This window comes from Pollachius pollachius (assembly GCF_949987615.1).
Source record: "Pollachius pollachius genome assembly, chromosome: 6".
NCBI classification, from domain to species: Eukaryota; Metazoa; Chordata; class Actinopteri; order Gadiformes; family Gadidae; genus Pollachius; species Pollachius pollachius.
The window spans coordinates 26,959,828-27,087,327 of record NC_136939.1 but is presented as its reverse complement, the minus strand read 5'-3'; the positions used below and the strand labels follow the sequence as shown (position 1 = coordinate 27,087,327).

At 45.9% G+C, this 127,500-nt stretch overlaps 5 protein-coding genes and 1 long non-coding RNA gene across 9 annotated transcripts; 3 read left to right on the top strand and 3 right to left on the bottom strand.

Moving 5' to 3' along the window:
• Positions 1 to 22,777: 22,777 nt before the first annotated feature.
• On the bottom strand, positions 22,778 to 25,981 carry LOC307076969 (uncharacterized protein; the record flags this gene model as incomplete). The annotated part of the gene is made up of 9 exons (XM_079738201.1): positions 25,051 to 25,981; positions 24,892 to 24,966; positions 24,679 to 24,723; positions 24,548 to 24,589; positions 24,138 to 24,182; positions 23,919 to 24,002; positions 23,761 to 23,814; positions 23,237 to 23,309; positions 22,778 to 22,922 (listed from the first exon to the last, which is right to left on the bottom strand). Exons 1-9 carry the CDS (start codon positions 25,616 to 25,618, stop codon positions 22,778 to 22,780), a joined length of 1,131 nt encoding a protein of 376 aa, XP_079594327.1. The 5' UTR covers positions 25,619 to 25,981.
• A 758-nt stretch (positions 25,982 to 26,739) lies between these two features.
• Positions 26,740 to 30,282, bottom strand: LOC307077332. The gene is made up of 4 exons (XR_013811932.1): positions 30,178 to 30,282; positions 27,583 to 28,004; positions 27,023 to 27,160; positions 26,740 to 26,836 (listed from the first exon to the last, which is right to left on the bottom strand). It is a non-coding gene; the product is annotated as an uncharacterized lncRNA (long non-coding RNA).
• A 6,997-nt stretch (positions 30,283 to 37,279) lies between these two features.
• On the top strand, positions 37,280 to 41,132 carry fzd7b (frizzled class receptor 7b). Its single transcript, XM_079738237.1, has one exon. The coding sequence runs from the start codon at positions 38,245 to 38,247 to the stop codon at positions 39,928 to 39,930; it is 1,686 nt and encodes a 561-aa protein (XP_079594363.1). The 5' UTR covers positions 37,280 to 38,244; the 3' UTR covers positions 39,931 to 41,132.
• A 14,765-nt stretch (positions 41,133 to 55,897) lies between these two features.
• On the bottom strand, positions 55,898 to 78,273 carry sumo1 (small ubiquitin like modifier 1). Its single transcript, XM_079738491.1, has 5 exons — positions 78,133 to 78,273; positions 76,935 to 77,015; positions 64,076 to 64,153; positions 63,923 to 63,994; positions 55,898 to 59,932 (listed from the first exon to the last, which is right to left on the bottom strand). The coding sequence occupies exons 1-5, from the start codon at positions 78,142 to 78,144 to the stop codon at positions 59,864 to 59,866; spliced, it is 312 nt and encodes a 103-aa protein (XP_079594617.1). The 5' UTR covers positions 78,145 to 78,273; the 3' UTR covers positions 55,898 to 59,863.
• On the top strand, positions 72,506 to 113,162 carry map3k2 (mitogen-activated protein kinase kinase kinase 2). Of its 3 annotated transcripts, XM_079738490.1 has the most exons (17): positions 79,127 to 79,466; positions 91,874 to 91,947; positions 93,730 to 93,836; positions 96,301 to 96,422; positions 96,696 to 96,736; positions 96,865 to 96,964; positions 97,423 to 97,527; positions 100,198 to 100,282; positions 100,667 to 100,797; positions 101,107 to 101,251; positions 103,115 to 103,207; positions 103,504 to 103,767; positions 104,701 to 104,849; positions 105,257 to 105,388; positions 105,755 to 105,884; positions 107,337 to 107,514; positions 108,441 to 113,162. In XM_079738490.1, the coding sequence occupies exons 4-17, from the start codon at positions 96,327 to 96,329 to the stop codon at positions 108,658 to 108,660; spliced, it is 1,869 nt and encodes a 622-aa protein (XP_079594616.1). In that variant the 5' UTR covers positions 79,127 to 79,466; positions 91,874 to 91,947; positions 93,730 to 93,836; positions 96,301 to 96,326; the 3' UTR covers positions 108,661 to 113,162. The 3 variants fall into 3 exon arrangements, with proteins under 3 accessions (XP_079594615.1, XP_079594616.1, XP_079594614.1); XM_079738489.1 differs by lacking the exons at positions 79,127 to 79,466; positions 93,730 to 93,836 and adding an exon at positions 72,506 to 73,352; XM_079738488.1 differs by lacking the exon at positions 93,730 to 93,836.
• A 335-nt stretch (positions 113,163 to 113,497) lies between these two features.
• On the top strand, positions 113,498 to 126,533 carry cyp27a2 (cytochrome P450 family 27 subfamily A member 2). Of its 2 annotated transcripts, XM_079737981.1 has the most exons (9): positions 113,498 to 114,032; positions 114,490 to 114,680; positions 114,823 to 115,019; positions 119,466 to 119,663; positions 120,008 to 120,165; positions 121,360 to 121,526; positions 125,069 to 125,150; positions 125,394 to 125,606; positions 126,329 to 126,533. In XM_079737981.1, exons 1-9 carry the CDS (start codon positions 113,799 to 113,801, stop codon positions 126,443 to 126,445), a joined length of 1,557 nt encoding a protein of 518 aa, XP_079594107.1. In that variant the 5' UTR covers positions 113,498 to 113,798; the 3' UTR covers positions 126,446 to 126,533. The 2 variants fall into 2 exon arrangements, 1 of the variants encoding a protein (XP_079594107.1); XR_013811913.1 differs by lacking the exon at positions 126,329 to 126,533 and having other exon boundaries at positions 120,873 to 121,526; positions 125,394 to 125,530.
• The last annotated feature ends 967 nt before the right edge of the window (positions 126,534 to 127,500 follow it).

Genomic DNA, 127,500 nt, shown 5'->3' with positions numbered 1-127,500 from the left:
CACAGTATGGAGCGGGCGCTCCAACACTGACGCCCCGTGCACACTACATGCGTCCGTCGGCGGATGACCGAGGGCGTGTCTGACGTATTGCCTAACAGTAATAACAGTATTAATACTCTACAGAGACTAGTCCCCTATACGGTATAGGGGACTAGTCTTTGTAGACGCAGCCTGCAGCCAATCAAATCACTTCCCGCTACAAAGCCAATGTGTGGATATAAATACAAAAAATGACACAAACAACAGGTGACTAAAAACAATCCTATCATTCCTAATTTCTTTAAAAAAATATAACGGCCGGATTCATCCTGCTTCTTCCTGCTTGTTATTTGCAAAATGCATCCATTAGACACGTGGAGTGTATTTGCATAACCGCGATCTGATTGGCCGACGGATCCGGCGCTGCCTGAAAAGTTGAACATTTCTCAACTTTTTGACGCAGGTCACGGAGCCAAATGGACGGAAGGACCCACAATGCATTTCGCGGACGCCCCATGCAAAGTCAATGAGATCCGTTGACGGACAGAGATCTCAGACCCACAGTGTGGAGCGGGCGCGCTCCAACACTAACTCAGACCCACAGTGTGGAGCGGGCGCGCTCCAACACTAACTCAGACCCACAGTGTGGAGCGGGCGCGCTCCAACACTAACTCAGACCCACAGTGTGGAGCGGGCGCGCTCCAACACTAACTCAGACCCACAGTGTGGAGCGGGCGCGCTCCAACACTAACTCAGACCCACAGTGTGGGGCGGGCGCGCTCCAACACTAACGCAGCTTGCCCACTGCATCCATCCGTGAACGGACGACGGAAGGCGTGTCTGACGAATGGGGGAGTGGTATCTGCCGACCGAGCCAGCGCAGCCACGATCTGATTGGCTGACGGATCCGTCGCAGCCTGAAAAGTTAAAATTTTCTCAACTTCGGAACGTAAGAAACGGAGCCGACGGAACGGACAGACCCACATTTCGGGATTGCCCCATGCAAAGTCAATGAGATCCGTCAATGGACGGATGCAGTGGGCAAGGGGTGTAACTCAGACCCACGGTGTGGAGCGGCCGCGCTCCAACACTAACTCAGACCCACAGTATTGAGCGGGCGCGCTCCAATACTTAACACAGCGGGCCGGACTTTCTACACTCTTTCGCCGTTGAAACATGTTTACTGTTACATAAATACACACACATACACACACACACATACATACACACACACACACACACACAAGCACACACACACGCGCACACACACACACACACACACACACACACACACACACCTGTGCTGCCTGTCCGCCTTGCTCAAAATCCCTCCCCCCTCCTCCCTTCTTCTTCTCCCCCCCTACCTCCCTCCCTCTCCCTCCCCACCCTCCCCCACCTCTATTCTCCCCCCTCCCTTCTCCTCCTCCCTTCACTCCTCCCTCCCCTCCCTCCCCCACCTCTATTCTCCTCCTCCCTTCACTCCTCCCTCCCCTCCCTCCCCCCCCTCTATTCTCTCCCCCTCCCTCCCTCCCTCCCCCTCCTCTCACTCCCCCTTCTCTATTCTTTCCCCCTTCCCCTCCTCCATCCCCCTCCCTTCTCCTCCTCCCTCCCACCCTCCCTCCCCCTCCTCTATTCTCTCCCCCTCCCTCCCTCTCTCCCCCTCCTCTCCCTCCTCTATTATCTCCCCCTCCCTCCCTTCCCCTCCCTTCTCCTCCTCCCTCCATCGCTCCCCCTCCTCTCCCTCCCCCTCCTCTATTCTCTCCCCCTCCTGTCCCTCCCCCTCCTCTATTCTCTCCCCCTTGCTGACTGACTGGTGGGCGGGGCTGCTTTGTCCCAGAATGCACTGGGGCGGTCCTCAGAGGTGTTGTCATGGTAATGAGTCTGAATGGGAGGTAATGGGATGTTAATACCGGGGGGGGGGTGGAGAGACCCCCCCCTGACCTGCACCCAACAACCCCCCTAGATCGCCCCACCGAGAGTCAGTGTATAGAGAGAGAGAGAGAGAGAGAGAGAGAGAGAGAGAGAGCGAGCGAGCGAGCTAGAGAGAGAGAGAGAGAGAGAGTGAGAGAGAGAGCGAGAGAAAGAGAGAGAACCAGTTATACAAGATGGAGACATTTGGATCAATCACTTCAAACACCTATACAGACATTTGGATCAATCACTTCAAACACCTATACAGCAACATCCCTATCAAATCAGATTCAGAGCAAACTCAAATTACAGAAAACATAGAATTGGCCATCAGAGACTCCCAGGACCCTTTAGATCTATTTATCAATGAAAGAAAAGTGGAAGAAAAATTAAACAACTTAAAAAAAATCAAACGGAATTGACGGCATCCTAAACAAGATTTTGAAACACAGCAGTAAAAAAATCATATTGGCTATTCCAAAATGATTCAACTTGATCATGAATGTAGGTTACTTCCCAGACATCTGGAATCGTGGTTTCATAACACCTATTTTTAAAAATGGAAATAAATCTGACCCTGATAATTACAGATGCATTTGTGTGAACAGTAACCTGAGGAAGTTTTTCTGTAGCATTATTAATTCGAGACTCTTAGACTTCCTTATGAAACACAATGTCCTGAGCAAAAGTCAAATTGGATTCATACCAAAACACCGCACATCAGATCACATTTACACCCTACACACCCTGGTAGACAAATATGGCAACCAAAACAAATATTTGCTTGTTTCCTTGATTTCAAAAAGCATTCGACTCAATTTGGCACATTGGATTACTTAACTTCTTCAAAGCGGTGTAGGGGGTAAAGCATATGACATAATAAAATCAATGCACACAAACAACATGCGCGGCATCAAGATTGGACGCAAGGGAACAGATTCTATTTCTCAGGAGCGGGGAGTGAGACAAGGCTGCTGTCTATCACCTGCACTGTTCAACATTTACATAAATGAGCTGGCCTCCATTCTGGGACAGTCCAAAGTGCCTGGTCTCACTCTCCACAACACCAAGATCAAATTCCTGCTTTACGCTGATGATTTAATCCTGTTAAGTCCCACAAAAGAAGGACTTCATCAGAGTCTAGACCTACTAGACCGTTACTGTCAGACCTGGGCCCTGGCTGTTAACATTAAGAAAACAAAATCCATGATATTCCAGAAAAGACCCAGATGTCTGGGAAACACATTGCACTTCACAATAGGAACACATGAAATAGAAAACTGTTTAGAATATAATTATTTAGGCCTGAAAATAAGTCAATGAACTGAGAGAGAAAGCACGCAGGGCTTTTCATGCAATCAAAAGACAAATTTACATTCAGATTCCAATTCTAATTTGGCTCAAACTACTTTCAAGCAATTATTGAACCCATCCTGCTCTATGGAAGTGAAGTGTTTGGCCCACAAACAAAGCAACTTTTTGACCAATTGGAAAAACCTCCAATTGAAATTGCAAACACTGAATTTTGTAAAAGCAATCTGCAGGTACACAGGACAACCACTAACAACGCCTGCAGAGCTGAATTAGGCCAGTATCCACTTCTATTAAAAATCCAAAAACGATCAATTATATATTGGCTACATCTGAAACAAAGTGACCCCCACTCCTTCCAGCACAAAGCCCTGCAAAGCCAAGAGATGAACAGGAGTCCCCTCACTCAGCTGGTCCTGAGGCTCTGTCCACAGACAGGTTCCCCCTCTGCTCTGCCCCAGGACCAGTCGGAGAACATATCAATTAGACTCTACCAAATTATAAAACATCAGAAACAAACCTACCTCACCCATTGGAACACTAAAACACACACACAGAGCAAAATGCAGTGTTATCTGGCCCTAAACAGACAGTACACTGTGGCCCCCTACCTGAGCAAAGTGACTGATGTTAGACACAGAGTGATGTTAACAAAGTACAGACTGAGCGCTCACAGCCTGGCCATAGAAACAGCCTGCCACAAGAAATCATGGCTGCCCAAAGAGGAGCGGCTGTGCCAGCAGTGTGAAGAAGCTGCTGTAGAGACCGAGCAGCACTTCCTCCTACACTGCCCCTAATTGAAAAATGTCCGCAAAGTATATTTTAGCAAATTTGGCCAAAAACACCCACATTTTATAAACTCCCATGTAGACCAACTACAAATATTAATGGGAGAGAGAAAAGAGAGCTCCGTCCTCGCAGGACAGTTTATTTCAGCTTGCCACAACATGAGAGAATGACATTCTCACTGTTTTTTTAATGATTTTTGTAACCTGTGTTTTATGAAGCCTCTCTTTACATTCATTTAATTTATGATAATATTACTATTATTTCTATATGTACATATGTACATCTGCATGTTATGTTATATTGTTATAGGTTGTTATATGTACATATTGTTCTGACGTTCTCTTTTGTCATAATATTTGTAACACTGTAATGCTTTGGCAACACTGTTTGGTTTACCACAAGTTATGCCAATAAAGCTTTTTGAATTGAATTGAATTGAGAGAGAGACAGAGACAGAGAGAGAGAGAGAGAGAGAGAGAGAGAGAGAGAGAGAGAGAGAGAGAGAGTCAGAGAGAGTCAGAGAGAGAGAGAGAGAGAGAGAGAGAGAGAGAGACAGAGACAGAGACAGAGACAGAGAGACAGAGTGTAGCTGGTCTGAGCTGATTGCTGATTGGTTACCGCTGCGGTCATGAGCCGTAACAGCGAGAAAGAACGGATTCTAACTAACGATCACCCGGTTGACCTGTCTGCCTCTCTGTCTCTGTCTCTCTGTCTTTTTCGATTTGATTAGATTTATTTCTGGATCAAGACAAAAAAACAGAAATCCAAAGGATGACATGCAAAATTAAAGTACTTATTTCCAGCATGGTCCTGTCTGTCTTTCTCTCTCTCTCTCTGTCTCTGTCCCTCTCTCTCTCTCTTTCTCTCTCTCTCTCTTTCTCTGTGCAGCAACATTTTTTATGCAATCATTACAATCGCGTTCTCTGTTCATAACGTGATCAGGCATGACATTTTCGTGATTGGGTTATAGACTTGTTTATATGTACGTCTTTTAAGAGACATCTAGTGCGTAGGCAGCTGACCGGCCTGCGTCGCAGTTCCAGGTGCACTTTCATTAATCAGTGCCTCCAGAAAAACGTATAAACCAAACCAACGCATAATCAGCCAAGTCTGCATATTCATGCGGGGGCCGCATTTTTTCAAATATGCCGCACTTTCACTGCATAAATTGCAGATTTCCGCGCAAAATATGCGGGGCTTGCATGATTTCATAATCTCCGCATTTTCATTGCAAAAAAGTCACATATATCAAGTTGAAAAATGTTGCGTTTACTTTACACAAGAGCAGCCATTTCCCCGTTGCCATGGGAACGTTATGAAGTGACGTAATAACGCGACGTGAACGTCATTGAGAAGCTGCATTTTTCGCAAGTTCCCGCAATTTCATTGCGTAAAATTGCATTAATATGCCGCATATTTCATCGCATTTTTTAAGAAAACGTGCCGCATAATCAAGGATTTTTGGCCGCAACAATCTCAAAAAAACGCCGCATTTTTCTGGAGGGACTGATTAATCTATTTCTTGAACTAGCCTTTGATAATGTTCTGGCCCGCTACCTACTGGCTGGAAAAAAAATGGCCCGAGGCCAAACTTAGTTGCCGACCCCTGGTCTATGGATTTCTCAATTTGGTTTAACTGGTTCCTAGCATGTTGGTCCCTTTTTCTCCTTATTGTGTTTCTGTATTGTTTTAAGGTCTCATAATAATGGAGACGGATATTGTTGTTGTCTGGGTCCCGATGTTTCTGATTTGATAGGTTTCTCAATGTTTTCCTAGTGTTTTGGCATTCGTCGTCAAACCACTTATCGTTAATGTTGTTTTTGTTCTTAGTTTGACTGTTTGAGACCTTCATGTTTGATTGTAAGTTTGAGATGTCAAATATGTTGTTAAGGCTTTCTACTGTACTGCCTCGTTGATCTCTTCATTGTTGCAGTGTAAGTTTTTGTCTAGGAAGTTATCTAGAAGTGTCTGAATGTGTTTTTGCTTTATGGTGTTCTGATATGTTTCGACACTGCTCTCCTTCCATCTATACATTTGTTTATACTGTGTAGTTTGTCTGTGGTCTGATAGTGGTGTTAAGGGGCTGACTGTGAAAGCTCTGAGAGACCCAGAGCTAAGGTCTGTGTTAAAATAATCGACAGTACTACTGCCGAGATATGGGCTGTAGGTGTATCTTCCATAGGGGTCTCCGCGGGATCTACCGTTGACGATGTACAGTCCGTGGGTGAGGCACAGCTGTAACAGTTGTAGTCCATGTTCGTTTGTAGTTTTGTCGTACTTATATCTGGCAGGACACTTTGGGGAGGCGATGGTCCCGTCTCCTGGTAGGTGTTTATCTCCCTGTGTGCTGATGGTGTCAGGCCCCTGTCCCGTCCTGGCGTTGAGGTCCTGGCACCTGGCACCACAGATTAGAATATGACCATGGGCCTGGAAGTGGTTGATCTCCTCCTCTAGTATAGAGAAGCTTTCCTCTTTGTAGTATGGGGATATTAGTGGTGGGATATATGTTGCACATAGGAGGATGTTTTCTTTTGACGCGGTAAGTCCCTTGTCTATCTCTAACCAGATGTAGAATTGTTTTGATTAATTTAACAGAGTTGGTGAGTTCGGATTTGTACCAAATAAAAATACCTTCCTTGTTTCAGTACCATCATTCCCTGGTAGTTTGGTGGATGGTACCACCAGCTCTCTGTAGTTTAGAGGGCAGCCAGTGGGACCATCTCCTCTACACCAGGTCTCTTGGAGGATGACAATGTCTGTGTTTTGGATTTCCTTGATGAAATCTAGGTTTCTGCTTTTCAGAGCAAAGGCAGTCGACCTCAGGCCTTGTATATTCCAGGATGAAATAGTAAAAGCTTTGTGTTCCATGGTGTCTTGCGTTTGATGGTCCAGTAGTTTAGTTCTGGATCAGGAACGTGTAGTGCTCACTGAGCATCCCGTGTATGCTACGGTCTCGGGATGGGCTGTTTCCCCTGCTCACAGCCTTGGAGTAGGTGTGAAGTGGGGTAGGCAGAAGGGGCGTGGGCCTGGGTTGGTGGCTCCAGGGTTTGGGTGCGTGTGTGTGGGGGGACGGCTGGTGGTGTTGTGGTCTTGGGGGAGGGGGTCTTTTTGGAGTGTTTCCCCTGCTCATAGCCTGGGAGTAGGTGAGAAGTAGGGTAGGCAGAAGGGGTGTCGGCCTGGGCTGGTGACTCCAGGGTGTGTGAGTGTGGGTGGACGGCCCGTGGTTATGGGGTCTGGGGGGAAGGGGTCTTTTTGGAGTGAAGGGTCCTTTGGGGCGAGGGGGCGGTCTAGATGCAGGGGGGCCACTGGACGTGGGTCTGGGTGGGATGCCCATGAATCTGCTAGTCCTGTGCGATGTGTTGGGCTGGCGGTTGAGAGCAACGTCCTTTAGCGTCTTTGCAAAGGTCGGGACCTCTGACCTGTAGATGTGTACCTGGTCGTAGAGGCTGTGCTGCTCCAGGGTGGGGTGGTGTGCAAGGAAAACGTTGGGTTTCAAGGCACAGTCTCTGGGTCTTGTCTGGGCAGCAGGGTGGAGATGACCGCTTTTGCGTCAGGGAATGTGGAGGCAGCTTTCTCCATCACCCTCTTAAGGGCTGGGGACACACCTTCTTGCTTGCTTCGAAGGTCGTTCGTGCCTGTGTGGATTATGATGTGGCTGGGCGACCCAAGCTTGTCCTCGGTCAGCAACTCCGGTGCATGTTGGGTGTTCCTGCATCTGAGTTTAGCCACACTGTGTTTTGGGAAGAGTTTCTTCTCCTCTATGTACCTCCCATTTGAGTCTATGAGGAGCACAATCTGTGGGTTTTGTGTCTCCTCATTGGATGTGGGCGTATCTTCGGGGCATCTGGCAGTAGTGTTGTTTGGGGTAGGTGGGGAGGAAGGCAGCTGGTGTGTTTCTGCTGATGTGTTGGGGCTGTCATCAACCTGTTGCTGGGGCAGGGTCTCCTCAGGGGAGGTGGAGGGCACTCTTGCAGGTTGCTCGTTGCAGCTCAGCTTCCTGACTTCCTCCATAAGCTTCTGAACCACCTCATTCAGCTGGCTCGTCTCTGCTCTCCTTGTCTCCTCTTTGTCTTGGAGTTCTCTAAGTAGGGTCCAGAGAGCAGACATGTCTCTTTCTCTCTTTTCTATGAGTGAGTGGTCCATCAAGTGCTCGTCTGTGGCATCGTTCTGAGGGGGCCGGGGCAGGTGGCTTGTGGTGGGGGTGCCGTCACCAGGTTGGACTTTCTCCTCCTGTGCACTTTCTTTGGTCTTGGAAAAGTCCTGTTCTAGAAGACTGAGGTTTCCCCGAATCAAAACTGTGCCTTTCTTGTACAGTTGAACAGTGGATGGCTCATCATCTGGGTTTATTTTCAGGGTCCATCCTCTGCTAAAGCCCTCTTTCTTAGCGGTGGGATAGTGTGCCCTTATGGAAGTGTGCCATGCCTTGGGATTGTCCGTTTAGAAAATGAAATTGTTTGTATTTACATTTTTAGGAGATTCTGAATACAGTGTCTCTGGGTTGCTTTTTCATGAGCTCTTCTTTACATTTTTTGCGCGCCGGCTCATTCGTTGCCCTGGTTGGGTACTGTATTTTGATGGCGTCTGTACGGGGGTGTTGGGCAATAGTATGGGGGTTGGCACCTTCTGTACTTGTGTGGGGGTTGTTCTTAAAAACCGTCTCCATTGTTTCAGTGGAAAGGAATTTCACACCTTTCACAGCTCAATGTAGCTTTTCAGCCAAGTTGGTGCCAGGTCTATTGTCTTTGTAGCTTCATGGCGCATTTCCACCGGAGGGTGCGGTTCGGTTCGGTTCGCCTCAGTCCGGTAGGGAGGGGCCGGTATAGCCCAGCTCAGTTCAGTTCCGAGGTCGCGTTTCCACTGCCGACAGTACCCTTATGGTAGGCCGGATGTCGATTGCCGCAGCAGCTACGTAAACATTGTGACATCGTAGCAGCATGACACAGTGTAGCTTGCTCAATAAAAACAATAGGCCGAAATAAAATAAAAACAATAAAAACTGCCCCATCAAGCTCCCTCTGCATGTCTTCCTACCAAAGAATGCAGAGGAACATCTCCACCTCCTCCAACATGTTCATGTTCCAGAATAATATCTCGTGGGTACTGTTTGTTTGTTTTTATCCCCATGTCGCCCAGAAGTGACGATTCTGTAGACCAATCAACAGAGGGCACGTGTAGCTCGGCTCAGTACGGCTCAGTCCGGGTCACGCCCACTTTTGGCAGTGGAAACGCGAACCATGCCGCACCGTTGCGAACCAAACCGAATCGCACCCTCTGGTGGAAATGCGCCATTAGCTGTAGCTTGGTATGCAGTACTAAATTAACCTATTTTTTATATATTATTTTAATATATTTAACTTTCTGTTTGGTGAAGTTTCATCAGACTGTCTAGTATTTCCCTGTGTTTTTTTAGCTTCCAAAGTGGGAAATAATCCTTGAGAGTGTCCCTGAATTAATCCTTGTTGAAGGAGGTTCCTCGGGGTGATTTGTCCAAAGTTAAGTATGAAATCCTTGTGTTTGGATACTTAATGCTAATGTTATGTTGAAGGTACGTCCTTTTTGTCTTTGTGAAGGAAAATCCTAATTATTCCAACTTTAAAAAGGTGTTTCTTCAGTTTTTCTGAAAAAGTTCAGGAGCTCATGGGAAACATGACCTTCTCTCACCACCGCTCTCTCTCTCTCTCTCTCTCTCTCTCTCTCTCTCTCTGTCTCTCAATTCAAATTCAAATTCAAAAAAGATTTATTGGCATGACTATTGTGGTAAACCAAACAGTGTTGCCAAAGCATTACAGTTTTACAAATATTATGTATAATAACAAAACAGAACGTCAGAACAATATGTACATATAACATCCTATAACAATATAACATAGCATACAGATGTACATATGTTCAAAATAATAATATTTCTAAAATTAAAATGATTGTAAAGAGAAGCTACAAAATACACATAATAAGCTACGAATAATCATTAAAATAAAACAAAATAAAACACTGAGGCCTGGTGTAGAATGCAATCTCTCATGTTGTGGCAAGTTGAAATGAACTATACTGCGAGGACGGAGCTCTCTTTTCTCTCTCCCATTAATATTTTTAGTTGGTCTACATGGGAGTTTATAAAAATGTGGGTGTTTTTGGCCGAAATTGCTCAAATATATTTCGCTGACAGTTTTGAATTAGGGGCAGTGTAGGAGGAAGTGCTGCTCGGTCTCTACAGCAGCTTCTTCACACTGCTGGCACAGCCGCTCCTCTTTGGGCAGCCATGATTTCTTATGGCGGCCTGTTTCTATGGCCAGGCTGTAAGCGCTCTGTACTTTGTTAACACCACTCTGTGTCTAACATCAGTCACTGTGTCATGGTCCGCTCCTGATTTTCCCGTTCACCTGCCTGCCACGCTGATCTCACCTCTTTAGCTCAACCACCTTCACCTGTGCTCCCTCTATATCAATGCTCTCTCTCTACTCAGTCTCTGCCAGATCGTCTCTCGTTACTCACAGAGCTTTCCCGCCACTCCAGAACTTTTTCTCCAACGCTGATCCTGCCTGTTACCGAACCCTTGCCTGTCTGACCACCCAGGGGCAGGGACTGGTTGTCGAGTCCCTGCCGGCCTGTCTGCTCCACTGTTTCCGGCTCCTCGCCTGCCTGTCTGCCCTCCTGATATCGACCTCTCGCCTGCCCGACTACCCGTCCGCCGACGAGCCCTTAACTGCCTGATTGCCCACCAGTGATCGAGTCCCCACCTGTCCGACTACCCGCCGGTTACGGTACCCCCAGTCTACCTGATTGCCTGCCGGTCCCCGAACTCTTGCCTGTCCCCGTTTACTCTGCCTGCTCGATCCTGATCATCGGTGCAATCAATAAACCTTTGAGCTGCCCTGTCACCATTGTCAGTCTGTGTACTTGGGTTCTGCCTAACCCCCCCGTTACAGCACGATCTGGCCAAGAATGGACCCAGCCCAGGCTGATGACCGAGTGGAGAATGCCCTGCTCCAGGCGATGGCCGCTATCACGGCTGCCACGGCACAGAATCAGCAGGACTTTGCGCACGTCCGCCAGGAATTGGCGAACGCCCAAGTAGGCGCCGCCGCTCCACCTCTCGTCCCTTCGTGAGCCCAATGTGGGGATACCCGAGCGTTATGATGGCGACCCTACCACTTGTAACGCCTTCTTGTGCAACTGCTCCATTATCTTCGCCCTTCAGCCGCTCACCTTCGCCTCCGAAGAAGCCCGGGTGGCTTACACCATCAACCACCTCTCTGTGCGGGCGCGTCTTTGGGGCACCGCTGAGTGGCAGAGAGGGATCCCTTCTTGCTGCTCTTTCCAGACCTTCGCCGACTAGCTCAGAAGAGTCTTCGGTACCAGACCTCTGGGGTCCGAAGCCGGACGGGAACTGTTGGCCCTTCCCAGGGAAGCCGCTCAGTCACAGACTACGCCATTGACTTCCGTACCAGGGTCCCCATGAGCGACTGGAACCCAGCGGCTCTCCGAGATGTCTTCTTGCGGGGTCTGGCTGGGCACATCAAGGACGAGCTCGTCGCCCATGACCCACCGTCCACGCTGGAGGGCCTGATCGAGCTCGCCAACCGCCTCGACCTCTGTATCCAGGCTCACAGGAGGGATAGGCATTCAGAGGCTCTGTCACATCCTACCCCACCACGCAGCCCTCCTCTCCCCAGGTTCCCAGTAACCCCCGCCTCCTTCCCAATGACCTCAACTGCTTCTTGGAGGGAGGGGGATCCAGAGCCCATGCAGGTGGGTCGCAACCATCTCCCACCGGAAGAAAAAGAGAGAAGACGGAGGCAGAACCTCTGCCTGTACTGAGGCCAGCCAGGACACTTTGCCGATCGTTGCCCGTTAAAAAGACAGAGCTCGCCAGTAACCAGAGGCATACTGGTGAGCTCCGTAGTAGACTCTGCCTCCCCCTAGAAGACCCACCCTCTCCGGTGAGCTCCTGCTACCCTCCGGTTCCCATCCCATAGCAGCCCTCGTTGATTCAGGGGCCGACGAGAGCATCATGGACCGGTCCCTCGCTCTTCGGCTGGGACTCCGTCCAGAGAGACTGCCGTCGTCGATTTCTGCTAGAGCCCTGGATGGACATGTGCTGGGGAGGGTAACTTCTCGGACAAACCCTGTTCACCTGCTCCTGCCGGGGGGCCACAGGGAGACCATCCAATTCATGCTTCTAGCTACACCCAGACAGCCTGTCATCTTGGGTCACTCCTGGCTTCGCAGGCACAACCCCAACATTGACTGGTCTACTTGTTCCGTCTGGGAGTGGGGAGTGACCTGTCAGCAGTCCTGTCTCAGGACGCCTTCACCGCCGCCTGTTCCCCTCGTTACTGCCCCAGCCTCGAACATCTCCGGGGTCCCTGCAGCTTACCATGACCTGAGGGAAGCCTTCAATAAGGCTGAGCCTACCTCCTTGCCTCCTCACCGTCCCTACGATTGTGCCTTCGATCTGCTTCCGGGCACTTTACCCACCATTGTTCTAGCCTCCTGCCTCGTCGCCTCTGTCACCTGGGAGATAGAGGAGAGGGTGCGGGCAGCCACTCTGAATCAGCCTGCCCCCAGTTCCTGTCCCCCTGACCGCCTGTTCGTTTCATCTCCCCTCCGCTCCGATGTGCTCCAGTGGGGGCATGCTTTCATGCTCACCTGCCATACCGGCATCCAGCAACGACGCTGGTGGTCGTCTCTGGGGGAGGATGTTAAGGGCTTCGGCAACGCCTGCCCTGTATGCAACCGGAATAATACCTCTCTCCGCCCACCAGCTGGCTTCCTGCATCCATTGCCCATCCCCCATCGTCCCTGGTCGCATGTCTCCCTGGGCTGTGTGACTGGTCTACCTGCATCCAAAGGCCACCCTGTCGACCTCACCAAATCCGCGGACCGCCACGCTGCCGCCGCCAACAAGCGCTGTACACCGGCCCCTGTCTACCAGACTGGCCAGAAGGTCTGGCTCTCCACCCGCGACCTCCTCCTTAAGTTGGAGAGTCACAAGCTGGCCCCCAGGTTTGTAGGTCCCTTCCCCGTCACTCGTGTCATTAACCCTGAGGCGGTACGCCTTCGGCTCCTTAGGTCCATGAGGATCCACCCAACGTCCCACGTCTCCAGAGTCAAGCCCGTCCAGGACAGCCCAGGACAGTGGTGATCTCTGTTGGGAACCGGTTGTTCCGCTGGTCGAGGGAGAAGGGCCTTGATTTTACTGTTGGCCTGGTATTTCTCCTTACCCCTCCTTCTGAGACAAAGCTGGTGTGGTCCTCTGCTGATGGTGGTTCTTTGTGACCCTTTCGACACACCTCCAGCACTTCGGCTTGCTTTCTCAGGACTTGGTCGTGGCACCATCTGTAGCGCCCCTGTTAAAGCAAGATCTTGCAGCCTGATAAGATGTGCAGGAGGCTTGCATTGGGGGCATTGCAGAATGAGCAGCATTCTTCGTTCCCAAACCACTGGTGAAGGTTCCGAGGACAGGGTAGCGTGTCGTAGGTTGAGCGAATGAGGACGCTGAGTCTTGCCTGTGGAATCTTCCACAGGTCTGACCAACTGATGTTCCAGTTAACAACTCCCTCCCAGGTTGTCCAGCTTCCTTGTCGGCACTGCGACACAGCCTTGATCTTGTAGCAATCTTCCTTCATCCTCGTCAGCTCTGCCAACACCATCATCACCACCTCCACCTCCTTACGGTTGGCCTTTGACCACAAGCATGGCGCCTCTCCCCATCCTAGCCCTGCTCTTCCTGCCTGTACTCTTCCCATGATCTCCCAGTATTGCAGCCGACCAACAGCTTGGTCAACCTCAGATTGGGCATTCCACTTGCGGCTGGTTGGAAGACTTGGCATTTGCGTTCATTACCGACTGGTCTGTGGACTCCCTTAGCTCGAGAACCAGTCTGGTCTTCTCCTGCATGTAGCCCAAACTTATGGACGGCAATGGCAGCTGAAGTGTGTTCCTCCCGAAGAGACCGGTTTCAGGCACCGTGGCAGCCCAAACCACTTTCGGAAGAATGAATTGGCTTTTCCATCCATCTTACTTGCGGTCGATGAGGGGATCTCACTCATTTTCAGGGGCCACATTACCCTCCTGTAGAGTGTAAACTGGTAACACCAGACCTTATACTTGCCAGGGAGTTGGCTTTGGTTGATCCTTGTCAGGCCATCAGAGAGCTGCTTCATGACGGTTTTCCCCATCTGTTTATCAGACAGCTCTGCAGTGTACTGCCTCCCCTGGATTTTAATAGGTTGCTCAGATAGGAGTGGGATTCTTTCTCCTCCAATGAAAAAGATGGTGCTGTCATTTCGGACTACTCTTCTGAGGGACAGGCTACGAGATTTGGAGGGCTTGATCTTCATTCTTGCCCACGACATCAACTCATCCATCCTTTTCAGCAGTCTCGATGTGCATACTGCTGTCTGAAGGAGGCTGGTGACATCATCCATGTAGCTCCTCAGTGGGGGCAGCCTCTGACCAATTGGTAGTTTGATCCCTCCAACCATTTGTCCTGCTCCGATGAGGATTATTTCGAAGGCTGCTACAAATAGTATTAGAGAAATGGCACACCCCATAGTGATTCCTACTTCGAGCTGCTGCCACCCGGTTGTGAAATCCTGGAGGGAAAAACACATCTGCAGATCGCTGAAGTACTGTGCTACCAAGTTCTTGACGCAGGTGGGCATGTGGAAGAATTCCATAGCGTAGTTGATCAGCTGATGTGGGACTGATCCATATGCGTTGGCAAGGTCGAGCCAGATGACATGCAGGTCGATCTTCTCCCACTTGGCCTTCTGGATCTGGTCCCAGATCATCGTGGAGTGCTCTACACATCCTGGGAAACCTGAGACTACTGCCTTCTGGCAGTTGGTGTCGATATAGCCGTTTTCTAGCAAGTAGTTGGTCATCCTTTGGGCTTGCACTGAGAAGAAGATCTTCCCTTCTACCTTCAGCAGGGCGATGTTTTGGAATTGGCCAATATCTCTGGATTTTGTTTTCTTGGGAATGAAGACTGCTACCGCTCTTTACCACTCGGATGGAATGAGTTGCTTTTTCCACTTCTCATTAGGTACCATAGCAGCTCTAGTACCTTGGGGCAGTTATACTTATAGAACTTGTAGGGGACTCCATTGGGGCCTGGTGCTCAAGAGGACCTTGCCTTCTTCACAACTTGCCTGACTGCGCTGAGCTTGGGGGGCATAATATTGAACTCAGCTGTCGGCAGTGCAGTGTGTGTGTGTGTGTGTGTGTTTCTGTTTAAATTTGTCTGTTGTCTGTTTCAGTGTGTCTGTTTGTCTGTTAGCGATTCATACAACCCGTCCCATTAGTTTGGTGCATATGAGGCCGAGGAGCTGTGTGAACTCCCCCAGGTCTGCATTGTTCCTGTTGCCTGGTCTCTGCAAGGCCTGTAGCTGGCCGGTGTAGCTGCGATGCTCTCTGGGAAGGAGGGGGGGATTGTGTGGGTGAGTCGTCTCTTGCTGGGGATGGCTCCATCCTGGGGTCGTCCTAAGGCTGCATCCTTGAGGGCTCTAGCAAAGACACCCACCATGTCTCTGCGGAGGTGCACGTGGTTGTGGAGGCTGCTGATGTTCAGTGCGGGGTGGAGGGCCAGATGTACATTGGGCAGGGGGGAATATCCTCTGTAGATATCGGCGTTAAACCTGTGGATGGTGGCGGGGTGAAAGTCTCTCCGGGGCAGGATGGTGATCCTGGAGATGGGAAAGGTGTGTGTAGCTTTCTCTGCCACTCTCTCCTGCTGGGCCCTTAGATCGTTGGTGCCTGTATGGATGATAATGTGCCCGGGCTGACCGAGGGTGGGCTCAGTCAGCAGCTCAAGGGCAGTGTCAGTTGTTGGGCACCATACTTTGCAGAGTTTTTTCCCCAGGAACAGCTGTTCTTTGTTGAGAAATTTATAGTTTGTATCAACTAAAATGATAATGTCAGCGTCTGTGGGTATCTTTGGCTTTGTTTTGTTGGTAGGAGGGGTTGTTGTGTTGGTAATTGTTGGTATTGGTTGTGGTGTTGTAATTAGGTTCAGCTTGACGGGGGGTATTTCTGATTGTTTGGGGGTTGTTTTTTTTGGAGGCCTTCAATTTGCTTTGTCCAATTCTCCAACGTTAGGTCCTTGAGGAGTAGCTCTTCTTTGACGGCGGTGAGGCCTCTCCTCATCTCCTCCCCGTCCTGCTGCAGCTCCTTCACCTCTCCTCTGAGCTCCAGCAGGGAGGCCCTGAACTCAGCCCCTAACAGGCTCCTCTGCTCCTCTAGCTGCTGCTGCTGCTGCTGCTGCCACAGTGGACTCCAGTGTGGGGCAGCTCTTCTCTTCTTGGGTCTTCTCTATCTCTGTGTTGTTGTTCATGTCTGTTAGGGTCTGATTTGTGGTCCCAGTCAGGCTTTTTATTGTTTTGAAGTTTTGGTTAATGGAGCTGAGGCTTGCCTGACTGCCTTGAAACATGACTCTGCAATTGTGGTATATGTTGACGGTGAACAGGGGGGCGCTGTCGGTCTCCTCAATTACAATTTGTCTCCCACTACAGATCCCCCTTTTCTTGTGGTGGCTGTAGTGGGTACATATGGCCTCATACCAGGCTCCAGTGTTCTCCATGAACATTAGCAGGTTGTTTATGCTGGCCTTTCCTCCAGTCCCACTGAGGTCAGTTCTCAGAGTGTCTGGTTGTTGCTTTAGAGCAGGGGTCGGCAACCCTAGGCACGAGTGCCACCACTGGCAGGGGTAGCATAATCATTGGCACACTTGGAAAAAAAAAAAAAAAAAACCTTTTTTTTTAAATTATTATTATTTAAAAGATTCACAGCACAATGCGGCAGCATAATCATTACTACCGATTTTTTTTGCACTTTATTCTGTTTTGGGCATTTCCTTCCAGTGCAATTATGTTTAAATTAGTTACAGAAACCAGTGTTCTGAAATGGGATCAATTAATAGTTTTTTAACCTATGTTGTGAGTAATAGAGAAGAAAATATTTAAAATATTGTTGCAAGTGGCCTTTATGCATCGCCTTCACATGTACATGTCTTAAAGATATTGATGTGGATGGTTCCAACATTCTCACATATTCTCGTTTTTTACATTTCTTACAGTTGCCAATATGTTTTTGAATGAGTTTCTGAAAATTGTGTTTTAAGATGGGACATATGTTATTATAATTTGTAAGCCCATGTTGCAATGATAACAACCAAAAAAACATTTAAAATGTTGATGTAGACTATATGGAAATAGTACAATTCCAGGTCTTCTGGAAATGTTTTTGGTCGCTGTGTCATAATTTTTTAGCTTCCTACCTCTCTTCTGCTAGCAGCCTGCTTGATGGGCTGCTCTGTTGGAATTCGGCTGTCTTTCTTCCATTAGCTGGTGTGCTCAAGGGTTTCATTCAGTAGGTAATTTTTTAAGTTTATCTCAATTTAAAAAGTTAAAACACCTGTAATTTGTCATTTTGAGTGGAGCTCTAGTGAAACCTGACTGTCTCCACTGACTCTCTTTCTCTGTCTCTGTCTCTCTCTCCCTCTCTGTCTCTGTCTGTCTTTTTCTCTCTCTCTCTCTCTCCGTCTCTGTCTCTCTCTCTCTCTCTCCGTCTCCGTCTCTCTCTCTCTCTCTCTCTCTCTCTCTCTCTCTCTCTCTCTCTCTCTCTCTCTCTCTCTCTCTCTCTCTCTCTCTCTCTCTCACTCATTATTTGCTCGTTTGACACCCGGCTGACGGGTGGGGGAGGGGTCAGAGGGGCAGGGGGGAGGGAGTCGGAGAAATGAGGGAGGTAAACATTTTTAAAAATAGATGAAGGGCAAGCAAACGAGCGAATCAGGTGGCAGAGACGCGGAGCAGAGTGTGAACACATGAACGCCACAGGATGACTCAGTCGATTAAAAGGAGAGAGAGACGAATCCCAGGGGACAGGGGGCTGATCTCACCCTCCTACCCCTTCCTTACTCATCCCCTCTCCCCTCCTCCCTCCCTCCCCTCCCCCCTCTCCGCCCTGGTGTCACCCCCCAGTCCTGAGTCTTTCCGGAGGTTTCTTTAGGTTGCATCACGCCGTCGCTCTCGCTGTGCTGAATCCATTTTGTTCCTCTGACAGGAAACGGCGTCCAGACCCGACGCTCAGAGGTCGGGGGGGGAGGGGCGAGAGAGGGGCGACCGAGGGGGCGAGAGAGTGTGTGTTTATGTGTGTTAGCATTGTTAGCATAGCATAGTGTCGTAGCATTGCTAAGGTTAGCATCACGCGGCGACAAGGACCAACTGAACCGAGCTGAGCGGTTATGAAACCGTTCGGCTCCGTTCATCCTTGTCGGTGCGTGATGCTAACCTTAGTGATGCTACGACGCTATGCTAACAGAGCCAACCGCTTACGTTCCAGAAAGGTAACGGTTGGTTCTGTTTGTGGACTGAACTCAAATCATTTAAGAGCGTGGGGGTGTGTTAGCTTTGTTAGCATAGCCCAGCGCCGCCGTAGCATTGCTAAGGTTAGCATCACACTCCGAGAAGAACCGGACAAAACCGAGCTGAATTGTTTAAAAAAACGTTCAGCTTAGTTGGGGGGGGGGGGGGGAGAGACTCTTGAGACTCTTGAGACTAGGCCGGCCGGCGCCTGGTGTTGCTCAAAGGCACTTCCCTGGAATCTTGAGGGGCCTTTGGTGTTGTGAGGGGGGCAGGGGGGGGGAGAGGTGAGTTGCGGGAAGGGAGTGGGAGGTGAGGGATGGGGACTGACTCCCACATGAACGGTGGAAGAGACTGGGGGTGCATCCGAATACTAAGTATCTACTATTTCTGTGCAGTGTCTACTACTTGACCGTTAATGTAGTACGTTCTACAGCTATGCGTAGTACACATTCGGAAACTTTTTGCCTACTACACAATGCGTACTGAGCATTCGGACGCGCTATATTTGTGACGTACTACAAAATGCCTACTATATAGTAGTCAAATATGAGCAGTCGGATGCAGCCTGGATCACGGTCCAATCAGGGGCCTAAATTAACCAGCAGCCTCACCCAATTAGCATCTGGCATTAAGCAACACTCACTTATATGGAGGTAATGTGACTGTGTTCATGTGTTGTGGTACAGTGTTCATGTATAATGTATTAGGGCATTTAGCAGACGCTTTTATCCAAAGCGAATTACATCGGTTAATACACACATTGACACACCGAAGGCAGAGTCAACCACGCAAGGCGACAGCCAGCTCGTCAGGAGCAGTTAGGGTTAAACTGGAGCTGGGGATTGAACTAGGAACCTTTCGGTTACAAGACAACTGCTCTACCTCCAGAGCTAAGTCGACCCCTGTGTTCATGTTCCCTATGTGTTCCTGTTCACTAAGTCATTATGTATGGCTTTGCATGGTTGCATAAAACTGTTTTAGTCTGTATGTGTGTGTGGTTGTGTGTGTGTGCGTTTGTGTGTGCCTGCGTTTTGTGTGTGCGTGTGTGTGTGCCTGCATGTGTATGTGTGTGTGTGTGTGTGTGCTTGTGTGTTTTCCAGCCTTCTGTCAGAAGAGAGAGAGTTAATTAATCAGAGGGTGAATGAAACACGAACTGGGAGTTTGAGTGAGTGTGTGTCTTCAGTTGTGTTTGTGTGAGTGAGCGTGTGTGTGTGTGTGTGTGTGAGTGAGCGTGTGTGTATGTGTTTTTCGAGTCGACTGCTCTGTTGGAATGTGAATGCTTATCTTCAGGCTTTCATCTCTCTCTCTCTACTGCTCTCTCTCTCTGCCTCTCTCTCTGTCTCTCTGTCTCTCTCTCTCTCTCTCTCTACTGCTCTCTCTCTCTGCCTCTCTCTCTCTCTCTCTCTCTCTCTCTCTCTCTCTCTCTCTCTCTCTCTCTCTCTCTCTCTCTCTCTCTCTCTCTCTCTCTCTTGCTCTCTGACTATCAGCCAATCAGAGGGAAGGGCCCTGGTCATGTGGTCTAGGCAGAGGACCAGGTCACTGAGTGGTCAATGTTGGATTATCCCCCCCCGTCCTATGAATCTGGCATGTCTCAAAGACCTTCTGCAAATACCCTGAGTACACACACACACACACACACACACACACACACACACACACACACACACACACACACACACACACACACACACACACAAAAACACACACACACACACATAGAGTATACACAGAGTACACACGCACACACACACACATAGAGTATACACACAGAGTACACACGCACACACACACACACACACATACAGTATACACACAGAGTACACACACACACACACAGAGTACACACACACGCACACACATGCACACACTAGATACACACACACAGTAGATAAACACACACACAAACCACACACAAAAACAAACATACACATACACACACACACACACACACACACACACACACACACACACACACACACACACACACACACACACACACACACACACACACACACACACACACAAAGACTCACAGACACCAGTGTCTACAGTAAAAACCACACCCATTCCGGGAGAATTCGGGGTCAGGGAAAGGTCAGAGGTCGCGACGGCTCCTTGATGGACAGCTCAGAGGATTGGAATGTACATCTGGAGACGCTTGACCCTCCCCCTCTCTACCGCTCTCTCTGTCTCTCTCTCTACCCCTCTCTCTATCTCTCTCTCTACCCCTCTCTCTACCTCTCTCTCTACCCCTCTCTCAGTCTCTCTCTCTACCCCTCTCTCTGTCTCTCTCTCTACCCCTCTCTCTGTCTCTCTCTCTACCCCTCTCTCTGTCTCTCTCTACCCCTCTCTCTGTCTCTCTCTACCCCTCTCTACCTCTCTCTCTACCCCTCTCTCTGTCTCTCTCTCTACCCCTCTCTCTGTCTCTCTCTCCACCCCTCTCTCTGTCTCTCTCTACCCCTCTCTCTACCTCTCTCTCTACCGCTGTCTCTACCCCTCCCTCCCTGTCTCTCTCTGCCGCTCTCTCTCTCTACCGCTCTCTCTTGCTCTCTGTCTCTCTCTCTACCCCTCTCTCTGTCTCTCTCTCTACCCCTCTCTCTACCTCTCTCTCTACCGCTGTCTCTACCCCTCTCTACCCCTCCCTCCCTGTCTCTCTCTGTCGCTCTCTCTCTCTACCGCTCTCTCTTGCTCTCTGTCTCTCTGTCTCTCTGTCTCTCTCTCTGTCTCTGACCCTACCTCTCTCTACCGCTCTCTCTTGCTCTCTGTCTCTGTCTCTCTGTCTCTCTCTCTGTCTCTGACCCTACCTCTCTCAACCGCTCTCTCTCTCGCTCTCTCTCTCTCTCTCTCTCTCTCCCTCTCGTTAATCTTCATTAATTACTCCACCTCATGTTTTATGTTTCTAAAGAATGCACATTAACAATGTTCTGAGGACGGACATGTTTTTTGTTCTAACAGGCAGAACATCGTTCTCGTTTAGCACATAATACATGCTAAAAGCTAACTAATGACTAGCATGTCCAAAAGTCTGAAGGCAGTATGTTCTATAGGCTAACTTATGCTATGTACTTTAGGCTAACTTGTACTATGTGCTAAAGGCTAACATGTATTATGTTCTGAAGACTAGCATGTACCTTAGGCTAATATGTTCTCAGGCTAATCAATTATGTACTTTAGGCTATCATATGATAAAGGATAACATAAACGATGTTCTTAAGACTAGCATGTACCTTAGGGTAATATGTATGTCCTCAGGCTAACATAAACTATGTTGTACTAAAGTTTATGTTTAGTGTGTTTAGTTCAAATCCAATAGTCTGAATGCTGTACGTTCCAAAGGCTCGCCGTCTCTATGCTGCGTCCTGTAGACCTAAACAGTCTTTGTCTCTCTTGACCTACATACCTCCATACCTCACACACACACACACACACACATAAACACACACACACACACAAACCTCCAGTCTTGCATTTGTGACCTTTTTAGGACTCCAGGTAGGGCCAATCATTCTGAGGACCCTGCTTTTCTGTCAACATAGAGGGGTAAAAGTGACATCACTAGGTTCAGAAAAAAATCAGTTTGATCATGTGCACTTGAAACTGTGGAAACACTCATGTAAACCAAACCTCACTTTTTGACAGCATGTTAGGACCTCTTGTCGCCGCCCCTCAAGGCGGGGCAAACAAGTGTGTGTATAAAACCAAGTGGAGACCAAAGTGGATTATGAATATTATCCACCCTCATCTGTAGTTAAACAGTTTTCTGACCATGTAACTGTTATCTCACCTTAATTTCTGTACTACCATAGCCTGGCCAAAGCCTTCCTACGCAATTCCGCTCGATTATCTTCTCCCTTCGTAGCTACGTCTGAGATTTCAGCCATTGACCTGGATTCCTCCAGGAGAATTCATGACCTGGCCAGTCAGCTAACGGAGTGAGGCAGCGCAAGAATACTACAGGCTATCAGTCAAGGGCTGATCCAGTCTTTTTGAATGTAAACACCTCCAGTAAACAATCGTTTCTCAATACCTGAATGTCCAGTCCCTCTGTACTGTACTCTGACAGGAACTGACAATTTCACTGCATTCTTTACATTAGTAATCATATGCATGTGACAAATAAGCATCCTTGTATCCTTGTATCCTTGTATCCTTGTACGAAACGATAGTGTAGAACGAGGGGCTGGTCAAGACCAGGTTAGTACTACCACTAAAGACATTATATTGTTGTGCTTTGTAAACTGTATTTTTATTACACTTTTTCTGTTCAAAATAAAGATTGAAGAGTGCATTAATTACAGTACAGTAATTTCAAGTCAACTGACTTAAAATGAAAATAAAATGCTATAACCCCCCCCCCCCCCCTCCCCCGACAACAAAAAGATGTCCTGCCACCCCCCACCCCCCCCTGACAAAACATGTCCTCATGTTTTCCTTGTGAGAGACACAATCCTATTCCGGACATAGTACTTAACTGCCCTCCAGTCCCTGTTCTTGAGCGCTTCAGGACTCCTTCTGATGCACTCCTCACATTGTTCCTTTCCGGGGGTTGTGCCCTTTGTGATGAACCTTAGGATAGGATGAGACAGCTTCAATATTTCCCCATGCACAACATAGAAGCAACAAGACAGACAGATAGTAAACCAATGTCAAAATTTACGCCCGGACCACCACTGACACCATCCCCCGTCAGAAAATACTTCCAACGTCCCTGTCAACAGGTGTTGGAAACGGTGATTAATGCACATTTTATTTATGTGCATTACCACGGATGCGCATCACTAATTCGCATCAGTTGGATTGAAACGCAACTATCGTGTAGTGAGTGGGCAAGTGGGCAACTTATCAAGAAAAAAGTTAGAATCAGGTCAATCAGTCAGTACCTTCCCATTTGCGACTCCACAGCAGCAACTTCCTTGTCACTCCATTTTTTTTTTTGGGAACTTGGTGCCGGGTCTGAAAGACACAACATTTAGATAACACTTGTAAATCATGATCACAAACGTTTCACTCTTGCTCAACAACCTTACTGAACTTTCTCTACCTAGTCCTTATTGAAACAACATTACAGTTTACTTAAGATTGAACTTATTTTATTGATCATGTGATTCACCTGCTTTAAAATTTGAGTGACAACCATATTTAAATTGCTCAAACGCATTGTTGAGTAGGCCAAAACAACAAAAACAAAAAATTAATTAAAAGCTTTCTGTGTCTCTATTTTTTTTTACACAATCTATGTCTGCAATTCCTAAGCCTAAGAGCACCAAGGTAACATAGTATTTAATAGCTGCACTCCTGACAAAGACCTTATCAGCTTTTTAACTTATAAAGTGTTGATTTGCAGTTAGAATTATCTAACTAACAGGAAACCATGAAGGCAGACATGAACCCTTACATTCCATACCTGAATGAGTTGTTTTAGGCTTCTTTTCTGCTGAACTGGTTGATCTTTGTGAGACTGAGACAAAATGTAGAGAAAAGAATAGTGGAAAGATAATTAATGTCCATATACATTAATTGTGCAAAATACAGACCTTCTTAGGAAGACATTTCCCAAAATACCTCTGCTGTCTGATGATGAAGATGAAGGTTTAAAAGCTGATGATCGTCTTGGGGTGGAACAGCGCTGGGGTCGCACTGATGAGTCTAGAAAAACAAGGAAGAATAACCCAAGTATACGCACAATAGTTTTTCTCAAAAGTGAATTTCATATTAATTCTGTTTACTTTAAATTCTGTGTTCAAAGGAAATTAATTTACAGCACTTTTTTGAGGACAATACCTGAGTCAGAAGGCTGCAGCAAAAGTTCTGAAGATGAACTTGATTCTGACATAGGAAAAGTGCAAGAGAATAAGACCTTCATTAACTATCCACAAACTCACACTAGTTAATTTACAGCCAATCAAAACTACTTAATAATTAACAACATATTAAATACTAAAACAAATGTCAGAAGCAAAGGTCAGAAGCAAAAGAAATTGCTTCCCACCATTCTTTAAGAGGTTGACTAAAAGTCTGCTCCTTAACCTTGCATTCAAAATACTTTTGGTTAGGCGGTAGTAAATTAGAGAACACACTTTTTAAAAATATTTTCCTTATCCTGAAATCACCCACCCCCAATTACATATTAATGCATGCAGTTATTATTTGAAACATAAGACAAAACGATATAAATTGTTTCAGTACATTACCTGAAACATCTGCACTGAATTGGCTCGGTGGCACCGATGAGTCTAGAGGAAATACAACATTTTCAAAATACCCTGAAATGTTGGAAACTTCCTGAAATGAAAAAACAATCATTCTGTTTCCAAGTACATACCATAATCTTCTTGACTTGTCATACGACTCACAGAGGAGCTGGATCCTGAAAAAACAACATGGGTATCATGTTCATCTACTTAGAAGATTGTAATCAATCATGTAGACAATATTGGCATTTCCATTCTCTTCTACTGTTATTATTCTATTTCAGTAAAGACCTCTTCCTATCCACTACTGATACATTATTTACAGTCAAATACAAATTCCTTACCACTGGCCTCAATGGACTCTTCATTCAGACTCTCTTCTTCATCATCCAACTCTTCTGTTATTGTCTGAACAGTTTCTGGAAAACAGTCAAAACACAAATGAGCCAAAATAAGCACAATACATGGACATGGTCATTTTCCCTACACCCTACACTTCTTACCTCTGGGCTCTATGGTAATCTCTTCCAATGTTTTCCCTTTGAAGTCTGCCAACTTTCCCTGCTCGCATGCCATCAGAATTTTGCTTATTTTGGCTAATTGCAGAGTCCCCTCTGGCAAGCGGTAATACTGCCTGTGGATTCTTATGTCGTGCCCTAAAAACTCCGCCAACTGATCAAGTTCGGTGTCTGTAAGGTTCAGCACCTTGCTCAAGGTGGCCACTTGCTTTCTGAGTTTCGTCGAAGAGAGGGTCTGCGGCTGCTCAGCTCCACATTCTCTTGCGTAGACACGAATGCAGTCTGACCCCTTTAAGTGAGATGCACTGCCAGGCCTGGCGAATAAGAAGTCATTGTCAGGTAGGATCCCGCAATTTGATCTCTCCTTTGCAAGCAGATCCAATGACTTGACCATAGCAGGGGTCAATAGCACCGGCACCTTCCTTCCTCTTTTCCCTCTTACTTCCATGCGTGAAAAGTATTTGCATAGAATTTTTTCCACCTCCGATAAGGCATGAGCGATGTCATCATGTACAGGTGTTGACACCCTGGACAAGTAGGTCGTCAACAACATCTTGGAAACCTCTCCTTGTCGACGCCGATTGAACAGGATAACTTTGGCAAGGATCACTTTGGCGAGATTGGTCCAGTTTCTTGGCGTCTGGTCACCGGAAAGCACGTTGGAGTACTCCTCCTGTTTCTCATCCAGATGAAGGTGCAACTTTTTGACGTCATCAGTAAATGGAATAAGCTGAGGCGCATTCCATTTAGCTTCCTGCAGTGTTCGGTAAGCAGACGCAGAAATGAACTCATTCCACCGTGTTCTATATATCTCGCGGAAGTTTTCAATCAGCTTTGCTTTGTCTTGATTTCCTGATATGAGGGCTTCACATGCAACAAGGTCTGCTACTTTCTTTATGCTATGTCCCAGTTTTAGTGCCAGAGATGACTTTTTGATGGTGTTGGTGTTCTCGTCATAACCTGCAACAACCTTTACTGCTCTGATTAAATGATGGAAATTTGATGGCATGACATACTGCTCAATACTCTTCAGAGGAGTGACCTCCTGTCCAGCCAGCAATAATCTTCCAAGCTCTCTTAGTGTTGCGCGGATATGCTCATCCTGTGACGCTCCTTTCTTGTTTAGCATTTGCTGTGCTAATGCAATTATGCATCTGTCTTTTTGAACTGCCTGTGCGATCTTGTCCTGGCACATGTTACTTATCATTTTCCATGTTTTGGTTGTCACACCAGCAGGAACTGGCTGAGCAAATGCACACAAAGACTGAACTCGCGTTTTTCCTGGCTTAGCTTTACCACATTTCTGTGAAAGAGCACACCGTTTCATATGCTTCCACATGAACTTCTTTTTGAAAAGTCCTTGACAATTGGGACAGTGGTGATAGTCTGAGGCATCTGCATTGGCACCACTGGATTGTTTGCAAGGCACTACCACACCTTTCCCTTCTCTAAGTGCCTCTACGTTATGGGCTCGGTTCCCCCTTTTCCGTAAGTAGTCTAACTGCAGCCTTCTTTCCTTAGATCTTTTTGGACATGCCAGTGCTCTGGCCACTTCTGCCTCATCAGCATGCCTCTGTTCGAGATGGCGCGCAAGCTTTGGGTAACATTTATCACAAAAAAGGCAGTAGTTTCTTTTCTGATGGTACTTTTTTGTCCCATCCTTCACTTTTTTTACGTTCATTACAACCACGGAAGTACTGCTACTCTCCACTGCACTTTCACTTTCCTCTGGCAGTTGTCTGACCCTCTTGTACACTTTTCTGGGTGGAATCTTGAAAGCAAATCGGCAAGAACAAAAGTAAACTGTAAATTGTGCATGCACATGTGACAATATAGACACATTTTAAATTGCAAGACCATTTGTCATATTCTACTAACAAACTACAAGAGCAGATCTTCACAGTGTGACTTCAGCAGGTAAGACATTCAAGGTTCTCACACATTTAAAGTAACTCACCGGCACTTTCAAAGGCTCTTCATCAGAGGAGCCATCTGATTCCTCAGATTTTTGAGGGACATACTCCTTGTCCTCGTCACTTACACTTTCACTACTGGAGGACTCAGTCTCAGTAATGTTCAGCATCTTCTTGGTTAACTAAATTGATATGAAGCCAACCATTTGAATTGTAAAATATATATATATTTTTTCCCCAACAATAGACAACTTGCCAACACCTCCGACTAACAACTTTGTCACAAACCTTCTGACAAGCAGGTTTCTAACCCTGACCTGGTAAAATAACCAGAATTATTCAACTACTACAGCCTTTCTGCAAACCTTCTGTACTGTACACTGTTGATGCTAATATTTATATATATATATATATATACACATACATACATATATATACACATACATACATACATACATACATACATACATACACATATATATATATATATACATACATACATACATACATACATACATACATACATACATACATATATATAAAGGGATAAAGAGTTACATCACCAGTTATTTTGAATGTCAAAGAATTCAAACACCACACTTACGAATACGCTGTCTGTCCTTTCTAGAGGAGGTGGCTCTGGCTCTTCCTAGATGAATGGATGTTAAGACAGACAGACAAGTTTACACACACTCACAATGCTATGAAATTAGAATACAACCAACATTTGAAATGACTGTCTATCCACAAGATTCCAAAACACACAGTGATGCATTACAGTAAGCTCTGGTGGCTCTATGAAAGAACATGCATCCATAGGGATACCCCACAGTAGAGCAAAGTTGACAGCTAACATAACAGTAGCTTTTTTACTAGAATAATGTGGATAGTAACCTGTTGCAGGTCTTCCAAAAGCAAACCAGAAGTACTAACAGGTATGCTGTCTTGAACCAAATGATGTCTTTTTGCACACTCATCATGGTGTTGGCGCAATCCATCCATACGTTGTCTCAATCTGCCCAAAGCCTACAATTTAAAACATCCTATGTCAATCACACAAGTTTTACTGAGCACACTTAGTGTTACGGACAGGCAAAGGCTTGGGTCTTGTGTTTGGGTGTGTCTACGTGATGACGTGCACTAATTGGTCACGTGGTGGTGGTGGCAGTAGTGATTTGAAATATCACCTGTTCACTCGCTAGGTGAGAGTTAGTTAGTGAGTGGGTGATGGGGGAAGCCTACTTTTTGCTGACCGCTTTATGCTTCCCATTTTTGGCACTTTGCACTTTATCCTGCTGGGAGTCTGCACTTGCACTTTATCCTCGCTTATGAACTTTATCCTGATATACTTGAAGTCTCGTTTATAGATTACTGCTAAACCTGTGGATTCTATCGCTACTGTGGATAATATGGATATGAACTGTCTGACTCACTGATGTTTTTAATGCTTGGATACTGTGAAGATTAAATAAAGCAACCTAAACTGAAACTTGATTGTTTGGAAGTTTGGACATCTAGTGCGTCGGGCACGTTAGTTTCCCCTACTCAGCTGCTTGGCGACTGAAATTTGTGAGACAGTCGCCAATACTAAGTATCATACTTTATTAAAATAACTTTAACAAGATAACTAGAGAATACCTCAGCTGAAACATTAGGACAAAACAGATTTGCTTCAGGAAGAAAGAGTCATTTGTTTTTTGTAAAGTTGACGCTGTTTGGGGTGCAGACTTTACAAAAAGCAAATGACGTTTAATGACAACAGTCATAAACACAAAAAAAGTGTCATTAATGTTTGTTCATTCTACACGTCATGTTCAGGGATGCGTTTGGCATAGGACAAAAAAAATATACGAAATATACGTACTACATAGCGCGGCCTGGCAACGGGAACCCCCCAATTTCCTCGTTCCATTGGCACAATCTATTTCCAGTGTTAATTTTGTCACTTATTTTAGATTTAGTCTTAGTCTTAGTCTTTTGACGAAAATGCTTAGTATATTTAGTCACATTTTAGTCATTGTTTTCCTTTGTAGTTTTAGTCGACGAAAAGTCCTTACATTTTAGTCAACTTTTAGTCAAAATGTTTTCTCTTTTTAAACTAGTTCAATTAGGCTAACCCTATATAGGCTATATGGACACCTGCTAAGTTGTTCCACTCAAATAGAGTACTAAAGTGAAAACGTTACGTTGTCCTGGCAACCGGATTTTCAGTTCTAAACAACCGAACGAGAGATGGCGTTCTCCATTGCTTCCATGTGTTGTTTCTTTCAAAATTAAAATAAATCAATTTCAAGAGGTGAAAATCACTACCAATCGAAAAATGTCGAGGCGTTCATGTATTCCCCTGGGGTATTAAAAGGAAAAGTTTGTAAACGTTAGTTTAGTTTAGTTTTTTTTTTAATATGAAGACAATCTATTCTCAATATTACTTACATCATTGGTAAAGCAAACTCACAAATCGCAAAAAGATTGTTCCTTTTCTATAAAAGGTTTGTGTGGCATAGGATTTCCCCTTGTTAATTTGGTATGTGTAGAACCGAAAATCTGTTGCGCTCGAAACGTGACGTCACACTTTAGTACTCTTGTCCGTTCAGCCTTCAAAACGATAGCTGGTAAATTGTGAAAAATGCATTAAACTGTAATCAGAAAACGCGGTTATATGCTATAAACCCTATAGTATCTTGGGTATAAAGGCTGGGACGAATTTCAAAGTCCACCTTATGTTGAAGTATAGACCGTGGCGATTCCCATTGAAACGAATGGCGCGGTGATTTTCTTCAAAACGAGAGCCGGTAAATTGTGAAAAATGAATTCAACTGTAATCAGACAACGCGGTTATATGCTATAGACCCTAGTATCTGTGGAATAAAAGCTGGGAAGATTTCGAATCATGTACAATGCATAACGTTAGCTCATAGCTGAGTGGACCATACCTCCCGTTGCCAAGTCGTAGCTAAGGTCCGTCCTATTTACTGGAGGAGTGAACAGTTGCATAAGAACCTTACGGGAGTGTACTGATTGGAAAATATCGTGCATTTTGAATGTCTAAATAGCACACCAATAGCATTTTCGTCCTGTGTTCTCGTAATGTAAATCTGTAGTCTGATAAAGTCATTTACAATCCATTAAAACCATGCACAGAAAGCAGCCTGAAAAGATGATTAAAACAGTAGTAATGAAATCAGGGTAAAACACATACCTTCTCTGACCATTGCTGTGAAATTGTGCTGTCATTAGCTGACTCCATGGCTTCTCTGTAACAAAAACGTGCAAATACTATTAATCAACTCGAACTAGTTCATCCGTTTTGGCTAGGCCTACTAGTCTTGAGCTTATAATCATTCGAGGCTATGTTGTTAAAGAAAATTATATGACGTTTGCATGCAAGTGGGCAAAGCCATCAGGATCGCGCGTGCAAGATGTAATTAAGACGTAATGCTACTTAAAATGACTTCTTTATTATGCCAGAATTTTCCAATAGTGCAAAAGCAAGTTGAAGACGCCGAGATAATCGAACGCTCCACGACAAACATTTACCTAATAAAACTGTCAAAAGCATGAAACCTCCACTTTATTAAAACCGTCTTGTCGGGTAAAATACGCAAAGCTATGATCAAATCCAGCAACTAACTTTCCTTAGCGATTTTCAGTAACACTGACTAGCCTCCCTAAAATGTTAAGTTCTACTCGATTAAAAACGTATGAAATAATGCTTTACACGTCAAACACTGTACACATTTTAGCAAAATAGCTGTGGAGTTATACAGAAATGGCTTTAGTGAACATTTTTCTTACCTGCATGCATTCATACATCAGTCTTGACCATCCATCCAAGTCTTGTTATCCAAACTTTTGCATTAGGTGAGGAGATATCCCGCGAACTTGCCAGGTTGAAATTGGGGGAGGGGTACATTAAGGTATATCTTAGGACCATACACCAGTTTGTGTTTAAATGAAGGCGCGAACTACGATCACGTGTTACAGCAGTGGGGGGTTGGGTCGTCAGCGCTAGTCTATCTTAGGACCATACACCAGTTTGTGTTTAAATGAAGGCGCGAACTACGATCACGTGTTACAGCAGTGGGGGGTTGGGTCGTCAGTGCTAGTCTATCTTAGGACCATACACCAGTTTGTGTGTTACTAAAGGCGCGAACTGCCGTCAGTGAGAAGGGATGCAGAAATACACATGATGAGTTTAAAAAGTTTAATAAGGCTATTTAATATTGAATTATTGTAGCAAGGACTTTTATTCTAAAACAGTTGTAGGCACAGGAAACAGTTGGAGGGAGACATGGTTGATGGCAACTGAGTTGGAGTACCCAAAAAGTACTTGAATTATATTTTGTTGTATTTGTATTGTATTGCCTATTTACCTCCAAATACAACACTTCTTGAGACTTGGGAGTGGCATAGAGGATGGGCGTGGAATGGGTGTGGTTTCAGAATTTCATACACACTGCAGTACCACTAAATGACCAGACCATTTTGGGGTCTCCACTTAGGAGTCAACCAGGAATCAACCCCTACACACACACACTTCGACAAAAACACAAGATTCTGAAGACTTTTACATTTTCATTACCTAGTTCCTACAGACATATAAGCATGTCATTACAACCCCCCCCCCAACAGCTTTTCCTTCTTAGGACCATGGTCTAGGTCTCAACTTTGTCTTCAAGTCTTAATATGGAAGGTATTTTAACAACCGCGAGTCTTAACATGGTCACAAAAACAAGAACACAAACCTCCATACCTCACACACACACACACACACCTCAGACACAGTGTGTGTGTGTGTGTGTGTGTGTGTGTGTGTGTGTGTGTGTGTGTGTGTGAGGTTGTGGGTTCACATCTCTGACCTGCCGTGCGTCTCATGAGCAAACAGCTCCGTGGCCTCAGAGCCTCAACGCGCCGCGAGGTTAACCCAAACACGGCCACTAGCCAACGCCTTTTAGGGGCACAGATTGGCACCGGACCGGGGGACCCCCGCACCACCAGACCATCACTGTCACCCCCATCCCTCCCCCTCCCTCCCTCTTGAGAACATGCCTGTTGCCATTTCATCGTGAACGCTTTCATTCTCTCTTCCTGTTAGCAGGAGAGAGAGAGACAGAGAGAGAGAGAGAGAGAGGTGGAGAGAGAGAGAGAGAGAGGGAGAGAGAGAGAGAGAGAGAGAGAGAGAGAGAGAGAAAGAGAGAGAGAGAGAGAGAGACAGAGAGACAGAGAGAGAGAGACAGAGAGAGAGAGAGGTGGAGAGAGAGAGAGAGAGAGACAGAGAGAGAGAGAGAGACAGAGAGACAGAGAGACAGGGAGAGAGAGAGAGAGAGAGAGAGAGAGAGAGAGAGAGAGAGAGAGAGAGGGAGAGAGAAAGAGAGAGAGAGGGAGAGAGAGACAGACAGAGAGAGAGAGAGAGACGGAGAGACAGAGAGAGAGAGATTTGATGCTATAAAAATAAATATCAAACTAGACATCCCAATTAAGATCTGGCAAAAAATACTTGACGCAGTGATGGAGCCCATTGCACTCATCAATGCTAAAAGTCCAAAGAAAGACACCAAATAATGCATGCAGAGCAGAATTAGGACGGTATCCAATCGTTATTAAAAGTCAGAAGAGAGCCCTAAAAATTTATAACCACCTTAAGGAAAGTGACAGCAACACACTCCACAACAAGGCTCTTACCCACAGAGAGTTACGCCCAGAAAAGTGTCCCATTAGCCAGCTTGTCCAGGGACTCTGTCCAACACACAACAACCAACATATCAGGCAAAACCAAATTATAAGAAAACAAAAGGAAAAGTATTTGGCACATTGGAAATAGTCCACCAAAAAACAGAGTCAATTGGCATGCTATTTGTCCCTTAACAGAGACTACACCATGGCAGAAAACCTGACCACCGGGACCGACCCAAAACTGAGGAAATCTTTGACCAGATACAAACTCAGCGAACACAGCCTGGCCATCGAGAAGCGACACCACAGACAGACCTGGCTCCCAAGAGAAGACAGACTGTGCTGCCACTGCACACACAACCAACTAGAGACAGAACTGCACTTTCTGACTTCCTGTCATACGAAGACATCAGGAATACACACTTCCCACGGATTACAAAGGCATGCAAGGACTTCAAAGACACTCCAGATGCTCACAAACAGCCATACCTGTTGGGAGAAATACAACAATGTGCGAACGCAGCAGCAAGATTCGTCCCCTGTTGTGATGAGAGAAGGACCTCAAACTCCCCATAGGCTCATCCCCCTGAACTCACTCTGCACACAATAATTGCACTATTGCACACATCCTCCATAATGTAAATACTGTGAGAGTTTTTTAGAGTGTTTTATTCTTGAATTAAACACTCTAAAAAATCTTTAAGAAAAAAAAAATCTTTAGAAATCTTTAATTTATGTTTACACAAGATAATGTAATTTTTTGTTATTTTTATAATATTGCACATGTTACTTTTTATGGTACTTTTATAGTATAACATTTGATATGTATAGATATTTTGTATTTAACGTTTTATACTTATTATATTATATATTATACTATATACCTGACCTTTTTACTTTTTATTTAATAATGCTGTTTATTTTATTGTTCACCTGCTTTGGCAATGCAAATGTATATTTCTCATGCCAATAAAGCTTTCTTGAGAGAGAGAGAGAGAGAGAGAGAAGGAGAGAGAGATAGAAAGAGAGAGAAGAGAGAGAGAGAGAGAGAGGGAGAGAGAGATAGAAAGAGAGAGAAGAGAGAGAGAGAGAGAGAGAGAAGGAGAGAGAGATAGAAAGAGAGAGAGAGAGAGAGAGAGAGAGAGAGAGAGAAGGAGAGAGAGATAGAAAGAGAGAGAAGAGAGAGAGAGAGAGAGGGAGAGAGAGATAGAAAGAGAGAGAAGAGAGAGAGATAGAAAGAGAGAGAAGAGAGAGAGAGAGAGAGAGATGGAGAGAGAGAGAGAGAGAGAGAGAGGGAGAGAGAGAGGGGAGGATGTTGTGACAGCTCACAGCAGCAGCGTGGGTTAATCAATAATCAAAGCACGACCACGGGTGGTGCAGACAGACAGACACACACACACACATACACACACTTACACACACACACACACACACACATAAACAAACACACATACACACATACACAGAGCCAGACATGAGCAATTGATTCTCTGCGTTCTCAAAACCTCAACTTTTATAACAGGCTGCTGAGGGAGGGAGGGGGGAGGGGGGAGGGGGGGAGGGGGGGGAGGGGGGAGAAAGAATGGAGGGGGGAGGGGGAAGGGAGGAGGAATCTTGCAAAATAGAAAGCAAACCCAGAGGGGGGGAGGGGGGCTTTAAATAGAAAACGAAAAACATTAGAACCAGTCAAACACCCACATACACACACACATACACACACACACACACACACACACACACACACAAACACACACACACACTGGCATCTGCTTCCCTTTGTCAGCCACAAGGAGAAGGGGTGTGTGGACAGAGGGGCGTGTGTGTGTGTGTGTGTGTGTGTGTGTGTGTGTGTGTGTGTGCGTGTGTGTGTGTGTGTCACCCTGGGCCATGCGGTCACCACTGCAGTGTTAAGTATAGCACACAGTTGCTGTTAGCTGAGAGAGAGAGAGAGAGAGAGAGAGAGAGAGAGAGAGAGAGAGAGAGAGAGAGAGAGAGACAGAGAGAGAGAGAGAGAGAGTGTGTGTGTGTGTGTCTCCCTGCATGTGCCTGTATCTGTCTGCATTTGTATGTATCGCTTGTGTGTGTGTACACAAATACTTTTCCTTTGAAAAACATAAAGGCCATTAACTCCATATTTTTTAATCAGGGGTCCGGTGGAATGTCTGACCTCTGAAAGTTTGTGTGTGTGTGTGTGTGTGTGTGTGTGTGTGTGTGTGTGTGCGTGTGATCACATGTGTGTGATTGTGTGTGTGTGTGTGTTTTTGTGTGTGTGTGTGATTGTGTGTGTGTGTGATTCTGTGTGTGTGTGTGTGTGATTGTGTGTGTTTCTGTGTGTGTGTGTGTGTATGTGTGTGGCGGGGGTGGTTTACGGACCCCTTACGCCCTTGCGGACCCTCCTTGCATCCAACCCAAGGGCCGGACGTGCCCCAAAATCGTTAACCTTGCGCAGCGCCGACGCAGCAGCGAGGGCTGTGATTGGTCCGCTCACTAAATCCCGACACAGAACCAGAACAGGTTCACGACCGCGGCGAAGCGTCTGTGCGGTCCTTGCGTTGTGTCGCCGTGGGACCATAAGTTAGTCTCTACCATAACCTCCAGCTCGTCTCCCAGCAAAAGGTGAAACATGAGACTGGGTGGCAGCCCATGACCTCGCCACCGGGAGATGCACTGACATCTAGCATGGTCACCTCAGCAGGGCTGGGTGTGTGTGTGTGTGTGTGTTCATGTTCCCATGTGTTACTGTGTGTGTTTCTATGTTTGTGTGTGTGTGTGTGTATGTTCCCATCCGTGTCTATGTGTGTGCCCTACTAGAGTGTGTGTGTGTGTGTGTGTGTGTGTGTGTGTGTGTGTGTGTGTGTGTGTGGGTGTGTGTGTGTGGGTGTGTGGGTGTGTGTCCTGGTACATCTTAGCAGATTGATCTGCTCCTCTCAGGTTGCGTTGCCACGGCGAGCGTGTGATCGCTTTACATCTGGTGATGTTGTCGTCACGCCGATGTGAGTCACATACAGAGAGCTCTCTCACTCTCTGTCACTCTCTCTGTCACTCGCTCTGTCTTTGTCTCTCTCTCTCTCTCTCTTTGATTTAAAAGCTAGGTTGTTCTGATGTGGAAGTCGACTACCAGTGTGTGTGCGTGTGTCTGTTCATACATGCAGGCAGTTGAAATAGTCTCTTCTGTGTTGTGTCATTGTGACACAAACACACATCTGCACACACAAACACAATGTCTACACACATACCTGAGTCGACCGATTCGCCGCACATAAATGGGTTTAGTGTCACATGCTGCTCCACGTGATTAAAAGGTACGCTAACCCTCTGTCTAATGTTAAAGTGTCTCTCACACAGACACACACACACACACACACACACACACAGACACACACACACACCAGAAACACCGCATAGACACTCAATACAGACACAAATGCACACACACGCACACACACACACCGACAGTGACAGGGTTTGTGTGTGTGCAGGTATGTGTGTGTGTCTGTATCGAGTGTTAGAGCGTGATTAGTACAACAATTGTTGTGTCACACACACACACACACACACCCACCCACCCACCCACCCACACACACACACACACACACACACAAACCCCAGACATCACCCCGACAGCTGATCCTCATTGCTCTGTGATTCACCGGTAGGAAGGCATTCCCTCCGCTATTAATAAAACCATTATGTCCAGGACTCCTCCTGCCTCCCCCCTACAGCCATCCCAGCAGAGTGGGCTCGATCTGGGGGAGAGGGGGTTCATATAGCGGGGGTTATCCCGGCAGGGTTTGGGTGAGAGGGAGCGCCGCGGCATTAGCATCACGTAGAGCATGGCGCTAACGTTAAGATGTGGAGATTATACCGCGTGTTTTTGACCAGTGGCAACTCACAGCACCAGACATTCACCCATTCATACACCCATTCACACAGTCACATACACAGGGTCACCCATTCATAGGCAAATTCTCCAATGTGGTGCTTCCTGGACTGTAAGTCAAACTCTTCGCCTGAGAATTCACCCATTCATACACCCATTCAGCCAATTGCTAACACGTGCACTTATTCATACACACATTTAACCGTTCATTCACACGCATTCAATCATTCACTCACACACACACACACACACACACACACACACACACATATTCAATCACTCACACACACATTCACACATGCATTCACGCACCCACGCACCCATACCTGTGGGGACGTGAATCGTGCAAAGTTATGTCGCGTGCACGCGGTCATAGAGTAACAGGTTACGAAACCTCCCAGTTACAGTGCACGCGCTGAATACATAATGAGGCTCGAGCTTTGAAGGTAGCGACGCCCCGCCCCTCACCCAGCGGAACCAATCAGCAGGCGGGAGCATGAGAAAACAAACCGCGCGATTGGACGACTCGGCAGCGGGGGGGGATGTGTGTGTGTGTGTGTGTGTGTGTGTGTGTGTGTGTGTGTGTGTGTGTGTGTGTGCGCGCGTGTGTGTGTGCGTGTGTGTGTGTGGTGAGTTTCAAGGCGCCCCCTCGAGTCGGCACTGGGAGGAGCGGGGAGGGGGGGCTTGAAACCGGCTCCCCGAGCGCTTGGAGTCATCGCGGAGCGCGAGCTCATTCCTGCAGCCGACGTCCACGAGACAGCAACTCCATAGTGGTCCGGGAGCCCAAATCATTAAGGACCCAAACCAGTGAGGACCCGACCAGTGCAACAATGGAAACTTTCTAACACGGAGAACCTGGACATTATACGCTGTCGAGCTCCGCTTCCGGACGAAGTTCGGGTTGTTTTTCGTGCATGCGTAAAGCGTGGAGGACTTCTGCAGGACCACCATAACTTCTGAACCCCCTCCCCCACCCCACCCGGCACCAAAAAGCAGTAAGACCACCCCCAACCCCCCACTTGCGCTGACCTTCATGGAGTAACCAACTTTATCAGACGCGGTTTTCGTTCGGGTTCGTTCGGTTTTCGGGGTTCGGGTTCGTGCTCTGAGTATGAATTATTTTTGCGCTCCTCCATTTTCGTGGAGAGTTGCGCGCGTCGCGCTGGGATAAGGAATGCAGCGGAGGAGACCGGAGACATTCACCCAGATAAGGGCTTAATTCACCCGCTCATACTCACTCATTCATATCTATGATATAGTCGCTGAGTGGAAGTGCGCTTCCCCTCCCCCCCCCCCCCCCCCCCCCATATTGACGTGTTACCTTGTTTTTACCGTATTAACGACTGTGTGGTTGGCGGCTTTGGACTTCCCTAGAAAATACCTTTATTTAACTCGACCGTACTCCCTATATTCAATAGTCACTGAGTGGGAGTGCGTTTTTTTTAGCGTATTAACGCGTCTCTACCCTATTAACGGCGGTGCGTTCGCGTCTTTTTGACCTTTTCGAGTCTCTGGAAAGTAGCAGACTTTGTGCGCCCCTTTATTTCACCCGACCATACTCTATCTATAGTACGGTCACGGAGTCAGACGGCGTGTTTTTACCGTATTAGCGCGTTTTTACCCTACGTACGGCTGTGCGGTCCGCGTCTTTCGGACCTTCTCGCACATCGGGTTCACCCGTCGCGGACTTCTCGCTCCCCTTTCCCCGCAGCCATGACGGCGCCGTGGACTCAGACCCGTGCGTGCGTGTGGCTCACGCGCTACATGCTCCTGACCGCGCTGCTTGCGCCCCTCCTCGCCTCGCAGTACCACGGTGAGAAGGGCATCTCCATCCCCGAGCACGGCTTCTGCCAGCCCATCTCCATCCCTCTGTGCACGGACATCGCCTACAACCAGACCATCATGCCCAACCTGCTGGGTCACACCAACCAGGAGGACGCGGGGCTGGAGGTGCACCAGTTCTACCCGCTGGTGAAGGTGCAGTGCTCCATGGACCTCAAGTTCTTCCTGTGCTCCATGTACGCCCCGGTGTGCACGGTCCTGGAACAGGCCATCCCGCCCTGCCGCTCCCTGTGTGAGCGCGCCCGCCAGGGCTGTGAGGCGCTCATGAACAAGTTCGGCTTCCAGTGGCCGGAGCGACTGTGCTGCGAGAACTTCCCGGTCCACGGCGCTGGGGAGATCTGCGTGGGGCAGAACACGACGGACCCGGAGTCGTCGTCGCCACCGTCGGCCTACCCGACGCTGCGCCACTCCGACCTGACGCCCCCGCCCATCAGCGTCCGCACCCCCAGGCCGTTCTCCTGCCCGCTGCAGCTACAGGTGCCCCCGTACCTGAACTACAACTTCATGGGCGTGAAGGACTGCGGCGCCCCCTGCGAGCTCTCCAAGCCCCACGGCCTCATGTACTTCAGGGAGGAGGAGCTGAAGTTTGGGAAGCTGTGGGTGGGCGTTTGGTCGATCCTGTGCTGCGTAAGCACCCTGTTCACCGTGCTCACCTACCTGGTGGACATGAGGAGGTTCCGCTACCCTGAGCGGCCAATCATCTTCCTGTCGGGCTGTTACTTCATGGTGGCGGTGGTCTACACAGCCGGCTTCTTCCTGGACGACAAGGTGGTCTGCATCGACAAGTTCAAGGAGGACACGTACCGCATGGTCGCCCAGGGCACCAAGAAGGAGGGCTGCACCATCCTCTTCATGATCCTGTACTTCTTCGGCATGGCGTCGTCCATCTGGTGGGTCATCCTGTCCCTCACCTGGTTCCTCTCGGCGGGGATGAAGTGGGGTCACGAGGCCATCGAGGCCAACTCCCAGTACTTCCACCTGGCAGCCTGGGCGGTGCCCGCCGTGAAGACCATCACCATCCTGGCCATGGGCCAGGTGGACGGGGACCTCCTCACGGGGGTCTGCTACGTGGGCATCCACGACGTGGACTCGCTGCGGGGCTTCGTCCTGGCGCCGCTCTTCGTCTACCTCTTCATCGGGACGTCCTTCCTGCTGGCCGGCTTCGTGTCCCTGTTCCGGATCCGGACCATCATGAAGCACGACGGCACCAAGACGGAGAAGCTGGAGAAGCTGATGGTGCGCATTGGGGTGTTCTCGGTGCTGTACACGGTGCCGGCCACCATCGTCATCGCCTGCTACTTCTACGAGCAGGCCTTCCGGCCGCAGTGGGAGCGCACCTGGCACCAGCAGACCTGTAAGCGCTTCGCCGTGCCCTGCCCAGCGGGGGACTTCGCCCCGGTCACCCCTGACTTCACGGTCTTCATGATCAAGTACCTGATGACCATGATCGTAGGGATCACGTCGGGGTTCTGGATCTGGTCGGGGAAGACCCTGCAGTCCTGGAGGAGGTTCTACCGCAGGTTGACTTATAGCGCGCAGGGGGAGACCACCGTGTAGAACCCCCCCCCCCCCCCCTTCGCCAACAGGAGCGTAGGCCTGTTGGCGAGGGGGAGAGGGAGTCAGGGGTCAGGGGGGACGGGACAGAAGGTTAGAAGGACTAAAAGGACCTGTGGATTTATTATAAAAGGACCTGTGGACTTCTCCCAGAGTGAGTTCTGTAAGACTGTTCTGCCAGAGTGTGTTCTCCAGGAGGCTGTTCTAAGAGTTCTGAAAGAGTGTGTTCGGCTAGAGTGTCCTGTGAGAGGAGTGTGTCCTCCAGAAAGGTGTTCTAGAGGAGTGTTTCCTCAAAGAGTGTATCCTCCAAAGAGTGATCTCCTCAAAGAGTGTTCTCAAGAAATGTTAGTTCCCTCCTTGCCCGGACCAGAGACCCCCTGACTCAGAGGGTCTGTGGTCCTCCACAGAGACCTGGACCCCCTGAGTCCTCCCCCGTTCCTGAACCACCCTCAGTTCCCCCTGGGACCCCCGACCCCCAGACGTTCTCTACGGTACCTCACTGAGGACCCCCCCCCTCCACGTCTAAAAGACTGATTTCTATTTTTCTAGTTCCCCCGTGGACAAAGCGATGACGTCTGTACGGAGTGAGCCCCTCACGCCAAATTAAGTGTTCTTGTTCTGTTTCTCTTCATGGTTTTGTTTTGTTCACCGACGGACTGTGACAGGCAGTATGGATGTGGTCTTCAGCTGACCTTTTCGTGGGTCTCGAACCCTCAACCCTAAACTAAAGCCCATCCGCTGTCCTAACGGCACTAAGATGGCCGCCGCTGGGGCAGACTTAAGTATTTTTATTTTGCCCATTCCTTACACTCCTGTGTGCTTCTTTTTCAAGTATTCTTTTCCAAGTTTATGGTGCTGCTAATTTCATATTTGTTTAGCGCAGGCTATCTCGCTTAGCACAGGCTAGCTTAGCACTGGCTAGCTTAGCACAGGCTAGCTCAGCACAGGCTAGCTCAGCCACAATCTTAAAAACAAGTGAAGAATTTCACGATTCACACACAAACACATCTTTTCTAAAAACCTGGTACGGAAAATATCAGAAAATCTGCCTCATTTTAAACGCTGAACATAATTTGTGAATATACACTCGTTGACAGAACATATGTATTTATAAGATTTTTTAGAAAACCTTGTTTTTTTTCTTTAAGGACTTCTTTGTTTGTTTTTTTTGATGTGCAGCAAGTTGTACCTGTACAGTTTTACAAAATAAACAGTTTGTTAAAAAAAAGTCTGCTCCCTCTGGTGTGTTTATTGGACTGTTTAGACTCCTAAAAACTAACCCTAGCTATTCGTGTTGTTACCCTCTTACCCTAGCTATCTGTGTTGTCTACGGGGAATGGGTTAACCTTGTGATTAGTTAGTGCTTGGCACTTGGTTCTATGAACATCCTTACAGTACCCACAGAGATATATTGTTGTTTTTCTTTCTTCTGACAAATGGACTTTTGGTAAGTCGCCAACCCTAACCCTTTACTAAGGTAATAGTTTTCATGTTCAGTAAGGTAATTTCCATGTTAGTAAAGTTACTACTTCAAATGTAAATGTGAGTCAGTCTCCACAGAGTACAGTATGGTTAACAACACGTGTATTTAACTAGTACAGTATGGCTAACAACACGTGTTTAACTAGTTAAACTAGTACAGTATGGCAAACTACACATGTGTTTAACTAGTTTAACTATTACATCTCTGCAGAGTACAGTATGGCTAACAACACATTAAACTAGTTACACATGTGCTTAAACTAGTTAAACACAATGCCCTCTCCGAGCTCGTTCGGGGGGCCCAGGAGGAACATGCAGCAGGCTGTGTGGAGAACGGCCCTGGAAGGCTTAGGCTGGCGTTCCGGGGCTGGAATTGGATCCATCATGCTCTCCTCCCCCGCCCTCCCCCGCCTCCCTTTGTCCCGGCCTCAGTATGTGGAGGAACAAGGCCTCCTGTGTCTCAGAGGACGGGGGAACCTCTGGACGGTGGAGGCTGGAGGGAACGGGATAAAGGAAGTGGACTCAGAGCTAGGAGAGGGTTTAAAAAGACATGATGGGAGAAAGGTTCATCTTAATTTTGATTAACTTTTTGTTGGAATGCCTACCTCCTACTTCCTACCCCCTAGCTCCTACTTCCTTCCTTCTCCTACTCCCTGCTTCCTCCCTCCTCTTACTCCTCCTAACTCCTAGTCCCTGTTGTATAAAAAGAATGATTTGAGAAAAGTCGCTCTTAAGTGTATTCCGATTTTGTTGTGATTCAAACGTAAAGTAAATTAATCTGTAAGGTTCATAACTTGTTAATTTAACTTAATCTAACCAGTCTAAAGTTCACAAGGTGTGTGTGTTTGTCTAATTGTGTGTGTGCGTCTAAGCTCTAACTTTGTGTTTCTAACTTTACGTGTGTATGTTTCACTTTGTGTATTCTAACTTTGTGTGTTTGTCTAACTGTGTGTGTGTCTGTCTAACTTCTAACTTTGCGTTTCTATCTTTATGTGTGTTTGTGTGTTTCTAACTGGACACAGGACCCTCTGTAGAGACCCCTACCCCCAGACCGGAGTGGATCCAGGTATGTCCGACCGTGGGACCAAGCTCTATATGTTCCGCAGCATTGGGTTCAAATCCCTCCGGGTCTGAGAACTATAGAACCAAAGAGGGAGTGGCTTGAACCTCCAATGCATTCTCCTATCACGTACAACGAGTTTATAAAGTACATTAACATTTAGCAGACCAAGAGTGACTTACAATAAGTCCATTAGTCTGTAGAAAGAGAAACAACAATATATTTCTGTCGGTACAGTTAGGATGTTCATAGAACCAAGTGCCAAGCACTAACATCACTAGGTTAACCCATTCCCCGTAGACAACACAGATAGCTAGGATAAGATGCTACACAATGCTAAGGACTGTTTTTAAGTGCCGGGATGTATTTTGTATTAGTTATTTTAGATTTAGACTTCTTAAATTAAATCAATATAACTACTACAGACAAACATGTTCACTGAACACTTTGTGACCTCGTTTTCGATTTGACCTAGTTATTATTTGGCAGTTTATTACAATATTTTACACTGTTTGGTTAAAAGATTAAATAAAAGATTTCCATGGTGTGTGTGTGAGAGAGAGAGAGAGAGAGAGAGAGAGAGAGAGAGAGAGAGAGAGGCTAGCCCCCTCCCCCATCACCGGACGGAGCCAGTAGCCCAGAAGAAGTCTCTCTCTCCAGCCTCCCCCCTACAAGGCCCTCTGTCTCCCCCGTCTCCCCCCCGCCCCACATCTGGTAGTGTTTTGCAGTGTGAGGTATCCCAGTGTTGGAAATGTGATCTACAGAAAGAGAGAGGCCGAGACCCACGGGGGGGGGGAGAGAGACCGGCCCGGGACCCTAGGGGGGAGAGGGGTCAGTTTACTGCCCTGACTCCCCTACCCCCTATACCCTAATCCCTAGCTCCTACCCCCTACCCCCTCCCTGTCATGTCTCTCTTGTAAATGCTCCCCCCCTCCTCTCTCCCCCTTTCCATTTCCCTCGTCTCCCTCTACCTCCCCCTCGTCCCTCTCTCCCTCCCCTCCCCCTCCGCGGCCTCCGGTGAAATCAGACTCTGTCCAAATAAATACTCCCACTCCGACCCCCCTTCTCCCGCAGCGCACACGCCCGACGCTCTCGGCCAAGACCCGCTGCTTCACAATAAAAGCCCCGCTGCTGAGCCACATAAAAGCCCCGTGAAACATCCGCTGCGTGTAAACAGACACGGAACGGGTTTACGCAACGAGACGCGGACCTTTGACGCGCAGAGACTTGTTTTAAGACGACACCGTCTGTGTGTGTGTGTGTGTGTGTGTGTGTGTGTGTGTGTGTGTGTGTGTGTGTGTGTGTGTGTGTGCGTGTGCGTGTAACTTGGCGTGTGTGCATCTGTGTGCGCGCGTGTCTAACTTGGCGTGTGTGTGTGTGTCCCTCGGTATGTTCCTCTTACTTTTAAACACACGTCGTTCTGTTTCGTACACACAAATTTTATCAACTCGGAGATCGGGTTTTGGCTTCGGTCAATGTCGGTATTTTCCGTGACGGTTTTATTATCCGAGTCACACGTTCGGTGGGAGGATTTAGAGTAACTGAAGAGCTTCAGGAGTCGATTAGGGGATTATAAAGCGACTATTGTCTGCTGGTGTCTCCTAATCAGAGGCATAATGGGGCAAATAACACTTCTACGCATTTGCGTAATTTGCATTTACGCATATGCGATAAGGTCGTTTACGTTATCGTTGATATCAAATCTATCCAAAATGGTTAGTCTTTTCAAGACACACGTCGAACATAAACTCCTTTACGGATATCATGAATCACAGTTTTGGCTTTTTGCATTCATTCAAACTTTTTCTGAGCCATCTCGCGATCCTTCAATTGATTGGCTCAGAGCGCCCCCTGGTGGACGGAAGGTGGGACGAGACTCATGTTCATCTGACGATCTCAATGGTTTAGAGTACAGGCCTCCGTAGCTTCTCTTACGTCTCCTACCGATTTTAATTCTGCTGTCCAAAAAGCTGCTAAGGCTAAAATATATTACAAGGGATAAAATTAATGAGCGACTGAAGTTTGACCATTGCAATTACATTAAATATCAATGCGGGGTCAGTAAAACACTGGATAAAAGTGGTGTTACTAGGTAATTGCCGTAGTTTAATCAACTAATGACTGGTTTAGGGAGTCTTGGCATCGAGTTAATTGTGTCCGTGTGTGTGTGTGTGTGTTTGCGTGTTTTGTTTTCTGTAGGCTATGTTTAAAAATAAAACCAGGCAACATTGTCTTTGTGTGTGAGTTATTAAGATACATCTTTGCAATGGCTGACTTTGTGTATGAATATGTATTTGAGTGTACCGGTCCTTCCACAATCACGGTGATCGTCCGTTACTCTGCGCCCGGTTTCCCGATCACGTTGTCTCTTAGCGCGCTACGAAGACTCCTACGTTTAGACTTATCAAAGTTGTTTACCTCTATAGGCGTGGTTCGCGAATGGTCTCTTACGAGTCTTCTTAGGGAACACTGCTTACGTCGTTCGAAAACGGTGCTGTCCAGAAAGAACGTGCTGAAATCGATTGCTCCGAGATCGAGTTTCATTTCAAGCGCAGGTGCATGATAGCGTTCTAAAACATATTGCAGTCTTTGCAAATAAAACATTGCTCGAAATCCTTCTAGTAGGCCTAAACATTTATTTAACCATGGGCGAACATAGAATAGCCTACACTAATTTAAAAAATAGATAGAAAAAAATATATATATATAATGAAAGCTGCATTTTGAATAAAAAAAGACTTTCGACCACTTTACGTTCACTCGTTTCTTTTAATGGTTTATTCGTTTCCCAGTAAAATAACCTGCTTCCAATATTATTTCCTCAATTTAGAAGACAGTTTTGCTCATTTTTGTTTTGTAAAATAAATACAATATTTTTTGGAAGTTGCAAGATTTCGAAATTATTGGAAGCGAGTTGAGCTGACCTCGCCTTGCTGTACCCACGGCCCAAACAAAGAACAGTCGAGACAACATCCTCAATTAAAACATGCTGTTTAATTTGGCCTCAATTGGCTACGGATGCAAACTGTTTCCCGAAACCTTCTTAAAGCCTTCTAACGACGACATTCGTAACCTCTTCTTTAAGTTCCTTGCGTGTTTCCCGAAACGTTCTTGCTACGAATCTCTTTCGTACGTTGTTCATTGGTAAGGTTGGTCTGAAGCGCTCGTAGAACCTTTTTAGCTCTTAATGGTTCAGCTCCTGGCGCTAGTCGCCGCCACTGTACCTTTAGAAATCCCCATTGCGCATGGAACTGCCACATTGACAGATTAATAAACAGACACGGAACGGGTTAACGCAACGTGACCAGACCTTTGACGCGCAGAGACTTGTTTTAAGACGACACCGTCTGTGTTTGTGTGTGTGTATGTGTGTGTGCGCGTGCGTCTAACTTGGCGTGTGTGTGTGTGTGTGCGTGTTCCTCGGTATGTTCCTCTTACTTTTAAACAACACGTCGTTCTGTTTGGTACACACAAATTTTATTAACTCGGAGATCGGTTTTTGGCTTCGGTCAATGTCGGTATTTTCCGTGACGGTTTTATTATCCGAGTCAGACGTTCTTCGGTGTGAGGATTTAGAGTAACTGAAGAGCTTCTGCAGCCTGTAGGACATGGCTGCAGCCAGACATCATAGGAATGCGGCGTCAGGCGTCTCGTCTGCATTCTCACTCTTTGTTCTTTCTTTCTTTCCTTGTCGACCACGTCTTGTATCCAAAATGTTTTTCATAGCCATCCGTGGGAAGACAGACAGACAGACAGACAGACAGACAGACAGACAGACAGACAGACAGACAGACAGACAGACAGACAGACAGACAGACAGACCATACCATACCATACCATACCATTATGCTCGTATTTGAGGCGTGGTTTACGATTGCCCGGAGCTGTTTATTGGGCGCCACGAATGTCTATCATATGAGTCTGTACGTAGCTCATAGCCAATCGTATCAATTATGCCAGATGACGTATGTAGAACAACAAAAATTTGATGAGGAAGAAGACGATGGGTGTGTCGCATAGACGTCGTCATCGTCTTGCCTTCCCTCCCCGTTCTGTGATTGGTTCCCTATCTCAGGCGAAAATCGGACCCATGGTATCCAGGCTGCCTAGCAGCGCAAAATGAAATTGCGCGCAAGGCAGCATGGGTATACCCAGGCTAGCAGCCTCCTCTATTTGTGTCAATTCTTCCTGGCTGTATTCTGGCTCGTACTAATAGCCCTGAATGTCCAAATCCAACAATAGATTTTCAAAATCCACTTCGGCTGTTTCACATTGCAAATTCTCGCGGTGCAGAAACATGGTGGACATTGTGTTTACATCTCGGACGCGAGCCCCCGCCCCCCCTCATTCCTTATTGGTGGGTTCACAAATTTGCGGAACCAGTGGTTTGTAGTCCTCGGCCCTTCTAGCAGGCAAGCAAATGGTGTGTTCCTGAATCCTCGTGAATCCTCGGACGCCAGCCTTCCGAGTTGCACGTTTGACGTCACTTCCGGTCTCGGAGCATTCATAGCGTTCCTGTTTGTCTTTGTGATTGTGGCATGAAATTGGCTAGTCGTTGTTTATTGTTAGCTACATTAGCCTCCTGAGCAAACCAGCCGAAAACAAACAACACAACTTTACATTGTATTGCACGCACAGCAAGACCATGCAATGTATAAATTGGTGATCGGAATAAAGTAGCAATGTAATCAGGTGTGTAAAAGCATTTAAAATTGACATTAAAATGACCTACGTGGTACAAATACAAAAAAAAAAGTCTTCACGCAGCCATTTTGTTGAGAGCGTCATCACTGCTCTCCGTCTACTCTCAGATTTTCAAAAGATGAAGACAAAAAGGGGGCGTGCCCTCGAGAAATGCCACAAGAAAGCTGGGAGATCTTCAACTTTCGACTCAGAAGTCTGGCGTTCGAGGATTCAGGAACACACCAAAAGTTCTCCCGAGATTACGTCAAACGTGTCATTTGACGTCATCTCTGGAGAAAATTTGATCAGGAAAGCTGGGCCAAGGGAAGACTGGGTTAGACTGAGGGAAAAATTACTTTTTTTTTATATTACAATAGCGATTTCATAAAGATAGAACGCCGGTTCTGAATGGGTGAAGTATCCCTTTAAGTATGTTAGCATGTAACATACATTAAATATGTTAGCATGTAACATACATGTAACATACTTTATTATGCGTAACCCACAGAATTCACAAATGTTTGCAGTAAAAAAATAGTTTTGCTTTGTAAATGTAATTTATGTAAATTATGTCCACACTGATATTTCCCAATCAACACATTTTTATCTTGTCTTGTTAAATGACCTCCATAACTGTCAGACAGACTGACCTCTGACGTCTGACCTGGTCTCCACACGTGTGTGGATCTTGTTGAGTTTGGTTCACTAGCTGTGTTCGAAATCGTTCCCTATCACGGATATAGTGCAATATATAGGGTGCTCGCCATTTTGTAATGGTGTTCGAATTCTCAGTGGTTAATTTCATGCACTATAGTGGACTTAAAATACCCAAAATTTGAGTGAACATGCGATGTTCCCTACATGTTACTCTTGTATACCAGAGAGTAACATACTGTTTTTAAGTCCCAGGACGTACAACATACAATAAGTATGTACATTAAGTACCAGGATGTACAAACACAAAATAAGTGTGTACATTAAGTACCAGGACGTACAAAACACAATAAGTACGTAAGAGGGGTGCATCAGTGTGCACTCCACATTTCACAATGCGGTCGTGTTTTTCCGGAGAAGAAGCTGAATAACCGCGAAAACGAATACATTTAATGATGGAGTCTCTGGCTTTCATTTAGAGATGTCAAGAATTTATTTGAGATTTAACATAGAAAATGTAACATTCAAAATTAATTAAAAAAAACCTTGATCAAGGAAATGTAACATTCAACATCAATACAACCTCCAGCTTTCCTCGTGAGTGCCCGGTTTGTTTTAGGCGCGTTCACTCTCCTGGTGATGACGAGACGGATCGCCAGTGATGACACTCACGCTTACGCGTGTTCCCGACAGCGACCGTTCATGTGCACTTGGGAAACAGCCGGTTGGGAATCTAAAACTCCTTTTGCTTTTATTTATGAGAAGCACAATACAGTATTGCCACTGTATGGAAGGCCGCACTTCCCCTATCTAGAGCTGGTTTACCAGTACATAACGTTTAAAACTGAGCAAAGTCATGCCAACAGACGTTACAACATCAATCACTAGTAAAGTATGTGATATCATGGTTCATTCTTTTATATTGAGTAAAACGTTCATGTTCCGCCATGTTCATGCGCGTCACTAGTAAACCATACATCACCAACTGGGCAACTCTGTTATCAAAATTTGTCCCGAGTTGTCGAACGGAAGTAGAATCATTACAGCGTCATGAGGTGTCGTTCACGCGAACTTGCCGACGTCGTGAACATGTTTTCCCCATAATTTCCAGCTATGTGAACGCACCATTACATGATGTGGGCTTATTTGCCTGCGTCACACAAATACCCAACGCATTTACTGACACAAATGACGTTTAGAGATGTTCAGCATAGTGTCTGAATTCTCGTTTGTTCGTTCCCTATATAGTGCACTATATCATAAACACTATATAGGGAATAGTGAGTGAGTGAATAGGGAACGATTTCGAACACAGCTAATGTGTAACAAAGCTAAAATAAAATAAAAAGGGCTAAAATGGGGATGTGTAAATAGCACACACCCTAACCCTATCTAGCCCTACCCTAACCTAATCCAACCTATCTTAACCTAAACCTACCCTAACCCAAACTAATTTAACCCATCCTAACTTAACCTAAACCTAACCCAAACTAATTTAAACCAACCTAACTTAACCTAAACCTACCCTGACCCAAACTAATTTAACACAACCTAACGTAACCTAAACCTACCCTAACCCAAACTAATTTAACCCAACCTACCTTAACCCAAACCTACCCTAACCCAAACTAATTTAACCCATCCCAATTTATCTTAAACATACCCTATCCCAAACTAATTTAACCCATCCTAACTTAACCTAAACCTACCCTAACCCAAACTAATTTAAACCAACCTACCTTAACCTAAACCTAACCCAAACTAATTTAAACCAACCTAACTTAACCTAAACCTACCCTGACCCAAACTAATTTAACACAACCTAACGTAACCTAAATCTACCCTAACCAAGCCCAACCCTACCTAAACCTACCCTAACCCAAACTAATTTAACCCAACCTACCTTAACCCAAACGTACCCTAACCCAAACTAATTTAACCCATCCCAACTTAACTTAAACATACCCTATCCCAAACTAATTGAACCCATCCTAACTTAACCTAAAACTACCCTAACCTAAACTAATTTAACACAGCCTAATTAAACCTAAAGCTACCCTAACCCAAACTAACTTAACACAACCTAATTCAACCTTAACCTTCCCTAACCCAACCCTAACCTAAACTGACCCAACCCAACCTAAACCTACCCTAACCTAACCTAAACCAAACTAATTTAACCCAACCTAACTTAACCTAAACCTACCGTAACCCAACCTAAACCTACCCTAACCCAAACTAATTTAACCCATCCCAACTTAACTTTAACATACCCTATCCCGAAGTAATTTAACCCATCCTAACTTAACCTAAACCTACCCTAACTCAAACTAATTTAACACAGCCTAACTTAACCTAAACCTACCCTAACCCAAACTAATTTTACACAACCTAACTCAACCTTAACCTTCCCTAACTTAAACTGACCCAAACCAACCTAAACCTACCCTAACCCAACCTAATTTAACCCAACCCAACCTAACTTAACCTAAACCTACCATAACCCAACCTAAACCTACCCTAACCCAAACCAATTTAACTCATCCTAACTTAACCTAAACCTAACCTAACCCAAACTAATTTAAACCAACCTAATTTAACCTAAACCTACCCTGACCCAAACTAATTTAACACAACCTAACGTAACCTAAATCTACCCTAACCAAGCTCAACCCTACCTAAACCTACCCTAACCCAAACTAATTTAACCCAACCTACCTCAACCTAAACCTACCCTAACCCAAACTAATTTAACCCATCCCAACGTAACTTAAACCTACCCTAACCCAAACTAATTTAACACAACCTAACTTAACCTAAACCTTCCCTAACCCAACCCTAAACTAACCCAACCCAACCTAAACCTACCCTAACCCAACCTAAACCAAACTAATTTAACCCAACCTAACTTAACCTAAACCTACCCTAACCCAACCTAAACCTACCCTAACCCAAACTAATTTAACTCATCCTATCTTAAGCTAAACCTACCCTAACCCAAACTAATTTAAACCATCCTTACTTAACCTAAACCTAACCCAAACGAATTTAAACCAACGTAACTTAACCTAAACCTTCCCCTTACCCAAACTAATTTAACACAACCTAACGTAACCTAAATCTACCCTTACCAAGCCCAACCCTACCTAAACCTAACCTGACCCAAACTAATTTAACACAACCTAACGTAACCTAAACCTTCCCTAACCCAACCCTAAACTAACCCAACCCAACCTAAACCTACCCTAACCCAACCTAACTTAACCTAAACCTACCCTAACCCAACCTAAACCTACCCTAACCCAACCTAAACCTACCCTAACCCAAACTAATTTAACTCATCCTAACTTAACCTAAACCTACCCTAACCCAAACTAATTTAAACCATCCTAACTTAACCTAAACCTAACCCAAACTAATTTAAACCAACCTAACTTAAACTAAACCTACCCTTCTCTCATATCTCATATCTAGCTGTGGTGAGTCTTGAAGGTAAGAATTCTAGTGTTTGGCATTGCAATTGGTTGTACTAACTTTAACCCTGGTATCTGCAGTGTTGGTTTTTGCTGTGTTGTTGTTGATAGTAAGGTCGTTGAGTCTAGCTTCGGTCACAAGGTGTGAAGAATAGGCTTGATTGACTGGGCGGAGCTAAAGCTGCCTATTTAGCAAAGTCAGGAAGCTGACAAACTCAGTTACATTACGTTTTGTCTCTAAGAAGGTTGTCTCATATCTAGCTGTGGTGAGTCTTGAAGGTAAGAATTCTAGTGTTTGGCATTGCAATTGGTTGTAATAACTTTAACCCTAGTATCTGCAGTGTTGGTTTTTGCTGTGTTGTTGTTGATAGTAAGGTCGTTGAGTCTAGTTTCGGTCACAAGGTGTGAAGAATAGGCTTGATTGACTGGGCGGAGTCCCGGGAAACAAAGACTAAGGGAGTCTCTCTGTGGGAGTCCTGGGAAACAAAGACTAAGGGAGTCTCTCTGTGGGAGTCCCTCGAGGAAGACCTTAGAGGCCACGGTATTGTAGCTATGTGTCGTACTTCAATTATCGTTCTAATCTCTACTCATAGACGACGCCACAATAGATCCTCTGCTCGGCGTCGCAACCCATCCAATCTATGCCATTTACCCACCCTCACCATCACTGACCTTGAAGTGATGGGAGGACTCTGGAATTGCCAGTCAGCGGTCAAAAAGGCAGACTCTATTTCGGCCTACACGTCCCTCAATACCCTCCATTTCCTGGCCCTTACAGAGACCTAGATCATTCCAGAGAACTCTGCCACTCCTGCTGCCCTTTCCACTGTTTACTCTTTCTCACACACCCCTAGACCTTCGGGGCGAGGAGGAGGGACCGGACTCCTCATCTCTCCGATGTGGAACTATCAGGTCCTTCCACTAGAACACTTGGCCAGATCTGCATTTGAACTCCACACTGTCACCCTTCCTATTAATCTCTTCATTGTGTAATCTCTTCATCTACCGTCCCCCTGGTCCCCTTCGTGACTTCTATGACGAAATGGATGCCCTTCTCAGCTGCTTTCCTGAAAATGGCACACCACTCGTTATACTTGGCGACTTTAACATCCTGCCAGAGAAGTTGCACTCACCTGAATTAACCAACTTTTTTGCCACCTTTGACTTACACTATCCCCTTCTCCCACACACAGGGCAGGGAACCAGCTTGACCTGATATTCACAAGGTCCTGTGGCACCTCTGCTCTCTCTGTTACCCCACTCCCCATGTCTGACCATCAATCGGTTGCTTTTTCTCTCCCCTTAAAGTCCTCTCCCCCCCTCCTTTCTAGTCCCCACATTGTCACCACCCGCCGCAACCTCAAAACTCTCTCTCTCCCTCTACGTTTGCCTCAACTGTTCTGTCTTCACTACCTTCTATTGAACAATTCTCTCAACTATCCACAGAGGAATCCTCTGACACTCTGCTATCCTCCCTCTCCTCCTCTTTGGACTCCCTCTGTCCCTTCCACTCCAGACCGGCACGATCTTCACTCCCCCCTCCTTGGCTGTCTGCATCTCTGCGGACCCATAGAGCAGAGTTGCGGGCAGCTGAGAGGAAATGGAAGAAATCAGACTGTCCTAATGATCTATCTCACTATCTCCTTCTTCTCTCAGGTTTCACCTCCTGTGTCAACAGCCAAATCTGCCTTCTACCGGACCAAAATTAACTCCTCCGGCTCAAACCCCAGGAAACTGTTTTCCTTGTTCTCTTCCCTCCTCAACCCTCCCTCCCCTCCTCCTCCTTCCTGCCTCACTGCTGATGACTTTGTTACCTACTTTACCCAGAAAGTAAAGGACATTAGCTCCTCTTTTATCACTGCCACCATCCTCCCTCCCCCCACCCCCACCTGTCTTTACCCAATTCATCCCTCCCACCTCAGACGAGGTCAACAGAATTATAACATCTAACCATGCCACCACCTGCCCCCTTGACACTATCCCTTCCTCCCTCCTCCAGGCTGTGTCAAACGACATCCTGCCATTTCTAACCGCACTTATTTACTCCTCCCTCACTTCTGGCATTGTTCCAACGTCTTTCAAGACTGCCAGAATAAAGCCTCTCCTCAAAAAACCAACGCTTGATACCATTGACATCCAGAATTACAGACCGGTATCTCTTCTTTCAATCCTCTCTAAAACATTGGAACGTGCCGTCGCTAACCAACTGTCCTCCTATCTCTCATCTAGCAACCTGCTTGACCCTCACCAGTCAGGCTTCAAAAAAGCACACTCCACTGAGACGGCTCTCCTCGCGGTGACTGAGTCCCTCCGGGCGGCCAGAGCCTCGTTCCTCTCATCGGTTCTCATTCTCCTTCACTTGTCTGCAGCATTTGACACTGTGAACCACCAGATTCTCCTCGCCACTCTCGCCGAGCTTGGCATAGATGAATCTGCCCTTTCCTGGTTCACGTCCTACCTGATGAATCGCACTTATCAGGTAACATGGAATGGCTCCTTGTCCAAACCTTGCACGCTTGATACAGGTGTCCCTCAAGGCTCGGTACTGGGGCCTCTTCTGTTCTCCCTCTACACCAGATCTCTGGGCTCTGTAATTACATCCCACGGCTTTTCCTATCACTGCTATGCTGACGACACTCAGCTATTTCTCTCCTTTCCCTCATCTGACAAAGCCCTGATTGCAACACGCATATCTGAATGTCTGGCAGAAGTCAGCACCTGGACAACTGCCCATCACCTGAGGCTTAAGCTCAACAAGACTGAACTCCTCCTAATACCAGGGACAGATTGCCCACACATGGACTTACTGGTCACTGTTGAGAACATCACTGTATCTCCTTCTCCAACTGCCAAAAACCTTGGTGTAGTGTTGGACAATCAGTTAAGCTGCACCGCAAACATCACTGCGGTTGCCCGATCCTGCAGATTTGCACTTTACAACATCCGCAGGATCCGGCCCTTCCTCATAAGGGAAGAAGCTCAGTTTCTAGTCCAATCACTGGTCAGCTCCCGCCTCGACTACTGCAACTCGCTCCTGGCTGGACTCCCTGCCTCTGCGATTAAACCCTTGCAGCGCATCCAGAATGCGGCAGCGCGCCTCGTGTTCAACCTACCAAAGTTCTCACATGTAACCCCCCTCTTCCGAGACCTCCACTGGCTCCCTGTAATAGCTCGCATCAGATTCAAGATGATGGTACTGGCATACAAGGCAGTCGATGGAACTGCCCCTGCCTACCTCCAAGCATTAGTAAAGCCACACACCCCAGCTCGATCCCTCCGCTCAACTACCTCAGCTGGACGTCTGGTACCGCCATCGCTAAGAGCAAGCAAAGGTCAATCAGCGAAGTCAAAACCTTTCTCTGTTTTGGGACCTCAGTGGTGGAACGAGCTCCCTACCGATGTCAGGACCGCAGAGTCGCTCACCAGCTTCCGCAAAAGACTCAAAACTCACCTGTTCAGAGTTCATCTCGACTCTGCATAGAAACCAATGCACAGCCACCGTTGAATGTTGTACGTCCTGGCACTTGTACATTGCACTTATTCAAGGTACTTAATTGTGTAGCATCTACAGTAGCTGCTATCGTTGCTTTACACAGGGAATGGGTTAGCCTAGCGATTGTAATACTTGCACTTGGTTCTATGAACATCTTTACTGTACCGACAGCGATATATTGTTTCACTTCTTATGACAAATGTACTTATTGTAACAAATGCACTTATTGTAAGTCGCTTTGGATAAAAGCGTCTGCTAAATGCCCTAAATGTAAATGTACCCTGACCCAAACTAATTTAACACAACCTAAATCTACCCTAACCAAGCCCAACCCTACCTAAACCTACCCTAACCCAAACTAATTTAACCAAACCTACCCTAACCCAAACTAATTTAACCCAACCTACCCTAACCCAAACTATTTTAACCCAACCTACCTTAACCTACCCTAACCCAAACTAATTTAACCCAACCTACCCTAACCAAACCCTACCTAAACCTACCCTAACCCAAACTAATTTAAACCAACCTAATTTAACCTAAACCCACCCTGACCCAAACTAATTTAACCCAACCTACCTTAACCTACCCCAACCCAACTTAAACCAACCCTAACCTCAACTAACCTACGCATTCATTAAGAGACGGTACACACACATTCATAAAGAGACGGTACACACACATTCATTAAGAGACCGTACACACACATTCATTAAAGAGACGGTGTTACGACCCCCTTTATATTGTTTAGGTTGTTTATGCACTCTAGCACCCCCTGCTGGTGCTATTATGTTCTGTGGCTTACTTTCTAGCTTTCACCTGCTTCCAGCTGCCAATTGGCAATCATTGGTTACACCTGGTGGTGTAGGCTACTTAAGCAGACTGGAAGCAGTCTCTCTCTCAACACGAAGATTTGCGGTTGGGCTTAAGCCTTGCCGCCTCTTCCTTTTTCTGTCTCCTGCGTGAGACCATTATTGTTTGGCATTTGGCCGTTTGTCACTTATGACTATGTGGGAACCTGATTAAAAGACGATACACACATTCATTAAAGAGACAGTACACACATTCATCAAAGAGACAAATCAAATAATCACTCATGTTTTTTTAATTTTTCTTAACATTTTATTCAAAAAGGGCAAAAGAACCGGCCTCATTTCAAACCATCTGCATCAACTCTCTGAGGTGAGGACCAGAGAGAGACCACGCCTCCCGGGCCGATCTACTACTTTAAAGGGGGGGGGGAACACATCAATAACTCAATTTGAAATGGACGAAATTTCTGAATGAAATTTCGCTTTCACTGAATCGATCAGCGACTGGCCATCAGGGAGGGACCAAAATCTATTTGCCCGACCCCTAGTCAAGTTAGGGGTGGTTGGGGGTCCACCGGTTGAACCTCCGCACTAAATCATGCTCGGCTGGTCTCCGGTCTGCTGCTGGGGCTTTTTGAGTGGCTCTTTCCTTCTGAACCTCTGCAGAGAACAGGCCTGGGAACAGGGCTGGGGTAGGACGGGGCGGCTGGGGTAGGAAGGGTAAGGATGGGGTAGGAAGGGTAAGGATGGGGCAGGAAGGGTAAGGATGGGGGCGGTGTGGGTGATGGGTAGGGTGGAGCTTATTTATGAACCCTTGAAATATGGTCTTCTTACCCTCTCATTTTGTTCCTATATATAAAAAAATAAATCTGGCAAAATATGAGCACAATTGAACAATATTTAGAGGTAGCTCAATGACCGTGAAGTTTCTCATACCCAAAAGCTGCAGCCGCCTTTTTTTTTTTTTTCTCGTGTCTTTACTCCACCACAGAGATGTTTGTCCAATCCTTGGAGAAGCTCTATCAGTGAGTATGGTTGTTCATAACTTGTTCTAAGTATATATCATCATATGGTGAAGAGATGGACATCACAATGCATACACCAAAAAGAAAGAGGGGGCGAAAAACTGTAATTACTCCAGAACTCGCAGCTGCTCTAGATCGCACAAAAGTGTCAGACCGCAAGGCTGCTTTTATCATAGCACAAACTGCCAAAAGCTTGGGGCAGAACATTGATGAACTTGCTCTAAACAGAGACTCAATTCGCCGAAACAGAGTACAACACAGAGGCCAGAGAGCTGCAAACATAAAAGGCCAAGTTTCAGGGTAACGTTCCCCTTGTTGTTCATTGTGATGGCAAACTGATTCCGGATCTAATTGGAAAAAAGAAGGTTGATCGTCTGCCAGTATTGGTTTCAGGGAAAGGAATTTCTCAGCTACTTACAGTTGCCAAGCTTCCATCCGGAACAGGCGAGGCTCAGGCTGCTGCTGTCTTCGGAGCCATTCAAGACTGGGGCTTAGCAGACAGCATCCGAGCTATGTGCTTTGACACCACCAGCTCAAACACTGGTCGGATTGCTGGTGCCTGTGTCCTTCTAGAGCAGAAGCTTAAGAAAGAGCTCTTGTCACTGGCTTGTAGGCACCACATTATGGAACTGATAATTGGTGCAGTGTTCCAAGTATGTATGGGAGCCACATCTTCTCCCGGGTTTCACTCTTCAAACGGTTCCAGGAATACTGGGAATTTATTGAATGAACCGGGGGTTGCAGCCGATGATGTGGCAGGTCTTGTGGAAGACATTAAGCAAAGCACCATTGATTACGCCAACAAGCATCTTGAACAGAGTCTACCAAGAGATGGAATTCTTGGAACTCGTGGTTGTGTTTCTCGGTGCTGCTCCTGCACGAGGAGTGCGATTCATGTCACCTGGTGCAATGCACCACGCCCGTTGGATGTCCAAAGTTCTATACAGTCTCAAGATCTGGATGTTCAAGGCTCAGTTCAAACTGACTCCCGCAGAAGAGAGAGGGTTACGTGATGTGTGTGTGTTCGCAGTACGTGTCTACCTGAAAGCCTGGATCTCTGCTCCTCAGGCATCAGGTGCTCCTTCCAATGACCTGCTGCTACTTAAGTCACTGCTTGAATACTCATCAATCCATTCAGCCATTTCAAAGTCAACATCACGCAAGTTTTCCAAACACTTATGGTACTTGTCACAGGAACTTGTTGGCTTGGCTTTCTTCGACAGTCGGGTCAGTTCGTCAACCAAGAGACGGATGGTTAGTGCCATGCAGAATGAAGAAAACCAAGAGCACGATCATTCCAAGCCAATCACTGTTCATCTGGATTCATTCAATGACAAGAACTTAGAAGACTTTGTCACAGCAAAGTCAATGAAACTGATCAGAATCATGGAACTTCCAGATGGATTTCTCGCGGTTGATCCGGACTTGTGGCAGGACAGAGATGATTACAAGCAGGCTACAGAAGCAGTCAAGTCTCTTAATGTTGTCAATGACCAAGCTGAACGTGGAGTGGCACTCATTCAGGAGTACAGTGGATTACTAACCTGTGATGAAACGCAGCTGCAATTCCTGCTGCAAGTTGTTGAGGACCATCGCTGATTGTATCCTGATAGCAGGAAACGGACTCTGTCCGGGCTGCCATGAAAACAATAAATCTAGAGTTTGCTGGACACTGATATTAGTTGTCAGAAACTGAACAAGAATTCACTATTACTGTGTTCAAAATAAATAGTGTTTAAAATAAATTTGTAGAAATACTCCTAAAAGTTGTGTAATTCGTTGCATTTTTATAAATTTCGTAATCTTTGAGGCACTTGAGCTACCCCTAAACATAAGAATTTATTGTTCAAACTTTGCATAGAGTGTTTTTTTATTATGCCGCACAGATTAGGGGGGTAAGACTTAAAAAAAAAAAAGGAAAAAAAAATGTATTAGTTTAAGCTCCACCCTAGTGATGGGTCGTACCTAAACACTAACAGGCACTTCAGAAAATCAAACCCAAGAACAATATCATGTTTGAATCAAAGAAAAACAAAACTAAAGCCTGGTTGGATCGACTTCTGGTGGTTTGACCCCTTTACACCTTTTTCCCAGCTCTTTGACTGGAACCCACTAAAAAGTGGGTTCCAGTCAAAGAGGCCCAAGTAGGAGTTAGGGGGTAGGGAGCAGAGAGTAGGGAGTAGGAGCTAGGGGTTATGAGGCTAGGGAGTAGGGAACCCGTACTTTTAAAAAGCTGCCCAATCCGGGGTCCCTTCCTCCTGAAGCGATTCACCCATGTGATAACAATTATGATAACAATTATAACGACAATCATCCTCATCAAACCTGAGAAAATCCGAATGCAAAGCAAAGTCCCCAAACCTCCGCGACGTCACGGAACCATCCAACGACGGCTCCGTGGGGTTCGGAACGCCATGGAGTTAACTATAAATCATGATTCCTAAATTTAGAGCAAGACTCTTCAAAGTAATTAACAAAAGAGGTTGTTTTAATATATGCATTAGGGCTGTATTGCTCAAATATCGTGAACACAAACGTACAAGCACACCACGAGCGTTATAGACTAATATTTAGAGATATTGAAAAATGCAGTAACAGGTTGAGAAATTGTACAAGAATTCGTCTGTGAACTGACGAATCTGAGCAAAGTGTAGAATGTACAGAGAAGTGTTTTTTTTGCGTCCATAAAATAAGCCATCGCTGGAATCAAACCTCAAACACCGATCATACAACAAGCCTTTCTGATTGGCTGCAGTGACATGGCACGAAATCCGAGCCAATCAGAAAATGCCTTAATAAGCGGTGTCTCACCACAGATGGTCTCTGGTGAGTGGAGGTTCCGTCAGGTTGAGATGTAGTAGAAACATGATGAGCGCTGTGAGGTACCAAGCCGTGGGGGCGAAGCCCTCTGTCCTAGTGCCCCTGAGCCAGGCAGCGTTGGAGGCCGACTCCATGCATTCCGCTTTTTAATGTTGAAACTCAAAGATCATTAGGCCAGAATATCACTTTGTTTCTGATGTCTCCTCTCATTCCAGAAGACAGAATGAAAGGGTGATGAATCAACGAGGTCCAGGAGCTGAGATGAACCAATGAACGAATGAACTCATCCTTTTTTTTTGTTCACCCCTAGCCTCGTCACATTGGATCCAGATGGTTTGAAAATGAGAGAAAAGGGTAAGATAACCATATAAAACAAATACTAAAATAAAAAATATAAAGAACAAAATAAAAAATATGAACATGCTTTGGAGGTTTCAGTTGTTACAAAGTCCGCCCGTCTGTTCTTGATACACTTCAATCACGTCCTCGTCCTCCATCCCCAGCTGAGGGAGAGGAGAGAGAAGAGAGGAGGACAGAGAGAAGAGAAGGAGAGGGAGAAGAGAGGAGAGGAGGACAGAGAAGAGGAGGACAGAGAGAAGAGAATAGGAGGAGAGGAGGACAGAGAAGAGAAGAGGAGGAGAGGAGGACAGAGAGAAGAGAAGAGGAGAGAGGGAGAGGAGGACAGAGGAGGACAGAGAGAAGAGAAGAGAAGAGAGGAGAGGAGGACAGAGAGAAGAGAAGAGGAGGAGAGGAGGGGAGGAGAGGAGGACAGAGAGGAGAAGAGGAGGAGAGAAGAGAGGAGAGGAGGACAGAGAGGAGAAGAGGAGGAGAGGAGGGGAGGAGAGAAGACAAGACAAGACGTCAACACATGCTGAATCTGAGGTGATGGAGTGGAGATAGTTGTGCAGGTTGTGTACCTCTTTAGGAGTCTGGTTGTATGTGTGTGTGTGTGTGTGTGTGTGTGTGTGTGTGTGTGTGTGTGTGTGTTGTAGTGTGCGTGTGTGTTGTAGTGTGCGTGTTTGTTGTAGTGCAGTGTTGTAGTGTGCGTGTGTGTTGTTGTGTGTGTGTGTGTTGTAGTGTGTGTGTTGTAGTGCAGTGTTGTAGTGTGCGTGTGTGTTGTTGTGTGTGTGTTGTAGTGTGTGTGGTGTAGTGCAGTGATGTAGTGTGCGTGTGTGTTGTTGTGTGGGTGTTGTAGTGGGTGCGTTGTAGTGCAGTGTTTCCCCCAGCACTGTATGGTCAAGGCGGCCGCCTTAACAACAATAGGGCCCCGCCTTGACTACCAATGTATAAAAAAAGATAATAATAAAAAAAAAAAATATATATATATATATATATATATAAACTTAAAAAAAAATAAGGAAATTTGTGTTTGGTAGATTATTTCTCTGTGGTAGCAATGCTTTTTGGCAATAAATCTTATACCGCTGGAAAGCCTGTATAGTTCCCTTTCAAATGGTGCCCCATTTGTAAGAAACATGCATTTGTGGGATGAGCAGCAGCGCTGAGTATGTGGGTTGCGCCCATGAAAAATTTGCCAAATCTTTTCTGCCATCGCCAAACAGGTTATTTTGCTGTTGCTATTGACACTTGTTTTGAGCTTCTGGTACCCCCAGTTGCTGCCAATCAGGTGCCTGATTGGCACCGGATTGGGCAACTTCAAGCTGGTGTTCCGCAAAACCAAGTTGCAGCATTATTTGGAGTGAGCCCTAGTACCCTCTCCAAACTGAAGGCCAAGTTCCATATGACGGGGGATGTCAAAGACAGGCCGCGAAGACGACACCCCAAGAAGACAGTTTCATCACCCTGTCAGCACTTAGGTGCTGTCTAGGTAGGCTGTCTTCTACAGATTTGCAGTCAAGGTTTGCAGGACGATATGGCCGACGGCTCTCTGCCCAGACAATCCGGAACAGACAACACGCAGCCAATCTCCGGTCTCATAGGGCTGCCATGAGTCCTGCCATGACTGCCCTTCACTGTCAGGCCCGTTTGCGCTGGTGTCGGCAACATGTGCACTGGAACCGGAACATGTGGAGGAACGTTATGTTCAGTGATGAGTCCAGATTGTGCCTACGGCAGTTGGATCATAGGGTCAAAGTGTGGAGAAGACGCGGAGAACACTATGCTGATTGCTGCACAGATAGAATAACATCTTTTGGTGGAGGCAGTGTGATGGTGTGGGGCGGCATCTCCCTCACTGGAAAAAACGAGGCTTGTCATCATTGGAGGCAATCTCAATGCAGAGAGATAGAGATGAGATTCTGCAACCAGTGGCAATCCCATATCTCCACAGTCTGGGACCAAACTCTATCCTCCAAGATGACAACGCTCGCCCCCCACAGGGCGGGGTTTATCAGAGACTACCTCCAGAATGTGGGAGTGGGGAGGATGGAATGGCCTGCTAGCAGTCCTGACCTCAACCCCATTGAAAACCTGTGGGATCAGCTTGGGTGCTGTTCGTAACAGAGTGACCAACACAACCACGTTGGCTGACTTGCGACAAATGCTGGTTGAAAAATGGGATGCTGTTACGGGTGCTGCCTCCTTGCTCCTGGTGGGAGGAGACTGGGCGTTACCTTGCAGTGACTAATTGAAAAGGCCGGCCCTCCCAAGTATATAAACCTGTCTACTTCTAAGATGGCTGTCTCTCTTTTTCTCTCACACCCTCGACATGGCAGACGCTGGCTGGTCGCACTTTTTCTTTTGTTAAACCAGAACCCATTTGTTCAAATCCGTATGTATTATTGTTCATCTTGGATCTTTTATTTTATGGTGGGAGCGGTTGCTTTCTTTTCTGTTTTTGTGGCAACCCTCTCGTTCTGTTAACTAAACAGATATATGGAAAAGAAATAAACCAAAACGTTTTCTTTCAGAAAATCTGTTTCTTTGAGTTATTATGTTAGTTGTTCACACGATTTTAATGTGGGCTCGTAACAGATGCCATCCCACAGCAGTGTGTGACCAGGCTGGTGACCAGCATGAGGAGGAGCTGCCAGGCTGTTATGGCTGTGTATGATTCTTCCACACGCTACTGAGGCTCCTGTTTGTGAAATTAATAAATTGTTTAATTGCCAATATGTCTTGTTTCTTCAAACTTCAATCATCCAATCCACCAAACACCAAACTGTGACAGAATTAGCTGTTTGGCATTGGCAGAGATGATTTGGCAAATTTTTCATGGGCGCATCCCACATACTCAGCTCTGCTGCTCATCCCACAAGTGCATGTTTCTTACAAATGGGGAACCATACAGGCTTTCCAACGGTATAAGATTTATTGCCAAAAAGCATTGTTACCACAGAGAAATAATCAACCAAACACAAATTTCCTTACTTTTTGTGCTAAGTTTATATATATATATATTTTTTTTTTTTCTAAACATGTTTTAATTATTATGCATTAACAAAGTAGAAATCTCTCATAGGGAAAGAAAGCATACTTCCATCAGGTATTAAAAATAAAGATAAATAATGCATCGTAATACTGTTCACAACAATGGTCCTGAATGGAACTGAAAGGAGACAAACCACCACCACCAACTTGACTAACACTGTTGTGTGCGTGTTGTAGTGTGTGTGTTGTAGTGTGTGTGTTTTAGTATGTAGGTGTTGAAGTGTGCGTGTGTGTTGTAGTGTGTGTTGTAGTGTGTGTGTTGTAGTGTGCGTGTGTGTTGTAGTGTGTGTGTGTGTGTTGTAGTGTGTGTGTGTGTGTGTGTGTGTTGTAGTGTGCGTGTGTGTTGTAGTGTGTGTGTGTTGTAGTGTGTATGTGTTGTAGTGTGCGTGTGTGTTGTGGTGTGTGTTGTAGTGTGTGTGTGTTGTAGTGTGTGTGTTGTAGTGTATGTGTGTTGTAGTGTGCGTGTTGTTGTGTGTGTGTTGTAGTGTGTATGTTGTAGTGTGCGTTGTGTGGTGTAGTTTGTGTGTTGTAGTGTGTGTGTTGTAGTGTGCGTGTTGTAGTGTGCGTGTGTGTTGTAGTGTGTGTTGTCGTGTGTGTGTTGTCGTGTGTGTGTTGTAGTGTGTGTTGTAGTATGTAGGTGTTGTAGTGTATGTGTTGTAGTCTGTGTGTGTTGTAGTGTGCGTGTTTGTTGTAGTGTGCGTGTGTGTGTGTTGTAGTGTGTATGTGTTGTAGTGTGCGTGTGTGTTGTAGTGTGTGTGTGTGTTGTAGTGTGCGTTTGTGTTGTAGTGTGCGTTTGTGTTGAAGTGTGTGTGTTGTAGTGTGTGTGTGTGTTGTAGTGTGTGTGTTGTAGTGTGCGTGTTGTAGTGTGTATGTTGTAGTGTGCGTTGTGTGGTGTAGTTTGTGTGTTGTAGTGTGTGCGTGTTGTAGTGTGTGTGTGTGTGTTGTAGTGTGCGTGTTGTAGTGTGTGTGTGTGTGTTGTAGTGTGCGTATTGTAGTGTGCGTGTTGTTGTGTGTGTGTTGTAGTGTGTATGTTGTAGTGTGCGTTGTGTGGTGTAGTTTGTGTGTCATAGTGTGTGTGTTGTTGTGCGCGTGTTGTTGTGTACCTCTTTAGGAGTCTGGTTGTCTGTGATCCTCTGGCCTTCGAAGAGGAACCGTAGCGTATTCATAGGGACTCCCTGGAGGACACACACAGCATCTCGTCGCTTAGCAACATGGACAACCACTCAGCCTCTCGTCGCTTAGCAACCCTCTCTCACCTGTCTCTGGCTGTAGGATTCCTTGAGCTTCTTTAGATGCGTGGTCATCTTCACCTTGAAGTGGATTTCACTGTTGTCCTGGGGGGGTGGGGGAGGACAGACGGGAGAGAGGGGGGGTGAGTAGAGGGGGCAGGACACTGGGAACAAGTCAGCCACAGAGTAGTGACTGCCGCCATCTAATTCTAAATACATCTTTATTAAATCAAAATGCAACCGCAAAGAGCGACTATGGCCCATGGATCATAAGGTACTGGAGTAGGTCGCAGGTTTGAAACCTGCAACCTCTCCATCATGTTAACGTGTTCCAACATGATGTGATGACAGGGCTCCAGACTGCGACCAAATTTTGAGAGTCTGTGACTGAATTGACCCTTTTTTATTTTTTTATTTTGACACGTTAATCGTGGAAGCGGCGCGTCATTAAATCCGGAATCTGTGGCAGGCCAATGAGTGTGAGAAGGATGGGGGAATGGCCACTGTCAGTGGCTATTGTGTGGAGGGGGAGGGTCCTAGAGATTTTTGAGCGAGTGCAAATGTTTGTGAGAAGGATAAAGTTTTCACATCCTGCTACGTGCATTTGAACAATGAGCAAGCAAACTATTGACTCATACTTCCGACATTCAGCTGGTGTGCCATTACCATTCAGAGTCCTTATTTTGCAAACCCGCAATACTTAAAACCGCATCTGACAGTAGCGCAAATTACATTCCGCACCAGACCAGACCCTCTATAAATTGATATCGACGTCCGGCCCGCACCCGCATGAATATTAGACTTATTAGATGGAACGCCGGGGAATTACACAATCTGGTGTTTGGCCTGGTGCTTTAGATTGCTGTTCAAAAAAAGGACATCATCCACTGTTGACGGTTTTAGTTGCTTTGCCCCTGAATAACATCTCCAGCACCGGAGAAGTCTCGATCGCAATCGCAAAACCCGCGAACGACCCGTGCTGTTAAGTCGTCCGACCCGACCCGTGTCCGACACAGTAAATAATTTTTCACCTGTTTCATCGAAATTGTGCTTCAGGGGCCATAAAGGGCTTTTCACACACAAGGCGTTTGTTGCGCTTGCTAATGCAGTCTCAATTGAGAGGCGAGCGGGCAGAGATGAGGCGCAGCGTCTTGTCAAGCGGCACGACGACAAGCGGGCACGCCCCCGTGGAACCCGCGTCGTTCCGTGCTCGTCGAACGCATGCGCACACGTAGAAACAGTTTAGATAGATGAGAATCACAAAAAAATGTGAAACTGAATTTGAAACGCACAATGTAATTTCTGTATCTATTATCAAAATATTTATAAGTAATACAGTGAAAATTAGGAGATATGTGAATATCTGTTTGGCATGTTGGTTTACGGTGTGTGCCCCTAAAATTTTCAGTTGGGTGCCACAGTTGCTCCTAGTGAAAAATGTTAGTCTGGAGCCCTGCACAGTAAATTCCCCAGTGTTAAATATGCAGTGTCAAACTCCATTAACTCTATCTGAGTTAATATAACAACAGCTGGAGTAGAATGCCCCCTAGTGTCGGTGTCAATTTCGGTAGTTAAAACACGGGGTGTAAAAAGTACTCTATAAAGCTCCGCCCACCCCTTTCTCATTTCAAAACTGCACCGACTCTGAACTCCGCCATTTTCAACTGCTTTCGTCGTCGAAGAAGTCTGGTAATTTTCTCCTCTTCTTTCATTTTACCAAATGTTTAGCATATCTACATGACTAATGTTTTTAAACTGCCTTGTTGTCATTTACCGTGTACTGCAGTTAGTTGTGTACTGTAGAAATAGAAAATCCAGTGGTGGCTAGCTGAACAAATAAGCAGTACCTAGCTTCTTCATTTCGGCTAACCTGCTACCATAAACAGGATTTAGTCGGTAAGAGGTTACTTTCACATTATGAAGGTTTATAAAAGTGCATTGGTGGTTATCCTGTAATAATTTTAGACTCCTGTAGGTAAAATGGGAAGACTGCATATGTGGGCAGTGGACCAAATTGCGCGGGCAATACAATTGTGTAGCCTTACTAGCCTAGCCACTCTAATTTTACCCTAACCCTATTAAATTAATTTCAGATTTCCAATTTACTGTGAACGTTATCCAAATAAAGTTACTGTTAATTACTTTCACCTCCGCTTAAATTGTAGGCATTCTCTTTCTGATGCCTGGCAGTTTTAAACGTGTGATTTCGGTGCAGTTACGAGACAGTTTAAAACAGGCTTATTGCATGTCAAAGAACGTGGTTTTCAGTGGGGTCATCCCTATGTTCCCCGTTTTTCCCAAAAAGGGTCCTATGTTCCCCTGTAGCCATACATACCGGGGAGCATAGGACCCTTTTTGGGAAAAGCAGGGAACATAGGACCCTCTTCTGGGAAAAGGGTCCTATTTTCACCGCAATCTATCAATCTTCAAAAATATTTAAACTTTGACGCGACATTCGCGTGATGACAGCCAATCAGCGTTCAACAGCGTGGGCACTGAGTGACATGTGTAACGTAACAGCCAATCAGCGTTCAACCGGCCAACTCAGTGCAGTGCAGTCCGGGGTGAACTGCAGCATGGAAGAGAAAGTGATTGTTGCCGTTTTCGACTCCCGGAGCTCTTTATATAATAGTATATAATCTAATATAATTGTATAATAATATCAGGGCCAAAAGCTCTGTTCGCCTCCGGATGGCCGCGGGAAGCTCTCGTAGGGATTGGGCTTCTCGGGGTTTGATTACCGGCGTATGAATAGACTGCGTCAGGTTCTCCGACGTCTCTCACTCTTCCACAAAAGGTAAAGACTTGAAATGGTAGTTATCTCGGCCGGAATTTGGCAGTAATGGTGAGAAAAAGTAACAGACTGGGGAACATAAAACCCTTTTTGTGAAAAAGGGTTCCGGGGAACATAGACACGCTCCCGTTTTCAGCCACGGTGTGTGTCTTCAGTTTATGGTCACTGTCTGGTGCTCACATTACGCGCGCGCCAAAGTCTACCATTTTGCTTTGTCCGCCTTCGGGAACAGCACATCCAAGTGCAACGCCGCTGCTTCTGCCTGTCACTTTGTCACGGGATAGCCATCGGTGGAGGCAGACATTTTATCAATAATCTAAATCGTCGTAAAAATTACTTGCTGAATTTTCAAACGATTTTCAAGCCGTTTGCTTTGCATGGCATGGGTATTTGCCATACTTGGTTACCAAAAAGTAAACAGTAGTTCTGTATGAATGCATATTGCGGCGACCACGGATGTGGGCGGCATTTTCCGGAGCCGCGGGGGATTCTGGGAGTTGGGGTTGGGGTTGTCAGTTGACAAAAGGGGTTTTGTTGATTTGTTCTGTTGTTGGAGTTAAGTGGGGTTAACGGGTTTGGGGTCTTTATTAATTGTGTGTTGTTCCATTGTTGTGTGATCGGGACCATTAGTGAGAGTGTTGTGTGTGTTGGTCAGGTGTCCCGTGTTTCTGTTATGTTCGTTAAAATAAAGAACCAACTCTCGCAGTCGTGCGGTGTAAGGGGCGCGAGAGTGGTATTAAGCGGTTGAAAGCTGTCTCCCATCTCATTCTTCCGTCTCTCCCTGACCGGCGCTACAATATTATTCTATTTATTATTATAATTTATATACATTTTTGTGCATTTGACACACAGGTATGCTATAATACATTTCATGTTGCACTAAAATATAAAGTTTAACAACTAAACTTTGCAATGATGCTGAAATATATTATGGATCTTAACTGTGTGTGTCAAAAATTGCACCCGGTTATGTATTTTGATTGTAATAATAAGACTGAGACATTAATTGGGAAATGTTTTTTTTGCAGGGAGAATGTTACTGAAGGTCGAACTCTGATTGCCAAAAATTTGTCCGAATACTGGAGCCGACTGTCAGAGTTTCTGATTGCAGGTAAGCTTTTGACTTAATCGATATTTGTGATCAGCTTTAAGTCACTTAAATTTATATCCACATGGCTTTGGATGCACACATTACTCTGCAGTTAGGATGCTACATTTTAGCAATTAAGTTGTTTTATTTCACCTGAAAGTGTTACAGATTTTGTGAAAGTGAATAGTAGATTCATTTGAAATTACCCTTTCTCTTTACATAAGCTTTTATTTTTGTTTCCTAGCTTTTGCAAAGTTTGGTGTTCCTCCAGTAACGGAAGGTGTGAAAGTGGTTGACAGTTCAGGCACTGAATTGGATGAAGATGTGTTTGAGGACATACTAAAGGATCCTTCAACAGGGGTACTAACCATCAAGTATGACACAGGTCTGTTTCAGTAAAACATTAATCTATATTTAATTCACAAGTTATGTATTTGTAATGTGAAGCTTAAATTATTGATTAGATATGGTAAGGCTCTATGAAGAAGTGTGTCAATTTCTTTCTTTATTCTGTTTCTCCAATCATGGTTAGAACCTGTTCACACAGTGGCATCCTCTTCTGAGCCGTCTCCACCATCATCACTCGATTCGTCTGACTCGCAGGATACAATTATCCTTACAGACAGCCCTTCCAGAAAACGCCAGAGGGTTGATACAGAAGCTAAACAAGTAAGAGTTGAAACACAAACTTCAATTCTTTCTTGTGAAACAGTGTGGTCTGTTATTGAATATTTTTTAGAGTTTAGTTCAGATTGGCACAAATGGAGGTTGTATATTACATGGGTTCAATACTAAAAGTAATGATGTTATTTAACTAAAGCTAAAAGCATTAAGATTTAACTTTGAATTCAAGTCGATATATTTTCCAATATTGCTGAATTGTTTTGCATTGTGTTTTAAGTTGGTGGAGTCCATCCTTTCCACAAAACCTGGAGGGGAACGTATACTACAAGAATACAATCGAACCAAGTCTTTGGTGGACGAAACCAGGAAGAAAATGGTCAACATACTGGCAGCTGACTTGACCGAGAAGAATGGGTAATTTGATGATTGTTTTTAGTTAGACCTTATGTCCTTTATCTAGCTTTCAGGGTTAAAGTTGAACCTAGGGAATATGAGTGACAAATCTTTTTTTTTTTTTTAGAACATCACCTCCCAGGCAGTTGAAAGAAAAGTACGCCAGAGGAATTGTGACATTATTCCCCTACCTCAGTGACCCATTCGCTAAGAATGGCTATGTGAGTTGCGTAGAGTAATAGTTTTTGCAATCGAAAATAGTGTATTAAAGTTGAAATCCTACCAGCTTTTATTAATTGTATTTTTGTTATCCTTTCGTCTGCCAAGGAGGATTACTATGATGGGGAGAGTGGCACTGGGTACTTGGCTTGGAGGATTAAAACCATTCAAAGATCTACTGCTAAAGACAGACGATCATCATTTGGAGGTAAACCTGTAATAACTGGCTAAATGTGTAAACGGAAACAATCACAAGATGAGTTATTGCCTCTTTGTACATTATTTCTCAAGATACATATTTTTCCATTTGTTTAAACATACAGAGAATCAGCGGAAGGATCATCCGGTAAAGACATGTCTGGAGGACCAACGGTCAGAAGAGAGACCCAATTTGTTCCTGAGGCATCCCTAAGTGAAGATGAGTGCCAGGAAGCAATGTCACTGATGAGACATTCAGCTGACGAGGACTTAGTCAAGAAGAAGATGAAGCTGACATTTTTCCATCGCCGCAACATGCTCCTCGACCCCCAGCAGTCAAGCAACATACTATCTGTCTTTCCACGTTTCAAAGACGTCAAAGGCTTGGTAATTTTCTATTATTACTGTTGACAGGAGTATAACAAATAAATTTTATTTCATAGTCAAACAACTAGCACATATGAGGTCCTCAAATTCTCACCCACTGCCCCAATCCAGGTTGAACAGGATTTCGTTCTGATGTTTGGTGAGGGTGTGTCCGACAAGTTTCTGGAGCGATGGCCAGGCACATTCAAGAAAAAGATCATCCAACAATGCAGAAAGCTTCCCAACATCAGTGAGCTTGAAGAACTCCTGCTGGTAGCTGATCCTCCTCTGGATCGCATTGACGTGGAAGATGACTTAGGTAAGTTATCTGTAAACATACTGGTATTGAGTGTACTAGACTTGTAGGCTTAAAAGGATACTTCAGTATTTTTGGTGTTGCATAGGGTACTTATGCATGGTTAGTATTTTACCTTATGGGAGATGGCAGACAGCGCAATCATTTTAAGGAGCAATGCCTTTATGAAAAATGTCTGACATTTTTCTATATAATTAAAGTCAAAAACGTCATTCCCTTAAATGAGAAAATGCATTCTAACTTTTGACTGGTACAGTATATTCAACAAAGTTTCAAATAAAAGAGTTGGCAAGATTTCTAGTCTGTGGCAGCTTTTTCTGCAGATTTAAAACCGCTATCCATTCTTTTTTGTGAAAATGCTTACATTGCAGATGAATTGTAATGTAAAGAGTTCACACAATTCAAGCCTGTAAACATAAAACTGGTGTTGTTACAGGTTGGGACAGTGACCTCTCATCGGTATTACTGCTGTCACACCTGATTCCACCGTCTGCCCAGGGACGGAAGAGACCAGGGAAAGTGTCCGCGTCCCAAGCAGAGAAGCATCTCGTCATCTTCAAGAAGGTTTATATTTTTCCTAATTAATATAAAGATTATTCATTACTAAAATATTGCATCCATTGTAACGTCTAATGATACACACAAGACCCTGTTCTTTTCACAGATGTTTACTGTTGCACTTGTCGTCTTCAAACAACTGCATTCTTCAGCTTGCTAACAAGTTTCACCATGACATCATCACACCCTAACACCATAGGACTAAAATACAGACATACAATTAGCTCAAGCTAACTTCTGGAAGCTTCCAGGGAATAATCAAAGGGTCAATTAAAGAAACAAAGCAACCGGTACATTTACAAAATACTACTAGAGTCCCCCTTGTGGTCAAAGAGTGAAATTACACATATAGTCCACAGGGCAAGAAAACGCTGCCTGAAGTTACTACCATGTTCATTTAATCAGCTATGTGTGCATATTTCTTCCCAATGATATATAAAAAATATTTAATTATTACATAACAACCAAGTTAATTTTGTCATCTGTGTATGTGTATCTTCTCAGACTGGAACAAGCATCTAAGAACATCTCGACACCATTACTACCAGCGCTCAACCATATCTCCTGGCTGTTGGAGTAAGGAAGGATGCAGTCCACCAGTTCTTCATCATTCTGGATCGGAGTGCCATACCTTGCAGGTCAACTTCTTCTCTAGGGGCTTTCGATGAGCTGTTTAAGGCAACTTTTGTGTTTGGCACATCATACAACTCCATGCTCCATAACATGTACATGTTCATCCAGACCACGGTGTACAACATTGATGTTGGGAAAGTCAAGGAGAGTCCTTGTGTTGCTGAAGTAAGGGCAAGGCTACTCAATTAGTGCGTGAGGGTTTTCCTCCATCATGAGGTGCTTTGTTTGTCAGGCTGAATTAAAAAGTTCCAATATGCTTGTTAGGCACTTGCGTTTAGTTCATGGTTACGTGCCTGGAAGAAACCTTCGCCTTAAATGTGTTCAGACTGAATGTGGATCTGTGTTCGGTACCTTTTCTGGTTTTAGGAAGCATTTAAACACCAAGCACACAGAGTATTTAGACCAGCAGGCTGAAACTGATGTTACGTTAAACGGTGCAGGAGAGGTTGTGGCAAGTAATGTAGATGAGACGCCAACATCATCTGAACCTTCTATAAATTCCGAGAAGAGCACTCTTGATATGTGTGCCTCTGCTGTTGCACAACTCAAGGCAGCTGGATTAAGTCAGTCTACTGTAAACAGTTTTGTCTCATCCATGGAAGAAGTGTTTTTTGAGATTAATAGTCAGGCTAAAGATGCAGCTTTACAGTGCTTATCTCCTCAGGACACTGAAAATAAGAATAAAATAGAGGAATCCTTCAAACAGTTGGAAAATGGAAATCCCTTCGCATGCTTGAATACAGAAACCAAACGAAACAAACAAACACTTCAAAGAGAAATGGGGAAACGTTGAACCTGTTTAAAAGGTGCTCGGCACAAGATTTGACAGCAGAAGAAACAAATCTACTGGGACATATGACCGGGTCATTATAACAGATACGTTTTCATATGTTCCCATCCTAGAAACGCTTAAGAACATTTTTGATAACCCAGAACTGACCAACATGTTCAAGCCCAGGCACATTCCCAAAGAAGGTGTTTATACAGACATAAGAGATGCCAACTATTTTAAAGAAAATGATGCATTACAGATTCAACTGTTTTATGACGACTTTGAAACAGCAAATCCCTTGGGCTCTAAAAAGGGTATCCATAAATTAGGGGCTATATATTTTACTCTGAGAAATTTCCCCCCAATCTTTAATTCGGCTTTGATTAATATTAATTTATGTGCTCTTTTCCACGCACAGGACATAAAACGTTATGGTTTTAATCTGATACTTGAACCACTGGTGAATGATCTAAAAGTACTTGAGACAGAGGGACTTAACATTTTCATGTCTGAACGTGTTATTCATGGTACCATTGTCCAGGTCACTGGGGATAATTTGGGTTTGCATGGTCTGTTTGGCTTTGTGGAATCATTTACTGCTCGCTATTGGTGTCGCTTCTGTCTCCTTGAGAAAACTTGTTTTCAAACTGTTCTGTGAAGATAATCCTGAAATTGTATTAAGAACTATTGAGATGCACACCCAGCACTGTCAAACTTTACAAACTAACTCTACGCTACCTCATACATATGGTGTGAAATGCACTTGTCTGTTGAATACACTACAGTATTTTAACACATCAAACAACTTTTCTGTAGATATAATGCATGATATCTTGGAAGGGGTTGCTCAGTTTGAGGTCAAACTTGTTTTACAGTACATTCAGGGCAACTTCCTGAATGCCGAGCAACTGGCTGGTAGAATCCATGCTTTTGACTATGGTTATAATCAACAGTGAAATCGACCACCTAGAGTAAAAATGCTTGATGGAAGTAATGATTTGGGACTTAATGCTATTCACCCCTTGCTAGTGACGTCACGCAAAACTCGCGCGAATTATGAACTCCATGACGGACGGCGGAAGTATCGGAAAAGCTATGCTGTAGTCGGCGGACGGCAAGCAAAATAGACATTCTCTGGTACGTGTTCGTTCATTCGTTTGTGTACCATTGTTATTTCTTGTTGTGCAGTTGGCTGTGCCAATAGGCAGGGTAAAGCCAATGTTTCGTTTTACCGGATACCATTCGATGGGGAGAGAAGGCAGCGATGGGTTGCTGCTATAAGCAGAAAGGACTGGCAGCCCTCCAAGTACTCTAGGATTTGCAGCGAACATTTTTTACAAGGTAAGATTCATGTATTTCCCAATTACTTGTACTTAATCTGTGTAATGCCATACCATCATCCATGTCCAGATGGAGACCCAGTCAAATTGTCATTTGTAACATGAGTGGCCTGTGTTATGGGCAAGTGCCAACTAGCGTGATGGGGCTGTGCAGTCTAACGTTATCCATTCACAAACGTAGCCTAATGTCAGAATTCACTGATCAGTCTCAAACAGTGTCATCTGTATCTTACACAAGTGGTTATTACAGATAGATAAGTAGGCTATAAGTCCACAGATACTGAGAGATAGATAGATAGATACATTCATAGATAGGATATTTATAGGCAGGGGCCGTGGTTCTCAGCGCCCTCTTGGTGGTACAGTAGCCTTCTCAGGCAGCTTCCCTATATTTTATGACTAGGCTGTTGTCATATTGAAGCTCACTCAAATTGAAGCGACTTGATGCAGTCTGAAGTTAAGTCTGTTTGGCACCTACCAGATGCCCTACCTCCAACGATAACGGCACAACAACGATAGAATCCATAAATAATATTATTATTAATAATGTATTTAACAGTGTTATTTAAATATCTATCTATATATATATTTAATGGTGTTATTTAAACTTCCTGCTCGTCTACTACACTCTGCTGGTGATTTTGCCGTCCGTCATGGCGTCATCACGTGGTCATGGTCACGTGCTTGCAAGGGGTGAATACAATCCTGGTGCATATTGCGCAACATGCCGTTGCTTTTTGGTGATTTATTTCAGACAGGTGATGGTTATTGGCGTCTTCTACTTTTGCTTCTACAGATTAACATTGTTTTTTCACCTGTCCTCTCAGAGGGCATGACCATATACCTCAAACACTTAATCATTGATCATCATCAACTCTTCAAGCAGTTATTTCCTCAGCTCAATCTCTTACCAAAGCATCATTTCATGATTCATTACCCTCGTATTATAATGACCATTGGCCCAATTCTGCACATGTGGTGCATGCGTTATGAAGCTAAACATAATTTCTTTAAGAAACAATTAAAAAACTTTAAAAACATTACACAAACATTAGCCAAAAAGCACCAGAGTTGTATGGCATTCTATCGAGAATCCTTTACCAAGGAAAGACTAACTTTAGGCCCTGGAAAAATGCTTCCACTAAGTGAGCTCAAAAATGGCCCAGACATTGCTTCCAAATTTGGAGCTGAATTGTCAACCAGTATTTTTTCTGCCAAATGGATTAAATACCATGGTACCGAGTACCAACGTGACTTCATTATCTGTACTGAGGTAGCATTTGAGATGCCTGTGTTTTGTAAGAGAGTCTATTGCTGTGAAGGATGAAAATGTATTACTCTGTGGAAAACTGATGGAAACTTTGTTTTGAGCATCATTACCATGCCTTTAAGATCAGACTGCATCCAGAAAATGTTCGAAAAGTGTTGCACATTGTTGAGCTGTGCTACTTCAAACCATTTGATGTTCAAATGTGTTATGGAAATATAGATTGCTCAAAGTACATAATCCCATACTGCCATTTTATGTAGCCCTCAATGATTGAATAAATTGTCTCTTTCTGCCTTGACATTCAAGCCTGTCCGCCTGACAGTTTGCACTAAAATAAACAAGTTGAACTGCATTATTTTCTGATAACTTGTCATTTTTTAAATGTTCTGCTTTTTAGAACATTCAGAAGTTTTAATGATACTTCAGTGTTATTATTTTACTGTTTTTTAACTGCACAAGAGTAACTTTTCAACACAGTAGTGTGTAACATCAACACTAGCCAGAGTTATTTTAATGGCCAGTGTTACCTTCAAATAACTCACTGCAGTGTCAATCAGCATTCAAATTAACACCATCAGAGTTGATTCTTTATCACAGAAGAGTTATTTATTAACACTGCTGGGAATAATATTAACACTCTAGAGAGTTGTTCAGTGTTCAGTGTTAAATTTAGATAACACTATACAGTGTATACGAGTTAATTTTTAACGCTATTTGGAGTTAATTTAACTCTAAAATTGTAACACTTTGAAAAGTGTTCATTTAACTCCAATTCAGAGTAGGACCAAATACACTCGGAAATGGTGTTAAATTTAACTCTTTTAGTGTTATTTTAACACTTCAAAATTTACTGTGTGGTTGGTTAGTTTACTTTGGTCACTCTCATGGACACATTTCACTTACACAATGGTAGCCAGTAAAACATGTGGACTGTTATGCATACACGTTAACGTGTGGACAGTTCAGTACTACAACATAACAGGATTCATGATGTTCTATTGAGTGATCAGTTAAATTGATTGACCAGCCTACCTGAATGGTAGACAGTAAAACATGTGGATTGTTATGCATACACGTTAAAGGTCCCATGGCAAGAAAATGAGGTTTTCTAACATTAATATGAGTTCCCCTAGCCTGCCTATGGTCCCCCAGTAGCTAGTAATGGCGTTAGGTGTAAAACGAGCACTAGGTATCCTGCTACGCCTTTGAAAAATGAAAGCTCAGACGCGCTGATTTCGAATTTGGCCCCATATGTCGTCATAAGGGGCCAGGTTACCTCCCTTTTCTCTGCTTTGCCCGCCCAGAAAATTTGACCCGCAAATGAGACAATGAGCTACGACTGTTGTACACTTCTTTGTTATTTGGGTAACCGTTCTGCTGTTATGTTATAATGGTGCATAACACGTCAGGTTCTCTGACATCTCTGGTATTTCAACAACGAGGCTCGTAGTGGGGGTTATCTCAGGCATGGTAAATGGGGGAAAGGAAATTGGTTTTGCCTCCCTGAAGTACGTGAACAGCGAAATGAAGGACAAAGGGATTGTTGCCCGCGATTGTCTCCCTCTGGAGCCCCGCTGCCCGCTGCCGTGAGGCACGCTGCCTGCTTCCAAGGCGGTGGTGCCTCGGCAGCAAGGCTCCGGCGGGAGACAATCGCGGTCAACAATCCCTTTCTCCTCCATGTCCCGGTTCAGTCTACTTCAGATTGATGTGGAAGTGGAAGTACCAGAGACGTATGAGAACCCGACGCAGTCGTTTGAGATTCATAATGTCGTCTGAAGGCGCACACAGCTTTTGGCCGTGATAATATATATTTATATTTATGTATAAAATGATATTATTTAGATATAGAGCTCCAGGATTCCTGTCGGAGCACCCGAAGTGTTCTAGAATATTTACAGAACACGGCCAAAGGCTGTGTGCGTCTCGCCATTGTGATACATCCACTGTAAACAGAGCGCATGGTACCGTGGCCGCAAGCTGCTCAGGGCCACACCCCCACCCTCCTCCTTGACCCGCCTCTCTCCTCATTTGCATTAAAGCTACAGACACCGAAACGGCGCGTTTGGGGAAAGCTCAATGTGCGACTGGCTTGTAATGGCTGTAATTTCGTGTTAGGGGCCCACTACTATCTATATTAACCCATTTGTACCGGCTGCTGCGCGGCGCAACATTGTATCTAGTAGATACAATGTTGCGCCGCGCAGCAGCCGGCACAAATGGGTTAAAGCATCCATAAAGAAGCATGCCATGGGACCTATAACATGTGGACAGGATTCATGATGTTCTATGGATCATATTGATTGATCGGCCCACCTGTCCGATGACCTTGAGCTTGATGTACTCTCCCTCCTTCTTATCCCCTCCGTCTCCGTCGTGGCTGGACGGTTTAGTCTCCTGGGGGGGGCAGAGGGGTTCAGGAGATGGGGCGAGGTGTGTGTGTGTCTATTTGTGTCTGTCTGTCTCTGTCTATTTGTGTGTCTGTCCGTCTCTGTCTATTTGGGTGGCCGCCTGTCTGTCCATTTGTGTCTGTCTGTCTGTTTGTGTGTGTCTGTATGTGTCTGCTTGTCTGTCTATTTGTGTCTGTCTGTCTCTTTCTATTTGTCTGTCTGCTTGTCTGTCTATTTGTGCCTGTCTGTCTCTGTCTATTTGTGTGTCCGCCTGTCTGTCTATTTTTGTCTGTCCGTCTCTGTCTATTTGGGTGTCCGTCTGTCTGTCCATTTGTATCTGTCTGTCTCTGTCTATTTGGGTGTCCGTCTGTCTGTCCATTTGTATCTGTCTGTCTGTTTGTGTGTGTCTGTATATGTCTGCTTGTCTGTCTATTTGTGTCTGTCTGTCTCTTTCTATTTGTCTGTCTGCTTGTCTGTCTATTTGTGTCTGTCTGTCTCTGTCCATTTGTCTGTCTGCTTGTCTGTCTATTTGTGTCTGTCTGTCTCTTTCTATTTGTCTGTCTGCTTGTCTGTCTATTTGTGTCTGTCTGTCTCTTTCTATTTGTCTGTCTGCTTGTCTATCCGTCTCTGTCTATTTGGGTGTCCGTCTGTCTGTCTGTCTGTCTGTCTATCTATCTATTTGTGTCTGTCTGTCTGTTTCCAGAGTTTGTGTGTGTACACACTGTGGCTTTATTTTTCCGATGTTGAACCCTCTCTCGTAATGACGCTAGTGAACCTAGCGACAGACGACCCGGGAGTCTATGTGTGTCTGAGCGCTCTGCGCTGTGAGGGGGACATGCTACATGCTCTGCAGCACGCTAAAGCTAACAGCTACACACATGCTAATCACCAACATGGTTCATCTATTCTCAAACGTGACATTTAAACATAGTGTATATATTAAAGACATACATGTTTTAGTTTATGTGATGTAAGCGTCCGAGAACCCATTTGTTGAGAGGGTCGGAGCTAACAGAGCTAGCCTTGTGCTCCACAGGATGGGGTTAGCATCGTGCTAAGCTCGAATCTCTGCATTTTAACAAAGATCTATTAATGAAGGTCGTGTTTTAGGAGGCTGGTCTCACCGTGTCCGACATGATGGGAGGACTGGAGGAGAAAGTAGTCCGTTTAGTGGCGGAGGATGAGGCTACACACTGCTCTAGCTCCTAGCCTGATAGCTTGTTATGAGAATCCTGCGTTGACCCGGAAGCGAAGAGCGAGGTCGTCTCTGCAAAATAAATAATAATAAGTAAACGTTTATTAGGAAGAACTTTCACGTTTTGAGATGATTATTTACTTATTCATTAACTAATTTAAAGCAATATAAAATATAAGTGTGTAGCTGATTAAAAAAGAAACTCACGAAAGATTGTGATTGTAAAATAACGGAAACACCGAATAGGAAAAAATGAAAGCCTATTTATTTTCTAGCTATAAATTATTAAAAAACGCAGAAATTGCTCAATAAATCAATTTTGAATGATTTAATGATAAACGTATGGATTTTCTATTTAAAATAGCAGAAGATCACCAACAACCAATGTCAACAAAGTCCACTCTATTTTATATAGTAGACATTCAAAGTAGCCAACTATATGACTGCACATTTGAGACATAACTCATTGGATTGCGAATTGCACTTTAGTACAGACAAATATTGTAGTGACATCTATTTATTTCAATACTATTATTTATTCATTACATGTGTAGCTGTGTCAATTATTTATTAAGTCAAGACAGTGATTATTCATGTATTCATTATTTATTTATTATAACAATAAATTATTTATTACAGATACAGAACTACAGTTGTAGTCCTCCGGGCGGCGCCATCGTTCAGAGTTCATCCATGAGGTCAGCAGTTAGCGCGCCTGACTCTGACGTCACGGCCCGTGTGTTGTGTTGGACTCTTCCAACACGGCTGCTGTTGTGGGAGGCGGCGGTGGCGAGCTCGTCCAGTGTTGCCAGATTGGGCCAGATTTCCCGCCCAATCTGGCAACACTGGCTGGATCGCAAAACCTGGCCCAATCTGGCAATCCTGTACGAGGAGCTAACACGCTAACACGCTCTGTACGGAGGCTACAGCGGCAGGAGGTGTTGACAGCGGCGGCCTCAGAGCCTCTCCCTTCCCGCTCCCGTTCCCCGCCGCGGATCGTTTCTAGCGGGAGCTCCTTCGACTCACGAGCCCCGAAGCGGCACGAGTGGTTTCCCGCGTGGGGATATTTCCGTTGACGTTACCACACGTTAGCTTTTGCATTAGCTTTAGCATTAGCATCCCCGGCCCAGGACTCCGGCGGCGCGCGGAGTGAAGTTCGCAGCGGACCCCAAACTTCTGCCTCCCCGCCTGGCCGCTGTCTATCCGCGGGGTCCGGGGCTCCTGTCGCCGGCCCTGTGGATGAGAAGAGAGCCGCCCGCCCGGGTAAGACCACCCACACGGGTCTCCGGGTTATTAACCAACTAAAACTGTCCATCCCGCGGGGTTAAACCGCGTTTATTTGACGGTTTTGGGTGATAATGTGTGATAGCTCCAGGGAGCTAGGTGGCTACTGTTGGTGTTAGCCCGGCTCGGCCTGACACTGACAGCTCGGTGTGGGGACCCGGAGGGTCTGCCCTGTCTGCTAACGTATCTTTATTATATTAATAATATATGAATAATATATATTGATATGATATAAATCAGTGTTTGTTGTTAATGCTGTGTTAGCATGTCTGGCTGTCAAACAGCATTGTTTACTTCACTAACATGTACCAGACGGGTTCACGTTAACATGTTATTGTCTGGCTGTCAAACAGCAGTGTTTACTTCACTAGCATGTACCAGACGGGTTCACGTTAACATGTTATTGTCTGGCTGTCAAAAAGCAGTGTTTACTTCACTAACATGTACCAGACGGGTCACGGTAACATGTTATTTTCTGGCTCATCCTCAGACCGTGATCACCCCGAATTAACCCCACAACAGCTCTGTAGTGTGTCCGTATCGATTGTGATGTGATTATCGGACCCTGGTCTAGCTCCGGGTTGCTAAATTATTATCATCTTGGCTAGGTCGCTATGGTCAGATATAGGATCACAACCAAGCAGGATATAGGATCACAACCACTCAGGATATACCATCACAAACAGGATATAGAATCACAAACATACAGGATATAGGCACACAACCATGCAGGATATACCATCACAATCAGGGTATAGGATCACAATCTGGATATAGGATCACAACCATGCATGATATACCATCACAGTCAGGATATAGGATCACAATCATGCAGGATATAGGATCACAATCTGGATATAGGATCACAACCATGCAGGATATACCATCACTATCAGGGTAAAGGATCACAATCATGCAGGATATACCATCACAAAACCAACACACATGCAGGATACAATCATCACAATCATGCAGGATAAAACACAGCGATGCGTCTAGTTAAACGACCGACTAGAGGGCCTTCCTGCAGCTTTGACATCACCACTAGACACACATGTATGTAAGGGCTGGGCGATATGGACCAAAAGTCATATCTCGATATCTTCAAGCAGAATATCGATATAAGATAAAGATCGATATTTGTTGACGCAATAACATAGGTGCCGTTGCCGCGCTCCAACTCGTCATTCTACATCGGTGGCGCCGCTGTGCTCTCATTTCCAGCCTGCCTGCGTCGCTGTGCTCGTTAACCTGCCTTGCTGATGGGGGGGGAGGGGGGAGTTACCGTGGAGTTACCGTTATTACTGTAGCCTACCTACCTACCGTTTGGAATTACCGTTACTATTCCTACCGTTCGGAATTGAATACAGTTTGATGGTTGAATAAACCGTGGACTAGACACTGCCTCCGCCTCGTATTTGAGGACATTAAAATATAATATATAGCCTAATATCGCGGCCAAAAGCTGTGTGCGCCTCCGGAATATTATGAATCTTATTATATATTAATAATTATATTATTAATATATCTCCCGACCGTCTCTGGTTCTTCCACTTCCTCATCAATCTGAAGCACAGAATTGAATCGTGACATCGAGCGATATTCGCTGGAGCTGAGCTCCGCCGGAGCGGACACCCGCCGGACACTCCGGCGGGTGTACCCAAAACATTTCCAAACTATGGAGTAGGGATGCACGATACATCGGCATTAATATCGGTATCGGCAGATGTTCGTCATTTTTTAACATATCGGCATCGGTCCGATGAGTAAAATTGGGCTGATATCCACAACCGATGTTTCCTCTAGTTGCTGTTTGTGTGTTGGGAGAGGCGGGAGGGGGATTTGGCCATGTGTATAGGGGGATTATTTGTTTATCAACACGGCGGATGCACGCGCAGAATGATCGCGAAAAGAAAATTTGTTTGACCGGTTGCCATGGTTGTCTCTGTGTGGTTAATTTGCAGTTGCGGTGTTAATTAGCGATGTTGTCAGCTTACTGTTACATTAAACTGTAATCAGAAAACGCGGTTATGTGCTATAGACCCTAGAGTATCTGTGGTATAAAGGCTGGGACGAATTTCGAATTATAAATATGTACACAATGTTGAAAGTATAGACCGTCGCGATTCCCATTGAAACCAGTGGCGGGGTGATTATTCTTCAAAACTAGAGCTGGTAAATTGTGAAAAATGAATCAAACTGTAATCAGACAACGTGGTTATATGCTATAGACCCTAGAGCAGGGGTTTTTAAAGTATGAGAGAGTGAGCCCCCCCCTCAGAGAACAAATTTCAGCTGAGCTGCCCCCAAAACAAAATGTTGTAAATCCCTGTGTTTTGAAAGATCTTTTAAGTATTTTAGACATTTTAAACATCTCTGATCATATCTTAAACATCTCTGATCATATTTTACACATTTTAAATATCTCTGATCATATTTTTGAAACATTTTAAACATATTTTTGAAACATTCTAATCATCTTTGTGAGTTTTTAATTACATTTCTTAACACATTTTAACATCTTTATCTAAGCATGTTTTTGCTTAACTTTTTTTAAATACATTTGAACAGCCTAATCTGTAAACGGCCAGTTTAGCCTCCTTTTTAGCTCACCGCTACTTTAGTGGGAGCAATGAGTTTGCGTTTGACTTTGCGTCTTCGCGTTTTTTTCTGTTACTTTTTCTGGTTTATTTTTTCTCACGTCGCGCCCCCCAGGGGAGGCGCGCCTCACAGTTTGAAAACCACTGCCCTAGAGCAGTGGTTCTCAACTGGTGGGTCGTGACCCAAAAGTGGGTCGCAGACCCGTTCTGGATGGGTCGCGGACAGCTGGTCAAAAAAAGTAAATAATATTTAATGCGCATCTGATGTGACATGTCTTTTATTTTGGAAAATTATTTATTTTGAAAGGCACGCGTCAGACACGTGCAGCCGCTTAGGCGCGGTAGCCATGGTAACTGCCATTTGATTGACGCTCACTTTAAATTTGTGTTGCGATGGCGAAGCGTAAATATGACCCGGCGTATTTAAAATGCGGATTTTCGTTCATTGAGGATAATAAGGGACAGAAACCCCAGTGTGTTATATGTAATGAAGTGCTTGCAAATGAGAGCATGAAACCATCAAAACTGAAGCGCCATTTGGATACTAAACATCCTGCATGTAAAGACAAGCCGGTGGAGTTTTTTCAAAGACACCTCCAGAAGCTGAAGAGTTCACAGAAGTGTCTGACAGCGTCTTGCTCCAAACAAGAGGAAGCTCTCCGTGCCTCTTACCACGTAGCTCACCGTATTGCGAAGGCGAAGAAACCCCACACAATAGCCGAAGAGCTTATTTTACCTGCAGCCATGGATATGGTGAGAGAGGTGCTGGGTCAATCAGCGGCAGACAGGTTGAAAACCATACCGCTGTCCAATGATACTGTAGCTCGACGTATTCAGGACATGTCTTGTAATATTAAAGAACAGACCAAAGCCCGCGTCCAAGCAAGCCCCTACTATGCCCTGCAGATGGACGAATCCACCGATATAGCTAGCCATGCTATTTTGTTGGTTTATGTGAGACACGTATGGGATGGTGATGTGCAGGAACAGTTTCTCTGCAGCAGAGATCTCCCTACCACTACAAAGGCAGAGGACATTTTCAACACTGTGGATTTGTATTTGAGCTCAGTGGGCCTGAGCTGGGAATACTGCGTGGGAATCACAACTGATGGCGCTGCTGCCATGACCGGGAAACATTCCGGTGTGGTGAAGCAAATTCTGGAGAGAGCACCTGATGCGACGTGGAACCACTGTTTTTTGCACCGTGAAGCGCTGGCGGCCAAGGATATGGTGCCGGTGCTCGACGAGGCCATGAAAGATGTAATCGAAGTGGTGAACCACATAAAGCGTAGTGCAAAAAACAGCCGCTGCTTCTCAAAGCTGTGTAAAGATTTGGGCTCCGAGCACATGCAAGTGTTGTATCACTCAGAAGTCCGCTGGCTATCGCGGGGTAAGGTGTTGTCACGTTTTTATGAACTTAAAACAGAAATCGCCACCTTCCTCTCAGAGAATAACTCCCCATATGCTGAACTGTTTGACAACGAAATCTGGCTGGCACGAGTTGCATATCTTGCTGATGTGTTTGAGCACCTCAACGCATTAAACGTCTCTATGCAAGGAAGAAGACACAATATTTTTGAACAGTCCGACAAAATCGCTGCGTTCAAGAAAAAAATCACACTGTGGGTAAATCATTTATCCAAAGACAGACTGTACATGTTTCCCAATGCTTGCCATGAAGTACAGCAGCTGGAAACCGCGGCCACAAGTGATTTAAAAAAAACCCTCAGTGCGCATCTTACTAAACTTCAAGCTCGGTTTGACCACTACTTCCCTGAGAAATACAGAGATAATGATGCTTGGATACGCGACCCCTTCCGCATTGACATGGAAAGCATCACGTTGCCGAGCAACGAAGAGCATCAGCTGGTTGAGCTGTCATGTGACCAGACGATGAAAAAGAGATTTGGCGAGGTAGCCCTTTCCCACTTCTGGTGCAGCGATGTGATGAGTGAGTATCCATCCCTCGCGACTCTTGCAGTCAAAACGCTCCTACCATTCAGCACAACCTATCTGTGTGAAAGTGGCTTTTCCACCTTGTTGCAGCTCAAGTCAAAGCAGAGAAACAGACTGGACACTGAGCATGATCTGAGGGTAACTCTGTCTACTGTCCTCCCAGACTTTGAAACTCTCATTAAGAACAAACCACATGCCCAGCTGTCTCACTGACTTCCCCAAATGACAGGTTAGGTGAACATATCTGTTTTGTAGATCTTTAATTGTTTTTGTTATTTATTTTATTATACTTTTTGTCCATGCAGTGGTAATGGTCCTCCTAAGTTCCTTATTATTTCTGAATAGGCCTACATAGAAGTGAAATATATAATTCTGTGACCATAATTACTTTGTACACTTTTGATTATTTCATTCACTTGTCATGGTACTCCTCAGTTTCTTATTAATGTGGCCTGGATGCAGTGAAATGACCTTGTTTTATTTTGTGGGTCTTTATTTTGTGCAATTTGATATTCACTTTTGTCTGCATGCTGTTGCATGGTCCTCCTCAGGTTCTTCTGAATGTTCTTTGAATGCAGAGATAGAAGTCAAATATCTCATTTTGTTGGTCTCCATTTTGTTACTTCATGTTTGATACTTATTTCATTCACTTCTGTACGCAGTTGTCATGGTTCTCTGGTGCTCTGAAATAGACTTTGCTCAATAAAAAAAGAGTATACATGTTAAAGACTTGAGTTTTCAAAGCCTTTAAAAAAATACATTTGCTTGGTTTGAAGGACTATAAAAGTGGGTCGCGACTTAATGACCATGGGAAAATTTGGGTCCCAGAGTGAGACCAGTTGAGAACCCCTGCCCTAGAGTATCTGTGGTATAAAGGCTGGGATAAATTTTGAATTATAAATATGCACACTTTATGTTGAAAGTATAGACCGTCACGATTCCCATTGAAACGAATGGCGCGGTGTAGGGCTGCAACTAGTGATTATTTTAATAATCGATTAATCTGTTGATTATTTATCGATTAATTGATGAATCGGATAAAAAAAGAAACATTTGTAATTGCCGCATCTTTATTCAAAAACTGAACATTACTTCAAATTCACAGTGCAGACTAAAGTGTAAAAACACCAGGTTATTGCTCCAACGTCCCGGAACTATTAAAAGTAATATTAAATGATAAAAAAATAAAAAAACATAGCTGGGATAACACTAAAAAAATATACAATGTATGATATACATTTAGATACACAGTATATAAGAGATGTCCATGGTTAACCGGTTAACCGATAAGATCTTTAACTGGTAAATACTAACGGTTAAAAATAAATTAAGTAATCTTAATTTATCTCAGATGACAGGAGCTAATAATAATAATAATAATAAATTTAATTTGTAGAGCACTTCACATTCAGAAATCTCAAAATGCTACAGAGTTTAAGAGAGAGAGAAAATAGAATAAAAGGGGTTGTTTAAACATATAATACATAAACAGTAAAAGGGAAATTAGCAAAAGGCTTTTTTAAAAAGATAAGTCTTAAGGTGTAGTTTAAAAACAGCTGTAGTCTGTGGGGGCTTCAGGTGGTCAGGGAGGCAGTCCATAGTCTTGGGGCAGCAGTGGAGAAAGCCTGATCGCCCATGGAGCGGATCTTGGTCTTAGGTGTTCTGAGGGTATGTGCTGATGCAGAGCGAAGGTTGTGTGAGGTGGTCTGGAGGGTGAGGACCTCCTGGAGGTAGGGGGGGGCATGTCCGTGGATGCACTGGTGGGTGAGGAGGGAGACCTTGAATTCAATTCTGAATGCGACAGGGAGCCAGTGAAGGGATTTGAGGGTGGGGTGATGTGTTCAAATTTGCGCACCCTCATCAGGATCCTGGCAGCGCTGTTTTGTATGTGCTGGAGCTTCTGGATGCTCTTGCCAGAGATCCCGATGAGGAGTGCATTGCAGTAATCCAACCTGGAGGAGACAAAGGCGTGGATGAGCCTCTCTGAATCTGCCTGAGTGAGTGTAGGCCGGAGTTTGGCAATGTTTTTGAGGTGGTAGATCGTTAATTTTATTTTTTTCTTTTTCTAATTGCTGATAAGATGATCATAGCTCAAGATAGGACGTTAAACAAGTCATAATTCCATACTTACTATCTATTTTATATTGCTGGGAAAACAAGTTTTCGCCAAAATCTCAAATTTCTTTTTTTTTGTGTTGCATTTGAACACATCAATCATATTACTGAGCCGACCGAACCGAGCCGAACACATCACTTTTGACACTGTTTGCTACTTTTTTTTAAGCTAACTAGCTCTATATCCTGCCGATTTTAACATGGATTTAAAAACTGGATTACTATTTTTAACTGACGGGACTTTCTACACCGTCCGGTTGTGTCATTACTACCGCTGCTTTGAATGACGATAATGGTTGATGTACGCGGTGCCGACTCCGAGCCCGTCTGCACACCGTCTGCAGCAGCAGCAGCTGACAGAGCTTTTGGTTGGACTAGACGGATACTGAGTTGAAGGAGTTTCTTTAACCCAAAGACAGTGAAGGTACAACACTTTTATATAGGCCTACAGTCTAGTGTTAAGATATGACCAAAATACAAGCTGTGGTCGCTCACACTAAAGCTCGCTGTGGGCGTGCATGAACCATGAACCAATCTGTTGGCGGCTGGCTGTAAACAGTGCCGCGCCTACGAGTGACGTATTAAACGCGCGACTCAACAAATCGATGAGCAAATTCGTTGCCAACGCTTTTAGTAATCGATTTTTATCGATTTTATCGATTCGTTGTTACAGCCCTAGCGCAGTGATTTTTCTTCGAAAAGAGAGCTGGTAAATTGTGAAAAATGAATTAAACTGTAATCAGACAACGCGTTTATATGCTATAGACTCTAGAGGTTGGTTGATAAAGGTTGGTTACTTATGTTTTATGGTAGCCCTGTAACCTTGTTATTTGGAAGTTAAATACGTTCTGAAAATAAAGGAAGACGTTAAAAAATTCAGTTTGCATGATTTTCAGTCCGTACAAAATTTTATCATCTCAGAAACTTTTTTTGAAAAACTTATATCGACATCGGTAAATATCGGTCATCGGCCATAACATCAAAATTACTATTGGATATCGTATCGGCCAGAATTTTCATATTGGCGCATCCCTACTATGGAGCCATTGGTCTTCTGCTTACATACAAGCTTCTCTGCGCCCCGCTTGCCGGCGGACTCCAGTTTTCGCGCCGTATAGGATTTAAAAATGTGACGTGAGTGGAAGGGGGGCCGGGCCGTGTGTTTGTGAGCCGGAGGCAGAGCGGGAGAGAGATAAGCAGAGTTACGAAATAGCAGGCGGCAGTCGTGGTTCGAAACTGCTGTTATTTGGATAAAATCGGGTGTACTTTCAACGCATATTAAACTATATCGATGTTGACGATAGCGTCTCGTTCCGTATCTCATTTGAAAAAATATCGATATATTTCAAATATCGATATATCGCCCAGCCCTAGTGTATAGTGAGCCTTAACATCACCACTAGACACACGTGTATCATACCTACAAACTTGTCGCTTCTCAGGCAGTATGCTATTGCGCAAGCACGCACAGTAGCGCCGAGATCATTTATTGGCCTTTGGCATGTGCTACCATGACCACTGACATACCATGGCATATGCCGTTCAGGAACGGCAACTGCCGTTCAGGTGCAACGGCATAGGACGTTCAGGAATGGCATATGCCGTTCAGGAACGGTAACACACCTCTTGATCGGTGTGCGAGAAATCAAATTATCTCTCCCCATCATAACGCCGTAGCCGTTACTTCCAAATACTATAATTTAACCACTTCTTTCATCAGACCAACTAGATCTCTCTCTCTTTATTTACTCTTCTTCCTTGGTTAGTGGGCACGAGACAATCGTATTAATGATAACCATTGGCCAAGGTAGAGAAACATGTCACGGTAAGCCATTCAGAGGTAGAATTGGGCGGGTGTTGTTTACACAAACTCGAAAGCAAGCATCGTCGGACACACAACGACACAAGTGAGTCAACGAGAAACAGGAATGGCGAGCCCAGATAATCCAAAAACAGCCTTCTTTAAATGGAAGTGGATTGGATTACTTTTCCCTCCAAGAAATTAAAGGAACGAGTGTAATCGTGAAATGCACATTATGCCCTGGACAATGTGCCTCTCCACATTGGTGTTAAGTAATTCAAACATCTTTCAACGTTGCATGCTTGCGTGCATTCCATGCGTTAAAGAGGGGTGGAGGAGGGGTCCAAATTATTTCACACATTTGATCATTTATAAATGTACTTGAAAGTAATGCAGTAGTAACTTTCCACAGTAAAGGCCGGTTTATAGTCCTCCTCAAAGTGCTGTACGTAGAAATGGAGAGCCCTCTCCGTAGCCGGACAGCCTTTTGGAGACCCTCTCCGTAGCTTATGTGCGCATCCAATATTTTTTAACAATCCGTCAACGCAACGGAGACGGCAAGCGCTGTGATTGGTCCTCTGAAAAAAGAATTTCCGGAATCACTTCTCCGGTTTGACTTTGCACCTTATTTACTTTGTACATTGTTTACTTTGCACATTAAGGACCAATAAAACACCAAATAAGATTTGAAAAGGTTTGGAAGTTTATTTACAACACTATTTACATGTTTTTTAGTCAACATATAAAATCGATCGGGCGGCGAATTGCATTGTGTATCCGACATCCCGGCGGAGAACTTAATATGCTCAAGGGTTCTCCGTAGTTACGGAGTCGGATTACGGATTAAGGAGTCGGAGTAGTATACTTTGGCCTTTATCCAACATCCCGACGGAGAACTTTGAATGCTCAAGGGTTCTCCGTAGTTACGGAGTCAGATTACAGATTAAGGAGGATGAGTAGTATACTTTGGCCTTAACTACTTAAGTCTAGTTTATACTACTCCATAGTGTACTGTACGTAGACATGCAGAGCCCTCTCCTCGTCGGAGACCCTCTCCGTAGCTCGAAATTCGCATCCAATTGTTTTTTAACTATCTGTCGACGTTACGGAGACGGACTGATACGACAAGAGTTGTGATTGGTTCTCTAACAAAATCATTTCCGGAATCACTTTTCCCTGTTTGACTTTGCCCCTTATTTGCTTTATACCTTGTTAACTTCGCACATTAAGGACCAATAAAACACTAAATAAGCTTTGGAAGTTTATTTACAACACTATTTACATGGTTAGTAGTCATCATATAAGATTGATCATCCAACATCCTGATGGCAACTTCGATGGCTCGAGGGGTTTTTGTAGTTATGGAGTCGGAAAATGGCATCACTTTTGATGAGTCTTTTCTTAAAACAATTGTAACTGAAAATAAACATAGCTAAATAACAACCAATAACTTCAGTCATTGAGGTCAAAAATAGGCCCAATGATAGGCCCAGATTTTTTTATTTACTTTTACAAATCAAGAGTCGGCCTGATTTGACTAATGGGCTTTGCATCCTTTCCTTCTGCCCTTACAGTACATTTCAAAGACATGCTGCCCACCAGCTTTCAAATTACAGTGATGCCACTGGTTGCTTTGTATCAATTTTATTCACATAACTATCCCTCCCTACTATTTTGTAGTTCACCAAAACCCTGAAACAACTTGAGTCTCACATTCTTATGCCACCATACACCAACAGTGCAAGCAAGCCAATGGCAACCAAGCGCGCAGTCCTTCCTCCCTCAGCTTAAAAACCACCAGCCGCCACTGATGTAAATAGTGTTGTAAATAAACTTCCAAACCTTTTAAATTTTTATTTGGTGTTTTATTTGTAAGGTGCAAAGTAAACAGGTGCAAGGGAAAGTGATTCCGAAAATGATGTTGTTAGAGGACTAATTACGCCTTGTTCACACTACTTGCATCCGCCAACGGATGACCAAGGGCGTGTTTGACGTATATTGGACTGGTCTTTGTAGACACATACTGCAGCCAAACAATTCGCTTCCCACCACAAAGCCGATGTGTGGATATAAATTCAGTTCGCAATAATATCTACAACCACTAGTTGCTGCCCTTTGAATTCCGTTCAAAAAGCTTTATGGCACGACTATTATTGTAAACAGTATTACCAATTTATCTTTTTTGTAACTGATGGAAGTATGTTTTCTTTCCCTATGAGTTTTGCACTTTATTAATGCATAATAATTAAAAAACAACAACAAAAAAAAAACTCTTCAATACATTGGTAGGGAAGGCGGGGGCCTATTTTTGTTAAGGCCTTAAAAATACAGTGCTGGGGGAAACACTGCTGTCATTCCACATTTAAAAAAAATAAAAAAACTGCCAGATTTTTCCTGCTTCGTGCTTGTTATTGCAAAATGGATCCAGTAGCCGCGTGGAGTATATTTGCATAACTGCGATCTGATTGGCAGACGGATCTGCCGCTGCCTGAAAAGTTGAACATTTCTCAACTTTTTGACGCAGGCCACGGAGCCGAATGGACGGACAGACGGACCCACAATGCATTTTGCGTGCGCCCCATGCAAAGTCAATGAGATCCATCGATGGATGGAGGTAGTGTGAATGTGCCCTTACAGCCCTTGCCGTCTCCGTCCGCCTCCGTGGCGTCTACGGATAGTTTAAAAATCATGCACGTCTCCGACGACGGAGTGGGCTCTCTGTGTCTACGTACAGCACTTTACGTAGTAGTATATATCCGCCTTCAGGCTGACCAATGAAAGGCCTCATCGCTGTCGCCCTCATATTAGTGGTCTTAAAGTGCTATTCTTCACGAGGACCTTTCCATCAATGCCCATCACCTGCTATATCTCGAAAAATAGAATTTCCTATTTATTGAAGCATATAGCACAGGCCTCCTAATGTTAACAGGATATTACACGGTCATATTTTTTTTGACTTTGGGTAGCTCTCTTTTTTTTGTCTTACATATGTTTGCTTCGCTGCATTATACACACATGTATAGTGAGCCCTAACATCACCACTAGACACACGGGTATAGTGAGCCTTAACATCACTATACACACATGTATAGTGAGACTTAATATCACACTACACACATGTGTATAGTGAGCCCTAACATCACAACTAGACACACGTGTATAGTGAGCCCTAACATCACAACTAGACACACGTGTATAGTGAGCCCTAACATCACTATACACACATGTATAGTGAGACTTAATATCACCACTAGACACGTGTATAGTGAGCCCTAACATCACAACTACACACACATGTATAGTGAGCCCTAACATCACTAGACACACGTGTATAGTGAGCCCTAACATCACCACTACACACACGTGTATAGTGAGCCCTAACATCACAACTAGACACACGTGTATAGTGAGCCCTAACATCACTATACACACATGTATAGTGAGCCCTAACATCACCACTACACACATGTGTGTTGTTTCTAACAAGGTGGTGTGCGGTGTGTGTTGTTTCTAACAAGGTGGTGTGCGGTGTGTGTTGTTTCTAACGAGGCGGTGTGTGTTGTTTCTAACGGCGTGGTGTGTGTTGTTTCTAACGAGGTGGTGTGCGGTGTGTGTTTTTTCTAACGAGGTGGTGTGTGTTGTTTCTAACGAGGTGGTGTGCGATGTGTGTTGTTTCCAACGAGGTGGTGTGTGTTGTTTCTAACGAGGTGGTGTGTGTTTCTAACGAGGTGGTGTGCGGTGTGTGTTGTTTCTAACGAGGTGGTGTGTGTTGTTTCTAACGAGGTGGTGTGTGTTGTTTCTAACGAGGTGGTTTGTGTTGTTTCTAACGAGGTGGTGTGTGTTGTTTTCTAACGAGGTGGTGTGTGTTGTTTCTAACGAGGTGGTGTGTATGTGTGTGTGTGTGTGTCTCCTAGGAGAAGGACCCCTTTGATGGGAGAAACCTGCTTCTTAACCTCCTGGGTCCGCAGAAGAAGATTCACCATGATGGGTAAGGGTGTGTTTGTGTCTGTGTGTGTGTGTGTGTGTGTTATGGGTAGTGTGTGTGTTGTAATAAAGTGTAACAGGAACCATGGTAAATATTTATGTTGTGTAACAAACTGCCGCAGCAACAAGTGTAAATCCCCCATCTGATGTTGAAATGTGTGAGTGGGTGACACCAGCAGAGAAGATAACACTGCTTGAAACTCGTATTACTTTCCTTATTATAGACAGTGTCAGAGCTAATGTCTGACCGTGTGTGGTTGCTTGTTTCCCCTGACAACCTGTCCTGGATCAGATTGAATGCTCGCTCTGTCATTCAGGGCGGTTAGCAGCCGCTTTTACCCAAAGCGACTTACAAAGGTTCAAACACACCTTCACCCATCCCCCCCAGCGGTCAGGAAATGAGGTGCCCAGTGTTTGGTCGAGGACCAGTTTTACATTACGTTAACACTGAGCAGAGTCACAATTCAGACCGTTAGTTCATCCAGTGTTAATCCAGTGTTTGGTCTATGCAGCTACCTATAAGGGAAGCATATAAACGGAGAGGAGAGCTCCGTCTTATTTCTTTAAAAAAACTAATGTTATAGCCTATTATTTTGCCCTATGGACGCTTCATATCCAGGTAAATTCACACACTTGTGAGTAAAGTATATAGACGGAGAAGAGGGGAGAGGAGAGCTCTGTCTTATCTCTTTAAATAATGAATGTTATATTTTTCGCTATATATTTGTTATATTAATTTATGAATGTTTTTTTATCAAGGTCAATTCACACACCTGAGTAAAGCATATAATCGGAGAGGAGAGGAGAGGAGAGGAGAGCTCCGTCTTCTCTTTAGACACAAATATTATTTTGCGCTACGGACGCTTCATATCCAGGTCAATTCACACACCTGTGAGTAAAGCATATAAACGGAGAGGAACATCCGTAAATAAATTAGCATATTCTGAGTTTGCGGTTCAATAGGTCATCAGTGAAACATCGTTGCGACACAATTGAAACCTCTAGCTAAATGTAGTAACCTAGAGAACCAGTTAAAACATTGTTTTCATCCAAACGAGCCGTCTTTAGCTAACGGTGAATTGCATTGGCTTCTATGAGCATTCGGCTTTCAGCCGCGAGCTTAGTCTGCAAAGTGCAAAACTGAAAATGACCACAATGGTAAAATTTCAATAGCGTCGCAATAATTGACTCTAGAGCCCCAAAACTTGTTCCATAGAGGCATGGCCTCTTTATGGTCATACTACAACCTTTAGTTTTGAAAAAAAATATATCTCTTCTTGTTTTTGAGGATTTTTATTTGGCAACAATTTCAATAGCGTTGCCATTATTGACTCTAGAGCCCCAAAACGTTTTCCATATAGGCATGGGTTCTTTATGGACTTACTGCAACTTTTAGTTTTGAAAAATATATCTAAACTTATTTTTAAGGAATTCCTTTTTAGCAAAAATGTCAACATGATTTTTTTTTTAGCAACAATTTCAATTGCGTGGCCATTATTGACTCTAGAGCCCCAAAACTTGTTCAATAGAGGCATGGCCTCTTTATGGTCCTACTACAACCTTTGTGATGGGGAGAGGGGAGGGAGTGGGAAGATGCGTTGGTTGGAGTCACAGACCTTTTCGATTGTTGTAGTATTTGTGTTATGTGATTTTACTGTATAGGGTGGATGTTGATATAATACATTTTTTGTTAAATAATTGGTTTAAAGATTATACTTGTAATATGTTCAATCTCTCCATATTTCCCCTGCTCATTACTGTGCACAAATGTACTGTATGTACTTAGGCCTCAAGACCCCTTCTGGTGCCGGCAGACACATAGGACCAATCCCAAAGTGAGCCCTGAGGACTAAGGACTAAGGACTCACAGACTTAATTGATCTCAGGTGCTAAGTGAGTGAGTGTGTGAGGCCACATGGGATCAGATAGGTAATATGGGATTGGGACAGCACTTCACGAGAGCACAGGTTACCGTGGCAACGTTTAATGACAAATATGTTGCTGACACTTGGTCGGTTTGGGAATTCTCATTTTTAGTTTTTTTTAGTTTTTTTTGTAAATGCAATGAAAACAATAAGCTACAGCAATTTATTGATATTAGAAAATATATTTTTTACTTTTGAACACTTCAGTATAAAGGATGTATTAAATAATTTAGGTGATTATTGGCCTACACATACTAATCATAAGTCAGAACGGGCTACATTTGGCTGAATTATGAAAGGTATAATTAGTAATATGAAGAGCCGTTTAGGAGCCAAAAGAGCCAGCTCTTGTTGGTGAGCTTATCCATATGGTCCGACTCACTAAAAAAAGGCTGAAATTCCCATCTGGTCGCGCATTGACAGTAGCGCTGTCTTGTTTACCTTCCTAATTTCTGTATCTCCCTATGGTCTCCGCGGTAAATGTCACAACGCTTTGAGCTGTGGGTAATTCCCTTAGGTGAAGTCTGCACTGATAAAGACTCACGGAAAGGGCTCGGTAAGTGTGGACTCAAACCCTCACGTCCTTTGGAATTCGACAATGGGACAGCCCTAAAGCCTTAATAATTTCGCGAGAACACAAAACAAAGTCTGTGAGTCCATGAGTCCGGACATTGGGATTGGGCCATAGAAACCTCCCGGCAGGGTGCGCTTTGCGACCACACAAAAAGATTTGCGAGCCGAAAAAAAAACATTTCACCTCCGCTGCTGCAACTCCATCCTAGGGGAAACACTGTAATCCATGTCAATGGGAACTGGTAGGTAATTTGTATGAGTTAAGGAAGTTAATCCAGGTCAATGGGAACTAGTAATATCTGCTGGGACCCCACAGCCCTCACAATGGGAACTGGTAGCATCTGGTCTGACCCCACAGCCCTCACAACATACACAGAAAGTAACTTAAGGATGGAAAGTAACTAAGTAACAGAAAAATGTAATGTGATATCTATGGGTAATTTTACACATTTAAAAATCATTTAAAATATCACAATATGCTTTTGAATGACATACCATTCTAAATATTCTCACAGAGTGATGACATTGAAGTTTAAAATATGGTATAAGACTAAAAGTAGTTATTCTCTCTGATGTTTCAAACCTCATCATGATAATTTTATCTTCTCATTCATACTATCAAACGGGCGGTGTTTTTTAAGGAGACATATTATGGTGTTTTCCCAACAAGTAAACATAGTATTTGAGTTCCAAAAAACATGTTTTTGAAGCTGTTTGCTGGAAATAGCTTTTCGGAAAAAAAATCTCACCCCCTCCGTTTCAGTCCCTTCAGAATGTGGTTTCTGGTGTCTGTAGCTTTAATGCAAATGAGCTGCTGCCCATTGACCAATGAGCTGTCAGACTGAACCACAGCATGGAGGAGAAGGGGTTGTGGCCATTTGCGGACTCCTGGAGCTTTAAATCTATATAATATAATAATAATAATATTATATATGGGTATTTATATAATATTTTATCTAATATCACAGCCAAAAGTTATGTGCGCCTCGGATGTTATTATGAATCATATAGACTGCGTCTGACGTCTCTGGTACTTCCACAACGAGGAAAGACTCGTAGTGGGGGATATCTCGGCCATTGTTGAGAAGAGTTAGAATATGGGGAAAGGAACTTTGGCCTTGACTCTCTGAAGTCCATGAACCGCGACATGGAGGAGAAAGGGATTGTACCCCGGGAGCTGAGCTGCCGGACTGCCTCCGAGCTCCCTCTCGCCGGACCTGCCAGCTTTGGTGGCAGGTCAGCTCCCGGAGTACAATCCCTTCCTCCTCCATTTCTCCTCCTCCGGACTGCCGCTGAAGCTTCGGTGGCAGTGGGGCAGGGCTGCCGCCGAGTTCCCCCCGCCGGAGCTGCTCGTCCACTGGTCCACAAAATCTTAGCTGTGCCCTGATTGGAGGGGAGTGGGGAAGTGGGAGGTAATATTCAAGTGTGCCCCCTTCCTTTGTAGGAGGGGGCGCCGAAACTGACTCGCTCGTTTGGTAACTGTAGGCGGGGTACTTTCAGAAATACATCTCTCACTCAAAAAATCATGTACAGACTTTTTTCAAAGTGTGTATGCGTGTGGGAGCACCAGAGACCCCAAACAACACCCCAAATCCCAGGAATAGTGTTGTTTTCATAATATGTCCCCTTTAAGTGATATCTCGGAGCGCTCCGCGTGTGTGAGTGTGTGTGTGTGTTTGTCCTTCACCATCCAAACGTACACGATCGGAACCTACCCCATCCAAACGTTGTACACTATCTGACATACAGGATCCGAACGCACAGCATCCTTTCGGTCCCTGTACTAGATCCCTCCACGGAGGATAAACGATGATATTGAAACATGGCCCTGCCCTGACTGGAGTGCCTCCTCTCCACAGATGAGCAGGATGCGCTGAACTCGATCATGCAGGACCTGGCGGAGCTTCACCGCTCAACCAGACGCCCGGTCCTGTCCCTGTCCGACCTGGGGAAGCCCAAGGCCTCCTCGCCCAAGAACCAGGTGAGGAAGAACCGCTCGCTCCTCTGTAGTTCCTCTTCTGCTCTGTCTGCGTAGGGAGTGAAAACGCACAAACCTGGATGTTTAAGGGGAAGGAATTCAGCTAGGAATTACTTCAGTAACCTATTTAAACCTGTACTACCTCCTCTTCATTCAGGTAATCTGGTCATCGAGGTCATCTTTAGGAAATGGTGCCTCTATGTTGTGAAGAACAACACATCATCTCATGTTCCTTCTGCCCGTTTCAACCCATGTCCTGTTTTCTTTATTCAACAGAATGACGTCAGAGTAAAGTTCGAGTTCAAAGGCGAGAGAAGGTAAAGGTTCAGACCGCACTATGACCTGACCTCCTGACTCTATGACCTCACCTCCTCACCTTATGACCTCCTGACCCCATGACCTCTTGACCCTATGACCTCCTGACCCTTTCTCCTCCTCCTCCTAGGATCCTGCAGTTCTCCCGACCGGTCCTTCTGGCCGAGCTGAAGACCAAAGCTAAGGTGGCCTTCGGTCAGAGCATGGACCTCCACTACACCAACAACGAGGTATGTTTACATTCACCCATTCATGCACACATTCACACACCAACGACAGGGTCAACAGCTTTGGTTGAGGGAATCTGGAACGAGGCCAACATTATGAACTGATCCTATGGGGAAGATATGTTTGGTTACTCTTAACTACAGTTGGTAAGAAAGGCTGCATTGCTTTACCCATTATATTATTATAATAAACTGTGTGTCTCTTTCTGTCTCTCTCTCTCTCTGTCTCTCTCTCTCTCTCGTCTCTGTCTCTCTCTCTCTCTCGTCTCTGTCTCTGTCTCTCTCTCCCCTCTTCTATGTCTCTCTCTTCTCTCTCTCTCTTCCCTCCTCTGTCTCTCTCTCTCTCTTCCCTCCTCTGTCTCTCTCCCCTCCTCTGTCTCTCTCTCTCTCCCCTCTTCTATGTCTCTCTCCCCTCTCTCTCTCTCTCCCCTCCTCTATGTCTCTCTCCCCTCTCTCTCTAGCTGGTGATCCCCTTGACAACTCAGGACGACCTGGACAAGGCGGTGGAGCTGCTGGACCGCAGCGCGCACATGAAGAGCCTCAAGATCCTCCTGGTGCTGCAACAGGTTAGCATCTGCAACTAGCATCACATTAACACCTAGCCTAGCATCAGGCTAATACCTAGCCACACGCTAAGACATGAAGAGCCTGAAGATCCTCCTGGTGCTGTAACAGGTTAGCATCTGCACCTAGCATCAGGCTAACACCTAGCCAAGCATCAGGCTAACACCTAGCTTCACGCTAACACATGAAGAGCCTGAAGATCCTCCTGGTGCTGCAACAGGTTAGCATCTACACCTAGCATCAAGCTAACACCTAGCCTCAGGCTTACACATGAATAGCCTGAAGATCCTCCTGGTGCTGCAAGAGGTTATCTGCTACAGCTAGCATCAGGCTAACACCACTCTGTAGTAAGCACCCTCCTACAGCCATGTAGTCCCCAAACCACCTGTAGCCCTCCTACAGCCTGTACTGTTAACGTGGTTAGTGTTAACGTGGTTGGCCACGTTAACGTGGTTAGACCTATGTTAACGTGGTTAGCCCTCCTACAGCCATGTGTTACGTGGTTAGCCCTTACAACCATGTGTTAAAGGGTAATTCAGGTTAGGGCTGGGCGATATATCGAATATATGCGATGTATCGCGAGATGTTCTCCAGGCAATGTATAAAATGCCCCTGTCGCGAACATCGAATACAAATTGGCACGTAATGTTTCTTTTTGCCGCCGCCGGCATACTCGTTGTGTTCCCTTCTCTCGCTCTTTCCTGTGGCTCTCTGCCTCACAGACTCATATGCATTAAACACACTCACTCCCCTGCGAGATTCTAGGATTCTACGCGCGTGTGTGACGGTCGCGTGTGTGACGTCACACACGCGACCGGTGAGTGAGAACAGCGACCGGTCACTCATCTCCTACCGTTGAGTGAGAACAGCGAGAGAGAGAGAAAAGATGATGGAAACTGAAGATTTGGTTTCAAAAAAGAATAGTACAGGATCCGTCGTCTGGCAGTGGTTTGGCTACCGAAAGGAAGATGTGGAACAAAAAACGGCTTTGAGCTCTGTTTTTGCTCGAAAATAATTAACGGTTTGAATAAATGCTGTGTTGGTAAATCTAACTTGCTGTGATTTTCCTTTTCTTATGTGCAAGTTCTAAATTCTTCCAATAGAAAGCACTAATGAGTTTAAACAATATGTTGTTTCATGTAATCTACATGCAGACTTATGTTTCAGGAATACTCGAATTATTATAACATGTAGTAACATTATGCCAGACATGGTTGAATCGAGCATTTATGATGTGCTCTAGAGGAGATTCAAAATATATTAAGATATATATCGTCTATCGAGATATAGTAAAAAAATATCGAGATATTCATTTTGGCCCATATCGCCCAGCCCTAATTCCGGTGTAAAATGGATTTGGGATATGTTTTGTATGATAAAGAGTTGAACGTTTGTTTTGGAGCACAAAAACCGCATCTCGACGATTTCTTCAGTTTGCTGTTTTTAGCCGATTCTATCAAAACGCTATAAACTTGGAACGATGGGGGCACTGGTTATGGTAAAAACTAAATCGCTATTTTAAACCACTAAAAAGGCTAAAAGTAGCCCGACACTTCTTTGGTAGTACAATAAGGGTCTTAACATATAAAACGAGGCAATTGAGAACTTTGTAATTTTACAGATTATTTATTAAAAAGGACATTTTATACACACAATACCATCAGTAGATCACCCGTCGACGCCATTTTTTTCTTTTTAAGACTCGATAAGCAGATTGGCGAACACAGAGCTTGCGTGTTGCTGACTGATGTCACATTCTCTGTGTTCGTCAATCTACCTATCGAGTCTTAAAAACAAAATGGCGTCGACGGGTGATCTACTGATGGTATTGTGTGTATAAAATGTCCTTTTTAATAAACAATCTGTAAAATTACAAAGTTCTCAATGCCTCGTTTTATATGTTAAGACCCTTATTATACTACCAAAGAAGTGTCGGGCTACTTCTAGCCTTTTAAGTGGTTTAAAATAACGATTTCGTTTTTACCATAACCAGTGCCCCCATCGTTCCAAGTTTATAGCGTTTTGGTAGAATCGGCTAAAAACAGCCAACTGAAGAAAGCGTCTGTATACGTTTTTTGTGCTCCAAAACGAACGTTTCAACTCGTTATCATACAAAACATATCCCAAATCCATTTTACACCGGAATTACCCTTTAATGTGGTTAGCCCTCCTACAGCCGTGTGTTAACGTGGTTAGCCCTCCTACAGCCGTGTGTTAACGTGGTTAGCCCTCCTACAGCCGTGTGTTAACGTGGTTAGCCCTCCTACAGCCGTGTGTTAACGTGGTTAGCCCTCCTACAGCCGTGTGTTAACGTGGTTAGCCCTCCTACAGCCGTGTGTTAACGTGGTTAGCCCTCCTACAGCCGTGTGTTAACGTGGTTAGCCCTCCTACAGCCGTGTGTTAACGTGGTTAGCCCTCCTACAGCCGTGTGTTAACGTGGTTAGCCCTCCTACAGCCGTGTGTTAACGTGGTTAGCCCTCCTACAGCCGTGTGTTAACGTGGTTAGCCCTCCTACAGCCGTGTGTTAACGTGGTTAGCCCTCCTACAGCCGTGTGTTAACGTGGTTAGCCCTCCTACAGCCGTGTGTTAACGTGGTTAGCCCTCCTACAGCCGTGTGTTAACGTGGTTAGCCCTCCTACAGCCGTGTGTTAATGTGTGTGTCTCCCCCCAAGACCCCCTCCAACATGTCGCTGCATGAGGAGCTGGACAACACCAGCTTCAGACTGGAGGACCGCAAAAGCCTGATGGGCCTCAAAGGTGGGACCTCCTCCTCCTCCTCTTCTTCGGCCTTCTACTTCTCCTCTTCCTCCCTATCCGCTTCCACCTTCTACTCCTCCCCCTCCGCCGCTTACACCTTCTGCTTCTCCTCCTCCTTCTTCTTCCACATTCTCCTCCTCCTCTTGACTGATGTCACTGTATGGACCAGCCATTGAGTGGTGCAGTCTGACGAACCGTGCTTTAAACCTCTAGTCACCATGATGATTGTATTCTGAGCACATGGCCATGGGGTCATCTTCGGTGTAAATGTTATTTTATTTGAATCACAGGTACAGTCTCAGAGGGCTGAACAGGCCGTGTGAAATGACCCCTTAATGATGGTGATGAAACATCCCTCCCCCGTCTCCCCCCTCCCTCCCCCAGACCCTCACTCTACGGACCGGGCCTCCCCCCCCCCGGGCTACATCCCCGATGCCCTGCAGCAGTTCACCAGGAACGGTTCCTTCACCTCCATCAACAGTGAGGGGGAGTTCATCCCCGAGAGCATGGACCAGGTCTGTCTGTCTGTCTGTCTGTCTGTCTGTCTGTCTGTTCACCTCCATCAACCGTGAGGGGGAGTTCATCCCCGAGAGCAAGGACCGGACCCAGGATAAAGGCTGTCCGTAGTTCCCCGCAGCGGAGCAAGCGTAAACTAGCTCCCCTGCTGGGCTACCTTCCCACCCCATTAACTCTGTCTTTCTGTCTCTGTTTCTCTGTCTCTCTGTCTCTCTCTCTCTCTCTTTCGGTCTCTCTGTCTCTCTCTCCCTGAATGCTCTCTCTCTCCCTGCATGTTCTCTGTCTCTCTCTCTGTCTCCCCCCTCTAGATGCTGGACCCTCTGTCTATGAGCAGTCCAGAGAACTCTGCGTCAGGGAGCTGCCCGTCTCTGGACAGCCCCCTGGACAGCGACTACCCCAAGTCCCGGATGCCCCGGGCACAGAGTTACCCCGACAACCACCAGGACTTCCCAGGTACCCCCCTACCCCTGCCTCTAAGCACACCTTATTGGTCGATCCCACCCAGGCTGTACTCAAAGCATTTAATCACATTTAATCTCACAGTTGTTGAGATTCATTTATCATCACGACTGCATAAATTTTATCAAAAGATGCAATAAGTTCAATCATTTCATTCAGCCTAATGACGGGACGGCCTCCCTGTCAGTTGACTGTCCTGTGCTTTCATTGTTCAGTCTTCCACAAGGCCAGGCAGACCTGTCAATACAGCGAGCTGTTCTATTAACATGGTTCAATACTGACACTATTACCTACAATTAAAACATCTGCACATCTGTCTGCACGGTTCTAATGTTTTTATGTTATAATGATATTGATATTATCAACCCATTTGATGAAATAATACTCAGATGGAACTACTATGGAAGTAAATCTGTGCCATCGGATGAATTTAACTCAATAAATCATATTCAGATTTATTTTTCAATGTTAAAAAATTTGAAATCAAATATTCAACGTTAAAAAATTCAACGTAAATATTTTCAACGTCCCCAAATTCAACATGCCAATTTCAGCTGCAAAATTCAATGTCTGAAAATTCAGTGTTAACATTCTAAACAGCATTTTAACAGTAGCCTATAATAGGAAATGCTCAAAGGTAAATCAACGTCATTAAACATTGACTGTAGCTTTTTTTTTTTTTTTTGACCCTAGGGGGCGCTGTTGCACATTTTCTGCAACATGCCCGAATTTGAAGCGTAGACAGGCATGAAGTTGTTCACGTGCGGAAACATGCCCAAGCTTAAAACTTAACGTTTGTATCGTCATCGTTCACTCAGATTGGGGATATTCTTTTTGTGACACCAGCACGGGCGTCAGCATCACATCACAGATCGCCCCAGCATCACACCAAGCGTAGGCAAAGTGACCTCGGCGGATTGCCCCAAATTGGTGCCCTAATAAGTTGACCCACTACAATTACTCTTACGTTGCATGTAAATCCAGCCAAGTCACTGCAATCACACACACACTTCACATACAGGCATTAGTTCACCTTTTTTGGCAAAAAAAACAAAAAATGGTGTGGATTATAACGAAAACATAAATAAAACATAAGATCCTCACCCCCCCCCCCACCTTGTTATTAAATGTGCTTAATAAATACATTTGATTTGATTTGATTAGCATTTTACAGACCGATACAATGGATAGGGCGTTCAGTAAGGTCCACCACCGTTGCTTCTCTCCCCATAAAAAGCTACAGTCAGTGTTTAATGACGTTGATTTACCTTTGAGCATTTCCTATTATAGGCTACTGTGTAAAATGCTGTTTAGAATTAACGTTTGTATCCAAAAAGAAGAATCGAGTGACGCTCTTATTCCCGCTCTCCTTGCTTGACCACGATCTAGCATCTAGGATCGATTGCTCTTCCTTTGGTCCCCGGATGTTAGCACTGAATTTTCCGGCATTGAATTTTGCAGCTGAATTTGGCATGTTGAATTTGGGGACGTTGAAAATATTTACGTAGAATTTTTTAATGTTGAATATTTGATTCTGAATTTGGCATGTTGAATTTGGGGACGTTGAAAATATTTACGAAGAATTTTTTAATGTTGAATATTTGATTTTGAATTTTTAACAAAAAAATAAAGCTGAATAGGATTTATTGAAAATTTTAAGAGTTAAATTCATAGGCAAAAAATCCAGATACGTTATTTCAATGCATAATTATTCAGTGCTTGGAATTCAATGGCTTTATTTTCAAAATCAGATGGAACAGATTTACTTCCATTGAATACTGTCTCTGATTGTTGGAACAGTATTTAAGTCGTAGTAAAGGGAGCTCACTGAGGTCTCTCCGGTGTTCTCTGGGACAGAGTACGACATTCCGGTGTTTGAGAAGTCTGGGAAGGGCGGAACATACCCGCGGAGATACGGCATTCCCTTCAGCCTCCAGGACTACAGTGACGGTGAGTCCTGACCCCTGACCCCCCAGGGAGGAAGACGTTCCCGCGGGCCCGGTGGACCCAGGGCCACGGCCTGGTGTCTGACTCTGTTAACCTGACCCCTGACCCCTGACCCCTGACCCCCAGGGCCACGGCCTGGTGTCTGACTCTGTTAACCTGACCCCTGACCCCTGACCCCTGACCCCCAGGGCCACGGCCTGGTGTCTGACTCTGTTAACCTGACCCCTGACCCCTGACCCCTGACCCCCAGGGCCACGGCCTGGTGTCTGACTCTGTTAACCTGACCCCTGACCCCCCAGGGAGGAAGACATTCCCGAGGGCCCGGAGGACCCAGGTCCACGGGCTGCGCTCCCCTGTGAGCTTCAGCCCCACGGAGCCGTCCCCGTCCACCAGCAGCGGCAGCAGCGTGTTCACCCCCGACCTGGAGGAGGCCCCGCTGGGAGGGGGCCCGCCACTCGGGGGGCGGCGACCGCGCCGGGGCAGCGACATCGAGGGGAACAGCGTGGTGACGCCCACAGGGACCCCCGGACTCTCGGTCATGGACATCAGCCCGCCCAGCCGCTGTGAGTGGAATGGGTTTTATTTTGAAGGGGTTGATGAAACATGTTTAATGGGTTTTATTTTGGAGGAGTTGATGACATGTTGAATGGCCTTTATTTTGGAGGAGTGGATGATGACATGTTGAGTGGGTTTTATTTTGAAGGAGTTGACACATTAAATGTTTTGTCTTTTGGAGGAGTGGTCGATGATGTGTTGAATGGGTTTTATTTTGAAGGAGTTGAGACACATTGAATTTTTTTATATTTTGGAGGAGTTAATGAAACATGTTGAATGGCTTTTATTCTGGAAGAGTTGAGACTCGATGAATGGCTTTTATATTGAAAGAGTTGAGACACGATGAATGGCTTTTATTCTGGAAGAGTTGAGACATGATGAACAGCCTTTATTTAGAGCAGGGGTCTCAAACTCGCGGCCCGGGGGCCAATTGAGGCCCGTGGGCTGAAATATTGTGGCCCCCTACTTGACATCAAAGTTTAGTGTTAGTGCAGCCCGCTCGTTGTTGTCAAACGCACATTTTTGCTGAGACGCTTGCCACGCTTTTTTATCACTTGTGATAGGATGGCCTGATGTCCCGGTTTTTCCGGGACAGTCCCAATTTTGCCGGGACAGTCCCAATTTTGAGTTACGTGTCCATAGTCCCGACAAAAGCCAAAGGACGCTAAAATGTCCCGGTTTCCACCAACCACTAGGAAATGTCCCCTGTTGTCAGCGATTACATAGCTAACGTGACCTAATTATAGCTCTATCATTAACTTAGATTGGGTCAGTTGTGCTACTTTTTTTTGTGGAATACTTGATGTGGCCCAGCCTGACCCAGACTCTACCTCCAGCGGCCCCCAGGTAAGTTTAGTTTGAGACCCCTGATTTAGAGAGAGTCGGGTCCTGTTGACGGGCTTTTACTGTGGAGGCTCTGACCGTCCTTCCTGTCCCCCCAGCGCCGCGCGCCCCCACCAACTGGCGCCTGGGGAAGCTGCTGGGGCAGGGCGCCTTTGGAAGGGTGTTCCTCTGCTACGACGCCGACACTGGCCGTGAGCTGGCCGCCAAGCAGGTGGCCTTCGACCCCGATTCCCCTGAGACCAGCAAGGTAAGGCCCTCTCTGATTGGTTTAGAGCAGGGGTCGGCAACCCTAGGCACGCGTGCCATCACTGGCACGGGGCAGCAAAAAATATATATATATATATATATATATATGTGTATATATATTTTTTTAAATTATTATTATTATTATTATTATTATTTAAAAAATTCAGAGCACACCCCCGAGACCGGCACGGTTTGCATTCAGCTTTTTATCGTTAGAAACCCAGTCATATTTTTTAATGTTTGGTAGTGGATGAGGTAATTCCTCTGCTCGTGTTAAAAACTGCTGCTCGTGTGACGATTAACTATTTTGGCTGCTGTAAAATATTATGTCTCTCTCTCTCTCTCTTTCTGTCTCTCTGTCTCTGTCTCTCTCTTTCTGTCCCTCTGTCTCTCTCCCCCCCCCTCCAGGAGGTGAGCGCTCTGGAGTGTGAGATCCAGCTCCTGAAGAACCTGTTCCACGAGCGCATCGTGCAGTACTACGGCTGTCTGAGGGACTCCACCGAGAGGACCCTGTCCATCTTCATGGAGTACATGCCCGGGGTGAGGACCTCTGAGAGGACTGCCACCGCCATCACTCCTGGCTCCACTCAAACATCTGATCACAATGTCGTTGTTAAAGTGACTCTAGCACTCTAGGAGGAGAGGGAGGAAATGGAGGGGGAGAAGGAGGAGGGGGGAGGAGGAGGTGATGGAGGGGGGAGGAGGAGATGGAGGAGATGGAGGAGGAGGAGGGGGGAGGAAAAAGAGGAAGAGGAGTGGTCTCGGCTCATGTGGTACCGCGTCGCAAAGAAAGAATAACTTATTTTCGTTTTATTGAATCAGAATCTGAAAGATGTTTTATTTTGTGTCTCTGTCTGTGTGTGTGTGTCTCTCTCTCTCTGTGTTTGTCTCTGCGTGTGTCCCCAGGGCTCGATCAAGGACCAGCTGAAGTCATACGGCGCGCTGACGGAGAACGTGACGCGGCGCTACACCCGCCAGATCCTGGAGGGTGTGTCCTACCTGCACAGCAACATGATCGTCCACCGCGACATCAAGGGTGAGTGCAGCTGACCTCCTCCATTAGATGAACCCTGACCCCTACATGACCCCCTATCTCTGAAACTAACCTGCCACCTCACTTACTGAACCTGACCCTGGCCCTGACCCTAACCTCTGACCGTAACCCTGACCTCTGACCCAAACCCCAACCTACCACCTCACTTACTGAACCTGACCCTGGTCCTGACCCTAACCTCTGACCCTAACCCTGACCTCTGACCCAAACCCCAACCTACCACCTCACTTACTGAACCTGACCCTGGTCCTGACCCTAACCTCTGACCCTAACCCTGACCCTAACCTCTGACTCTAACCCTAACCTCTGACCGTAACCCTTACCCTGAAACTAATCCTGACACTAACCTACCACCTGACTTACTGAACCTGACCCTAACCTCTGACCCTGACCCTGAAACTAAACTCTGACCCTAACCTACCACCTCACTTATTGAACCTGACCCTGGTCCTGACCCTAACCTCTGACCCTAACCCTGACCCTAACCCTGACCCTAACCTCTGACTCTAACCCTAACCTCTGACCGTAACCCTTACCCTGAAACTAATCCTGACACTAACCTACCACCTGACTTACTGAACCTGACCCTAACCTCTGACCCTGACCCTGAAACTAAACTCTGACCCTAACCTACCACCTCACTTATTGAACCTGACCCTGGTCCTGACCCTAACCTCTGACCCTAACCCTGACCCTAACCCTGACCCTAACCTCTGACTCTAACCCTAACCTCTGACCGTAACCCTTACCCTGAAACTAATCCTGACACTAACCTACCACCTGACTTACTGAACCTGACCCTAACCTCTGACCCTGACCCTGAAACTAAACTCTGACCCTAACCTACCACCTCACTTATTGAACCTGACCCTGGTCCTGACCCTAACCTCTGACCCTAACCCTGACCCTAACCCTGACCCTAACCTCTGACTCTAACCCTAACCTCTGACCGTAACCCTTACCCTGAAACTAATCCTGACACTAACCTACCACCTGACTTACTGAACCTGACCCTAACCTCTGACCCTGACCCTGAAACTAAACTCTGACCCTAACCTACCACCTCACTTATTGAACCTGACCCTGGCCCTGACCTTTGCCTTAACCCTAACCTCTGACCCTAACCTACCACCTCACTTATTGAACCTGACCCTTGCCCTAACCTCTGACACTAACCTACCACCTCACTTACTGAACCTGATCCTAACCTCTGACCCTAACCCTTACCCTGACCCTAACCTACCACCTAACCCACTGACCCTGACCTCTGACCTAAACCCCTCCCCTCTGATCCTTACCCTGACCTCTTCCTTCCTGACCCCTGACCTCTCCCCAGGAGCCAACATCCTGCGTGATTCTGTGGGGAACGGGAAGCTGGGGGACTTCGGGGCCAGCTGACCCTAACCCCTAACCCTGACCTCTGACCTCTCCTAGGGGCCAACATCCTGCGTGATTCTGTGGGGAACGTGAAGCTGGGGGACTTCGGGGCCAGCCGGCGGCTGCAAACCATCTGCCTATCGGGGACCGGCATCAAGTCGGTGACCGGGACGCCCTATTGGATGAGCCCCGAGGTCATCAGCGGGGAGGGCTACGGACGCAAGGCTGACATCTGGTGAGGACACACCCCCACTGGGGGACACAACCCTCTCAGGGGGACAAGCCCACTAAGGGTCATCATGGGGGGAGGGCTACGGACGCAAGGCCAACATCTGGTGAGGACACGCCCCCACTGGGGCCACGGCCCTCTCAGGGAGCACGCCCACTATAGGACACTCCAACTATAGGACACGCCCACTAGGGGACACGCCCACTAGGGTCATCAGTTCGGAGGGCTGCAGACGCAAGGCCGACATCTGGGGAGGACACGCCCCATCTCAGGAGGACACGCCCCATCTGGGGAGGACGCGCCCCCCTCGGGGGACACGCCCACCCCTCAGGGGGACACGCCCCCTCAGGGCACGCAAACACGCACCTCACACGCACACAAACACACACCTCACACGCACGCAAACACACACCTCACACGTACACAAACACACACCTCACTCACCCACACACCTTACAGATGCAAGCACACACACACAAACCTTTGCCACACACACACCTCTGCCGCACCCGTTTGTTGTTGTTGAAGATGACAGCTCTGCTGTGTGATGGACCAGTTTAAACACGCCGAGCGCATCATCACTTAAACACAGTGTAGTGTAAAAACAGCTCTTTACACTGCCCCCTAGTGGAGCCTAAGTGTAACATTAATACTGGCCCCTAGTGGACCCTGAATGTAAAAACATTAATACTGCCCCCTAGTGGACCCTCAGGGTAAAAACATGTATTGACAGCTCTACCCTCCTAGTGGAGCATCAGTGTAAAAACATCTACTAACAGCTCTCTACCCCCCTAGTTGACCCTCAGTGTAACAACATGTATTAACACTGTACACCCCCCCCCATAGGAGCGTGGGGTGTACAGTGGTGGAGATGCTGCCCCCTAGTGGACCCTCAGTGACATGTACTAACAGCTCTCTACTGCCCACTACAGGAGCGTGGGGTGCACGGTGGTGGAGATGCTGACCCAGCGCCCCCCCTGGGCGGAGTACGAGGCCATGGCGGCCATCTTTAAGATCGCCACCCAGCCCACCAACCCCATGCTGCCCCCCCACGCCTCCGACCACTGCCGTGACTTCCTGAAGCGCATCTTCACGGAGAGCAAGGCCCGCCCCTCGGCCGATGAGCTGCTCCGACACATCTTCGTACACTAGACGTCTTGACCCTTGACCCCGGCCCCTTCAACGACGCCCCCCTCGTCACGCTGGACATCGCCTTTAACTTGTGGGCGTGGCTGTCGTGACGACCCCATCCCCCGTCCCTGAAACTCCTCCTCCCCCCTTCATTGAATAACATTGGACGGAAACGGAGGTCTGTGATTGGTTGGATGAGCGGTAGCCCCGCCCCTTCTCTCACACCGTCGTCGCTCATTGGACGGAGTCGGAGGTCTGCGATTGGTGGATGAACGGTGGTCCCGCCCACTCCTCTCCTCCTGATTCGCTGTCGAGGACTCAAGGCGTTTTCTTTCTTTGTTGTTTTTTTCCTCTCCCTGCAAATTTGCACCTTAATTTCCCCGCCGCAGCGCGGGGGTCCAAAGCACTTCCCCTTCTTCCCATGAAGAAGGACTCCATTTTATAATGCCGATATATTTGCCGATATATATTTTGTTTTTTACGTTTGTATGTTTCCCCTTCCCTGCGATCCCCCCCCTCCTCCCCCGTCAGCCCTGGACCTATCCCCGCTCGGACCTAGAGGGTGACTGGCTCCTCCCCCCCGCCCTGCTGACCCCCCCCGAACCCCCCGAATGTATTTGGCCACAGAGACCCAGAGCACTGGGTTGCTACGGCAACCGCTGCTTGGGGGGGTGGACGCCTCCTCCCAGCGAGACACACCCTTGTAGAAACTCAACCTGAACTCGCTGGTTCGATTGTTTCCTCTGGTTCCTCTGATGGTTCCTTCCCTGGTTCCTCTCTGGTTCCATGGCTCTGGTTCCTCTGATGGTTCCTTCCCTGGTTCCTCTCTGGTTCCATGGCTCTGGTTCCTCTGATGGTTCCTCTGATGTTTCCTCACTGGTTCTTCTGGTTCCTCTGGTTTCTCACTGGTTCCTCCTCTGATTCCACTGGTTTCTCACTGGTTCTTCTCGCTGCCTCTCCCATCTGTCTGTCCATCTCCAGCTCTGGACGGAAGTTCTGCGTTGTTGTCTGTGTTTGCGTTTCTTTAATAATGTGCCTTTTTTATTTGTCTGTTTCCAACGGTTCAGTACTGGTTCCGTAATGGTTCCTTAACAGTTTAGTACTAGTTCAGTAACGGTTCCTTAATGGTTCACTAGCGGTCCACAAGTTACTGTGGGTATCCAGTGGTCAGGGTATGACTCAAAAGACCAGTCCGTGCAGTAAACGTTCCTCTTTGCTTCGTTTCCACTGGGAAGCCAAAAGAAGGGCGTTATGTTTATAAGCCACCAGAGAGCGCTGTGTTTTAATCAAGGGGATCATATCCAAACGCAAGACAAAAAGTTCCAGCCAGCGCTAACAAACTATCGTTTTAAAGTTGAGACCTCAAACGTTCCAAGAGTCATCGCTGACGACGTGAATTTGTTAACGTTTGAGCGTAGGCAGAATTTGGTACGGACGTCAGAGGAAGTCCTGCATGTCTTAGAAGGAGGAGGCGTAGAAAGGCTCTAAATAAACTCCTCAGATGGTCTCACTCAAGTATTACCCCACTAGGGTCCGGGGGCTAACCTCGGACCACGGTCTAGATGAACCGGTTCACCCTCTGCTCTCCAGAGAACAGCATCCTGTTCTTGGTCACAACATGATCACTGTACGGAGGAAGAGGTGCATTCTGGGGATGGACCTTTCCCTGAGCCGGGCAGAGTCAAAGAGCGTCCGAGCGTTCTCATTGGCCCAGCCCGGAGGAGGGGTTTGGTGCTTACGGTTGATTGGCCGACCGTCCGGCTGTATGATACCGTCTTGCTCGTTGATATTCGTCGGAATGTTCTTCTTCGCCGAGTTCGGCCGCCGGTACGACGTCATGTTAAATAATCGGTTTTATCGGTTTCTACGCTTTCTACGATGTATGCCTTTTTGTACGCCCCGTCAGTCAGAGTCGATACTTACCTCTTTGATTTTAGGTTTTATTTTCTTTAAGGTACATTGGCGTCCCTAATCCGAATAAACGGTTCAGTCGTCGTGCAGTTACCAGTTTGATCCAGATCTAACCCAACCTAGTTTAACTAGCTAACCTGGATTTAGCTTAACGAGCTAACTCAGCATGCTGTAAATGCATTTTATGTTGTGATCATAACTGCAGTACTTTTTTTTAAGGGGTTTTTGGAACGCAACATGTACGTCTCTGAAACTGTCAACTGTGTCAAAATTCATGTAAAGATTTGGATTTAGGCTTATTTAAAGGGCATAGTAGTATTGGTACTATTGATATAGTATTGATATTATGGATAGGTTTTGTGTCCCATTTTATCCCATAGTGATAAACATATCTTTACCCCCCCCCTTCTCCCCAACATGGACCGGTCCACCAGCCTCCTATTGGCTCAAACTGAAGTACAGGGTGAACCTCCTAACCAATAGAAACGCTCGTCACTGACCTGTTGTAGTGCCTCTCTTCTAATTCAACTTTATTTGTACGGCCCTTAATCACCGGTACAGTCTCAAAGGGCTGAACAGACCGTGTGTCTATGACCCCTCTGACCCTAGCCCCCCAGAGGGCAAGTAAAACCTCCCTTAATGAGCAAGGAAGAAATCCCGATACGGAACGCAGAGTGGGAGATCCCTAGCATGGCTATTGCCAAGCTCCATCATAGATTGAACGTTGTTCTGGGGAGGCTGCTGTTATTTTCTTCAGCACAAGAGGCGTGATCAGCGGGCCTAGTTAAACGACTGTACGCAATTGGCTGCTTGCAGTCGCTTCCCTGTCATTGTGTTAAACCAGCCAATAGCGGGCCAGGTGGAAAAGACAGCTTGGTGATTGGCTCCCTCAAAAGCAGAGAAACAGGAATAGGTGTATTGCTCCTCTCCAGCCCCTGCTGCAGGGTGAATTCAAATGGCCTCAGAACGGGCGGGGGACCCAGTCTAGGGGGACCCTCCTTCCAGGGTGAATTCAAATGACCCCAGAACGGGCGGGGTACACAGTCTAGGGTACCCCTCCTTCCAGGGTGAATTCAAATGGCCCCAGAACGGGCGGGGTACCCAGTCTAGGGTACCCCTCCTTCCAGGGTGAATTCAAATGGCCCCAGAACGGGCGGGGTACCCAGTCTAGGGTACCCCTCCTTCCAGGGTGAATTCAAATGGCCCCAGAACGGGCGGGGTACCCAGTCTAGGGGACCCCTCCTTCCAGTGATGGTCAGGGGTGCAATGGGGGCCAGAGTTGACAAAAATGAATACATACAGTTAGATCAAGGATGACTTCTGTATTGAATGATACTGTTAATTAGGATAATATTAGTATAGGGACCCCTTAGGAAACACTTCTCCTGACCTTTAAGGGTTGTATCAGCGATTCTAGGCCAAAACATGAATTATCACATTCATCTGATCTTTCCTCACGGTCCGCTAGCCGCCCGCCCCATAAGCAGGCCGTCAAAAAAACACGTCTGTAGGCAGCCTATGCCCCGAGATCGTACACAAAAAACAAATGGTGCTGCCAACCACTCAAAACCCAAAATAAAAAGTATTCCAGCCAATCACCGACAAGGGGTGGGTGTTGTGGGGTTTTGCGATGTGTTCATCATAGTTTTTACTGGATGCACGAAGCATTGAAGGGAGGGGCGAGCTGGCTGTTTGTTTGGGATCTCGCTTCAAATACCAACAGAAGTAACGTCACCCAACATCTTCTGCTGGAACGAAGTTGCTCATGGGTGAGGTAGTGTACATGGGGGATTGAACCCCCAACCTTGTCGTCGGGAAACCCGGTTTTCCATCGTTATCGATGTATACATTGCAAGCCTGAAATGTAAGATTCCGAAAAAGTGTTTATGCTGACCTCTTTCTACGTTGACCAATGAGTCTTTTGTTTAAGTTTTTTTAAGGACTTATAATTAATGAATTAACGACTCTTTGGCACGCTCTTATGTTAACGCACTTCTGTTTGCTGTTGTGGTGGCGACTGTGCTCTATGATTTCTTCGGATGAATGTAATGCTTTGGTTTGGCCTGCAGAGGGCGACTTTACCCCCCACTAGAAACGGACTGGAGCCGGACCTGATACACAAAGTGTGTGTGTGTGTGTGTGTGTGTGTGTGTGTGTGTGTGTGTGTGTGTGTGTGTGTGTGTGTGTGTGTGTGTGTGTGTGTGTGTGTGTGTGTGTGTGTGTGTGTGTGTGTGTGTGTGTGTGTGTGTGTGTGTGTGACACATCGTCTGCGTTAGTGGTTAGCGTTCAGACGGTTATGGCGGTAAAAATAAATAAGATGTATAAATGTAAATGATTTAAAACGTAGGCCTACCTTTTACCCCCCCCACCGACCCCTTCTGGCCTCTATCGTAAAGAAGCCATGTTTATAATCCTTTTGATGGCCGCCGGCCATCAAAGCGCTTGTTTATATCAGATGTGTATATCAGTGGTACGCATAATTTTTTAAGATATATTTTTTTTATTTGGTTTCTTATTTTATGGGGATGTGTTGCATGGAACGGGGGGCGGGGGGCTCTCTTCGACGCCCCCTAGGGCACGATGGAACAGTTCTGTTAGTTAAGATAAACACGGCTAAGATGATGATAAAATAAAGGATATTTATTTCATGTCTGCTTTCAGGTTTTTCTTTTGAGCGGGGCGATGTGAAGTCAAAGGTCATCTTGATCTCGAATAGGGTCGATGGTTTGGTTAATCTCAGGGTGATCCGTGATTGATTTGGAATGAAAAACGAAATTAATTCGTAATAAAAGTGTTTTAGTGTCCAATTGATGGAGTCTTCCCACTCGGTGTCTCGCTGATGACCTAAGAAGACTCGGGGCGAGTGTGAAGTGTGTTGGTGGGCGGTTCTCCGGAGATCTGCAGGCTGCGACCTGCTCCGACCAGACCTGTTCTGCACAACAAACACACCACGTCCCCACGCAGGAATGCGCTCTCGCTCTCCGGGGAGAAGCTTTTAGGGTTAAGGGCTGTCGTGTATAGTCTGCTTCCAGGCTTTAAGGGCTGTTGCCTAAATGGTTAAGGGGTTTGTCGCCAAAAGTCTGCTCCATGGAGTTAATGGCCGTCGTGTAAAGTATGCGCGGAATGCATGCATGGAATAACAAACCAGTCGCGGAGGCACTTTTTCTAGGTTTAAGGGGTGTGTTTAAGGGGTAGATTTAAGCCTAAATTTACAACAAACCAGACGCGGAGACGGTCAGTCTGACACCATGAACGTCTCCGTGACGCGCAAACCTCTTCTGGTCCTCTCCCGGACCCCTTACCCGGCAGGACTCCTCGGACCCCGAGGACCCCGGTCCACCAGACGGATCCACCTGCAGGGCGCGACTAACTTGTCCCCCCATAAGTATAAGACCATAGACGAGCTCCCGGGACCGACCGCAGCGGACATCGCCTACCTGCTTTTCGTCAAGGGCTACGCGGACAAGAGCCACGCCATGCAGGTATTGACGCAGTTCTCCCAATTTCTGCCTACTTACTGCCTAGATTTTGTTACCTAGTGGTTCTGCTCATGCGCACAATAGCAGGGAGCAGAACTTTCAGCTCAGTTCTGCGACCTATGCAGAACTGAATTAATGTGTAGTCTTCATGTTCAACCTCTGCGTATTATTGCGGCGTAATAATGTTGCTGCGTCATATAACATAGAGCCTATATAAAAGGTGAACTATAAAGTGAATTTTTTTCGGATAAGGTTGTTGTATGTATGTGTATTGTAGTGCAGTATTGCAGTAACAACCTGTTGATGCCTTACCTGTCAATAATGATATGACGGTGAACCACAGTGGGGAAGTAGTTTGTGGTTGGATATCCAACAGATATTCTCATATTCATTTGGGGTCAACCAGCTGTTCCTGCTACTAGGGGGTCCTAATTAGAGTCTCTCTCTCTCTCGCCCTCAGACTGAGTTCCGGGGCCGCTTTGGGCCCCTGTGGCGGTCCCGCTTCGGGCCCCTGGTCCTTGTCAACGTGGCGTCCCCCGAGCTGGTCCTCAGGCTCCTGGACCAGGAGGGGGCGCAGCCGGTCCGGGTGGAGCTCAGCCACTGGAGGGAGTACCGGGAGGCCAGGGGACGGGGCCTGGGGCTGCACGTCAGGTAGGGGGCGGAGCCAGACAGACAGACAGCCACTTCAGGGAGTACCGGAAGGCCAGGGGGCGGGGCCTTTGGTTGCAGGCTCTCTCACTCTCTCTCTCTCTCTCTCTCTCTCTCTCTCTCTCTCCCCTCCTCCTTCCCCCAGTACCGGTGACTCGTGGCTCCGCCTCCGGCGTGCTCTGAACCCCCTGCTACTCCGGCCGGCGGCTGCGTTAGGCCACGCCCCCGTCCTCCACCAGGTGGTGGACGATCTGCTGGCCCGTCTGGAGAGGCTCCGCCTCCAACGCCCCGATGGGGGCGTGGCCAACATGCAAGAGGAGCTGTACAAGTTCGGCTTCGAGAGTAAGGGCCCTTAAAGGGGATCTATGCAACTTTTTTGGCTTAATTTACCTTAATATAACAGTTTAAGAGTCATTGTGATGGTTCTATTGCACTTGATGGGTCGATTGGTCGCTGTTTCGACTCTCCCTAGCGCATCTTGGTGGAAAAAGGGAATATGCAAGTTTCTGCCGGCGACCCGCCGCCCACTCTCGCGGGAGTCTCGGGTCTCGCGATGCACCGAATTACTTTACGGCACTAGACTCACAAACACGGAACCGGCTCGATATAAACACAAGTAGCGAAGGGATTGTTACATTCATCATGGATCAGCCGACTAAAAAGAGACCGAGAAACCCAATGTCAGAGAGAGAAAAGGGAGACTGACCAACAGAGAGGCCAGACACGAGTAAACGTTGGGCGAGCTTCTCAGAAATAGCGTGAACTGAAAGAAAAAGAAGACTGCAAATAGGATGCCGACTTGCCATGGCCGTGTTGCTCTTGAAATTGTAAGTATCCTTGGGTGAACTTTGTCCTCTTAGTATTGTGGCTTCTTTATGTTGATAGTCTCTGTTAAAATGTGTTTGCTCGACCGTTTTGTTGTGAGCCCTGTATGTTTCTAGCTTGCTTGCTGGGGTGTTAGCGTACTCACTACCAAACACCTTTGTTTTCATGGTTGTTTTGCTGTTCGTCTGTGACTAAATCCCCGAATCCAGGTTATTGTTTATTTAGATCACCTGACCGCTATTCGAATGCCTCAGGTTTTTCTAAGAGTGTATAGCCTATATCATGTGATATGTCCGGCTGGCCATATAATGCAGTACCCTGCGCGAGAGCCGCTAGTTAGCATATATTCGACAGCAACAGAACTGTTACGATACGTGAACCTCCATTATAGCTTTAGCCATGTTATACCTTTGGTGTAGTTCCCCGCTTGTAAACATGTTTGTAAAAAGTTTGCTTTGTATTTTTTGTTAGTTATAAGCGTTGGCAAACCGCATTGTTATGAAGCTTGAGGGTTGACGACCCTACACGGCTCGGCCTGCCTGCCCCGGTACAGCCACCACCCACATCCAAACTTGTGTCACGAGGAAATCCAGAGAACCCTCAAGAAGATGTTACACAATAGCCGTAAGGCAAAAAATAAACCATGAAGAACTCTCACTTGCGTTTCTTTCAATATCCAAAATAACTATTTTTCTAACCAAAGTGTGTATTATTGAACCAATGAAAGAAAGGTGGTGCAAACATCTGTTATTTAACAAAATGGAAACATTTTAAAACCATATACAATAATATTTATTCAGAATGTTTATTTGCAAGCATTTACACGTAAACATAAATGTGTCCCTTATCTTCCAGACACAGCATCTGCCTATGACAACTCTCCTGCGGGGACTAGCGACAGCATACCTTCTCGATCTCTGAATCCATTTCCCTGTAATTCTGTACACAAGGGACGTACTTGAACAGATACAAATGTACGATTGCTGCGCAAATTGTTCATGCTATCATTATGTATTATGTTGGCCAACACTCTTACACTGATCGTTCTGTTCAGCAACCAAAGATAAAACAATTCTAATCTAGGCTATAACATCTCCCCGTCAACTATAAGGTTGTGTTTTATCACCGATTTTATTTTCCATCTACACAAACAACATAACAAACTAAAACAGTGACATTTCCCTTTTTAATTATGCAGATGACATGGCCCTGGTGGCTGACGTCAAGGATCACTCCTCTCTGGCTGCCTACTATCAGCAGGTCAACACCCTGATGCTGTTTATAAAAGAGAGCTCTTTGGAGCTCAACATCTCCAAGACCATGGAGCTGTGTTGTGGGGGGAGGCGAACATCTTCCCCCCAACCTCTTTTTGAACCTCTGAGATGCTGAATGGGCAGACAATTAAGCAGGTAGAGGCCTTTAGATACCTGGACACAGATATCAACACCCACCTGTCCTCCCAGCACACAGACTCTGGGTACAAAAAAACACAGCAATGCCTGTTCCTGCTGAGGAAACTCAGGAGCTTTGATGTCAGACAGGACATTTTAACAGCTGTCTATAAATCACTCATAGAATCTTTACTCACGTTCAACATCATATCCTGGTTCACCCTCACCTCTGTCAAAAGAAATCAAAACTTTCCCGGATCATCAATCAAGGATGCAAAATAACTGGCAGAACTCAAAATCAATTATAAGTACTCCACAGACAGGCAGTTAAAAGGAAAGCCAACCTTATTACACAGGATCCCACCCACCCCCTGCACAAGTCCTTCCAACTTCTGCCATCAGGCCGCCGATATAGAGTACCCCTATCTAAGAAAAACATACATAAAAACTCATTCATACCCATTGCCATAAACAGCTTAAATAAACAATGGACAAATTAACCATTATGCACTGTCACTTTACACTTCACACATAGCCACAGCTTTTGTCTTTTGTCTTGGTTATTTTTACAGTTTTTAATATTTATACTTGTTTTAAGATCTATACACACTGTGTGTGCTCTCAGAAATCAATGTTGAATTACTGCCTATCAGTACATTGTCCTGTTTGTATGTCGAGCCACGTCAAAGATGATTTTCTGTTATGACAGACAATAAAGTTTTCTGAATCTGAATAAAAAAGGATGGGTTTATTGTAACACATACACCCTTTCAAAATGTATTGTCCCCGTTTATGAACATCTACCTCGGACATGGCTCCACGCGTTCGCCGGCTTCTTTGAAAACAAATGCACATGGCTAGCGTAGAAGTGGATGGGGAAGGGTCGTCAACAAGTTGTTACGACAGTGTTGTAAAATATCTCATCCGAAGCTGTAGGGGGAGCTCAATGCGATCGCAAAGCAAGAAAACAGCGAAGAAGTGGCCAAAGTTGCATAGTTCCCCTTTAAGGAGACTTAAGGGGACAACATGACCCTATGTTCAAGTCCAGGTCGGGACCACACAACATGTTGTTGTCCCGTCCCTTCGTGGCGGGGGGTTGATGAAGGCCCCATTGTTACTGGGGGGTTTGTGTTGATGGCCCCCAGTCCACTGATGAAGGCCCCCTACTACAGTTATTATTATTATTATTATTATTATACGTAACTTATTTCTGTATCATCTTTTTTGATTGGAATGTCGTTAACCTTGTAGCATACTGGTAATTGCCTAAGTCATAAAATGCTTATGCTTATCCTACATACTTATATATATAAGTATATAATAATTCTAATACTAGCCTTTTGTTCTAGTATGGACCCTCTATCATGGCACATGATACATCAATATTGTTTGCCACCCAGCATAATTTATATGAATGATGTTAATTGATGTTGATATTGATCGTTCGCCTTATATCAATGATGTGAAATTACTTACTTAACCTTAATGCGTGTTAAGTACATATAAGTATATTATGACGCTTATCCTAGGCTATGGATGCTAACAGTGGCGGCTGGTGATCAAAAATGTTGGTGGGGCACAGTAATATACAGGGGGTCTGGGGCATAAAAAAAAAAGGAATTTAATAGATTTGATTTCCTGTATTCTGGTGCATTTGGGATGGCCACTACCTATTTACCTGCCATTCATTCAGATTCATAGCCTACATCCTGACTTGTAGGGCCTGGACAAGCTTACACTGCATATACAGACCTACTTTATGGCCATTCCACCAGCCATTGCTATTTGACCCATTGTTATTCTGATATTGAGACAAATCATGATCACTGTCCTATAGCGTCCATTTTTTGTGAGTCTCAATGTCTACTTCAAATGCAGTTAGAAATATTGGACAGTTGCTTCATTTTGTTTATATGCTACAGGCCGAAAGACTAAATTAATATGTAACTTACTTGCTTCTTTTAAGTATAACATCACTTGGAGAGTCCAATTCCTCCACTGAAAATGGTGGAAAGTGCTTACAACTCTCTGCTAGTTAGCGATCTATCTCTTCCCTTCATGTAGTTGTGTTGCGCGAATGCTGCTGAGGGAGGTAGCCTATTGATTGATTCGCTGAATTGTCCAATCATGTGGTGATAACAAAAAAAAGCGATACCATTGGCCTGGGGCGCACACTGGTGCGACCCAAGGGGGAATTTTCTTGCGCCAATGAAAAGCTGTCTCTGCTTGATAGACAGCAAAAAGTTAGCGAGCTTACATTGACTTCAACGTGGCCGGCGCCCCTGACTTGGAGGAGGGCTTTATTTTGAATGACCAATAATTAGCCTAGCCCAAATCATTGACGTTCAGACGCATTTAAATGGTTGCTGGCAGTGACAAGTATATCACACAATTAAACGAGGGTAAACGCTATGTATTATTGTTGATTTATTTCGTATTGCTAATAGTTGATTAATAGTTGGCAGATATATTGAAGTGAATATTTCACGGAGGGGTGGCGCCCTAGCGCCCTCTATTGACCCACCGCCCCTGGTTGCTAATGCTAGTCTAACCAGAGGCCCTTCCTCCCCAGGCGTGGCGGCGGTGGTGTTCGAGGCCCGTCTGGGCTGCCTCCAGGACCAGGTCCCTCAGGAGACCCTGAGGTTCATCGCGGCCCTCAACGCCATGTGGAGGCTCTCGGAGCCCGTCCTGCTACTCCCTCGCTGGACCAGGGGCCTCCTGCCGTACTGGGGCCGCTTCGTACGGGCCTGGGACGACATCACCCAGATAGGTCAGCCAGGGGCCACAACTCGTTAACCAGGGGCCCATAACTCGTTAACTAGGGGCCCAAACGCGTTTACCAGGGGCCATACTGGGGCCGCTTTGTGCGGGCCTTGGACGACATCACAGAGATAGGTCAGGGCCACAACTCGTTAACCAGTCGCCACAACTCGTTAGCCAGGGGCCGCTTCGTACGGGCCTGGGACGATACACCGATATAACCGGGGGCCCTTAACTCGTTAACAGGATGTTAGACGTGAGAAAGGCCAGGTGTAGCTCCACCCCTTGTAGTTCTAACAGGAAACCAGTTATGTGGTTCTCTAACTTCCTGTGTTGGTCGCTCTCCCTCCTCAGCTAACGGTCTGATTGAGAGGAGGCTGCTGGCGCTGGAGGAGCGCTCGCCAGCGGCGCAGGGGGCGGGGCTTCTGACCGCCCTGTTGACCTCCAAGACCCTCCCCCGCGAGGAGGTCTACACCACCGTCACCGAGCTACTGCTGGGGGGCGTTGACACTGTGAGGGGGGGGGGGGCGGGGCCACTGTGTGAGAGGGCGGGGCCACAGGGGGGGGGGCGGGGGGTCTACACCATTGTCACCGAGCTGCTGCTGGGGGTGTGGCCACGGTGAGGGGGCGGGGCCATGTTAAGGAGGTGGGGCCACGGGGATGGGGCGGGGTCTACACCACCGTCACCAAGCTACTGCAAGGCGGGGCGAAACGGTGAGGGGGCGGTGCCACGATGAGGGGGCGTGGCTTAGCTCCGGAGGTAGAGCGGGTTGGCTGGTAACCTGAAGGTTGCTGGTTGGATCCCCGGCTCCTCCTACACCCTGTTTGTCTCTCCTCGCTCTACCACCTGTCTTACCTCCTCCTCCGCCAAGACCTCCAACGCCCTCTCCTGGGCGCTGTACCACCTGTCTCACCACCTCCTCCTCCTCCTCCTCCCAGACCTCCAACGCCCTCTCCTGGGCGCTGTACCACCTGTCTCACCAACTCCTCCTCCTCCTCCTCCTCCTCCCAGACCTCCAACGCCCTCTCCTGGGCGCTGTACCACCTGTCTCACCACCTCCTCCTCCTCCCAGACCTCCAACGCCCTCTCCTGGGCGCTGTACCACCTGTCTCACCACCTCCTCCTCCTCCTCCTCCTCCTCCCAGACCTCCAACGCCCTCTCCTGGGCGCTGTACCACCTGTCTCACCACCTCCTCCTCCTCCTCCTCCTCCTCCCAGACCTCCAACACCCTCTCCTGGGCGCTGTACCACCTGTCTCACCACCTCCTCCTCCCAGACCTCCAACGCCCTCTCCTGGGCGCTGTACCACCTGTCTCACCACCTCCTCCTCCTCCTCCTCCTCCCAGACCTCCAACGCCCTCTCCTGGGCGCTGTACCACCTGTCTCACCACCACCTCCTCCTCCTCCTCCTCCTCCCAGACCTCCAACACCCTCTCCTGGGCGCTGTACCACCTGTCTCACCACCTCCTCCTCCTCCTCCTCCTCCCAGACCTCCAACACCCTCTCCTGGGCGCTGTACCACCTGTCTCACCACCTCCTCCTCCTCCTCCTCCTCCCAGACCTCCAACACCCTCTCCTGGGCGCTGTACCACCTGTCTCACCACCTCCTCCTCCTCCTCCTCCTCCTCCCAGACCTCCAACGCCCTCTCCTGGGCGCTGTACCACCTGTCTCACCACCTCCTCCTCCTCCTCCTCCTCCTCCCAGACCTCCAACACCCTCTCCTGGGCGCTGTACCACCTGTCCCGGGACCCGCAGGCCCAGCACCTCCTCCACCAGGAGGTGCTCTCCGAGTGTCCGGACCTCCAGGAGCCGACCACAGACCACCTGACCAGGCTGCCCTACCTCAAGGCCGTCGTCAAGGAGACGCTGCGGTGAGGCCGGGGGGCTCTCTGTCTGTCTGTCTGTCTGTCTTTCCATCAGTCAGACAGAGGCCGGGGGGCTGTCTGTCTTACTGACTGACTGACTGACTGGCTGGCTGTCTGTCCAATCCTTGGAGGATATGAATATATATATTTTTTTTTATTTAACCAGGTGAAGTCTCATTGAGATTAAAAATCTATTTTACAAGAGAGTCCTGGCCAAGACAGGCAGCAGCACAGTTCCACAGTTACAATCATTTAAAAACAACAGAGAACATATAGAGTCACAGTCAGAACATCAAACACAGCATGTACAGACAGAAGAGCCAGCTTCAACATCATTAAGAAAGGATTTAAACATGTTTATAGAAACCAGCTCCTTAAGTTTTTGTGCATGTTGCAGCTGGTTCCATGAAAAAGGAGCAGCATAACTAAATGCCCTTTTCCCCAGTTCAGTACGGACTCTAGGCACAGTCAGTAAAAACAAGTTCTCAGAGCGGAGCTGATAAGCTCCTGTGCTTTTCTGAATTACATACTTCTGCAGTTATGTAGGAAGAACACAGAGGATAGTATTATAAATTAGGATATGCCAATGATGGAGTCTGCGATTGGACAGGGCAAACCATCCAACTTGAGCATACAAAGAGCAGTGGTGCGTGAGGGTTTTAAAATTAGTAACAAATCTCAGTGCTCTGTGATAGACCGTGTCCAAAGACTGTAGGCATTTCGAAGGTGCATTCATATACTAAACATAAACATAGTCCAACACAGACAAAAAAGGTTGCAGCAACAAGTCGTTTTTTGGCTTCAAAAGAAAAACAAGATTTGTTTCTAAAGTAAAAACCTAATTTTATCTTTAGTTTTTTCAAAAGCTGCTTGATATGAGGTTTAAAAAAGAGAGCATCATCAATTATAATTCCCAGATATTTATATTGAGACACAGATTCAATGAATGGCCCTGCAAAGTGGTTATAGGAGGGAGGTCCAAGGGCTTTGATTTTGCTTTTGTGAACAGCATGAGCTTTGTCTTGTCAGCATTTAAAACAAGTTTTAAATCACACAGGTTACATTGCAAAGCAATTTGGAGCTGACAGAGAGCCTGATTTGGGGTAGACGCAGAGCAATATATCACTGTGTCATCGGCATAAAAGTGAACTTTTGTGTTCGGAGCTTTACAATCTAGACAATTAATGTAAATAATAAAGGTCCTAGAACCGATCCCTGTGGCACACCCTTGGATACATTAAGAGAGGTAGAAGTAATACCTCCTGCTTGCACACACTGAGATCTGCCTGATAGATAGTTTTTAAACCAACCGACAGCGTGATCAGACAAACCGATGCTGCAGGGTCTTTCTAACAATAAGGCATGATCCACAGTATCGAAAGCCTTTGATAGGTCAACAAAAAGGGCTCCACAATCTTGCTTATTGTCTAAAAATTCAATCAAATCATTCACCACTTTTAAAGCAGCTGTTGACGTACTATGTTGTTTCCTAAAACCAGATTGAAATTCAGATAAAATACGGTTTGTTGATAAAAAGTCCTTCAGTTGTTGGCTTACAATGGATTCCAACACCTTATTTAAAACAGACAGTTTGGAGATGGGCCTATAGTTGTTTAGCACAGTGGGGTCCGCCCCTTTTAACAGTGGGAGAACAAAGGCAGATTTCCAAATAAGGGGTATTTCGTTTGTCTCCAGGGATAGATTAAAAATATAAGTCAGAGGCGATGCAATAAAATCAACAGCTAACTTCAGGAAGTAGGGTTTAAGCTGGTCTGGACCTGCCGATTTTTTTGTGTCTAAACATTTCAGGGCCTTATGCACCTCTGAAAGTGTAACAGCGCCAAAGGTAAAAGCTTGTCCCTCAAAAAAACAACTACTATCAGAGCAAGCAGAGGAGCCTTGAGCTGTGTTTTGAGAGTTAAAAAGTGAACCAGAGGCAATAAAATGCTTATTAAAACAACCAAGCATGTCAGCCTTTTCATAAATTTGGAGTCTTTGACAATACATGGAGGTAGCTCATTAACATTTTTATTTCCAGTTATTGATTTAATGGTTTTCCAGAATTTCAACAGATTGTTTAGGTTATTTGAAGTTTCAGTAAGGAAATGATCAGCTTTGGCTTTTCTAATGGCCACTGTGCTTGCATTTTGCAGCTGCCTAAAGAGCAACCAGTCTGATCCAAGACCAGTACTCCTGGCTTTAGACCATGCCACATTGCACTCATGCAGTAACTTGGATAACTCTGGCATGAACCATGCATTATCCCTGCCCTTTATTCTATACTTCCTAAAAGGAGCGTGCTTGTTAAGAATTTCAATAAAACCATCATAAAAGAATTTCCAGGCATTTTCAACATTAGAAATGACATTAACTTTCTCCCAGCCAAATAGAAACATGTCATGAAAAAATGCTTGTTCCACAAAATGTTTTGTGTCCCGCTTTATGATGACACACGGTTTAGTTTTAGGAACTTTTGTATTTCTTACTGTTGCAATGACACAGTGGTCACTGATGTCATTGGCAAAAACAGAAGCAGCAGAATATTTTTGAGGAACATTGGTTAAAATAAGATCAATTAAAGAGGACATTTCCAGACATTTCATATTAGGTCTAGTAGGGCTGTCAACAATCTGAAATAAATTAAACTAATCACAAAATGCCTTAAAATCGTCTGATAGCAGCCAGTTCCAGTTAAGGTCACCAATAAGGACAATTTCATTGAAGTTCAACCCAGATAAAAGCTCCATTAACGATGGTAAGGAGCAGCTGATAGCTGAAGGTGGCCTATAGCAGCCGACGACAGTGATGTGGAGAGTTTTTGAAATTTCCATGTCAAGAGCCAGAAGTTCAAATTGCTTACTCACTGATGTAGAGACGGATCTTCACATGAAACTTAGATTTGACATAGACTGCAACCCCTCCACCTTTTTTGGATCGGTCAGTCCTATACACATTATAGCCGTCAATGTTGATATACTTATGATATAGTTTAAAACTGCTTTGTTTAGCCAATAACATTAGCATCAGTTGCATGAGCCCAGATATGAATCATATCCATTTTTGCAATCATACTGCGCACATTTAAGTGAATGAAACCAAGTCCAGACCTCGTTTTAAATTCAGCAGGTGTGTTAAAAATAACAGCAGACTCAGCAGAGCCTGAGCCTGGGTTAGGTTGAACATTCCCTGAAATTAGCAGCAACAGAACAATTATACACCTATAATCAGACCTTATAGATTTGTTTGAAGGATCTTTTTTAATCTTTAAAATTATAAAAAAGTCACAAAGGCAACTTGAAGGAATAATGAAGTTGTCTTGTAACGCCATCAGGCTGACCAGACGGGCCAGGTCCATAGATGCGGGGGGCAGAAGAGTATTAGGTGACAAACTAATGCCCAGTGGACTGCCAGAAGTGCACGTCCCCCGGCATGGTAAAACCAGAAATGAATATAAAACTATTAAACTCTCCTTCTCGCTCATCTCCTCTCTCCTCCTCTCCTCCCCTCTCTCTCCCCTCCTCCTCCTCCTCCTCCTCCAACTCCTCTAGTCTGTACCCGGTGGTTCCCGGTAACGGTCGCCTGGTGTTGGAGAACGAGGTCTACCTGGAGGACTACTGCTTCCCCAAGGGGGTGGGCCACCTTACGCTCATCAGACAGACAGACACACTCACTCACTCACTCACTCACTCACTCACTCACTCACTCACTCACTCACTCACTCACTCACTCACTCACACGCACACGCACACGCACACACACAGAACATCACAGCATCACACCATTTGACTCTGTGCTCTATATGCTCTGTCTCTCTGTCTCGCTCTCTCTCGCTCTCTCTGTCTCTCTCTCTCTCTCTCTATGTCTCTCTACCAGACCCAGTTCCACCTCTGCCACTACGTGACGGGTCGGGATGAGGCCCAGTTTGGGGCAAGCGAGAGCTTCCTCCCCCAGCGCTGGCTCCGGGGGGGAGGGGGGGAGAGCCGCCTCCCCCACCACCCCTACAGCTCCCTCCCCTTCGGGAGGGGCGTGCGAGGTTGCGTGGGCAAGAGGGTCGCCCAGCTGGAGATGTATCTCGCCCTCTTCAGGGTGAGAAGGAGAGGGGAGGAGGGGGGAGAGAGAGAGACAGAGAGAGGGGGGGAGAGAGAGACAGGTTGAGGGGGAGATAGAGAGGGGGAAGGGGGGGAAGAGAGAGCAGACCTCTCACTGTGTACATATTTAATAATATAATAATTATTCTATATTATAATAATATTCCAACGATGTTAGAGTTCACCTACAGACCTACCTGTGAATAAGTCCCTCCCCTATGTCCTCTAACTCTTCCCCCATGTCTTCTAACTCCTCCCCCATATCTAACTCCTCCTCCATGTCCTCTAACTCCTCCTCCATGTCATCGAACTCCTCCCTCATGTCCTCGAACTCCTCCCTCATGTCCTCGAACTCCTCCCTCATGTCCTCGAACTCCTCCCCCATGTCTTCGAGCTCCTCCCCCATGTCCTCGAGCTCCTCCCCCATGTCCTCTGACTCCTCCCCATATCTTTCTCCTCCTCCATGTCATTGAACTCCTCCCTCATGTCCTCTAACTCCTCCCCATGTCCTCTAACTCCTCCATGTCCTGTAACTCCTCCCCCATGTCCTTGAACTCCTCTCCATGTCCTCTAACTCCTCCCCCATGTCCTCTAACTCCTCCTCCATTTCCTATAACCCCTCCCTCATGTCCTATAATTCCTCTTCCATGTCCTCTAACTCCTCTTCCAAGTCCTCTAACTCCTCCCCCATGTCATCTAACTCCTCCCCTCTGGCTACAGATCATGCAGCACTACCAGGTCCTGCCCCAGGACCCAGAAGAGGTCATTGAGGCCAAGACCCGGACCCTCATGATCCCCGGAAAACCCATCAACCTGCGCTTTATCCCCCGGGCCTGAGGGGGGCAGGGCCTGAAGGGGCAGGGCCAGAGACCTGTGATTCATCCCTCGGGCCTGAGGTGGACGGGGGCGGAAGGGGGCGGGGCCAAAGACCTGCGATTCATCCCTCGGGCCTGAGGTGGAATGGGGCGGAAGGGGGCGGGGCCAAAGACCTTTACTTCATCCTCTCGCCTGAGGGGGCGGGGCCAGAGACCCAGTTGCACCTTCATAATAAGGAAAAAAATTAAGTAATTACTTAAATTAAAAGAATATATTAAAAAAAGGTACATTTATCTACGCTTATACACAAAAATAGAGAAATATATTCATAAATAAATATATATATATTAATAATCCCCCAATGTATATACATTTTACGTGAATGTATCTCCTAACCGGTATGCCTCCTTTCCTTTACCTTTGTGGAAAACGTCATAGGGTCAAGGAGAGATGAAAAGGTGCTTACTTTTGAACATAGGAAAAGACAGCATTGTTTAAAATGAATTTGACTCCACTTTTCCTAACATTGCGTGTGTTGCTGACCTCTGGTGTTGCTGACCTCTAGCGTCTCTAGCGTGAAACAATTTTTTTTTCCGAATTTGCACTGCAACAAGCGCTCTTTCGATCCATGCCTTGTATTGATTTCAATCAGGTTGTCGCCAACAGTGAGAATAATTTAGGTCAGACTTGACCAACTGGAATATTTTAGGCCACTTGAATCCCAATTTAAATGTGAAAAAAAAGAGGATTAATTTATGTTGATGTTGAATTTAACTGCCCCCGGTAGTTTGTCTTAAATGTGAAGTCGGCTTCACATTTTGCGCTTCCCATGTGCTTCCTTCCCCGGGCCTGAAGGGGGCGCCAGAGGGACGTTTTAACGTGTGGAAACACGACAGGTGGATATTGCGGTTAAAAGTTGCGTGGTCGTTTGCGGCGGGTTGGATCACGACTCACTAACACGAATATCAGGACTCTTAACAAATCTAATCCCAACATGCAATATTTTAATTGTTATATCTTCACTCTTAATTGAAACCACGTCTTGGTCAATTGGTGTCCTGTGTACATAGACTCTA

What these genes read in the sequence shown, in the direction of transcription:
- fzd7b (XM_079738237.1), top strand. Translation starts at nt 38,245, where the DNA reads ATGACGGCGCCGTGGACTCAGACCCGTGCGTGCGTGTGGCTCACGCGC.
- sumo1 (XM_079738491.1), bottom strand. An exon ending in AGCTCAAGGTCATCGGACAG is followed by an intron (nt 64,154 to 76,934) that starts GTGGGCCGATCA and finishes CCACCCCCCCAG; the next exon opens with GACAACAGTGAAATCCACTT. An exon ending in ACAACCAGACTCCTAAAGAG is followed by an intron (nt 59,933 to 63,922) that starts GTACACAACAAC and finishes CCTCTCCCTCAG; the next exon opens with CTGGGGATGGAGGACGAGGA.
- map3k2 (XM_079738489.1), top strand. Translation starts at nt 91,890, where the DNA reads ATGGGAGAAACCTGCTTCTTAACCTCCTGGGTCCGCAGAAGAAGATTC. An exon ending in TCCTCCTGGTGCTGCAACAG is followed by an intron (nt 97,528 to 100,197) that starts GTTAGCATCTGC and finishes TCTCCCCCCAAG; the next exon opens with ACCCCCTCCAACATGTCGCT. An exon ending in TCATGGAGTACATGCCCGGG is followed by an intron (nt 105,389 to 105,754) that starts GTGAGGACCTCT and finishes GTGTGTCCCCAG; the next exon opens with GGCTCGATCAAGGACCAGCT.
- cyp27a2 (XM_079737981.1), top strand. Translation starts at nt 113,799, where the DNA reads ATGAACGTCTCCGTGACGCGCAAACCTCTTCTGGTCCTCTCCCGGACC. An exon ending in GTACAAGTTCGGCTTCGAGA is followed by an intron (nt 115,020 to 119,465) that starts GTAAGGGCCCTT and finishes CTTCCTCCCCAG; the next exon opens with GCGTGGCGGCGGTGGTGTTC. An exon ending in GTCGTCAAGGAGACGCTGCG is followed by an intron (nt 121,527 to 125,068) that starts GTGAGGCCGGGG and finishes CAACTCCTCTAG; the next exon opens with TCTGTACCCGGTGGTTCCCG.